General features: G+C 36.7%; 2 pseudogenes; both read right to left on the minus strand.

The window, feature by feature from the left end:
- Positions 1-18,102: 18,102 nt before the first annotated feature.
- Positions 18,103-64,557, minus strand: LOC118656037 (annotated as a pseudogene).
- A 68,455-nt stretch (positions 64,558-133,012) lies between these two features.
- On the minus strand, positions 133,013-134,523 carry LOC118656038 (annotated as a pseudogene).
- Positions 134,524-144,179: the final 9,656 nt, after the last annotated feature.

Here is a 144,179-nt window from a genome sequence, read left to right on the forward strand (position 1 = left end):
TGTTTCTAACTCTCTATCTCTCTCCCTTCCTCTCTGTAAAAAAATCAATAACATATATTTTTAAAAAAATAAAAAAATAAAAAAAATAGGTTTTGGGTGAATGGTAGGTTGCAATGTTCTTGGGTTAGGGAATTAGTTGCTGAATCTCTGTATTAATAGCTTTTATTCCTAAAATGATGTATGTAAGTAAAATTCACTGGCATTTATTTGCAAAATAAAAACATGGATTTCTTATTAGTGTCTGAACCTACATATTTGATGTCATAATTAAAAATCAATTTTCATTTTGTTTTGTAACCCCTAATCAAAGATAACATCTCAGATGTGTTTTAAGATGAGCTTACCTACAATAACTTACATCTCAAATGTGTTTTAAGATGAGCTTACCCACAATAACTTACATCTCAGATGTTTTAAGATGAGCTTACCCACAATAGCCTACATCATCTTTCAGTTATTTAGTTAAAACATATATTAATCATATTATACATTTTATTTTAACATTTCCTTACTTTAACTGCAACCAGAAAGAAAACGAATGTCATTTAATAAAATGAGAATGGTTGATCAAACAAAATTATAAACCTTATTTTTCGAATTCAGGAGGTTTAGAAAACTTAGATGGGTTTAAGAATTCAAACCTTGCTGACCATTGTTAAAATACACAGAGCTTTTCTCCCTTGCATGACCTTAAAAGGACCTCTATACAATGCTTAGTAATCTTTATTCTTTTTATTTGCTTTTATGTTGGTAGGTAGATCTTAAAAAGAACACATGCTACCATTAGGCTGAAAAATCTATTAGAGCTTATTAAATTGTGGCACAGATGTGTATCTGACAAGTCTAGAGATATAAATCCAGGAACATTCAATGTATCAGCACTGTGAACTCAGTAATAAACTTCTGCTGCTGGACATGATAAAGTAACAGCAACTAGATTTACCCTCCCACTTTACACAACTTAAAACAGGCAAGATATATGAAACAGCATTGTTCAGATATTAGATAGCCCTACAATTAGCCGTAAGAGAAAACTTTTGGAAAGCAATCAACCAGTTACTACTAAATTTAATATACAAATATGCACTCTGAATTTTTATTTTTTGACTTTATAACCTTGAGTAAGCTCCGGCTGGGTAGTTACATCTCTTCTAGATTAAATATGCAAAAACAGGAAACCATGTACCAGTACTTTCATGGAAACTTCATTTTTTTATTTCATAAACTCAAACAAGGATGTTTTCAGAAAAGCTTATGTAGGCTACACTTACTTCCATATTGAAACATCATTCTAAATGCCTGAAGTTGTCTCAATCATTTCTTCCCATAAAAGCATGAGGGATTATCAGGAGAGATGAACAGACTCAGTTTGTAAATAGCTCTGCTGTTTTAATATAGAGGTTTTATTCCATCATCTCCCACCAGTGATTTCATTTCTTTCTGTTGGGCTCCTGTCCCTAAGCTAGGCAGCCTTATGCAATCAACCAAAGCTCACCCCTGTATCAAAAAAACTCCCACATTTTTTTTCAGAGTCATGAGAGTTTTCCTTAATGTTAACACTAATAAACATGATGAAAAAAATGTTATGTAGAATCTACAAATGAAATACGGAGAACAATAACTCCAGTTTTAAGTATACTCCAATCACAAAGAAGGTGGACATATTTTAGCATAAAGAGAAACAGACTTATGCCAAGAGGTGCTAACTGTGATCACCATCCTATATAATAAAAGCCTAGGTGGCATCACGTGCGAAGTCATCACAAGATGGCCGCCCTCACGTCGTCACAAGATGCCACCACATGATGACCAGCAGGGGAGGGCAGCTGTGGGAGAGATCAGGCCAGCAGGGGACAGTGGTTGGGGGCAGCCAGGCCTGCAGGGGAGCGCAGTTGTGGGCATCCAGGCTGGCAGGAAGATGTGCTTAGGGGCAATCAGGCAGGCAGGCAGGCAGGCAAGCAGTTAGGAGCCAGCTGTCCCAGATTGTGAGAAGGATGTCCGACAGTCGGCCATCTCTCAAGGGGTCCCAGACAGGAGAGGGTGCAGGACAGGCTGAAGGGCTCCACCCGCCCCCCCCCCCCCCGTGTATCTGTGCATATATTTCATGCACCGGGCCTCTAGTTTATATATATATATATATATTAGAGGCCTGGTGCACAAAAATTTGTGCACGGGGGGTAGGGTGGGGGGTGTGTCCCTCAGTCCGGCCTGTGCCCTCTCGCAGTCTGGAACCCCTCAGGGGATGACCACCTGCTGGTTTAGGCCCGCTCCCCGGGGGATTGGACCTAAGCTGGCAATCAGACATCCCTCTGGCAGCCCGGCAGCCCTCGGGGAATGTCCATTTGCCAGTGGAGAGCAGGCCTAAGCTGCAGTCTGACATACTTAGCGCTGCTGAGGAGGCGGGAGAGGCTCCCACCACCACTGCTGTACTGGCAGCCATCAGCCTGGCTTGTGGCTGAGCAGAGCTCCCCCTGTGGGAGCGCACTGACCCCCAGAGGGCAGCTCCTGCATTGAGCGTCTGTCCCCTGGTGGTCAGTGTGTGTCATAGTGATTAGTCATTCCCAGTCTTTCTGCTGTTAGGGTCAGTTTGCATATTACCCTTTTATTATATAGGATAGAGGCCTGGCGCATGGGTGGGGGCCGGCTAGTTTGCCCTTCAGGGTGGGGGTCCCCACTGGGGTGCCACTGGGGTGCCTGGCCAACCTGAGTGAGGGGCTGATGGCTGTTTTCAGGCAGCCACACCACCTTTAGGGTGGGGGGTCCCCACTGGGGTGCCAGGCCAGTCTGGGTGAAGGGCTGAGGGCCGTTTTCATGCTGGCCAAGCCTCCCCAGTGACAGAAGCTCCCAGCCTCTCCTTTTTTCTTTTTCTGGGATTTATTTACCTTCTATAATTGAAACTTTGTAGCCTGGAGTGGAGCTCAGAGCCGGCCAGGGCTTGGCTTCCTCCATTGCCAGGGGCAACCCAAGGCTCCACTTCCATGGCCATGGCTGGCTGAAAGCAGGTATCTGGGGTTTGTTTAGCTTCTATAATTGAAACTTTGTTGCTTTGAGTGTAGCTTAGAGCCGGCTGTGGCAGGTGGGGAACCTTGGCTTCCTCCATCACTGGAGCAAGCAAGCCTCCTGCTCATTCCAGCTGCGTGGCTGCCGACCGCCATCTTGGTTGGCAGTTAATTTGCATATCTCGCTGATTAGCCAATGGGAGACGTAGTGAAGGTATGGTCAATTACCATGGTTGTCTATTATTAGGTAAGATATGTCTAAGCAACTGTCCAACTGTCTGACTGGTAGCTATGATGCGCATTGGGGGCAGATGCTCAATGCAGGAGCTGCTGAGCTGCAGTGACTTGGCAGCTGCGGTTCTCAGGTGACACACCCGGAACCAGAGAGGCGGGAGCCCGATTCTGGATGTGTCACCCAAGAACCACCCTCTTGCAATTTAGGACCCCTCGAGGGATGTCAGAAAACCAGTTTCGGCCCAATCCCTGAATCTGTGCACCAGGCCTCTAGTAATAGATAACAAGCAAGCATAGTACACAAATCCGAGTAGATATATATGTTTGAAATTTCCACTTTTTCCGAATGACTTATAGTATAGCTCCCTCTTATGTTATGTTACACAAACAAAAATGCATTACAATTTTTAAAAATGTTATCTTGTTAGGCAATCTTAGCTAAAATACATTGAGACAATGCTAACACTAAATATAAACACACATTGTGAGAATTTTTATATTATGAATTTTATCTCAACTAAAACCCTGACACAGCCATTTAAAAAATCACTCTTGCCGAAACCAGTTTGGCTCAGTGGGTAGAGCGTTCGCCTGCGGACTGAAGGGTCCCGGGTTCGATTCCGGTCAGGGGCATGTGCCTGGGTTGTGGGCACTTCCCCAGTGGGGGATGTGCAGGAGGCAGCTGATCAATGTTTCTCTCTCATCCATGTTTCTAGCTCTCTGTCTCTCTCTCTCTTCCTCTCTGTAAAAAATCAATAAAATATATTAAAAAAAAATCACTATATAATTTGTGAATTTTAAAATCAATTTCAGATTAGTAGTGCTATATATAGGTAGCAAATATAGGTAGCAAATTCTAGTAAGATAAAGAAGGCGGCTATTTTTCTGAAGAAGATAAGTTATTTTGATGGTTTTACGATTGTTCATGGAGGAGTTTTAGACTGAAGGACTGTGGTGGTTGATCCCTCCTGTTCGGTTCAACCTATATTCATCTGGATAATTTTCCATTCTCACATTCAAGCCCTTTGCCAAACCAGATCATAGGCTAGGAGACACCTATTTTCTCCTTCCAGGAGGCCATGACTTTTTCATCAGATATTTCCAAAATTTTCATATCATTCTGGACATTTCCTAGTTTAATCAGGATAAACATACCAGATACCTATAAACCAACAAAGAATTCACATAATATTCCCCGCGCACTTCATTCCAAATATGTGCTTTTTAGGTCCTCCTCTAGAATGTACTTTGACCTAAAGCTCATTTTTGCTGCCTCTTTTACTGTATTTGTATCACATTTTATTCTGCCCTTTCAATGTCTTTTCTTTGTTTGTATGAATGATCTCTTCCTTGGATTTACTGGGTTACTAGAAGCCAGGAACCTTGTCTATAACTCAAAAAAGGTCCATTTCTCTCTAATCCTCAGGAAGATGCTCTTGTAATGTATTTGAATGTAGCAGAAAATGTATCAATCTACAACATCAGTGAAGATTGTCTCTGAACCTCCAGGGAAGTAACAGATATACTCAGAGAAAATTGCTTTCATGAGATTTTTCAATACATTTTAAAGAAATTAAGAAAAATACATAAGCTGGTTGTCAAAAGTAAGCAAATTTCTTTTGCCCCCAAGTGCCTAATTTCAGAAGCTTAGAAATTATATATCTATTTCTTATGGATTGATTCAAAAATTACTATCAATTGCTATCACTTGTTATTGGTTAAAATGTTGACTTTAAGGATTTTATCCATAATTCCATGTGGGTTACTTATCTTTCTACATTTAAACTTGAAGCAATTTACTTCTTTTCTGTTTGTTTTTCCTCTTTTGGTAGAGAATAAGGATTGGTTGCTACAGCAACAGATTTATTCTACAAGTGCATTTGTGCTTTCATCAGATGTTCACTCTGACAGTGAATTCTGCCTTCTGAATGTCTGACTTTTAGAACCATAGCTAATTAAAAAACCTGCAACAATTCCATTCTGCTGCCCTAAATGCTAATACAAACCATGCAGTACTGAAGCAAATGTGGACAGCGAAAACAATTCTTTGAACAGAGAAAAGCAAGTAATTACATATAAAATCTGTAGTCAAAAATATTAAATTTTAAATTATCTGTAGTTGCTTGATTTATTTCTTTAAAAAAAAACTTTGTGGGATGAAAAAATAATGTCAGTTTTTCTTTCTTCATTTTTTCCCTATCACTCTTTAACCAAGCTCCCCAAATACTCAGAAGTAAAATATTATATTGGATTTCAATGATTGGCTTTTCAACTAAAGAATTTAACTTGATGCTCTGGACAGTTTTGTTCAGTAGTTAAGGGGACAGCTGTGCATGCGATTCCTAGTCAAGGGCAGGTACTTCAGTTGCAGGCTCCATCCTCTCTGTATGGTCAAGGCATGTGTGGGAGGCAACCAACTGATGTGTCTCTTTCACATCAATATTTCTCTCTCTCTCTCCCTTCCTTCCACTCTTTAAAAAAAATCAATTTATCAATTTAAAAAAAGTATCCTCAGGTGATAATTAAAAAAAAAGAATTTAACTCAAATCAGAGGAGGAGGTTAAATTGAAATGTTTGTATTTCTACTCTATGAACTACATTTTTATCTCTTATTGGTTGTTAACTTCTTAAAAACATGTTTCTGCCACATTGTCTGACTCAAAGTCTACAACAGAGCAATGATGATCTGAAGAGCATGGCACTGGCAGAAAAACAGGCACACAGATCAATGGAACATAACTGAGAACCCAGAAATAAAACCACATGTATGTGGGCAAATAATTTTTGACTAAGGCGTCAAAAGCATACAATGGAGGAAAGAAAACCTTTTCAACAAACAATGCTGGAAAAATTGGAAAGCCACATTCAAAAGAATGAAACTAGACTACAGTATGTTCTGATGTATAAAAATTATTTCAAAATGTATCAAAGACCTACATATACAGTCTGAAACAATAAATTACATAGAAGAAAACATAGGTATTAAACTTATGGAGCTTAGGCTTAGAGAATATTTTATAAATTTGACCCCACAGGCAAGGGAAGCAATGGCAAAAATAAATGAACGGGACTATATCAAATTTAAAAGCTTCTATACAGCAAAAGAAACCACCAACAAAACAGAAAGGCTGCCAACTGAATGGGAGAAGATATGTGCAAACAGCAGCTCTGAAAAGGGGTTGATATCCAAAATATATAAAGAATTCACAGAGGGCCCAAACTGGGTGGCTCTGTTGGTTAGAGCAGTGGTTCTCAGCCTTGGCTGCACATTAGAATCACCTGGGAATCTTTTTAAAATACTGATTTCTGGGCCTCATCCTCCGGAAATTCTGTTTTTTTGTTATGGGGTGGGGCCACAACATTAGTAACAAAGAAACAGATTTTCTGGAGGATGAGGTCCAGAAATCAGGATTTTAAAAAGATTCCCAGGTGATTCTAATGTGCACCAAGGTTGAGAACCACTGGGTTAGAGCATTGTCCTGATATGCCAAGGTTGTGAGCTCAAATCCTGGTCAGGACACATACAGGAATCTACCAATGAATGCGTAAGTAAGTGGAGCAATAAGTTGATATGTCTCTCTTTCTCTCTCTCTCTCTCTCCCTCCCTCCCTCCCTCCCTTCCTCTCTCTAAAATCAATAAGTAAAATTTTAAAAAACAGAACTCATACATCACCAAACATGCAAACAATCCAATTAAAAAATGTGCAGAAGACGTGAACAGACACTTCTCCCAAGAAGACATACAAATGGCCAACAGATATATGAAAACATGCTCAACTTCACTAGCTATGAGAGAAATGAAAATCAAAACTACAATGAGATGCCATCTCATACCTGTTAGAATGGGTATTATTAACAAGACAAGTAATAATATGTGTTTGAGAGGTGGAGAAAAAGGAACACTTATTCACTGCTGGTAGAAATGTAAAAGTGTAGAGCCACTATGGAAAACAGTATTTGAGGTTCCTCCAAAAATTAAGAATAAAGATACCATATGACCCAACACCCTTCTTCTGGATATCTACCTAAAAAAACTTGAAAACATTTATTTGCAAAGATATATGAACCCCTATGTTCATTCCAGCATTATTCATGGTGGCCAACACAGAAACAACCAAAGTTTCCTTTGATAGATGATTGGATAAAGAAGATGTAGTACATATAGACAATGGAATACCACTCAGCCATAAGAAAAGATGAAATACTGCTATTAGCAACAGTATGGATGGACCTTGACAATATTATGCTAAGTGAAATAATTCAGTCAAAAACTAAGAACCATGTGATTTCACTCATATGTGGGACATAAAACTGAAACTCATAGATACAGACATGGTATGGTGGTTGCCATAAGGAAGTGATTGGTGGAGCAGTAAAGGGAGCCAAATACATGGTGATGGAGGATGATTTTGGGTGGTGGGTACACAATGCAACATACAGATCATGTATCATAGAAACGTACAATTGATACTTACATAATCTTATTAACCAATGTCACCCCAATACATTTAATTAAAATAAAAAAAGCTGAAGAATATACATATTACATTGGAAAACAAAACCGATTATTCAAAGCTTTTCTTTTGTCAATTTTTAAAAGAGCAAAGAGGTTAAATATGTCTAACCTAAAAGAAGCTTTTGAAAAGTAAACCAATAGAGCAAAAATGAACAAAAAAAATCAGCAAAAAGGAAGCTAAAGTTGAGGAAATTTCTTAAAAAGTAAAACACAAAGACCCAGAGAAGTGAAAAGAGGAGTAAATACAGAACAAGTCCAGGAGGTACAATACCCAGTGACTGCCCCCAGCACTGTAATGATTCCATAGGCTGACTCCCAATTGACTACTTCACCAGAGCATCACTTTTTCTCTCTCTTCTGCCATCTGCACCAAACTCTGCATACTTATTCCCACACTGTTAGCATTGTTAGCACGTGTATGCTCCAACTTCACTAGGCAGTAATAAAGCAATAACAAAAAACAGTTACTAGATCCCAAAGAGCTAGACTGATTTCTTTTCAATAAGAAATTATAATAGATTGCTTCCCCAAATTCCATTTTGAAAGAAATTCCAGTCTTTTTCTACAATTTTATTCCTCAAGTACTCACAGAGCCTGTAGAATAATTTATATTGGTTTACTTTTTTATTATCATTATTATCTGCCAGAAAAACACAGAAATACTCCTTAAGACCAGGTGCTATAATTTACTGAGATCTACGTGCCTTTGAGTTTTCTGCTCCACATATTTTATTTGGCTACACATAACAATTTGGAACCTAAATATTTTATGTGTAAAGATGTATCCTGCAGCATTGTTTTGGAACAGACTCTGGGAAAGCCTCTAAAAATCAATCAATAAAATATCTGTAAAATAAATTATGTATATCCTTACCAAAGAAAATTGCTTAAAGAATGACATGCATCTCTATTAACTGACATGAAATAGACAAAGCCTATATGCAAAGAATGTCCATTATACATGGTTGACAAACAGCATTTTTGTATCTAATTTATACATATTATATTATTTATAGAAAATTATATGGAAAGGTGTTCATTAAAATATTGGTTATAATTTGAGCAGCAGTCCCTTTTTTATTTTCTAGATAAAATTTTCTATTTTTAAATATTCATAATCTTTTTAAACCCTCAAAAGACTTGAAAAAGGCAGTAATTGACTACTGAATTAAAATACCAATTTTTTAGGTCTCTATAACTTAAACCTTCTAAATAGTATAATTACATACATATTTATAAATGTTGACATTGTTTTCTAATTCTCTGAGATAATGTTGTAATGAAACCTGTTAAACATAAAATGGCATAAATGCCCTCAATAGTGTAATATGGAACACCTGCTTTGTATGTTTTCTCATCTGGAGAAGGGCCGTATTAATTTCCTGCGGTTTCAGTAACAAATTGCTCCACACTTGGTGGCTTAAAACAACAGAAATTTAGTCTTAAGTCAATAGCTTAAAGTAGCTTTCTCCCTAATATATCAATCACACTAATTGCTTTTTCTTATTAGTGTATAACTTGCCTCTTGCTTAAAGTGCACAAACTGGTTTGCATAGAATGTAATTACTTTTATTTAATTTTAATTGTTAAACACAAAACAGTCATATATATCTGGATATTAGAATATAAAATTAAAAAAGAATCATAAATAAACATATTTATAAAATCTCTATTAGAATTTTCTTCTTATTTTTAGACTCACTGAATCTAAGGTTATATCTGGTGAAAACAAGAGAGTTACTCAAATTTGGACAATTAGACTTTAACAGAATTTATAATAACTTGCTTTCATGGAAAGCATGATAAAGTTTAATACTAAAATTAAAATCCCATTATTTAAGAAAATTAAATATATTTTTATTGATTTCAGAGAGGAAGGGATGCTGGAGGCTAATTCCAGTAGGTCATAAATGCAAGAAGTTCATCAAAAAGTTGATGGAACTTGGGGCTTCAGCATGGCTGAAGATCTACATATTATTGCCTGCTGCCAGACAGCTGAGGGCAGTTCCCCCAAACTGATAATCTTTTACTGTTTACCAAACCTTACCTTTGATATGTACATCTGCTTTGCTTTAGGGCAAAATGTGTTAATAAAAAGCTAGGGGTCTGGACTTTCTGAGAGCTTAGTCACTAGAACTAAGTTTCCATCTAGCTCCCCCTGCCTTCCAAATTCATATTTCTTCTCTAGTCTATATTCATTTATGCACAGCCCCTTTTCCAGATTCCTGAACCCTTGTAGATGCGGAAAAGACCCCGGCAAAGGGAGAAGAGATAGATAGAAATATCAATGATTAGAGATGATCATTGATCGTCTGTCTCCTGCATGCCCCTTACTAGGGATTGAGCCCGCAACCCAGGTATGTGCCCTTGGCCAGAATAGAACCAGGGATCCTTCGGTCCGCAGGCTGACACTCTGGGTCTATGCACTGAACCAAACCAGGTAAGGCTAAAATTCCATTATTGACTCAAAAAAGATTCTAAAGCATTTAATCTAAAACTCTTATAATTTTCCATCACAGTCTAGATCTCTCACCTTCCTAACAAGAGCTGTTACAAGTAACCATATTATACATACTTTTATTTCCTCTTTATATCTGTCATTTGTTGCTTACAGTTACCATGTGTTGCTTATGGGTGGATGGAAATTTCAACTAGGTCTCTCATGTCAGAATATACCCATTTTCCATAGGTATTTAAATTATATAATGAATAGGTTGAGAATGCTTTGCAAATATAGTCTTATTTGAAAGAAAACTGACTTTTGAAATAAAGAGGAAGTTAGAATCACAACATATTATTAAGATAAAGCTATAGATTAAAAGATAGACAATATCATATAGAAATAATTAAAGAACAAAATAATTAAATATCGTATAGAAATAATTAAAGAACAAAATCCATTAGGAGCAATTATATTTCTGCTCCTTATGTTGAAGTATCACTTTAAATTTGCTTTATAAAAGAAATGCCCCTTCATTGTTTTCTATGAATTTCCTGATAAGTACAACTATATGCTAAATCTGTGTTTTCCTCTTTTCCAACCAGAGGTTTTATATGTAGTTAACCCACTATCTCAAAAAACTACCATCTATGTGTTCATGAATTAATATACATCAAATGTTTTCAAACAATGTCTTAGTCCACTAGGGCTGCTATAACAAACATCCCAGAGACTGGGTGGCTTACAAACAACTGACATTTACTTCTCACATTTCTAGAGGCTGGGAAGAAGGGACTGGTGAGCCCTTGCTTCCTCACTGACTGCTGTGTTTTCATGGTAACCTCACATGATGAAAGGGGTATGGGAATCTACATATATAAAATCCTAAGCGACCAAATGCCCAAACGACCAAATGACCAGTTGACCAGTCGCTATGACATGCATTAATCACTAGGGGACAGATGCTCAATGCAGGAGCTGCCCCCTGGTGGTCAGTGCACTCCCACAGCCGGCCAACCTTCCATGGTCCCTCCTCCTGGCTGGCCCTGATCAGTCCGGATTGGGACTGGGTGAGATGGTCCCAATTGGCCCTGATCGCCAGCCAGGCCGAGGGACCCCACCCTGTGCACCAGGCCTCTAGTCTCTCTATAATATCTCTTATAGGGGCACTGATCCTATTCAGGTGAATTTTGTCTTCATTAACTTTTTCTCCATTATTTTTAAATACTATAAAACAAAAGTTTGCTTTTCTCTACCATGAATGTTCACCGAGTAGTCTTGAAATTATAAAGAAAACTGATAATTATCTGGATCAAGAGAAACAAATTTTACAAAAGCTGTGATCACACTAATGATGAAGAAGAAAAAGTATTACTTATCAGTAGTGCATCTATGAATAATTCATTTTAAATAATCAATGCTTACTATGTATAGTAAATCTGTCTATTACTATATGTGGAGGCTACAATCCAAGGTGAACTCTAATGTGTCACAGGATTCTACAATCCCGACCCTGGGATTGCATATTTGGGTGCTCCTGTGTTGGGTGCATATATGTTTAACAGAGTTATATCCCCTTGTCAAATTGATCCCCTTGGCATTATGAAGTGGCCTTATCTTTTGTTATGGCCTTCACTTTGAGGTCTATTTTGTCACTTATAAGTATTGCTACCCCAGCTGTTTTTTTGTTTTCATTCACCTGAAAAATATTTTCCCATCCCTTCACTATCAGTCTGTGTGAGTCCTTTGTTCTGAGGTGGGTCTCTTGTAAACAGCAGATATATTGGTCATGTTTTCTAATCCATTCAGCTACCCTATGTTTTTGATTGGAGCATTTAATCCATTTACATTTAAGATTATTGTTGGCAGGTACTTGTTGCCATTTTTATTCTTTATGCCTGTGTTCCTTCTTCCCTTCCTATTTCTTCTTTTTACAGCAGTTCCTTTAGCATTTCTTGCATTGGTGGCTTGGTGCTAATAAATTCTCTTAGCCCTTTTTTATCTATGAAGCTCCTTATTTCACCTTCAATTTTGAATGATAGCCTTTCTGGGTATGGTATTCTTGGATTCAGTCCCTTGCTTTGCATCTTTTGTATATTTCATTCCATTCCCTTCTGGCCTGATGTGTTTCTGTTGAGGAATCGGTTGATGGTCTAATGAGAGATCCCTTAAAGGTAACTTTCTGTCTCTCTCTTGCAACATTTAAGATTCTTTGTTGTTGGTATTTGCCAATTTAATTATGTGTCTTGGTGTTGGTCTTTTGGGGTTCATCTTGTTTGGGACTTTGTGTGCTTCTTGAGATTGTGTGAGTTTTTTCTTCCCAGTATCAGGGAAGTTTTCTGTCATTATTTCTTCAAACAGGTTTTCTATTCCTTGCTCCGTTTCCTCTTCTTCTGGTACCCCTATTATGTGGATGTTGTTTCATTTCATATTGTCCCAGAGATCCCTTAGGCTCTTCTGCTTTTTAAGTTTTTTTCCAGTTGCTGCTCTGCTTGGGTATTTTTTCCTACCTTGTCTTCTAGCTCGCTGATGCAGTCCTCAGCTTCTTCTAGTCCAGTAGTCGGCAAACTGCAGCTCAGCAAACCATGGCTCGCGAGCCACATGCGGCTCTTTGGCCCCTTGAGTATGGCTCTTCTACAAAATACCGGCTCTTCCACAAAATACCGACTTCTGCATATGGGCCACGAAGTTTCAGTCGCACTGTACGTATGCGCCCGCATGTGGTATTTTGTGGAAGAGCCACACTCAAGAGGCCAAAGAGCCGCATGTGGCTCACGAGCCGCAGTTTGCCGACCACGTTTCTAATCTATTGTTGATGCTTTCTATTGTGTTCTTTATTGCAGTGATGTCATTCTTCATTTCTTCTTGGTTCTTACACATGTTGAATTTGTCTTCCATCCTTTTCAGCATCCTTATGACCATTGCTCTGAATTCTTTCTCTGACAAATTGCTTGCTTCCATTTTGTTTACTTCCTTTTTTGGTGATACCTCTTTTTCTTTCGTATGTGGGCTGTTTGTCTCCCCATTTTTGCTCCTCTCAGGGTGCCTGGTTATGTGGCTCATTCTTGTTCTCCAGGTGTGCTCTGTCCTTCCTGACCACAGATTGTCTCACCAGCTGTGTTTAATTTGCCAATTCCAGGTGGATGTTATTCAACTTAGCTGTTTCTTCTATCTGCTCCATGAGAAGATGCAGGACACGTCTGCCTATTTGGTCACCATTTTGTCTCCCCCCAGACAAACTGTTCAGGAGCCTGTGGTTGGGGAGGCTGAAGTCTTGGTGTTTGTGGGTTCACAGCCGAGGCAGCAGGTCCCTGACTGGTGTGGCTATAAGGTCCCAGGTGGTTTCCGAGGGCTCCCCGGGTTGAGGTGAGGCTAGTCTCCCAGTCACAGCAACTCTCCCCTTTAAAATGGCATAGTCTCTGTGGCACAGTGGGCCACCCTGGGGCAGATTGCAGCAGTAGTAGTAGCAGAGGCTGCCCGGCTAGGGGAGCCTGGTCTGCCAGCCCCCAAAAGTCCTGCAGAATATAACTCCCTCACTCACACACACACACACACACACACACACACACACACACACACACGTCCCACACATTCCCTTTTTGCTCCCTCACTCACTCTCACTCTCTCAATAGCTATTATTGTTAAAAGTAATCACTATGCAATAAGGTGCTAGTAAATGATTACTACTATTTCTACTTAAAGAATGCTAAAGGATGAATCAGTTAATGAGGTGTATCAAAAAATAAGAAGAGCCCTGACCGGTTTGGCTCAGTGGATAGAGCGTTGGCCTGCGGACTGAAGAGTCCCAGGTTCGATTCCAGTCAAGGGCATGTACCTTGGTTGCGGGCATATCCCCAGTGGAGGGTGTGCAGGAGGCAGCTGATCGATGTTCCTCTCTCGTCGATGTTTCTAACTCTCTATCCCTCTCCCTCCCTCTCTGTAAGAAATCAATAAAATATATTTAAAAAAAATAAGAAGAGAGGAATAATGAAGAGGTACCTTGGACTTTACTTGGTGCTACTATAACTTGCAAAGGTAACAGGTACTTGAGGTGCTTTAACGTTTGACAAAATAATGTTCACAAATAGAAAATTATACTTTTGTTTAGAGATTTGCCTTCACCAAAAACACACATTATTTTACTAATATGAATCATGATTAAATCAATATTATGTAAAAATGAGATATTATTGGACACATTTTGACAAAAATATTTAAAATGTGTATCAAAAAGATTTGATTTTTACTTGATTGTGAAGTTTTAAACATTGTTCTTTTATGATATTTAACTAGAAAGAATATAGACTAGGTACAGTAAAAATTTAAAACCAATATTATAATTTTGATTACTTAAAGGCAACTTGATATAGTAAATTATTTTATGTTTTCACTAGAGGCCTGGTGCACGAATTCATGCACCAGTGGGGCCCCTCGGCCTGCTCTGTGGGACTGGGCTGAAACCAGCTCTCTGACATTACCCAAGGAGGCCCTGACCAGGCTGAGGGACCCTACTGGTGCACAATCAGGGCTGGAGAAGGATGTGGGAGGTTGGACAGCTGTGGAGGGACCGCGGGAGGGCTCCAGGGCATGTCTGGCCCATCTCACTCAGTCCTGAATGACTGGACCCCAGCAGCAAGCTAACCTACTGGTGGTGTGTCTGCCCCCCTGGTGGTCAGTGCACATCATAGCGAGTGATTGAGCATCCTTAGCATATCATTAGCATATTATGCTTTGATTGGTTGAACGAATGACTGGACAGCTGGACACTTAGCATATTAGGCTCTTATTATATAGGATTATTGATTCTATATTTAAAAAAGTAAATTTAAGATATTTGTTAGAAATTGTGTTGGTCTAAATTACATAAATGATGAATGTTGTTTTGTCTAGTAAAATATCAGTTTGATCATTGCATATAACACAAGTGGTTATACAATAGTGTAATGTAAAGTTTTATCATCCTGACAAGGCTATTTTGTTTGCACAGTTTGAAAAAAGCAAGATTACATCAAGTTTTAACTATTTCTATTTTAATACAAGTTCCACTGGCTTACTTGATTTCCCAGGCAGAAGGTACATTTTTTGACATTTGGAGAATTCCCTTAGCAACATGTTTTCAATGCATTGTACTCTGCCAATTATGATCATCCAGCTCATTAGATGCTGTCTGAAAACAAAAGGAATGAAGCAGAAATACTCCCTCCTGATACATTATTTTGGGGGATCGACATTACACAATTAGCAAATGTTATTAAGCATCTTTATCCTTAGTGAAGAAGAATGGAAAACTACTTAATGGTTACCCCTCTCTGTATTTTAAATGGATTGATAGTGCATGAAGCCATTTAAAAATATAAAATGCAAAAAGACAGGCAGGACCATCTGTTTTATATATTCATTATCCTATACATTTTATTTTAGCATTTCATTTAAAAAGATAGAATTGTGCACCTGAAACCCATATAATGTTGTTAACCAGTGTTACCCCAGCCAATTCAATAAATAATTCATTGAATTGATATAGTGTACTTAAAAGGAGAAACACCTACATATATCTCTATTTAAAAACTTATCTTTAATAACATTTCAGCAACATTTATATTAGCTCTAAAATATAGCTCTTATTTCATATTGCTGTTATCCTCAAAAATGTTATCATTAGAAAACCTGACTTATAATGTAACAGAAATGCTTACAATGCAAGTAATTGTGTGCTATTGTTAAATGAATTTTTGTCTTTCAGCTGTTTTTACAAATATATTATTTTATCTGAAAAACTACTGTTAATAAAATATTTGAATTATATCCCAATTTCCACTATTAATAAAAACATCTCAAGATTTAAACAAACTGAATATGATTACTTTTATTTACAGAGTAATAGAGTATTTACTTAACTATGCAGAAGAACTATTTTTCATATGTTTATAGCAAGAAGCAACAGTATGAGAGTAGAATTTGAACAATAAATATAAAACAGTAAATCTGCATTTACTACAAAGGAATAGAGGAGGTTATGGAGCTGGCCAGCCTAGGACCTGCAATAAAGTAGAAAGATGTGCTGCATAATTCAGCTGCCCGCAGAGGAGCCTTTATACAATTTATAAAATATAAATTATCTTTACTCTAAAAAAAATAGAATCTTTTTAGAAGTATTGAAAATATTTTTTTAAAGAACATGGAAAACAAAAGAATGAACTAAACACTCTTTCTGGCCTCTCAATCTCTGTTGAGTATGGTTGCAATTTGTAAAAAGTAAAAAAAGTCTTACTCCCTGGCAACAAAGTGGAGAGCATCTTTTTATAAATATTTCTTTTAATAAAAACAAACACGTGAAAATAGGAATTTCTATAACACTGTTGGCAGTATCTATATAATTCTATTTGTATTGTTGTATTATATAGTACAAGGTTCCAAATGAAACAGAGCAAACCACTATAAACATCAAGAAAACAGCCTCCAGGATATGATGTCTAAAGCACAAGCACAAACTTAAAAATAAATAAGTGGGAGTACATCAAACTAAAACACTTCTGTACAGAAAAAAAAAGAGAGGGGGGGCTGGGGGGGGCGATAGCAGGATCAAAGGGGATATCTATAATACTTTCAACTATAAAGGTAAATTTTAAAAAATTATAAGACTACATATAGAAGAAGAACAAAGTTTGAGGAATCACACTACCTAATATGAAACTATACAAGGCCATAGTATTCAAAACAGCATGGTAGTGATACTGATAATGATGACAGACTCTTCATGTGGTTCTTATCTCACATTTAGAGCTCCCAACCCCAAATCTATTTTAGCAAGAATTTAAATCACAATTGTTTTAAAAAACTAATGACCCTTAATAAGAGCTTAAATGAATTAGTTGACTAAGTAGTTGTTGTGGAACTTTATTTTTTAAATCAGTGGTTATCAAACTTTTTAAATTTTAAGACCCTACTAGAGTAGTAAAACATATTGAGGAACAAAACTTTTTATTTATTTGATTTATACCTATACATATTTACCATGTTAGAAATAAAGACAGAACTTTAACAAAGTACTAATGTAAAAGTGATAATAGTTTGTCTATTATATAAAAATCTTATGAAATATATAATTTAGAACTAGATCTTTAAAACTGACTATAGCCGAAACCGGTTTGGCTCAGTGGATAGAGCGTCGGCTTGTGGACTCAAGGGTCCCAGGTTCAATTCCGGTCAAGGGCATGTACCTGGGTTGCGGGCACATCCCCAGTGGGGATGTGCAGGAGGCAGCTGATCGATGTTTCTCTCTCATCGATGTTTCTAACTCTCTATCTCTCTCCCTTCCTCTCTGTAAAAAACCAATAAAATATATTTTTAAAAAACTGACTAAAATACTGGAGCTAGCAAAATTGCAATTTTTTAAAATTTTATTAGAGGAAGCACCTGGTTTTAACCCCAAAATTCAATATATTTCCTGATTCGCTTTTTGATTATATTTCTCACTATCAAAAAGAGTATCAGATACTCATACTATACAATTTAAAATTCTCCCCTCCTCTCACCAGCTATATTAACTGTCAGGACTGTACTATTGTAATAGCAAACTTAAGAACTGCTCTCTGGACTTCATTGCTTAATTTATTATTTTTGTTCTTTGAATTCACACACGTACAAAATATATTACCTAGGGTTAATGTATTACAATTTATTTTATTGTACAAAACTCTTTGATTTTGGCAAAAACCCAATGTGGCTTTAACAATATATGTATTCACCCTATGATGTGTTTGTCATAAAATAAATATTGAAGCTGGAAAATATCATCATAAATTAGTTTTAGTTTATAAGTCATAAATAATGACTTTATAACTTGATGTGTATAGGCTATTAAAAAGTCAAATATAGGAAACAGTATTAAACTCTAAACATAAATAATTGCCTCATGATAAATTGGGCTTGTGATGGTACACAAGTTCCAGAAAAGCACCTTGTTTAAATCCCTTCATTACAGGCAAATTAATTACTTCTTCAAAAATTTGGCAAGATATTCTAACAAATTGAAGAAAATGAAAGGAAAAACTTTAATGTATTCATTTTTTTCTCTGCCTTTGAACTATGCTTCTGCTGTTTTAAATGTTTCAAAAAGTTGACATCTATTGCATTCTGTAATTAAATGCCTTCCAATTTTTAAGTAACCTAGTAATCAATGAAACAGCTGAAGGGAGTCCCACTAGAAATGCTACAAATTGAACAGATAAAGCTTCTTTGAACTATACAGACCTATTTATTGGTGTAGTTGGCCTACCTAAGCTGGTAGTGCAGCCCTATAATTAACCTTATGCTCACACCCATTAATAGAACACTCTTCTCAAGTGAATGGAGTTGCAATGGTGGGATAGCTGCCTACCTTTCAATGCTTGACTTCTAATAGAAAGATATCCTTAAATATTCTTTGCTGATGTTACAGTGCAATACGCACATATCTATAATTTAAAATATGTAAATGTTTTATTTACATTTATTAGTATATATACTCACATATATATAAAACCACCTGAGGATATTTTTCCATTGATTTTTAGAGAAAGTGGAAGGGATAAGGAGAGACAGAGAGACACATTGATCGGTTGCCTTCACACACACCTCACCAGGGCCGGGGATTAATCCCGCTACCGGGGTACATGCCCTTGATCAGAATCAAACCAGGACCCTTCAGTCCACAGGCCAACACTCTTTTCACTGAGCCAAACTGGCTACAGCAAACCAATGAGTATTACCGCACTTTGTAAAATATCAATATTGGAAACCAAACTATGTTTAAATGGGGTTAGGGTAAATAAACTATGACATATCCATATGATAGAATACTATGCAGAATTAGAAAATCATATTTGTGTAAATTAAAAATGTACTTAGAGATATATTAGTAGGTGAAAAATAAGATAGAGAATAGTATCCTGTTATTTGTATTAAAATATACAAAATTTATGAAAGTGAGGTTTCTCAAGTGAGATATTCCATTTTCTGTGCTTTTCAGATATTTTTCAATATTTTGTACACACATAAAAATGAGTTTGTCATTCATGCTAAAACTAGGGAAATAATCTCAAGTATTTTAATTTATTTTATAATATTTAACAAATAACATATCACAGTTTTAGTAAAAGAGCTTTATTCATTCAATTATCATAACTTATAGGTAGGTACTGTCATTGCCACTGAAGAGAACAGAGAGGTACAGAGGGTTTAAGCTTGTTAGGGGCAGATTCGGATTTCAAATTCTGGTAGTTTAGACCTGGAGTCTAAAACTTAATCACATGAATGACTGCTTCTTGGGGGGGCAAGCCGGGGAGGAAATCAATATAGCTAACTCAGAATGACAAGATCAGGCTTTATGCTAGAGTAGTTCACAGTTTGGAAGGTCAGACTGGAAGCCTATGCACTATATAGATATAGGTAGGGATGTGGATACAATATAGATAAGATTATACAGATGCAGATATAGATATATAGATCTCCAATAACAAGGAGCTTGAATTTAAGTTATTCCAAATTTGCTGTCTATTTTTTTCTAAAGATAAAGCAGGATTCAGACTAATGATCTGATTTATAAGTACTTTCCTCCACCAAGGGCAAAAACAAATAACAACATTAAAACAACAATTATACCAACAATGACAAATGACAATCCATCAATCGTCTTCCCAAATAGCAAGTACATCAGACGGACGTGTCTGTGTTGTTTCAAATTAGATGACAAATGTAAATTTCTAAAACTGGGTTTACCTGCTTTTAAATATTCTGTGAAATTCAAAAAGAAAGAATTTTCTTTTGTGCCTTACCAACTCTCTCAGGAGCACTGAAGCTTAATTATTCTCACTCTTCTTTTAGTTAATTTTAGTCTAGAATCTATCTCTATATTGTTTTTGAAATTCCTTCTGCTTCTCTGCTGAATTCTCAGAATTTTGGCTTGATTTTTCCATAGTTAACATCCTTATGCTACATGAAAAGATTTGAATCTAATGAATTCAGCATCAGTACAATGAAAACGGAAACAACCAATGAATATATTCTTTCATCACGGTAAACATTTTGACTACCAATTATATGAATTTAAGAAGTTGATGACATATATTAGTGCTGCCAGTTTTTAGTTTGGAGATTACATTCCTTTGTTTTCCCTCTACTAATATAAGAAGGTTTACTTTAAATGTTAATAATTGCCACTGTATGGTTAGGTCCCTATGTAGAACTGTAAGCTATTGCTATGAAAAGGAGCCACTTTTGAAATATGAAGTAAAACCCAGACCCACTGATATTAAACTGCCTGGCCATTTCATTTTTAAAAACTAGATATATATGCTAACATAAACAAGGATTTGTATGAGAATTGGGAAATATAGAAAAAGAAAAAAGGTTTCATGTAATTAATTAGTCCTAAATGAATATATAATTTCTTCTATGGAAAGTATTTTGTATTCATTCAAACTTTTAAATTTAAAAGATAAATGTATGCAAGACTGTAGAACAAAAAAACCTTAAGCAAGCAATAGAAAACTGCTTTTATTTTTGCAATTTCAGAAAAGAGTTTTAAAAACTGTACATTATGTGATCAACAAAAAGTAAATGACTTGAGTCATAGCTCTGTTCCCTTTCTCACTAAAATATTTCTTTTAAAATGATCTGAAAAAAGAAACTTTAAGTAAATAAAGTGGAAATTGAAGTTTATAGTTTCTTCATGGTTAAATTTCAATGAGTGTAATGAGTTGTATATAATTATATTCTTCCTGTGCTTTATGATTTTCAGGACATATTTCACATCCCAAAGGTCTTTTCCACCACTCGTTACTGAAATTACTGGTGAACTTAATTATATTTAGTTTTGTTCATTTTTTACTGAATTCAAGACTAATTAATGAAATTATAAATGATAGGAATTCAGACACATTAAAAATATAAATCATAATTATTTTCAGGAATGTTAATAGGTACTTTTAAATTATATATAATAATTTTACAAATGGAAAGACTATCCGCAGTCTAGTCTCTTCTGTCATCATATATTTGATCCACTTTTCTTTATGCATCATTCCCCCAAACCCCTCCCTGCTGGTAACCACAATTCTGTTGTCTGTGTCAATGAGTTTGTTTGCTTGTTTGTTGCTTTCTGTTTTATACCCCACACGAGTGAAATCATATGGTTCTTGTCCTTTCCATGTGACTTATTTCATTTAGCATGATACTATGAAGACCCAAGACCCATTAATGTTTTGACAGATGGAAATATTTCATGCTTTTTATGGCTGGGTAGTATTCCATTATATATATATACTAGAGGCCCAGTGCACAAAATTTATACACCTGTGGGGCCCCGCCCCCAGCCCCCCAATATTCATGTATTTATGTATATGTGTGTATGTATGCTTATTTTGTGGGTTTTCTTGTTAATCCTCACCTGAGGACATTTTTCATTGATTTTTAGAATAGAAGTGAAGACGAGAGACAGAGAAACATGGATGTGAGGAAGACACATCAATTGGTTGCCTCCTGCACATGCCCTGACAGGATCAGGCCAAAACAGCACCGCCAACAGGGCCAATTGCTTGTAGCCCGCTGAGGCTCAGGCGTTGAGCATATGGCAATTTTCTGTTTCTCCTTCCACTTCTGGTAGAGGTCCCACTTATAGGAGCTGCTGATGTAGCAACCACTTTCTGTCTTGATCTTCTTGTCCTCCTGTCCTGATTGTCCCACAAACAGCTTCTTTTTCCGGTCCCACTTGAGTTGCTGCCAGCCCCTGGTCAGGTTCTGGGCCTTGTCCCCCATCAGGTCCAGGACAGCGCCAGCCACCTGCTGCTCCAAAGCACCCCTGCCCCACCAATGCTCAGGCCCGTTCACTGTCGAAGTCCTTGGGCCAAAAGGGGACAGAAATCCTGGTCCAGCAGCCGGGTCTCTTCCTTCTGCCTCTTCACTCCCTGCTCAGGTCCTGGCTGCTGCCGTTTCTGGCCCACGACCTCTGTGAAGACGTCCTTCACCCTCCCTCCCTCCTCCTCCTCCTCCTCCTCCTCTTTTCCAGTCTGCTCCACCTGCCACGCTGGGCAGCTCGGGGCTGCGACAGCCAGGCCCTCCTGCCACTCCTGCCGGCCCTGCTGGAAGCTGGTGATGGCCTTGCAGTCCTTTAGCCTCTTGGCCCATATCACCTGGGTGCTCATGTCCCAGCTGGAGGTGTTGATTTCAAAGATGGTCGCTCACGAGCAGTACTGCTTGATGCTGTCCACCAGCCTCAGCTGCTACAGCTCCTCCTCCTCAATGCTCGAGCTGAAGAGGGGTGCAGGCACAACCCCAAGAGGTCCAGCTTGTGGCCCGTTTGATGGACTCTGGCGAGGGCACTGGCTGCAAGTGCACTTACTGCTAGAGGGCCTTGTCGGCCATGCGGCCCAGGCCCCACAGCTCTAGCAACACCTCCAGGGTGTTTTGCAGGCCACGGTCCTTGTTATCCACCACACTCTGTGGCTCCCAGTCCAGCACGCCATCCACTCTACTGCACCTTGTAGGGGTGGGCGAGGGTGAGGGCATGGCCCCGAACAGGTGTAGGTCCACCAGGTAGTGGACCTTATCTGGGGCTACCAAGGAGTAGGCTGTGCCACTTTGGCCAGCCCAGGCCACACAACCCACGTGGTGCAGGAAGAGCTTGCTCTTGACCAGAAAGCTGAAATTGATGTTGTTGTCCAGCAGCAGGATGTCCAGGCCCTGGGCTGCCAGGTCAGTCCTGATGAGGGTGGAGCCGTGGGTGAACTTGGCCAGGTTGATCTTGCAGGCATTTGGTCCAGGGCACTGTAGATGTGGGCACAGCTCACCCCCTAAAGTGGCCTCAGCCTCCAGAGACCAAGTGGCTGAGGGGAAGCAGATGCTCAATGCCTGGGCCCGGGGTGGGGGTGGGCAATCGGGGGCAGGGGCCGTGGGTGGTTGGGGGGGTCCATCAGGCAGTGGGCCACGGCAGTCCGCATAATAGTGACTGGTCGTTCCGCCATTCAATCAATTTTCATATTAGATTTTTATTATATAGGATATATATATATATATATATATATATATATATATATATATATACATACATACTACATCTTCTTTATCCATTCATCCATCAAGACACTTAGGGCAAAATAAATTAAAGCAAAAATAAATGAATGGGACTACATACAGCTCCAACATAGGGTTATTATCCAAAATACGGAAAGAACTCATACAACTCAACAACAACACACATACACACACACACACACACACACACGTGCACACGCGCGCACACACTAACAATCTAAATAAAAAATGGGCAGAAGACCTGGACACTTTTCTCAAAAAGACCTATAAGTGGCCAACAGAGAACAGATGGACAACAGAAAAGATGATAAACTTTACTAGCTATAAGGGAAATGCAAATCAAAACCACAATGAGATACTTCCTCACACCTTTCAGAATGGCTATTATCAATCAAACAAGACATAAGTGTTGGACAGGATATGGAAAAAAAGGCATATCCATTCAGTGTTAATAAGAATGTAAATTGGCACAGTATCTAAGGATGTTAAGGAAGAAGGAAGATGATCAAGGATATAACAACCAAAGGACTTGTATGCATGCATATAAGCATAACCAATGGACATAAGACACTGGGGAATAGGGGAAGCTGGGGGAATGTAAAGAAAGGGAAAAAAAGGAGACATATATAATGCTCTTTGTAATACTTTAAGCAATAAAACAAAATTTTTTAAAAAAAGGATATAAGATGCAAAAAAGGGCAATAGGTGCTCAAGAGTGTGTGCTGTGCACACACATATGTACACAAAAACCAGGAAAAGGATGTTTTAAAAATAAAAAGGAACCTTTATTCTTAAATGCTTTCAATAATAAACATACCATGAAGTACCATTTATTGCTTTAAATTGCATTGAAAGCTTTTATGTAGTATAAATCAGAAAAACAAGATTTCTAAACGTTTTCTGCCTTCATATTGCATTCAATTAAAAAAAAATCTCAAGGAATTTATTATATTTTATTTTAGAACTGATCCAAAATTCTAATAATTCCTTTTTATAAAAAATAGGCATTTTTTCCAGTTAGTTTCCAAACTATGTAAAGTTTAGATAATTATATGATTAGAAAGGATTTTTGCATTTCAAATACTAGAATTCATAAATTTACAATTCAGTTACCCCCAAAAACTTACTTGGCATAATCTATATACATAAAAGGCTAATATACTAAGTTTCCGACTGGTTGCTATGATGCACACTGACCATCAGGGGGCAGACGCTCAACGCAGGAGCTGCCTAGTTGCAGTGACTTGGCAGCTGTGGTTCTCGGGTGACACACCCCGAAACCAGAGAGGAGGGAGCCCAATTCCTCGCTGGGCTGTGCAAGTCCACCTTCGGCCATGGGTTATGTTGTTGCTGGGGCACTGTTGGCCCCAAATCTGTCAGAGAGTGGGTTTCAGCCAGATCCCCACAGGGCAGGCTGAGAGACCCCACCTGCTGGAGGGACCCCACTCATTCCACAAACGCCCTTTGAGTCATGGTGCCACCCACATGCAGCTGGCAGGGGAGGGACCGTGGGAGATTGGCTCCAGGGCATGTCCGGCCCATCTCCCCCAGTCCCGCCCCACCAGCCACCTTCTAATGAATTTCCTTTCAATGCACATGAATTTGTGCACCAGGTCACTAGTATAGAAATAATCGTCTTAGGGCTGATAATGGAAAAAATAAAATGCAATAACCACCAGTAAGAGAGTCACTTAAAATGGAGTCAGGAGGCCACTGAGACATGTGACCTATGCAAGTTTCATGTCTCAGTTCTTGGAACTGTGGTTACGTTGCTGACCTATTGATGAACTCAGCTCAAGGCTGAACTGCAAACATTCTGGATCAATGATTGATACATGGACATATATGAACTTTATTTGCTCCTCATCTTCTATATCCTTTATCTTGAAAGCAACCCATCCCTTTCACAACTTGCATCCTCCTCTTGCCTAATGGGCCTAACCATCCCAGCTGACATAGCCAATGTGCTTCATTTACATGAAGAACCTAACTGAAAACAGCTCTGGTAAACCCTGCCTTTCTTTGTTCCCTTTGGAGCACAACTCATGTTTGCTGCCTTCATCGATACCTCCTGACTGCAATGCCTCATTTGCTCAAGTAAATGCCTTTAACTTTTTATTGCACCTTTTTATTGTGGGTTAACAGGACCCAAATAAGGTTTACTCAACTAATTATAAGTACAAATAAAGTTATAAAATACAGCTTTAAAATTTTTATCTATGATTGTATGTTAATAACCACATTTTCTAACAAAGGTACCATAAGACAACATACATACATTACTTTTTAAAATAATTTTAAAAAATCAGAGTACAAAATGAAATGTTAACAGAATTTCTGAGGATAACAGTGATCACTCAATTCAAATTGGGTAAAGACACTTAACTTTTGCTTTCTTATCCACTGTTCTCAATACATTATGTGAGTTTCCCTCCATAAAAGAGGAGGATTCAATCGTAAATAGGTTGCATTACAAACCTGGGAGAATTACAGAAAACAAGCCCAGTTATTGGAAGAGATCCTTCAAATATTTTTTATAGTGGCACAGACCATTAACCTAGTTCAGACTTCTGGCTTCATGTATTGTGACTGCAGGACGAAACTTATAATAGTTAAAACAGTGGATAAGAAGACAAAAGTCAGAAGTATTTTTACCCAATTTGGCATTAAATGATTGTTACACTCAGCAAATCTTTTAACATCACACCGTTTATTCTACTTTCTAGCTTAAGCTTCACTTTCCCCATAAACATGTTTTTACATAAATGAGACTTTGGAGGAGCCGAGTCACCAGTGCCTTCTTTGTCTGTGATGGTTGCTGAGATTCTGTAGAACTTCCTCACTTCCTGTTCCCATCAGTCCTTTAAAGGATAGCTTCCCATACAACTTGCCTTTCCATCCCCAGATAGGACACATCCCCAAATCGCTGCATTTGCTTCCACACAATTTCTAAGTCCTTTCATTTTGTTTCTCCAATATCGAGTGCAGTGATCCTCCAGGGTGTACACCTGTTATCAAGAATTTCTAATTCAGGTTGCACTTTCCCTTTTCTGGTGTGAACCCTCTTTAATAAGATCTGTGTGTTTTCTCTATGAGGAACTTGACAGAGTCTCCTCTAGTGTGGTCAGTCCTACACTAACTATTTGAAAGGTTTTAAATCAGTTTAGAAAGTTACTGTGTGACTGATTTCCCCATTCACTAAAAGCACTTTAAAGTTTGTGATATTCTCTGTACTCTAGTTATGCAGTAGTCATGGAAAATAGGTGATGCTCTGTTACCCTTGTTCATATTAACAGTTCATGAAAGATATTGTTGCCAGTGATATTTTTTTTTGTAGTGACCAGGCCAATTATAATGAAGTATTCCATATTTCAGTGTTTTCTTCTTGCACAATTTACTTTGTTCCTCTATCCTTTGTATTTCCTTAATCCAGAATTTCGATCTGGGTTTGTTTGATTTTTTAATCATTTTTTAGTCTGTGTACTTCATTTTCATCATAACTGAAGGTGAATAATATAAGGTTGTCCCACTCTTAAGCAAGCCAATTCCATTCAAGCGGTTAAGCTGATTAGAGTTAGTTATCTTTATTGCAATAATTATAAAATATATATGTATATATATGTATATATATATATGTATATATATGTATATATATACATATATATATATATATATATATATTTGCAATTTACCAATAAGAGGAAAGAAACAGAAACAAAACATGTAATTTTCACCATCTGAAAAGTTTTTGTGAATAAAGAATAAATATCTTAAATCCTGTCATTATTATGCATATATATCATATATTAATATGAATACACAAAGAAAAATAAATTTCCAATTCTAGCAAAATATTTTTATATTAAATATACTCACTAAAAAGACCATCAAAATACTTAAAATAATAGTTGAAAAATCACCCTAATCATCTATATTTTTCATATTTAAATAAACATGCATTGATCGGTATCCAATACAATTTTCCTTAGAACTCATGAAACTATTTTTTTCACTTATGTCCCACAGCCTTTAGAAACCATCAGCTTGTTCTCTATGAATCTATTTCTGTTTTGTTTATTAATTGTTTTATTTGTTTTTAGATTCCATTCATAAGTAATATATATTTATCTTTCTCTGTCTGACATATCACATATCATAATGCCCTCTAGATTTATCCATGTTGTAACAAATGGTAAGTGACTTCATTCTATATTACTTTTTTATTAGTGTACTGCCATATTAAGTATGCAGACTATTTAAGAAGGGAAGGCAGAAAAATAATATCCCATAAAACTGCAATCTCTTTCAGAAAATAAAGTTATGGTCTTTTGAAAAAGAATTACTAATGTTTACTTATGATGAGAAAGACCCACACATAAAAAAATTTACAAGCTAGAAATTATATTTGATAAAAATTTCTCTAAGAACTTAAATAACTTTATAAAGAAAAAGCATAATATATTCAATGACCAGAAAAACAACATATCAATTTTTTAACATTTTGAGTTTTTAAATAGCTAGACTCAGAGAAATGAATAAAGGTGATGAAGCTGATTAGAAAATATACATTCAGGGATGTTTCTGCTTGTTCCCACTTTCTCTCTCATTGTTCCTCAGAGCTATTGGGAGCCATAGATAAGTAAATGAGTTGGAACTGAAGGAAAGGGTTTCTACTGGGAGATGAAGCATAAGGAAGGTCACAGGTATCTTCTGGAAGCTATCAGTTATAAATAGTTAGATTTGCATGAAAGCACAAGCCTAACAAAGATGATCCCCGTAGGATCCTCTCAAGGTTTTAGATTGTATTACACAATGTCATTTCGTGATGAAAGAACGTAAGACTTAAAGAAACCAGAATTTATGTTTCAACTTTACCTCCGACTGCTATATCTAAGTAAGCAAAGCAGTTAGTCTTTGTTGTCATTCCTAAATGATGCATTTGACATACTCATCATAAATTTCCAAGACTGCAATGAAGATATGTATATATTTGAAATTGCAATAATTTTAGATAGTTGTATTATTTAAATGAAGGTACAGATATTAATAATTAAAATTACTATAATCTGAGTTATAATATAGTACATAATGCCTCCATCCAATATAACTTTATATTTGCTACACCTTCTCTTTGGTTAAAATGTTTCCTTAATAATCTCTTACAGATTATAATATGTTGAGATGAATCTGTAGCAGCTCTAAACTTATAGTATAGATTAAAAATCTGTGTTTTACTATTGAATTATGCAAAATTTTCTTCACACTCATTTAAGTGAACAATTGCATGATCTCCTTTGGTAATGGACTTAATTAATCAGAGAAGTCAAGTCTTTTAATGTGCCATCCACAGTAGACTTTGAGAGTTCATTCTGTTACATGGGGATTTTGATGATGAATGTATTATGTATAAATTACATTACTTTTCTCTTCCTAATTAAGTTTCTACTTTATTATTTTCAATCATAATGCACAGGAAATGTAACATTAAGTTTGGCAAAAACAAAGAAAATAAAGGTGCATCAAAGAGATGAAAATTATATATTTTTATAAAAGTACCCTATTGTACTTTAGTTTCAAAGACAGCTCCCATTAATGTACTAGTATCTCAATATTTCTTCATGTTCTATTTCTACATTCATGTTACCCAGACATCTCAATATTTGTAATCAATCTAGAGTTTTATATATACTGTGTTAAGTGATAATGAGAACATGAATATAAATCTAGAATTGCAAAAGAACACTATAGTAAGTGACAATAATAATCACCAATTTCCAAATGCTATAATACAAACTGTTCTTTTAAACTGCAACTTTGACTCTGTAAATTACATTAAATCAAATAGTTAAAAATTAACCACCATCACATTGTCTCCATTTTAGTATGCCATATGTTTCAATAAAAGTGTCTTGGTTTCTCCAAGCAACGGGAAAATAAATTTAGTGTGATCATAAAAAAAGAATATTAATTTCATGGTAATGTAATAGGGAAAAACACTTACACATACAGAGAACACATAAAGTAGATTTCTTAAATTAAGAAAGGAGACATTGTATTTACACTGATAACTATAAAGGAAATACCCAGCATTTACCAAATGTAGTGGGGGCACATTCTTTGATCACATAATTGATAAAGGCTATACCATGTGCACGCAAAAGGGAGGACTGATTCAGAAAATGCGGTCAGGCACACAGTGTGGCCTAGGGAAGGTGGTCCAGGGAGTGTGGAAGATTGTTGACACAAGAAGACAAGGGTCGGGATGTGAATCCACATTCCTCTGGTACTCAAGGATCTCCTCAAAGTCTCTACCACTGGGATGTGTAGTGCTAAGTGGCTGTCACTCTCTCTCAAGACCTTCTTTAGGGGGCTGCGGCATTTTCTCTTTCTGGCCCTTTTAATGGCACCGTGCATAGAAATAACATCTATCCTCTCTGCACCTCTCTCCATCTCTCTACCTGCACTTTACCAATATTTTAAAGGAAAAATTCCCCTATAATAGGAGCCATATTCTTGATATGTTGTGCTAAAACATTCAGTCTTCTGACTTCACCTCCAAATTATTATTTCAGTGAATTTCTTTGAATAGAAAACTTACGCTAATTTATTTTTCTAGACCTTTCCTGAACTTCCAAAGTAGTTATTTCCTCTACTTAGCTCCCTAGTGGAAAACAATATGCATTAGCCTTTCAAGACTTTATATACCTGTATAATAGCTAAGTCATGTTTGGATGTGCTCTGTGGTGTATAAAGATCCCACAGAGATGTTTACAACACGGGATATTTGTTATAATGTTGTACCAGAATCAAACACATTCAATATTTTAAATTCATCCACTCTTATCATTTCAGAGTTACCATTTGTAAAAAACAACTGATTTAATAAAACATACATATCTTAAATCATCTTGTTTTGTGAAAAACGACCAGATGAAATAAGAGGAATGGGCCAATCCACTGTAATTTATTTTTTTCCAAACCACCTTTTGAAATTCTAGATGTAAAGATTTTCCTAATGTACTATTATTAAGAATAGCATATTGCCTATGAAATTTGAACAAATACCAACTTGAATTAACATTCTAGTCATATGACATTAATCAATGTGCTACTCCTCATAACAGCAAAACAAGTTTGTAAATTAAAGATAGAATCCACTGCCCTGGTTGGGTGGCTCAGTGGGTTGGAGCATCATCCTGTGCACCAAAAGGTTGTTTCTCCCTTCCTCGCTCTAAAAATGAATAAAAACATGTATTTGGTTAAGGATAAAAAAATAAATAACTAAAACTATAAACAACTTCCCTATTTGTGTAAATTAACTGAAATAGTATATTAAAAAGCAGAGTCCCTGCAGCACAGTCGTGTTATATGACGCTGTTTTTTTGTGTCTGATTATGGTTAGTCTGGTCTGGAAGATATAGGACTCTCAAAATCACAAGCTAGCCCATTAGCTTGGAAAACTTTCCTAAATACTTCTTTTTACTGTTATTTTTGTTCACTGACTTTCAAAATTACTCTTGTATTTACTGTTTGAAGAACAATTTGCCATCTGCTATGTCTAGATATGGAAACTAATTGTTAATGAGTGTGGCTGAAGTCCACAGGACTGTTGAGGATGCCTTGAAGTCAGTCTGCAAAGGGCTCTTTACCAAATCTGTGACTGATTACTCCTGTCTATGGTCACATGTTGCTTCACCTGATAGCTGTGAAATGCACAGTGTTTTGCTTTTTAATTCATGAAATAATTATGAAGCTAAATATCCTGCAAAAACAATGCTTCTGAAGGAAGTTCAAAGCCTCCCCTAAATTAGGGACAGTGTTAAACCTGCACCAGAATAGCCCACCTGCATGCCAAATGAGACAGTTAAAATCTCAAAAAGTTTTGATACCTAGAGGTGGAACCAATCCATTATCCACAAATTCATTACTCCTTGCCTTCTCCAATAATGGGCATACTGACAGTACACTATGATAAATTATGTTCTTTGTTAATACTTTTGAAGTAAAAGTAATTAGTGCTGAGGAACACAAATGTGAAAGATTTTCAATGTGTGAGAGAGGCAGTGAGTCTCTGGTTCTACTCTAATTTAAGTTAGATTACAGAAGATAACTCTATTTTAGATATTGGCACGTGTATACAATAAACTCACTTAGATACCAATCTGACCCTAAAATGAAGAGTTAATTAAATACTAGAGGGTGATCTTTCTTTGGTATTTTCCTAAAATGTGATTGCATTATTTTATCACAGTTTTGGTGTACCCTTTATTTCTATTTACTGTGCAAGAATTAAGACCATCACCCACACATGACACATGTTACAGATCATTAATCTGTAATAATAAAAGTGTAATATGCTAATTAGATCAGATGTCCTTCCTGACAAAGCTGGGGCTGCGAGGGAAGCCTGGGTCCCGGGTGCCAGAGGGAAGCCAGTGCCGGCAGCCAGAGGAAAGAAGGCCTACTCTTGCACAAATTTCATGCATCGGGCCTCTAGTGATGTAATAATCACTGACATAAAGAAAACTACAGGGAACTAAACAAGATTGTGGTTATCATCATAATTGATCTTTGGAAGCCCACTGACTGATCTTTCATATATTATTACAATTGACCTAATCCTACCTACTATTTACTCCCACAGATGACTTACTCTCCTTGAAGCCTTCCTTAATGCCCAGTTCTTTTCTGTGACCACTGTCACTTGGGCTTCTCTGAGATAAACTACTGAATCCTGATTTGTTTTATGTTTACATATTATATTTCCATTATATGTTATAAGATTTTCTTAATGTATCCATATATCAAAAGGTAGATCTATTATCTACACATACCTATTATTTATCTACAAATCTATCTTTTCTATTAAAATGAAACGAGCTGGAATCTTTAAGTATCCTTGGTTTATATACTTTTTCAAGTAACTCCAATGATTTCTCTATACATTCCTCATTTATTTATCTTGTTATTTTTTATTAAAAAATTAGATGCAATTCACAATATAATTTTTTTTAATTGAAAACTTTTGCTCTTTTTTGTTAAAATATATTTTATTTATTTTTTACAGAGAGGAAGGGAGAGGGATGGAGAGTTAGAAACATCAATGAGAGAGAAACATCAATCAGCTGCCTCCTGCACACTCTCCACTGAGGATGTGCCCGCAACCAAGGTACATTCCCTTGACTGGAATCAAACCTGGGACCCTTCAGTCTGCAGGCCGATACTCTATCCACTGAGCCAAACCGGTCAGGGATCTCAATATAATTTATTGACAAAACAGCCAGGACAAACTGCTTGGCCAGACAGTGTTGCCAAATAGCCACTTATTTTGATTTAGGGTATCTCCATGCTCCAATTTCTGAATCCTAGCCCTGCAGTTCTGGGAACATACAGCATTTGCCACTAAGCACAGTTTATTTTACTCAGAGGAATAGGAGCAGGAATACAATCGTACATTCTTTTTGCAAAAAACACTGACCAAAATATTCAGAGCATAAAAGACTAAGGTCCCTTTGTGTCCTTATTTCCAAAGAAAGCCCTGGGTAGGAAAAGACTAAAGTCTGTGTTAATGAAAACTTTTCCTGAAATAAAATATTATTCTTGGAATACATATATATATAAAAATGTAAGAACACTAAGAGACCAAGAAAAGTCATTTTCAAAAGGTTAATCTTTAAACCAAGGTTACAGGTGGAAATCTATTTAATATATTCTCTCCACTAGCAATATAAGTCCTTTGGCACAAAATATTTTTTCAGCAATTGCTAAATATCATCTTAGATAGCCTAGCTGCTCTAGTATCTATGAAAAAACAAAGAGAAGAAGCTGAATGCTATATAAATATAGTAGGAGAAAATCATATCATGGAAAATGAAGACTTGGAATGTAAAGCATGCATTATATGCTTTTTAATAAATATTTTATTTACGTCTTCAAGCTCGTGATGTATTTTTTTCTTAAAATAATACCAAAATATCAGTCTAAGAAAACTAACTATACCTCAGGATCTTACATGTATACTTTTGATGATAGTATCATATTATTAATTTATGAATAACAATTGCTTTCCTTTCACCTCCAATTAATACTTTTTCTAGTGTGAGGCTGTTACTCAAACTAGGAAAAACAGGCATATATTAGTTTCTTTAATCCAAAGCTTGAGTATGCATCAGAATCACTTGGGGACTATTTTTTAAAAATGCAGAATCTTAGCCTTATCTCATACCTATTGAATTAGAATCTTCATGTATTGATCTCAATTGAAACTTTGTATGTCTCAGAAGCCAGTGTAACAATTGACAAATCAATGTATTATCAATAGCCAAGAAGTGATGAGTGGTATTGTTTGAGAAGGGGCTGTCATTTGTAGGGAGAATTTTACAGTTAAAATATGGTGAGAACCTCTGAATGATGGCTGGGATATTCTGGGAACATACTACAGATCTTTCAGGAGATAGCATACACAATGATGCTTTCATAATCAAACTTTAACAATGAAACAGGAGAATGGAAAAGGGAATTAGTTTATTAAATCTTCTTCTATGCCATAAGTTCTATAGGCTACTCTATGAACACTATCATTAATCTTAACAAAAATTCCAAAAAAAAATTTATATTTTAATTATTCTAATATAGTGATGGATTTGAGTTATTAATTACATTCCCCAAAGTAATGTACTTAACAATTAGACCTACCTTACTTAAGAGTGTATAAATTTCATTTTATTGCATATCCTATGATAAGCCCTCAAAAGGGTAGAACCTGAAACAGAACTTATGAAATCCTATATAATAAAAGGGTAATATGCAAATTGATCCTAACAGCAGAACGACTGGGAATGGCTCAATGCAGGAGATGCCCCATGGTGGTCAGTGTGCTCCCACAGGGGGAGCTCTGCTCAGCCACAAGCCAGGCTGACGGCTGCCAGCACAGCAGTGGTGGCAGGAGCCTCTCCCGCCTCCTCAGCAGTGCTAAGGATGTCCGACTGCAGCTTAGGCCTGCTACCCGCTGGCAAGTGGACATCCCCCAAGGGCTCCCGGGCTGTGAGAGGGCACAAGCCAGGCTGAAGAACCCCCCCTGAGTGCCTCTAGTACTTATAAAATGCTACCTCCCCGGTATGATTCAAGAATACCTTCATATTGGAAAATACTGTTTATAGCTTAATTTGACTACTTAGGAATAACCAGGTGAAAAGTGGATATAAGATTTTAGTGAAGAAAATTAAATCTAAAGTCTTGGGGCTTCTAATTGCCAAATAATAGAGGTCATATTTACTATGTATGCTTTCTAGATTTCAAGGAATAATATAAACAAAAATAACTTAAAGATAATGCTTTAGAAAATTACAGTTATGGTCCTCTAAATGGTATTTCCAATTGGAAAAAAAAAATTCTCAAAGTAAGAAATGGCCTCAAGGTAAAGGTAAAATCCAGGACATTTCCAATATAATGTGGCCTCAGGTCAAAGTTTAAATCAAGTGTGGGTAGTTAAGATTTTTTATTAACAAAATGTTGGAAAGAACAAATAATTAAGGTGACAGCTATAATACCATATCATGAGGCACTAATTTATAAGGTCTGAAAAGAGTCTCATATGTTAAGATCTGAGTTACATACTAATCTAATCTAATAAAAGAGAAACATGCAAATTGACCACACCTCTGCTATGCCCCAAGCCATGCCCACCAGCCAATCAGAGCGACTATATGCAAATTAACCCAACCAAGATGGCAGTCGGCAGCCACAGAGCTGGAGAAAGCAGGAGGCTTGGTTGCCCTGGCGATGGATAAAGCCAAGCTTCCCGCCTGCCCTGGTTGGCTGTGGCCTCTGCTCAAGGCAACAAAGTTTCAATTATAGAAGATAAATAAATCCCAGATACCTGCTTCCAGACAGCCTCCACTGGGAGCTTGGGTGGGTGTGGGCTGTGGCCAGCCTGCAAACAGCCGTCAGCCCCTCACTCAGGATGGCCAGGCACCCCAGCAGGGACCCCCACCCTGAAGGGGCTGTGGCCAGCCTGCAAATAGCCATAAGCCCCTTACCCAGGCTGGCCACACCTCATGGGGTGACAGATCCTGCTGGGGGGCTTGGCCAGCCTGAAAACAGTCATTAGCCCCTCACCCAGGCTGGCCAGGCACCCCAGCAGGACCCCCACCCTGATCCAGGACATCCTTCAGGGCAAACCAGCCAGCCCCCACCCATGCACCAGGCCTCTATCCTATATAATAAAAGGGTAATATGCAAATTGACCCTGACAGCAGAACCACTGGGAATGACTGGTCATTATGACACACACTGACCACCAGGGGTCAGACGCTCAATGCCGGAGCTGCCCCCTGGTGGTCAGTGTGCTCCCACAGGGGGAGCTCTGCTCAGCCACCAGCCAGGCTGACGGCTGCCAGTACAGCAGTGCTGGTGGGAGCCTCTCCCGCCTCCTCAGCAGTGCTAAGGATGTCCGACTGCAGCTTAGGCCTGCTCCCCGCTGGCAAGTGGACATCCCCCGAGGGCTCCTGGGCTGCCAGAGGGATGTCTGACTGCCAGCTTAGGCCCTATCCCCAGGGAAGCGGGCCTCAGCCAGCAGGTTGTCATCCCTCGAGGGGTCCCAGACTGTGAGAGGGCACAGGCCGGGCTGAGGGACCTCTCCAAGTGCACAAATTTTTGTGCACCGGGCCTCTAGTGAATAAATAATTTTAAAAAAGAGAGAAAGTTACCTAAAAAATCAAATTCAAAATCAAAGAATTCCTTGAAAACTATTTTAAATAACAGAATACTCTTATTAGTAAGAAGGGGACATAGAAAGCTTCTTTTAACTTTCATAAATCCTATTAGTTTGAAAAAAGACAGAGTAAAAGAGAAGGATTATGCATAATATTTTCAACTAAATTAGATGGAAAGAATACCAATGATCTGAGAATTTGCGTCGATGGGGATGATTCTTTATATTTGAAGATTTACCAAGTAAAGAGCCAAGTTATCTATACTTAACATATATAGAGTAGGGCAAAATTAAGTTTACAGCAGTGAGTATAAGAAACACAGTTTATTCTTGTATTATTATTTATTGATTACTAGAGGCCCAGTGCACAAAATTCATGGACAGGTAGAGTCCCTAGGCCTGGCCGGAGATCAGGGCTGATCTGTGGGGTGACCAATGGTATGATCCGGGTGGGGGTGGGGGGAGCTCCACTGGCACCCGTCCTTGGCTGGCCTGGGGCCTGTGGGCTGGGGACAGCTCCTGCGTTGAGCGTCTGGCCCCTAGTGGTCAGTGTACATCATAGCAACCAGCCATTCCGTTGGTTGTTCTGCCTTTCAGTCAATTTGCATATTAGGCTTTTATTATAAAGAACTGTATTATTTTCCATAGAAAAAACTGGAAAAATATTTTTGCCCCACTGTGTATTGGTGAGGCAGGTGTAGGGAACATGGAATCAAATAGTAGACACTGCCTCATAGAAATGTTTTAATCTCCCTAGGCACATCTTACAAGTTCCTTAATTAGGATCATTTCTGCTCCTAGGATTTGATTTTGCTTGGATTTTAATTCTGCACTCTGGGTTAGCCTTCCTTTCAATAAATGGTTCCTATTTTGGAGCTGAGTAGCTTTCCAAATCTGCTTCTTGACATTTGAAGGTTAAAAGCCCTAAAGACTTTTTTTTTTTTCTAACTGTTTCTGCATGTTTTAGTCCAAGCCAATGGTGCTTTTATTAATCAAATTCTCTTAAAATTGTTGTGCTGGTCCTATCAATCTTATTGGTATTCTTACCATTAAACCACAGTCACACCCTCAAATTTTCTCAAGACAAACTCCTCTCAAACAGACATGTGGGTCTGTCTCAGTGGGATTTGTGGGCTGAGTGTGAAATTGATGTTGTACAACAGCCAAATGATTCCTAGAAGCCCTTTTCCTAGCAGAGAGCCTAGAAAACATACTCTTAAGTTCATCGATAGTCATTTTTGTCTGACATAACAAGAAATGTCACCTTAAACCTTTACAATGTATTAAAGAATTTTAAAGCAACATCCTTAATCTAAACTCTTTTCAGCCCACAATTTACTAGAAGTTCCCTAAATTTGATCTTTACCCTGAGGGCATTACTTTGAGAATATTGGGGATGGAAAGACATCTAGGATACTTTATATTTCCTATAAATTCTGTTAAAAAAAAAAAAAAAAAGCAGTTCCTTCTTTAAATCATCTCCCTCTCTGTATGTTTTTAATCAAACACAAATAAAATGTCAATTGTCAATTTTAACAATCGTGCTGGCAAGATCCTTAGCCAGATTGACCAGTTCATTAAGTACATTTTCTATTTTCCAAGTCATAACAGGTGACTGTTTCACTATACTTTCCACTACTCCTTAACACAGGCTGTTTCCATCCAGACTCTAATAACTATTTCCTCGGTATTTTCTAGCTTCTGTCATTAGTTCCTCTAGGCATGCCTGCCCACTTACTGTTATCCAGTTCCAAAACCAATGTCACATATTTTAGGTTTTGTTTGCCAACACCCCATTCCTTATAGCAATTTCCATTTTCCTGTTACTGTGAGACAAACCCCCAAAAAACAGCTTAGAAAAAAGTTAGTTATGTAGTTCTGTAGCTTCACAGGGCTAAGCTGCATTGTTCTCACATGCAGTGCTAGTCATATAGCAATTGATGCTACAGTCAACTGAGGCTTGACTGGGCTGGATATCCAAGTTGGTTCCTACAACTTAAATATCTGGTATCTGCTCTTCCATGTGGTGTTTCCTTCCTTCCTTCTGTCCGTCCTTCCTTCCTTCCTCCCTTCCTCCCTTCCTCCCTCCCTCCCTCCCTCCCTCCCTCCCTCCTTCCCTTCTTCCCTCCTTCCCTTCTTCTAGTCCTTTTTATTCCTTTCTCTCTCTCCTCCCTTTCCTTCCCTTACTTCCTTCATCCTTTCAACATGTTACAAGATCACTAGAGTAGCCTGGAATTCTTACTTTTACTTCAACAGAAAACTTTGCAATATCAAGCAGACAAAATTCCATGTTATATAATTTTACTTTTCATTGTTTTTGAGCTCTTTTACAATTCTGTAAGTTGTAGTAACTGACAGCAATGTAAAATAATTCATTTATGGACACTTAGAACTGGCCTAAGTCATTGCTGTTATGCTACTGAACAAAGAAGTAGCAGGGTCTACCTACATTCAAAGGTTTCAAGATAAATTCCTCTTTAAATGTTTTATTGATTTTAGAGAGACAGGAAGAGGGATGGAGAGAAAGAAACATCAATGAGAGAGAAACATCAACATCAATTGGCTGCCTCCAGCACGTCCACTGCCGGGGATCAAGCCTGCAATCCAGGCATATGCCCTGACTGGGAATCGAACCGGCAACCTCCTGGTGCATGGATCGATGCTCAACCACTGACTGACACTGGCCAGGCATAAATTCCTCTTTCTGATAGAATGTTCAATGTCATATTTGAAAAGAGCACAGGGAAGGGAAGATATTTTATCGCCACCTTTGGAAAATACAAGCTGCTAGAATGTGTTTCAGCAAGTCCATGACTTAGAAACTGTTTTACTATTTCATTGGTTCTGCAGTACAAAACTTATAAGGTTTTTTTTAAGATAGAACTAAATTCATTAGTTCTCTGACTGGCTTTTGTTTAGAATTTAAAGCCCATAATGTTTTTTATTTTCTTTATTTAAATTCTATATTGTTGTCAGAAATATCTATCCTATATTTTACTATGTTCAACTGCTCCAATAAATAGAAGAAAATGGTTGGCTTATAAACAACAAATATTCCTCATGGTTCTGACGTCTTGGAAATCCAAAATCATGGCTCCAAGATTGTGTCTGGTAAGGACCCACTCACTACCTGATGGTTCTTTCCTTTATAACCACACATGGCATAAGGGGAAAGGGAATCTCTCACATAGTGGAGGGGGACAGGGACCTTTTAAAAGGGCACTAATCCTATTGACAAGGGCTTCATCTTCATTACCTAATTCCCTCCCTAAAGACTAACCTCCAAAAACAATCATCATATATTTTGAGGGGAGAATTCATTCTATAGTATCCACATCAGAGACTCTACATTTCTTGTTCCAATAATGATCTACAACAGAAAACAAATGCCCCACAAGTTAAACTTTAGAACAATTTTGTCCCAGTAGGTTAAGAATTAGAGGATGCCGAAACCGGTTTGGCTCAGTGGATAGAGCATCGGCCTGCGGACTGAAGGGTCCCAGGTTCGATTCCGGTCAAGGGCATGTACCTGGGTTGCGGGCACATCCCCAGTGGGGGATGTGCAGGAGGCAGCTGATCGATGTTTCTCTCTCATCGATGTTTCTAAATCTCTATCTCTCTCCCTTCCTCTCTGTAAAAAATCAATAAAATATATTTAAAAAAAAAAAGAATTAGAGGATAATTTACAGTATGATAATTTGGGGGTCATTAACTTCAACCATAATCATGACAAATAATTCTAGCTTAATTTATTAATTAATTTATTTTATATAAAATACTTTATTAGTAAAAAATGAGAAGCAACTAACTACTCCAGGAATTTTAAGTAATGACAACAATAATAAAAATAATGATGACATAAATAGGTGCCAGCAAGAGAACTAAAAGTGTTAAAAAAGTTTATGCACTGGAATTATTGCCCTAGATCCAAACTAATGAAGAACTAACTCACATGGCAGCCACTGTTAGTGAGAACAGGATTAAAATGATGCCAAACTCTGTAACCCACTGAGTAAGCCACTTCTGTCATCTCTACAAGTAAACCTGCAGTTAGAAGATAGACACAAAGCTTTGTCTAAGGGATAAGAAAATCAAGTTACGATTTTGCCACTCTTGGTGCCGTCACCACTATATGTGGCAGGTTCCATACGAGTGCCTCCAAAGCCCCAGCAGCACTAGATCTATAGAATAACACTTTTGGTTTTCCAACCTCTCAAAGAAGAGGTGTGTGCAAAAGATGGAATTATTCAATATTCAGTACTCAGCATTGTATCTTTTACATACAACTTTATGCATATATAAGTAACATTGTGAGACATATTGTAAGAAATAAAAGTTTAAAGAGGGTAGGCAAAAAAATAAAACTGCTACTAATCATAAATGATATTACTTGTAGAAGTGAAATTTTTTGTGTATGTAGGAAAATCCAAAAATATACAGACATTATTAGAGTAAGTATTTTAACCAGGGATGCTGAAAGAAGGTTCAATATAAAATAGAATTTTTATATCTATATACTACCAAAATTTTAAAATATAGAATTATGATAGGATAAAATAAACAATAACAAGAAACAAATCTAATGGAAGATATATAAGACTTCATTAATTAAAAATTTTAAATAACTGCTTATAGAAATTTGAAAAATGCCTTAAAAATTAAAGTAATTCTCTAGCCTTCATTTTTTTGGAATACTTAACTATGGAAAAATATCACTTCTCAATCAATCAAAAAATTCAATACAATCTGTCAAAATCCCAAGCAGAATTGTGTGAAAATTGACAAGCTTATTTAAAAAAATTAACATGGAAATTAGAAGTGATTAAAATAATCAAATTAATGTTAAAATAGAAAAGTAATATTAGAGGAGTTATATATCAGATATCAAGATTTTTAATAAAGCTATAGGAATAAAGACATTATGTTGGTGGTAAATGCTATTAGACCAATACTACCAAACATAGAATTGAAGAGCTGACCCTTTCCTAGAGAGTCAACTGATAAATAATAAACATGCCATTGAAATCTAGTGGGGGTAAATTGTTTGAATAAATTAGATATCCATATGTGTAATAGCAACTAAAAACAATAATTACTTATCCCACATCCTATGTGTATCAATAACCTGGTAATGTTTTAACTGGATGGTTTTTGGTGGATTTCTCAGGAGGGTGCAATCAATAAGAGTCAGCTAGGATTGGAGTAATTTCAAAAAAAACAAAGTCATGTTCAAAAAATAAATAAAACTAATTTCAGATTGACATAGATATAGACTTAAAAGTAAAATAATATAGCTTCTAGAATAAAACACAGAAAATTAGAATCCTAATTTTAAAAAAGGAAGTTTTTATTTTAAGCAAAATACAGTAAATAGTAATCATTAAAAATATGCTTAATAAGGTGGCATTAAAACAAATAATATAAAATAATTCTTTTTTTAATTAAAAATGCTTCCTTTATTACATAAAGCCAATGCAGCTACTTCAAAGTTCAAATCATTCTAAGAAAAATCAGCCACAGGCTGGGACAGGACATTTAATATACATATATCCAATAAATGACTGTGACTGAAATAGTATATTTGTAATAAACTAATAAGCAAAATACAATAAAAAAAAACAAAAAAAATTAATTTGGATGAGTTCTTAGTAAAGAGGATATTCAGTTAGCCAATAAGAGCATGAAAAATTGCTTCAAGCATCAGGGAAATAAAAATTAAATTCCTGAGAAACCACTGCACCCCAATGAATAAGATACAATTAATAGAAATGAGAGCAACTAGTATTAGAGAGGATATGAATCAACTGTCACATTGAGACATTGGTAATGAAAGTACAACTTGGTACAATAACTCTGAAACATGATTGGCAGCACCAACTAAAGGTAAGCACTATGGCAAGTCAATTCCATCCAAAGCCACATGTAAGAATGTTCATAGTAGTTTTATGTGTGATAACACCAAACTGGAAATAACCATCAGTGAGAAAAAGTATAAATAAAGTGTTGTCTATTCATGTAAGGGAAAACTACACAATACTGAAAAAGAACAAACTTTTAGTGTAAAGTGTGTATATATCACAGAAGATTAAGTGAAAAGTAAAAAAAAAAATCAGAATATATATATATATATAAATCAGAATAACTATATATATATATATATATATATATATATATAATCACTTCACTTGAATGAAATTCAATAAATGCTGGAACTAATATATGGTGGTCATAATGGTTAAATGGTTACATTTAGAAATTTTCTCTATATTGATCTTAGTGGTAACTATAATAATAAACAGTAAAATTTCTTTGAATTATATATTTAAATTGTATATATAATATGCTGAATTAAGCAAACCAACAGAATAAGATACTATTAGCATACATGTTAGCTCCTATTTTGATACTCTTCGCTTTTTACTTTTCTATTGGAAATATAAAATCATTTGTAATTCTGAATATTTATATTTAAAAAGTGATGGAAGTTTAAGATTAAAATAAAGAGCAATTTAAACAAACAAATCTGAATTAAAGGAATTGTCAACTTGAAGTCTGACTTTTCTAAACTCATTCCCATATTATTACTAATGGGAGGGGACATTTATGGACTTAGTTCAGGAATGAAAATGGGCAGAAGTCTTTCACATATTGCATTTGGAGAGGGCTTTTACCTCTTCACATTTATCTTTTATTCAAATTTTCATTCGGGTAGTTAATTTAGAGTGAATCATAGCCTTTGCTCCATGGTATCATATCAGGAATCATTGTATTATAACCTTTCCTATGAGACTCTTAAGAATCATATAAATCTTATGAATTTCAGAAGAATTTTCTAAAACTTTTGTAGACAGATGGTGTCTGCCTTTTTAAAAAACACTAAACATGACAAAAAACACATAGCTAGTTAAAACTGTGTCTATGTATCATTTTCTTAAAGCATAATGGAACTCTCTAAAGATCTATGCATTGGTGTGAAGCCAGGTATGTGGGTTGTATGCTTCATCCTCTATTTCTCATGAAGTAAGGAGGAACAAAAAATAATAAAGGCAAAAAAAGGCACTTTTTTTTTTAAATTAGTCTACCTGTTTGATTAGTCTGCCTGTTTGTAATGAAAGAAGAAATTACCAGTTTGTTTAAAGTTACACAAATAAATGGCTTTATACTTTTCTAAGTTTTCAAAAGTTTCTTTATTTTTTAAATTTTATTTTATAATCAAATTTATTGGGATGACATTGTTTAATAAGATTGTATAGGTTTCAAGTTCACAATTTTATGATACATCATCTGTTTATTGTATTGTATACCCATCAACCAAAGGAAAAGTTAGGAATCATTTGATTTCACTCATATGTGGGATGTAAAATGGGAAGCAACAAATAAATAAGAAAAGCAAACAAAAACTCACATACTCAAAAAGCTTCTTTAAAAGTGTAAAAATTAAATAAACACACAGGAATATTTCAAGTAAAAATGTTATAGCTTCTCCATCAAAATAAGATAAATTTATTTTCTACTAGAGGCCCGGCGCACAAAACTCATGTGCGGATACGGTCCCTAGACCTGGCTTGCTATCAGGGCCATCTTCCCCAGCTGCCCAGAGCTGGCCCCGCCACCCACCCCCAGTTCCCCATTTGTCATAGGTCAATTGGAGCCTGCCAGTCATGGGAGGGACTGAGAGATCAGCCGTTCCCGCCTGCTTGCCAGCCCTGCCCCCACCATGGGTCGCCCTTTGTGTGTGGGGTGACCGGTGGGATGGGGGCCTTGGCCTTGGTGCCACCCACGCCCCCCAGCACCCAGCCCTAGTTCCCCATTTGCCATTGGGCAATCGGAGCCTGCTGGCCAGGGAAAGGGACCGAGCAGTGGTCAGTGCACCTCATAGTGACTGGTTGAGCAGTCGTTCAGGTCATTCTGCTGTTAGGGTCAATTTGCATATTTTGGTATTTATTATATAGTACTAGAGGCCTGGTGCACGAAATTGTGCACTCAGGGAGGCGGGGTCCCTCAGCCTGATTGCAAGAAGGCACAGGCCAGGCTAAGGGGCCCCACCGGTGCATGATTGGGGCGGGTAGGGACATGGGAGATTAGCCAGCTGCAGGGGAGGGGGGGAGGGGCTATGGGAGGGCTCCAGGGCATGTCTGGCCCATCTCGCTCAGTCCCAATCAGGCAGACCCCAGCAGCCAGCTAACCTACCAGTCGGAGTGTCTTCCCCCTGGTGGTCTGTGCATGTCATAGCGACTGATTGAGCAGTTGTTCAGTTGTTGTGTCGCTTAGGCTTTTATACTAGTACTAGAAGCCCGGTGCACAAAAATTTGTGCACTCGGGAGGGGGGGTCCCTCAGCCCAGTCTGTGCCCTCTTTCAGTCTGGGACCCCTCAGGGAATGACCACCTGCTGGCTTAGGCCTGCTCCCTGGGGGATTGGGCCTAAGATGGCAATCAGACATCCCTCTGGCAGCCCGGCAGCCCTCAGGGGATGTCCACTTGCCAGTGGGGAGCAGACCTAGGCTTCAGTCGGACATCCTTAGCGCTGCTGTACTGGCAGCCATCAGCCTGGCTTCTGGCTGAGCAGAGCTCCCCCATGTGGGAGCGCACTGACCCCCAGAGGGCAGCTCCTGCATTGAGTGTCTGCCCCCTGGTGGTCAGTGTGTGTCATAGTGACCAGTCATTCCCAGTCTTTCTGCTGTTAGGGTCAGTTTGCATATTACCCTTTTACGATATAGGATAGAGGCCTGGTGCACGGGTGGGGGCCAGCTGGTTTGCCCTGAAGGGTGTCATGGATCAGGGTAGGGGGTCCCCGCTGGGGTGCCTGGCCAGCCTGGGTGAGGGGCTAATGGCTGTTTGCAGCTGGTCACACCCCCTTTAGGGTGGGGGTCCCCACTGGGGTGCCTGGCCTGTCTGGGTGAGGGGCTGAGGGCCGTTTTCAGGCTGGCCTGCAACTGAAACTCCCAGCCTCTCCTTTTTTTCTTTTTTCTTTTTATATTCTGGGATTTATTTACCTTCTATAATTGAAACTCTGTTGCTGTCACTGGCGCTCCCAGCTCTGAAGCCGAGGCTGGCTGAAAGCAAGTATCTGGGGTTTGTTTGCCTTCTATAATTGAAACTTTGTTGCCGTCCTGCTTGCTCTAGCTCTGAGGCCGCAGCTGGCTGAAAGCAGGTATCTGGGGTTTGTTTAGCTTCTATAATTGAAACTCTTGCTTTTGGAGTTTTTGCTTTCAGAGCTTAGAGCAGGATGTGGCAAGTGGGGAACCTTGGCTTCCTCCATCACTGGAGCAAGCAAGCCTCCTGCTCGCTTCAGCTGCGTGGCTGGTGGCCACCATCTTTGTTGGCATTTAATTTGCATATCTGGCTGATTAGCCAATGGGAAGTGTAGCGGAGGTACGATTAATTACCCTTTTTGTCTTTTATTAGATAGGATATATAGATCATTTATAAATTCATACCTACACTCTGAAAAGCCAAAGCACTTTAAATATATTATCTGGTAATTTTCATTCTATGAATAGTCTCACCAATAATTAAATGGAATATCAGAAATAACATTTTTACATGAGACTAAATTTGAGTCAAGGGTATTTTTCTCCTATGATAAATTTAGTGCACACCTCACTTTGTTCAAATAGGTATTCAATTTCATTCTTTTATTCCACACAATCATTCTCTCAAATCTGAAGGAAAATTTAGCAATTACTATGTGAGTAATTTCCAGAATCAATTATTATCTCAGAGCAATAGTTGTTTTTTTACTATTCATATTTTATGTAAAAATGGACATATTTTTGAAAATCCCATTGGCATATGTGAAATATGACAGGAGCAATACTAAAATAACCATGAATATTTTTTATGTATGCAGAGTAAAAAATTTCCACGAAGCATTCCCTTTATATGCCTATGTGGGAGCCTGGGACTGTTTCCAAATATTTTAATTTGTTTGAATCTTAACCTTTCTATACAAATTTAGTTCAGAAAGGTATAGTAAGAGTTTTCTTATTGAAAAATAGATGTGGGAAAAAAGTAGATTTTAACTTAATTTGGATGAACACCAGAGAAGGAAAAGTTAAAAAATGCTTTTATACTTCTGTTTGTATCACTTTGTCTAAGCAGACGTGTATATAAAATGAAAGTACAGAGAATAAAAGCTGCAGGAAAAGTTGGGACCAACTAGCTTACCACGGAAGTGAAAGCCCCATTATCAATTTCAAAACATTTGTGAATCAGCATTGTACATGGGGAAATCTAATAAAATTTTAAGGCCAGAACACCTAGAAACAATCATGAATTGCTAAGTATTTAATTGTTAATGTGTATCTTATACACGTCTACATTTTTTTAAAGCTCTTCTGCATACTGTATGCGTAGAAATGGGGCAAAAAGAAAATGCAGAGTATGTGTAAGGAGAGGAACCATACTGCTGCTCTTGGGTAAGATGGAGCTATCTATGATGACTGACCCCTCCACTGAAAACAAGTGAGGAAAGCTGGATAATATACCAACAGCCTATGAATGAAAGCATCAGTTTGCCTGTACAGAAACTAGGGCTTCGAGGGATAAGATCCCAGGGAAAAGGAAACCCAGGAGAACCGAGTCACTGTTTTCAAGGCATTTTTCTATTACAGGTGCACTGTCAGAGGCCAAGTTGTGACTAAGTAGCAGAGAGGCTATGGAAATTTGGCCAAAAGATTGCTGAAGTCACAAAATGGAGTTCAGGGCTCTGAAGGCTCTGAATAGAGGGCCCAATATTCCAGGATAGGGGGAGCAGGCACAGATAAATGGGATAGACTCATTGATTTTCCCATTGAAGCATGAACCAGATTCTTAAAATTATGTATGTCAGAAGCAGAATCAAAGAAGTAGAAAGCAACTGAAAATCAAAGCAGAGGTTTTGACAATCTTACAGTCTTGCTAGTAGGCAAAAATGAGAGTCGACTACCCACCTTTGAGGAGAATGGGTGCAAATATATAGAGCCTAAAGAATTTAATATAAATCTATGGACGCAACTAGAAAATTAGGGCCTATCTGAAATTCTGTAAGTCTTACAATTGGACTGTATACTCAACTGATGCTCTCATGCAAGGATCATTTGTTTGGTTTAAAGAAATTTGCATGGAATACTAACCTTCTTATATTTTTCCAAGAAGAAAATGAATGTGAGAGTGTTAAAATTTTTTATTACTGGTGAATTTAGTACATTGATGTTTCATTTGGATCACAAAATACAGATTTCAAGTGATCATTTTTTAATAGTGAAAAATTTGTGTCCCTCATTTCCTAGTCAGAGTTAGAATAGAAAAACATCTACTGAGAGTATTTTCTTTTGGTCAAATGAGGCATTTCTTTTGAAATATGAGTTAGTAATAAATAAGTGTAAAGATCATAGTTGGAAATCTCTAGGTTGAGTTGAAATTAAATTTGATTTTTACCTAGAATACAGTACACTTTTAGTACAGCTGGTTAAGAAACCACTATCATAATGTTGAGAGTCCTCAGAAATCTCTGCTATCCAAGTATCAAAATGAAACTGGGGTACAGTTTGTTTGTTGTTGTTTTTTGTCTTCAAAGTCTGAGTTCTATTTTCTTTATCATTTTGTAAGCCCAAAGATAGAACATAAACAAATGTGAGCACCAACTGACCGAGTAACAAAGAAGTCTTCCCCACCCTGGGACTTTCCCAATACAGGCAGTCCTTGGGTTACATTGGACTATGTACGTTGTTTCGTGGTTATGTCACCATCTCCCATTTATTTATAAAAAACAGTTCCGTCATTTCAACGTATGTACATATGTTCTTTATGTTTTTTATTATTTATCTACCACAAGTAAAGGTCAGGAATTGTTTTCTTGCTTTAAATTTTTTTTTTACTGTTTCACTTCATTACTGCTGTGTACGTGCTCCATGTGAGTGACACAGGTGCTTATGTAGGTGGGTTCCGACTTATGGCAAAAATCTCCTTATGTCGCGCCATAGGAATGGATCTCCGACATAACCCGAGGACCTACTGTATACTCTACATCTATACTGGAACAACAAGCTTATTGTGAAGATCTTGTAAAAGGGTTCAGATTCCCATTTGAAGGTGATTTAAGGAAGTTTTTGTCTTGTGTCAATATCATTTTCTTAACTACTAAACGTAATTAATTAAGTCTCTAAAGTTGAGTATCTGTCTAACACCACACATATTTCACTTTATTTCATTCATTTTATTCTGGTTTGTAAAAGGGAATAGGGATACATCTGCCATTAATTCTTCTATCCCAGTGCCTGTTTTTTGCTAGCAAATGTTGAAAAGTGTCAATTTGTTAAAAGCAAACTGTCAATATTCCTCCTCTTACTTGCATGCTCCTACCCACTGCCCTATGCCCGTGGTCGGCAAACTGTGGCTCACGAGCCACATGAGGCTCTTTGACCCCTTGAGTGTGGCTCTTCCACAAAATACTATGTGCGGGCATGCACGTACAGTGCGATTGAAACTTCGTGGCCCATGCACAGAAGTCGGTATTTTATGGAAGAGCCACACTCAAGGGGCCAAAGAGCGGTATGTGGCTCGCGAGCCACAGTTTGCCAACCACTGCCCTATGCCATTCTGCTATTTACAGGGAAATGTGCCACTTTTCATGTTTAATGATTATTGCTGCCTGTTTTCCTGTCTATGTATACAGACAAATTTAAAGATGATGAAATATTTTATAATTTCTGAGTAAAAAATGCAATGTTAATTGAGGCTAACCCACTTTGACAGCATTAGAGGTTAGAAAAAGACTAATATGATCAGGGTTATTTTTAAGAAAACTATCTTAACTTAATGTTTTTTACTTATAAAGGGTCATTGAAAATATTTATTAAAATGCATTTGGATTTTTTTTAACTTCTTAAGTCATTTTGAGAAGTGCACTAGAAAAGAGAAAAACAGGAAATAATTATTAAAACTGTATTTTGTTAAATATATAGTATTTATCTTGATATTTTATAAGTAATATAAGAGTAAAACAAAGGGGAATTACTTTTACTATACATATAGTGACTGAGATTATAATTTACAAATAACAAAATCTACTGAAATGACTGGAATTTATATTTAAACTAGAGGCCTGGTGCATGAAATTCGTGCACTGGGTGGGGAGGGCACAGGCCAAGCTATGCCCTCTTGCAGTCCAGGACCTCCTGGGGATTGAGCCTAAGCTGGAACTCAGACATTCCTCTCAGTCCGGGACACCTTGCTCCTTACCGCCCACCTGCCGTGAGGCAGGAGAAGCCCACACCACCTCCGCTGCGCTCGCCAACGCCAACAGTGAGCCTGGTTTCTGGCTGTGGGAGGGAGTGCTGCTCAACCAGAAGCCGGGATTGCTGCTTTTTAGCTCTGGCCCCACTGCCTGCCCACTGGTGTGGGGGGACAATCCTAGGGCCAGGCAGCTGTGGGAGGGGCTGTGGGAGGTCGCACCCATCCAGCTTCTGTGGAGGCTCTGGGACTGCACCACCGGGAGCAGCGCTGGGGCCGGGACCAGGCCTGCACCGTGGCTTCTCCCACAACCTCTGCGGAAAGGGCAGTGCCAGAACTGGGCCGGTGGAGGCCCAGGCCTGGTCCCAATGTCGCCTCTCCCGCCACCTCCACTGAAGGGGTGGCACTGGACCATCTTGTGCCCTGGCCTCTCCCGCTGCCTCTGTGGAAACGGGGCCACTGGGACCACCATGGATGGCCTGGCGGCACAGGCTCACTGGCCCCACCCACAACCCCTGGTCGTTCCAGAAGGTCATCAGGAATGATGTCAGGAAGGTCGTTCGGCTGTCTGGTCTAATTAGGATATTACTCTTTTATTATTATAGATGTATATATACTCAACAATTTTTGATCATTTATTAAATATACAGTATGTACCAAAGAGGATGCAGTATGTATGTTATAGACTGCAAAATATTTAAGAATTACCCACACATATAATATGCTAAATTAAAGAGGTAGTTCAGGAAAAAATGAAAAGTAATTAAGTTTGTACTATGAGATAGGAAAGAAGGAATCCTTTGTGGAATCTAGTCCCAAGGGAAAAGACTGTTATTCTTTAAAATAATATTTATTTTTTTTAACATGAAAACTTGCTGACAATTTATTTTTCAAAAGGAATCAGCAAAGTCAGCATTCCATTGTTTACTTTGTTTCACAGTACCCACCTAAGACAATAGCTTATTTATTAGAATACTGTGGTAAAATTTCAAAGAAACTTTTTGTCATTTAGTATATTAATTATATGAAATTCTAGGCCTTAATGATCAGTCTCAAAAAAAGAAATATAAATATGTCTTTCTCTAAGTAGGGTTACAGGAAGTAGTAATGAAGCCAGATATTAAGTTTGTTTTTTTGAATTGCTGAAGAGGGATGTTTATGCTAATATTAAGTTGAAACATTTTATGAGAGGAAGTGTGGGAAGGAAGAAGACTGCATAATTGAGAATAATGGAAAGTACAGGGATTGACTTTTGTGAATGAAGGTATATATATATATATAGTCAAGAAGGAAACAGAAAAAGATTATTCTTATTGCTTTTCTTCCAAACTGTCTTCTCATCAAACCCCACCCCAATCCCCATTCCCTACCACATCTCTTTGACAGGACAGAAAGATATTAGGTAGTTCTCATCTCTGGTAAAGTGCTTTATCATGGCATGTGCTTTACATTTGAAATAGTTCACATTTTGTAATGGTTTGTTTCAATGCACATATAAATACTTACATGTGCCTATCTTGTCATGTTACATGTGACTACCACATTTAAGTTTTCATCGTCTAAAAGGGTGTTATTTTTCCTTTTGCAAAGCTTTCAATGACTAAATTTTGAAGTTTTTGTCATGATCTTAAAGAAGGCATATGTGTTTCTCCACCAATTATCTCTATTGATTTCCACTGAAGTATCATAGCTCCTATACTGGCTTTCTCTGAGCATGGTGAGATATTTATTAAGATGGTTTCATTTACAATGTATTTTTACTCTAAATGATTCTAATAAGGCAGCCAAGGATTTAAATCCCATAACTAAAGAATTGATTTTGAACTCTACAAAAGTACAAAATTTTTCCCTATTTCTTTAAGAATTTTTACGCTTTCCAAAACCATGCACTACCAGCATCATTTACCTATACATAAAACATAAAATCATTTGCTTAACATGTGAGTTCAGATTACATTTCTGACATAGTTCTAAGATCCATTCTTAGAAATTTATCAATATAATCTCACTGTAGTTTTTAGATTATATTAATAAAAATAGTTATATATCTTTAATAGTTGTAACTTCTTGGTGTTCAACAATGAGTTATGTGTATTTGGCTATATTCTTTTTGTAAACTGAATATATCCAAATTATCTCTTTTCTTTTTTAAATTTGCAGCACTTTTTTGACAGATCAAATATACTCAGTATTGTAATACACCTATAGAGTGAAAAATGTATTTACACTTAGATAAGGAATGCATTTAATTTACAACTATGGAGAATATTTTCAGTATTTGCATGTAATGGACATTTTCTATGACATCTGTTTGCTTAGATGACCTTACCAGAAGGAGCTGATAATTTTACAATCAATATCATCACCATAAGTAGTGTACATATACAACATATCACAACATATGTGACTATTTTAATTTATCTAAATTTACTAACCTCCCATCTTACTTATATTCTGATAAGATACACCCAATATTAATAAATCAAGCATTTTCCTCTTTTACACAATATTCAGCTCTATTTCTCATTGGAAACAAATGGAAAATTATGGTTATTATCTGGATGACTTAAGACAAAAGCAATTAATTTGGCACACTTGTACTGAGCATATATAAATTAGATAAAATATTATTTTTTAATTGAGTGAACTTTGGATTTCCCAAGAGTAAATTTAATTAGGTTCCTCTAATGTTAACATCTTATATATGCATGATATATTTTTCAAAACTAAGAATTAAACATTAGTATCATACTGTTAACTAAACATAGACTTTATTCTGACTGCTCAGTTTTTCCATCACTTTTTCTTTCTTTCTGTTCCAGAATTCAATATAGGATAACTTGTGTTCATCCAGAGTATAAATTTGATATGAATTTTAAGGAAAGAAATTTAATTCTCTACATCAATTGATTTTATAGATGCTTGTGTTTTTATCTCATTTAATTTTATTCACATTTAATTTTTCACTTTTACAAATTGATTTTTCTATATGAAAAATGCAAGCTAAATTATATGTGCAATTTTAAACCATCTTGATTAGAATCGCAATTTTAAGTCATATCACAGGAGAAATATTTCAATGTTGGAGCTTTATGTAAACAGATATGACTATTTATTTCCATTTTATTGTATCTCATTAAAATAATCTTTTTATTTAACACACCACACCTTTTGCTCAAGCCGGCTAATTGGTAAGAATAAACCCCCTCAGGATATTTAACAAAAAATATCTACACTAATAAAAGAGAAACATGGTAATTGGCGTACAACCGCTACCCTTTTCATTGGCTAATCAGCGAGATATGCAAATTAACTGTCAGCCAAGATGGCGGCCGGCAGCCAGGCAGCTTGAAACTAACACAAGGCTTGCTTGCCTCAGTGACGGAGGATCATTGGAGGAAACCAACGTTCCCCGCCTGTGGCTGCAGGCCTCTGAGCAGGCAGTTTAAGAAACGTTGTAACAAATACCTCCGGACTTCAGCCAGCAGATTCGCAACATTGTAAGCAAAGGCCAGAAACCTACTTTCAGCCGCATGGAGGCCTAAGAGCTGGAGCCAAGCCTCAAGGTAAAGCTGGCCCAGAATAAAAAAAAAAGAAAAAAGAAAAAAAGGAGCAGTTGGGAGCTTCAGTCAGTCCCAGCCTGAAAACAGCCCTCAGCCCCTCAGCCAGACTGGCCAGGGACCCCAGTGGGGACCCCCACCCTGATCCAGGACACCCTTCAGGGCAAACCAGCCGGCCCCACCCATGCACCAGGCCTCTACCCTATATAGTAAAAGGGTAATATGCCTCCCAGCACCGGGATCAGCGTGACAGGGGGCGGGACCCCAACCCCCTGAGCAGCCCTGCTCTGTGCCTGATAGGCGGGAGCTCCCCAACCCCCTCTTCCCCCCACGGGCCCTGCTCTGTGTGTGATGGGGTAGAGCCATAACCTCCCCATCGACCCTGCCTTGAGTGTGACAGGGGATGGTGCTCCAACCCCCCAATCAGCCCTACCCTGAGCGTGACTGAGGGTGGCATCACAACCTCCCAATCTGCCCTGCTCTGTGCATGACGGGGCGGCGCCCCAACTCCCCAATCGGCCCTGCTCTGAGCCCGACCAGGGGCTGCACCTAGGGATTGGGCCTGCCCTCTGCCACCCGGGAACAGGCCTAAGCCAGCAGGTGGTTATCTCCCGAGGGGTCCCAGACTGCGAGAGGGCACAGGCCAGACAGAGGGACCCCCCTCCTCCCCGAGTGCACAAATTTTTGTGCACCGGGCCTCTAGTGATAATATAAGCTCTTGAAACTGAAAACAAATTCTAAACACTTTTTCAAATGGAATAAAATATTTTTGTGATATTATACCTTAGAATTTCATTTTATATTAAGAAATATTGAAAGTTTGGGAATAACTATCCAAGCGTACAATTAAAATAAAAAATACTACATTAGCCCATAGTGTGTTAATAAATTGCAGTTTATTATTGTTATAGTTTAATCTAGTCTCCTTCTATCAACTCTGTCACATAAAGAGAACTAGACTTGAACTATAAAATGAGGGTTAAAATGTTTTCTTCCATTTACTAATTCTTTGACTTTAGTTATATGACTTAGTATCTTTGAACTTGAGAATTTGATATATGAAAGAGAGAACATAGTGAAATTATGAAATTAAAACATTCCTCACAAACCTCATCTAAAATAGTAGAAAGGAGAAATAAAACATGAATTGGTTAATAGACATATTTACTTATATACCTGAGCAATCACAGGGCCTCAGTAATATGCACCTTATAGTAATGAACTTATTTCATAGAAAGACTTGTCTTATACAAAATGAGTAAGGCAAAGGACTCACTCACATTGGATTTATTAGTATGAACTTCATGCAAAGCAGCTGGTCTGACAAAATGCTGAAATGACCTATTGAAGCTTCAATAACTGTGACAGCTAGAAGACAACACTTTACATTTTATATACTTTGAAACAGTGCACAATATATAGTGCTCTTTCATCTGCAGGCAGACTACAGGTCCAGATGACACTGCAGCAGTAGAAAGATACATTTCATTTCTCATTATTAAATCGAATATCCTATGTGTAGTACTTTGACTTCATTTTTCTTTTCTTAGAGCTCTGCTGATTCCAAGAAATGCTTCCTCCAGGAAACATAACAATAATCATATTGGAGTAAAAATCAACACTACCTCTTTTCTCCCCACAATGGTAAAAACAGAATAGAAATCTATAGGACCCCATTAAAAGAAAAATCCCAAGAGTTGAGACCCCAAATAACCTTGTTTCACTGATTAAAGATACAGATGGAATTAAAGTTACTAATTGGTTGGCTTTATTTTTATCTTATTTTTTGTTAATCCTTGCCTGAGGATATTTTTCCTTTTTTTTTTTTTTTTTTTTAAGAGAGTATAAAGGAGAGGGAGAGACAGAGAGAGAAATATTGATGTGAGAGAGACACATCCATTGCTTTCCTCATGCACATGCCCTGACCAAGGTATGTGCCCTTGACCAGAATTGAACCTCGGACCCTTCATTCCACAGGCCTGTGCTCCATCCATTGAGCCAAATCGGCTAGGGCCTAATTGGTTGACTTTAAAATGGGAGGATGATCCTAGATTATCCAGGTGGACTGAATATAATCACAAGTATTCTTCAAAGTGGAAGAAAGAGGCTGAGGAGAGAGTTGAGAGACATTTGAAGATGTTATGGGGCTAGCTTTGAAGATGAAGGGACCATGAGTCAAGGAATGCAGACAGTTTCTAAAATCTGGAAAAGGCAAGGAAATTGATTCTTCTGTAGAGCCTGAATGCAGTCCTGCTTAAATCTTGCTTTCAGGCAGTGAAACCCATTTTAGATTCTGACCTCTAAAAATATAACATAATAAATTTGTTTTGTTTTAAGCCACTAAATTGATGATATTTGGTTTCAGCAACAATAAAAATGAATACAAGCATAAAATTTTGCTTTTCAGCCCAAAATAGTGGGTATAAGCAATTTCAACTGATTTCTTTTTACTCATTAATAGACTCCCCAGCAATAACATGTGTACCTGTTCCCATTTTTTTTTTATTTATTTTGCCTCTCGTTTTTATGTTAATTACATTGTAATGGGCAACTGTGGGATTTATCAATTCTGAACTTTGGAGAGGGAGTCTTAGTAGAAAATGTAGAGCTCAATAACCATTTCCAAAGTAAGGTGTATGATATAGTGGCAGGCTGATTTTCTCAAAAATATTTACCCACATTATTTTAAATGATATGAGATTTTATGGTATTGGGTAGAAGATTAAGATTGGCAGTTAAATTATAAATTCAATAGAAGTGAAATCTTGCCTCCCCCACTCCCTGAAATCTCTCTTAATTATGTCCACTAGGGAGCTAGGATTGAGGATATACATAGCCTTAACTCCCACAATGTATCATTAAACATTATGATATCAAAGGAATTTTAAAAATGCCTAGAGACTTCTAAATTTTCTTAATGCTGAGTCTTCTAAAATCCTCCAAGCCACACTGGTTTTTTATTTTTTTCAAGGTACTCTTATAATCACCAAGGGCCATGGATTCTGAAATATATGTTCAGATGCAGAGAACTAAATTTTAATAAGGCTTTGATGTACTTATGTGCAGTCAATAATGTAGATTATTTGAACCAACTTCTACTCACACAAATTCGGAGGGACTTTAGAATAACAGAGTTATATTTCTGTACTGCTGGTTTAATAAACTTACCTACACAATGAAATAAAATTAAATCTAAATTTTCTTTAAAGTTACAGGGGCATAAGACTTACATTTTTCTGAAATTTCAAAGAGAGATTCACCTAATGAAATTCATAAACAAAAGAAAGGTGTAAGAAAATAATGAGCTCTACTTAGGAAAGTTTGTTTGCAGTAGTTTGTGTTTACTTGTTTGTGTCTTTAATGTATTGTGAGTATAATGAAGGCCAGGTTTCTCCCAGTCAGTGAAAAAGTTACATATATGTAAAAGTGGGGAAAAACAACAACAACACAGAAAGAACTCTTGGTGTTGAACTGAATTTAGAGATACCACTGAGAACTCATGATTTGTCATATAGGTAGGTAGGCAGATAGATACGCAGGTATAGATAATCATATGTGTACATATACACACATACATATATAGTTTTCCCCCTAGCTCTGTCCAATGAGAAGATTTAGAAGCGATGGAACCTTAGTAGCCATGAGTATAACAAAGGCTGATATCCTGGTTTTTATTAGCATTCTCCACTAAAAGGATACATCACCTTTAGGAAAGATACTTCCCAGGAATGAGACAGAAAATATGGACAAGGCTGCAATATCTTGTGCCATCACTAAGAAAATATAGGTAATATTCTAAATCATAAGGAAATGCTCAAAGAATGATATGTAATTGAAAAATCCTATATAATAAAAGCCTAATATGCAAATTGACTGAATGGGTGGGGTCAGTGAATGGGAGGCGCCAGGCTGGCCAAGGTGGGTGCCAGTGGGGGCCCCTTGATCACCCCACCAGTTGTCCCACAGATCAGCCCTTATCACCGGCCAGGACTAGAGACCCTACCTGCGCACCAATTTTGTGCACCTGGCCTCTAGTAAATAAATAAAAGGTGCTTTGTATCCAGCAAAAAAGAATGATAAGGCTATGTCAGAAGGATACAGAAGGTAGGTCAAAGGAGCTTACACTGATCGAATCTGTGATGATTTTAGATAGCATTGAAATAAATAATAATAACCTATTGAATTTAATAGGAATTCTTGAATCTATAATATTAATTAATTTACAGGAGGGAACAAAAACTCTTCTTTATAATAGGATGCTAACTAATAAACACAGAATTTGAGTATTTTTTTAAAATTACTGTTTTGTAACCTTACAGCTAATACTTAGTTCAGGTAAATATCATCAATAAATGCTAAAATAAAAGGGTAAATATTTGATGAGAAACAGTACATATATACAGTTTCAAAATGTCTGCCCTTTAATCCAAAGGAAAAAATAATAAACTACAGTTAGAAAAATGTGGCCTCATAACCTTAAGCAAGTGATTAAAATTAACATCACTACAATGGAACAATTCAAAATTGTGTCTTCTGATACTTGCTGAAACATAGCATCACTTTTCTGATATCCCTGTAAAAAACTGTATCACATGAATCGAATAATGAGGAAACACCAGAGTAACCCTAGTTAGGGGACATTTTAATAAATAACTTTCCTGTTCTCTAAACAATTAATTGATTGTTGTGTGCAACTAATAACTATATTGTGTTATGCATGAAGTATCCTTTTTATAAGGAAATATGCACTGAAATATTTAAGGGTAAAAGAGTATTATGTCTGTCACTCACTTCTAAACGGTTCACAATGTTATAAACACACACATACATACACAGGGAGAATACGATGGAGAAAATATAGTAAAATGTTAACATTTAGGTAAGCTAGGTAATGAGTCAATGTGAGCTCTTTTTATTATTTTTATAACTAACCTGTAACTTTGGAATTATTTTAAGAAAATTAAAAATCCAAATATCAATTAGTATAATTAAAAGGAAAAATAAGAAATAAGGCCTTAAAGAAATTTTCAAATATTTATTTCCTTTAATAATGCTATTACTGAAACAAATTTTATCATAATGACATAAATATTGCAAATATGTTTGTAATCTAAAGAAGTTACAGAAATGTATAATCTGTTCTAAATCACATGATAATTTATTAAAGAATGCCCAAAGATCCTGACTTATGTTGGATACTTAATAAGAAAAGGTTACAAGAAAAATAAAAGGACATTGTTGGATTCATACTTTTTAAAATATAGAAACAGAGATGGAAAATATCATCTATACTTCTAAATATTTTTCAATTCAAATCAGGAAATATATGTATAATTTATATAAGGAAACATATCCTGACATTCAAAGTTAGACTTTTCTAGCACTTATATTTATCCCATGTTGTGAGCTTTTAACTAAAATTGAGATAATGCTGCTAGGAAGAAATATTTATTAATATAAATATTATATAATATTAATATAAATTTATTACACACTGTTTACCTTTAATCAAATCTTATACCATTCTCCTTATCATGTGTCCACCTTCAGGACTAACTACCTGCTGAAAGTCCTGTGATTTTACCAAGAGTTACATGTCACAGTCCTTGAACGTTCTCTTGCTTTTTCTAGCATCCTTCCATATACAAGACTTCCTGCGGGCTTCATGGTTCAACAGCTCTCTGCTCAGATGCATGTTCTTAGCGAGGTGTTCCCTGACTACTCTCTGTAAAATATTGTCTTTTTTTAGTCATTCTCTATAAATTAGGCTTCTCTCTCTTTTTGGCACATGAAGCACTTTACTATATGTTTACATGTTATCCTTTCAAGGACAAAGTTAGAAGCAAATAAACTGAATGTGTAAAACTGATTCTAAACTCAATAGTTTTCTACTGACTTTGCCAGGATACTATTTTAAATCATTCTCTTGATTGTGGTGCCAAAAATTATTCAGGCATTGGCATTATTATTTACCAGTATGCCAATAATGCAATACGATGAAGCTAATATACGCTTTCCTGGTTCTATGTTTGATTTTTGTGATGATGTTCTTCTGAACCATGAGACTATGGCAAACACTCAAACTTTTTGCAAGAAAGCAACCACTGAGTGAGAAGGAAATGAACCTTTGGGCCATTGACCAGGACCCATGCTCAGGGCTGTGAGCCACACAGAGTTAGTTGGAAGATTCCCTTGTTCTGCATATCATAGTTGATAAATGAGATCTGGATCTTTCAAATTATATTAAAGAAAAAAAATTAGGGTTGTACTTATATGACATTGATACCAAATTTTAAAAAATATACACATCTGCTAATGTTAACTTTGGAAAGAAAACAATTTAAAATTTCAATTATGCTTAGACAGAGAAACCCTCAAAAGTTACAAACAAAAACCACACACACACACACACACACACACACACACACACACATTGTTTGGTAAGAAACTTCATTTTTTAACAAAATTTTTCAATAACTGTGAAGTAAAATAAAATTTGGAAAATGAAAATATTTGTGACACAGTTTAGACATACAAAATTAGCTATACAATATATTAGGAGCTAGAATTTAGAAAATCTAAATGATTGTATAAACCTAAGTTGTTCCTGGATGGCTTTACAGTTTGAGCCTTTGCCTTGCAGGCTTCTGCCAAATTTCAAATTGATTTTATGATGTCTAATTTATTTCTCTTGGATACTTTGAAATTTATTTTAATCAAATGGGATATTAAAACAAAATAAGATTAAAAAGAATTGGCCTTCTTGCTTTCTATCGCCCTCTCTCAAAGATTCCATTAGCTTGCAGTCATATTTTTGCCTGCATAAATCCATTCAGTTCAGCTCTGCCTAATTTACTGATGGAATTGGAAAGTGTTTTGTTCTGTTTCTACTGAATTAAAATACGAAGAAATAATGGACTCTATTCACACGCTCTGAGCATTGCTTAAAAGAGGACCACCTCAGTGGGAGCTCTGCCATATCTGGCTGCTTTTTCTAAGTTCTGCTTGACTGTGAATTGGCTCTGCAATGTATTCCTGCATATCCAACTTGTTTTGCTTGGTTATTTTATGAATAATGAATAAGCATCCAATTCTCTCTGCATTTGCTTTATTAAAAAATTCTGCACCACTTTTGGTTTGCCAGCCAAAAGAGTAAAGGACCTATTCAAAGCAAAGTCTGGCAGCAAATTTGATAGCTTTTATGAATGAATAGTGAGGTTTTGTTTTAAATGATGCATGCATGCTTTGAAAAACACTCCTAAGTATCTAATTGGAAAAAAATTAATGTGTATTTAGTAAGTCAATATGGTTTATGAGTTTTTCTATATTTAAGTGTCTGGGAAATGAGCAAACTGGTCTAATCAAGTTATTATTCTCAAGACAGGAATATGAATTTCAATAGTATAAACATCTCAATTATTTTACCTAAAGGGCAGTCTACTGCAACTCATACCACTTTATAGTAATAATATGACTATGGGGGTAAAGGTTTCTTCTTAAACCCTCTAGTAGTGTGGCCCATCTCCTTTTTATGACAGTTGAGGCTAAAACATGTAGCTGTCTTGTTTTGACTTCTTCATCTATGAATGGGATTTTTTTCTTAGTTTCCTTTGCTGATAGTTCATTATTGGTGATTAAAAATGCACCTGAATTATGGATATCTATTTTATACCCTGCTACTTCACTGAATTCATTTATCAGACCTAGCATTGTGTGTGTGTGTAATCTTTAGGGTTCTCCATATACGGTATCATGTCATCTGCAAATGATGACATTTTTACTTCCTCCTTCCCAATTTGTATGCCTTTTATTTCTTCTTCTTGTCTGATTGCTGTGGCTAGCACTTCCAGTACTATGTTAAGAGTGGTGAAAGCAGACATCTCTGTCTTGATACTGATCTTAAAGAAAATTCTTGTAGTGTTTGCCCACTGAGTATGATGGTGGCTATGGATTTGTCATATATGGCCTTTATTACATTGATCTGTGTTCCCTCTATTCTCCCTTTGCTAAGAGTTTTTATCATAAATGGGTGCTAAATTTCAAATGCTTTTTATGTATCTATTGTTTTGATATGTGATTTTAGTCTTCATTTGATGTGGTGTATTACATTTATTGAGTTGAATATATTGTACCAACCTTGTTTCCCCAGATAAATCTCACTTGATCATAGTGTACTGGTATGACCTTTTTAATGTATTGCTGGATCAAGTTTGCTAACATTTTGTTGAGGATTTTAGCATTTGTGTTCATCAGGAATATTGGCCTATAATTTTCTTTCTTTGTCCTGTCTTCATCTGGTTTTGGAATTAGAATAATATTGGCCTAGTAAAATGTGATTGGGAATCTTGCCTCCTCTTGAATTTTTTTTGGAATAGTTTGAGAAGAATAAATGTTAGTTCTTCTTTGAATGTTTTATAAAATTCACCTATAAAGCCAAACTAAAATATAAAAGACCTGTACTCGGAAAATTATAAAACACTGAAGAAAGAAATTGAAGAAGATACAAATAAGTGGAGGCATATACTGTGTTCAGGAAAAGGAACATCATTAAAGTGTCCATACTTCCTGAAGCTACCTATTGTTTCAATGCAATTCCTAGCAAGATATCAATGGCCTGTTTCACAGAACTAAAAAAAATATTGCCAAAATTTAAGGCAACCACAAAATACCCCAAATAGCCACAGCAATCTGGAGAAAGAACAAATTTGGAGGAATCACACTATTTAATATCAAGCTATACCAATCAAAACAGCATGCTACTGGAATAAAAATAGACATGTAGATCAATGGAACAGAACAGAGAGCCCAGAAATGAACCCACCTTTATGGTCAATTAATATTTGACAAAGGAGGCAAAAACATACAATGAGGTAAAGATAGTCCATTCAATAAATTGTGTTAGGAAAACAGGACAGATATATGCAAAATAAAATGGGACTAGACCAGCAACTTACACTATATACAAAATACACTCAAATTGGATTAAAGACTTAAATGTTAAACTCAAAACCATAAAACTCCTAGAAGAAAACACAGGCAGTAAAATGTCAGACATTTCCAATAGGAATATGTTTCCTGATATTTCACCTTGGGCAAGGGAAACAAAAGAAAAAATAAGCAAATTGGACTACATCAAACTAAAGTTTTTGCACAGCTAAGGAAACCATCAACAAAATGAAAAGATAACCCACTAAATGGGAAAATATATTCACCAATGATACATCTGATAAGGAATCAATTTCCAAAATTTATAAAGATCTTATACAACTCAACACCAAAAAAAAAATCCAATTTTTAAAAAAAGGGAGGGAAGGACCTGAATACATACTTCTCCAAAGAGTACATACAAATGACCAATAGACATATGAAAAGATGCAAAATGTCACGAATCATCAGAAAGATGCAAATTAAAACCACAGTGAGAAATTACCTCACACCTGTCAGAATGGCTATCATCAGTAAATCAACAAACAATAGTGTTGGTGAGGATGTGGTGAAAAAGGAACCCTTGTGCACTGTTGGTGAGAATCCAGATTGGAGCAGCCACTGTGGAAAGAGTACTGAATTTCCTCAAAAAATTAAAAATGAAACCGGCATTTAAGCCAGCAATTCCACTTATTGGACGACATCCATAGAAACCCAAAAAACTAATTCAAATGAATATGGGGTGCCCCCCCCAAATTATATACACACACTTTGAATAAGTATAAGGACAGTGTTTATTAAAATACATTTGATTTTCAAAATTGAACTATCAGCTGTACATTTTGGGGATACCCTGTATATGCACCCTTATGTTCATTGTAGCATTATTTATAATAGCTAAGATATGGAAGCAGCCCAAATTTTCATCAGTGAATGAGTGCATAAAAAAAAGCTGTGGTATATTTACACAATGGAATACTACTCAGCTGTAAAATAGAAGGAAATCTTACCCTTTGCAACAGCATGGATGGACCTGGAGAGCATTATGCTAGTGAAACAAGCAAGTCGGGAAAAAACAAGTACCATATGATTTTACTCATATGTGGACTCCAATGAACAAAATAAACTAACAAACAAAACAGAAACATGCTTCTAGTTAGAGAACAAAGTGACAGCTGTTATGGGGGAGGGGAGTTGAGGTCTGGGTGAAAAAGTTGAAGGGATTAAGCAAAAACAAACAAATAGCAAAAAAATAATAGACACAGACAGCAGTATGATGATTTCCAGAGGAGAAGGGGGTGAGGGAAGGTAGAAGAGGGTAGAGAGTGATAAATGATCATGGAAGAAGACTTGACTTGGGGTGGTAAACACAATACAATATACAGAATGTATTTATATATATAAAAGCCTAAGTAATGACTGGTTGCTATGATGCGCACTGACCACAGGGGGCAAACACTCAATGCAGGAGCTGCCCCCAGCCCACAGGCCCTGATTGCGGATGGGGCCTGCTGACCAACCTCCCAGTTCCTCCCCCCGGCTGGCAGGCCCCGATCATCTGATCAGGGTTGGGCTCCTGGGCTGGGACAGGGAACTAGGGTTGGGTGGTGGCAGATGTGGCCTTTTCCCAGGGGTGCTGAGGGCCGACTCCCTCCCTGCGGTGGTGGTTGGCCCCTCCCTCTTACCAGAAGAGGTGATTGGGGCCTGCCAGGCCAACCTTCTGGTCCCTCCCCCCAGCTGGCAGGTCCCAATTGCCAATCGGGGCCAGGCCCCAGGCTGGGATGGGGAACTCGAGGTGGGTGGCAGCAGACTCTGGCAGTGAGGGAAGGAGGAGGGGGAGAGGTGGGGAACCACATAGTGGTGGTACGCGGATGGTGAGGGATGGAGGAGGGAACCTGATTGGCCCTGATTGCTGGCCAGGCATAGGGACCCCACCTGTGCATGAATTTTGTGCACTGGACCTCTAGAATTATATACTAGAAACCTATATAATTTTATTAACCAATGTTTCACCCCAAAAACTTCAATGAAAATAAACAAACAAACAAACATAATAAAGGACAGTTTTTGAATTGACTTTTGAATCTCTTTGGATTTATACATTTTGCTCTGACCCATATTCCAGGGAACCCAAAATATGTTGCCAGTGATGAGAGAGGCCCAGAATAGAGAATGAAAGGCTTTGGGGTAATTTCCAAGCTACCATACAAAATTTCAGGACACTCAGGTTGTAGGAACCAGTGCATCTAATGGTGCTTAAAAGGACTTTGATAAATCAACACATTTTCAAATTCCAAAAGAGAATTATTTCAAAGATCCCTAGGGTCTTAAGATAAAGCCACGACTTCAGTTGCTAACCAGTACCTTCAAGCTCATCAGTTCTAGTATAAGAGTCATGCCTGACCGAGGGATATCTAAATGCTATTAACTGAATGCTTATCCGAATTACTTGATGTTATCTGATATACCAGGACATAATATTGTGTGTGTTCAGCAGAAATCTTTTATAAAATGGAAATATTAAGAAAATATTAAACTCAAGCCTGTTGAGACGGCATAAGGAAGTTGCATAAGGAAGTGCCTGAGGCTCCAGCATGTGACTGAGGCATCATTTGCTAGGCTCCCAGGTCAGGTGGCTTCAAGCTTTCCTGGCAATGGGAACACTGGAAGGAAATCAGAAGACAGAAGGAGAAGCTACAGTGTCTCCTCTTTCTACTTGCAGTGCTATCTCCATTATGACTATCTCTAGTCTGACAGACTATTGCCTTTTTAGCTTCCACCAGTTGATTCCAGACCTGAGCTTCAGTAATATTGCTGTCTCGCTTTGTTCCTGCAGCAGCTTTCTGCTGCTTCCTACTAGTGTTTTCTGGGGTTGGATCAGAGTCCATTGTTGGACATCTCAGCAACCCTATTACCTGTGCAATCAATGCCCTACTAACCCTATTACCTGTGCAATCAATGCCCTAAACTAAATTTGTTCAATTTAAATACTTATTTAAATTTCTGTTTTCTTGGTTGGACCATGAACAACACATAACATTTAATTACAAATTATATGAGATTCTACTTAAGTAATAGGGATATGTATAATGAGATAACAATGATGTTGCCAATAAAATGGGTCATGATGATGTCAGATGGCTGAATGCAACAGAGAAACTTTTGAGATTCCATCTGTTTCAGAGAATCAAATATAGATCACAATGTCACTTGGTAAGCCAAAGGGTTATCAGCATAAATGAATACTTATATTTTAATATTTTAGTCTGAAATTTATCTATGTAGCTACCTATAATTTCTTCTGTCATTCCATAAGTCTTTTTAAACTATCATTATAATTTATTATCTCTAGAAGAGCGTCCTATTTAAGTTACTTGGATTTAAATAATAATTATGTTCCAATGCATATACAGGTGTGAGCAAAAGTAGGTTTATAGTTTGAGTACATGGAACAGAGTTTATTCTTGCATTATTTTTCCATATGATAACTGTAAACCAAACCCTATATTTTAAGAGAACAGCTATAGCTTTAAATGATATTGGTATGTCCTCAAAATAAATTACAATAAATATGACTCAGGGCAAATTTTATTTTAATTTTAATAAAACCCATATACTTTATATCTGGCTATGAATAAAAGTAGTATAAGTTACAGGAGTTAAACATGAGATAATCACAACATCCACTTTGGTAATTCTCTATTGTCATCTTTATGCTTTCTTTGTTAGATGATTCAAATTTTAGTAATTTCCTTCATCTTCATTTATATGAATTTTTTAAAAATGAAGAACATATTGCAAATTATCACATATCCAACATCACTGTCTAAACCTGTCTCTCTCAAGGAAGCACATTCACCTAGACCAGAATCTTGCATTACTGCCATTAGAAACTTGCAGGGAGTGATTTTGGGAGAACAGATGGTGGTTGGTGGTAGGGGAGGCTTCCATTTTACTGAGGCTTTATAACAAGCACTGTTGTGCCAAGATATGATTAATTCTACTAAAATCTGCTTAGAAAAGTTGAATGAAGCTAAACCACAACACTTGAAAATATAAGAAAAGTCAGATCCTGAGAGCTTGTTCTGAGCAACAGAAGGATATACATTTTGATATGCTTTTTTTTAAAAAAAAAAAAATCCATTTTTCCCCATTTTTTTAATATTCAAAATGTCACCATTTATAGCTCGGTTGGCATTTGGAATAAAAAGAAATCAGCTTTTTCCAAGTGTGCCCAAGGTTGATTAACTCTCTGAATGGACTATCACTTTATCTAAGCAACAGTAATGTCTAAATACCCTTTTCCCCCATTGACCTACATCTCTGTTCCAGATTATTAAGTGTAAAACTAGCAATTCAATAATTTTTTATCCATGATAACATGCTCTTATCTAATATTTGCCTTGTGGGTATAATTTGAAAGGGAGAATTTCATTAACATTTAAGCTCAGTGAACACATAAAAAATGCAATTTGTTTTTGATAAATATTCTAATTTCAGTAAATGTCCTTATTTTCTCTGTAGATTTCAATCTATGGGTACATATATGACTGCTTATGTTACAAATTAAAAACACAACACTGTGATATAAATAGTTTTAGTTACTTCAAATGCAACATTCATTGTTGATATTTGCTAATGCAGTTAAATGAATTTAATTCACTGATATGGCAAGTTAGATAGATATATAAAATGTTCTAGAACTTTCCAAAACTTTTGAGGATGCAGGAAAAACTTTTAAAATAAGGCAAAATATGTAACCTACATGCACAAAACAGAATAAAAGACAAATTGGAGCAAGCATCTAAATATTTTTATATTAAAAAATATAATTATTTAACTTTTAGAGGATTTAAAAACTGTCTCACCTCTAAATGTATATAATAGATAAGTGTTCCTAGTAGAGAAAACTAGCATGTTCATGTCAGTAATTTTAAAATAAATTACAACAGTGTACATGACGCTTGTAAAGCTTGCCAGAATAAAAAAAAAGAGGTTTGTATTTTAATGTTAATAGAAAATGCCCCTTCATAAAAAAACAGAATTTGTTATTATTAAAAATAAAAATAGTAATATAGAACAATAGAAAAGAGGAAAAAGAGAGAATGAAAGGGACCAAATAATATTTGAAAAGATCTCAAACTCAATAGTAGTCATTAAAATATAAGTTAATAAAATATAATTATTCTCTTTGGGATTCCTATTAATTACAATCCTTGGTTCTTATTTCATGCTTATTATTTTTCCATTAATGAGACACTTTTATTTAGTGAGTTATTTAACACATTTAATTATGAAAATTAATAATACAAAACCAAACCTACAGTCTAAAAATAACCCATATCCAAAATCTGGTGGCTAGTGCCTCCACTCCATCACATACCCCTCCTTTGCTCTACACAAAGAAACCCTTGTCAGAAGTCCTGTATTCAGTTTGCCTGTATATTAAAACCAGACCCGATGCATGAAATTTGTGCAAGAGTAGGCCTTCCTTCCCCCAGCTGCTGGCACCAGCTTCCCTCTGGCACCCGGGACCTGGGCTTCCCTCACAGCCCTGGCTTCATCCGGAAGGACGTCAGAAAGGACATCCAGTCTAATTAGCTTATTACGCTTTTATTAATATAGATGCATCTCTTAAGTATACAAGTACTATTGTTTTTAACTTTTAAAAAATGCAGAATAATTCATGTAATAGGTTTTTGTTCATTTACAATTGCTAAGATTCACCTATATTATACATTTGTTCAAATCTATTTTGTTCATTTGTTTTGATATAAGAATACTTGTACATTATGCCAAAGGTCATTGTTTATTGTTACTCCAAAATGTTATAGTTGGTCTGTTTTAAGAAAAAAAAGAAGTTTCATTTAACCAAATAGCAGAGTCTAAATAACCTAAAATTACCTAGGTTAGAGAAATAAAGCAACTCACACTATTTTGGTACAGGTATAAATATATAATGGGGAAAAAAAGCCTATTGACATGTCTTTTAAAATAAATATGTATTAAACTATTGAAAAATATATATATACTTCTAAAGTACTGAACATTTTTTGGCATCTTTTAGTACATGATTTTTAGAATAGAGCTGCTATTTTTTCCCCCATACATTTATTTCACTGTTTTGTGTTTCTTTTTTCTTTCCTTTTATTATTTTTCTAATTCTTCAAATTACAAGTGTGATTTTGTATGTGATTTTATACATTTAAAATACAGTGGGGCCTTGACTTATGAGTGTCCCGACTAACGAGTTTTTTTAGATACCAGCTGTATCTCCACCGATTTTTTGCATTGAGTTGATAGAGTAATTTGAGTTAACGAGCTCCTTAAGGAGCTCCTTAACGAGCTCGGTCTCGGAACAAATTAAACTCATAAGTCAAGGCCCCACTGTACTTGCGCAAGGAAAGATCTCCTGAAATCCCACCACCAGAGTAGACAAGGTACATTCAGGTGATCTCTTTCCTGCATTTCTTCTTTCAATACAACTGCACACACAAGTTTTATATATACATCATAACACAACCTATGCTATTTTGTACTGTGGCTAGCTTTCTGCTATTCAATTTATTGAATTCATCTACAATATTTATTTAAATTGAAACCCAAATAACATTTATACTGACAATTATGAGTGTCTTCATCATAAATGACAAGATGACTGTGCATGATGCCCATCAAAGGCATTATCATTGCTCCATTTTTTCTAAAAGGGAAAGTTAAACTTAACCTAAGTGAAAAAAAAGTAATTGTTCAAGAAAATTTAAGTATGTTGCATCTAATAAATGGTATAAAATTTCTACATAAGAGTTTTGACCATATGTGAAATGCAATGGGTTGAAGTAATGTAATCACATGCCAAGATGGACTTTTATTCCAATTCTGCATTTTACATTTTATTGTGTTAAAGAAGAGCTCTAGAAAAACATATATATACACACATATACATGCATATTAAAATTAAATATATATTCAACTTTATGGTGTTTAATAGTTAATAGTCATTAGTTCTATATAACTTATTTCTTTTAAAAATAGCTTTAATATTTACAATATTCTTCACATTTATGTATTATCTGAATGTTTACAATAATTTATATATTTATATCACAATACTGATTCAATGTTCTGCTTTATAACAAACACAAGAGTAGTCTTTGCTATTTCAGTTGCTTAAGGCAACTTTTCCTATCTTGAATCTGCTTACCATCTTTGAATTTACTTACTTTAAGTCAACTTCCTTGGCAGGTAGCCCCCCCTCCCTCTTTTTTCTTTTTTTTTTAACAATAGAATTTTCAGATTTACCTTTTCCTTTATCTTTATACTAGATGCCCAGCATGCAAAATCATGCGGTCCACCCACCCTCACCTAGCTCGCAGCCCCACCCATCTTCGTGCACCTCACAGTGCTCACAGCCCCGTCCACCCACAACTGTCTTTGGTTTTTATCGTGTCAGGACCACAGGCCTTTTATAATATAGATAATTTTGTTTTAAATTTTACTTTGTTATTTTTTAACTCCTATTATGGATCTTTTGTAGATATGGGATAGACAAAATTTGTGAAGAAAGCTGTTCAATAGCTTGCATGAAAAAGACAGCAAAAGTTGTAATGTCTTATAATCTAATCAGAGTTTAAAGTCCTTACAGATCCTGAAGAGGGTATTCTGTGTATAGAACTATGCACAAGGTTTAAAGCCATGAATTTTAAATTTCCCTCCACTGAACTGCAGTAGGATTTTATGCAAAAACTACCCTCATGCACTTGGATTTGTTTGAAATCTATGAGCAAGAACTACATCTATGATATACCAGGTACGTGAGAATGGAAGCTGATCTTTAATGCAATTATTATGATTTTTATTTCTGACCTATTAAATTTTATGCTCCAAGAGGTTAAACAATTGGTCCATGGTTACATAATTTGCATGTTTCAGAGCTGGGGTTAAATATGAGAGGAGAGAGAGAAAGAGAGAGAGAGAGAGAGAGAGAGAGAGAGAGAGAGAGAGAGAGAGAGAGAGAGAGAGAGAGAGAGAGAGAACTCGTGCATGCAAGTGACAGCACTTCCTTCAGCTGAAATATCAGACTAAAATTACAAATATTTTTAAAACAATCCAGTTTCATGAATTATTATTGCTTAAATATCTGTCAATCATTGATTCACATTTTGCAATAAGAAGAATGTAGGTGAGCAATGCTTTCCACAGAAGACACTTTAGTATAACCATGTCTCATATTTTATTCCATAAAATAACCATATGGCCCTAAACTTTTAAGTCTTCTTTAGACAAAATTCAATTAAGGAAACTAAAACTATAGGAACACTCCTGTGAAAAATCAACATATATAAAAAAATAAATCCCAAAGCTTTAACCAAATCTAGTTTGGGGTGAGCTTTTCCATTGCTAACATAATCTACCTCATATTGGAAATGTCAAATTGTGCTCAGCTGAAACCTAATATAACATATTTCTTCAATGACTTTTACAAGGAACACATGTATGCTGGGTCTCCGACATTTACTGAAGATTCTGATTTAGCACCTCTTAGGATCTCAGAATCTACATTTTAACAAGTATTCTGATAAGCAGGAAATTTTGGGAAGAACTACATAAATATAAGACAATAAAATGATATCTATTAAGTACTTGGCACTTTTAAATTATAAAAAATTTAATCATTTCAAAATACTGTAATTTATGTAACTCCATTTTGAAAGGGGAAAAACCAAATGTTAGAGTGATTAAATCTCTTGCTCATGGTCACCTACTATATAAATGGGGAATCATTTTGCCCATAAAGTACACGTTTGTTTGACTTAATTGTCATGTGTATCATACAGGTTTTGAAACAATTTCAAGCATCTATTTATCACTACCGTAACTTGGAAACACAAGGCAATGGTGAGAATTTAATTTACCAAAGTTTTAACCTTAAGTCACACAGATCTGGGGAAAGTGTTTCACTTTCTTCAAGGATCAGTTTAAAGCAAACCTGAACATACCCTTTCAAATTCACACTCTATTAATGCTAAATTTCACATTGTACAGTAAATCTATGGGACGTGTCACTTGCTTGTGCATCTAAGGGTTTAGTACTGTTGAATAGCATTAGGTAACTGCAATGTGTTTAAACTATTAAAGAAATAACAAAAAGCTTGGAAGTGCCACTCTGTCCTACCATTAACTGATCAAGCAAAAAAAACAACCACTCTTAGATCTGTAAGAGGAGTGAAGTCACAGGCAAACCGTTGGCCCTCACACGGCAGAGTCTGACAGACAAATAAAATAAATCACAACTTACCAGAACAGAAAGCCTTAAGGAAGAGTCACCCGCGGCCAGTGCCAGGGTAGGGACATCTGAATTGTAATTGATAAGTTGCTGGAGGCTGAGTGTCCACAAGTCTGTGAGTAGAGTCCAGCGGGACACAATCATCAGAGTCCCCACACTTTTGTGAGTTTCATCTCCTAGAGTGCTACCAGATTCTCAGTGTGTGAGAGAAAAACTCCCCTGTGCTTCTGGCACCGAGGGAGGGAGAGAGCCATTTTTATATACGCCGGAACATTCTGTTCTTAATAAGCCTGCCCTCAGGAGAAACTATTTAACCAGCGCCTAAACTGCCCAGGCTTCATCAGAGTCTAAAGCCAATGGGGAAGGGAAATATCCAGTCCAGCTGGTCCCAGCCTTCCCGGTGATGGAGGGAAACATCAAACCCAGCTGGTTCCAGCCTTCCCCGTGGAGGAAGAAAAACATCTAACTCTAGCCCACTCCAGCCATCCTGTCATACCTAAGGGAGCCATCCTGTCACACCTAAGGAAGTTTGGGAGTGATTGAGAAGGAAGCATTTGTGAAGTTCACAATCTAGACGCACAGGAACACTAAAAGACCTAATCCTCTTCCTCTCTCCCCACAACTTACTACCACATTACTCAAAGCTTATTCACAATAGTTCCTTTTACCCAATACATCATGCCTGACTCTACAGAGAAAATAAATGCAAGACTTATTAAAAGGCAAATATATATATTTCTGCTATTCAATTTATTGAATTCATCTACAATATTTATTTAAATTGAAACCCAAATATATATATTTGGCACTTCCAAGCTTTTTGTTATTTCATATATATATATATATATATATATATATATATGATGTTGAAATTATTGAACCAGGAATAAAAAAATTGATTATAATGTACAAGAGACCTACTTTAAATATAAAGACATATGTAGACTAAAAGGAAATGGATAAAGAAAAAATATGCTATGCTAACACTAATCAAAAGAAAGTGGGAATAGATATATGAATTCCAAAAAAAGCAGAATTCATAGTAAGGAAAGTTATTAGGGGGCATTATATATAGACAGGGGCATACATAATGATAAAGGGGAAAATTCTCCAAGAAGACAGAACAATCCTTAACATGTATGCATTTAACAAAGGAGCATCAGCAGAAATGCAAATTTCCAAAAATCTGTCATAACACAGAATGAATTAAAACACTCTGGATACTTTTTGAAAAAGAATTACTGCATTTTAATTATCACATCATATTTTAAACACTTTAATGAAATTTATCTCCCAAATAAATGTATAATGCTTGGTAAAATAAAATTAAGTTATATCATGCATACATTCTAAGTATTTATGGGCTTTCCAAGCATTTATTCTGTGTACTATAGATCTGCAATACCTTAGTACACACCTACATACAAAATCAGACATATATAACACCATAAGTTAGTTTCAGAACATCTAATTTTCAAAGGATCTTCTTCCTTAGAAAGGATATATGCACCCCTATGCTCACTGCAGTGTTATTTATAATAGCCAAGATTTGGATGCAGCCCAAGTGTCCATCAGTGGATGAGTGGATAAAAAAGCTGTGGCACATTTACACAATAGAATACTACTCAGCCATAAAAATGAAGGAACTCTTACCTTTTTGTGACAGCATGGATGGACCTGGAGAGTATTATACTAAGTGAAATATGCCAGTCAGAGAAAGACAAGTACCATATGATTTCACTTATTTGTGGACTCTAGTAAATAAAATAAACCAACAAACAAAATGCAAACAGACTCATAGACATGGAGAACAGACTGGCAGCTGTCAGAGAAGGCTGGGGGGTTGGATGAATAAGGTGAAAGGATTAAGTAAAATGAATTGTTTCTTAAAAAATCATTGATCAGACCGTCATACCTCAGAGGAAAGGTAGGGGAGGGTGGGGGTAAGGGGGAGAGATCAACCAAAAATCTTATATGCAAGAATATAGGCCTAACCAATGGACACAGACAACAGGAGGGTAAGGGCATGAGTGGGGAGCATGGGGGGTAATGTGGGGATAAGGACACATAAGTAATAACTTAATCAATAAAGAAGTTTAAAAAAAATCAGAGTTGTGGGTGAATTTGATGAATGAATTGATTTTTTTTCTAAATTAAAGGTAAACTGATGACTTTAGAAATCTATTGTGTGGACACTCATTAATTGATACAGTTGTGAAAGAATATGTTGATAATAGACACATTTTGCTTTCTTCTGCTGTACTGATTCATGTATCATGTTATCTTATAATTCAAATCTAGTACATGAATACCTTTAAACAAATTAGTGTTCTCTCAAACAAAATTCTTATACCTTTATCCCTTCAGTTACTCAAGCGTTCAGGTCTCATTTTGTGAGAAGTACAACATACCCAGGTATCTCTACTTAATGCAATTAAAAAACCTCATATTTCTGCCTAATTCTTTTCCTTTAGCTACCTAACATTCAATAGAGAACAAATAAATCACATTAATCCTTTTGATTCAAGAGCTTAATGGGAAGGATAGATATTCTGGCCTGAGAATAGCACTATGAAGGAATCTGGCATTACAAAATCAAGAAACCAACAAATCATGTCAGGTTTTCATCTTCCAAAAGGCTAAGAGTGTAAATCATGAGAAGGTAGGAAGCTGATGCACTTGAGAGAAAAATAAGGATGAAAGACCACATGAGGGGAAACGGTATGTCCTCTAGCTGAGACAACCCCTAAGAACAAATAAATCAAACCAGAAATCCCCCCCTAAAAAATGACATGTACTTACATCAAATAATCAAAGAAAATGATAAAAAAAAACAGTATCATTCCCTTGTAAAATGAGAGAGAGAGAGAGAAACATTTTCTCAAGGAAGAACAACAGTTAATTCTATAAAACTGTGTAAATATGTTTTTATGTTGCATTACTAAGTGTGTTCATAAAAAATGTAGTACAAGTCAATCTTGAATAAATACAGAAATAATCAGACAGAAGTAGTGAATCAGTTTTAAAAATCTGGTTAACAATAGAATAATTATGAGTGGGTTTCATGTTTGAAAAGTCAGCATGCAGAACCTATCCAATATGATCACGTCTATAAAATTCCCATTTCTCTGAAATGAATGTTTTTGTGAAACTACCAAAATCATTTTGTGCATGATACTACTTATCCTGTTCAGTTGTATGATTAGTAATTTGGTACTTTTTGTTATTCGTATTCATATAATAATTTTGTGTGTTGTATTCATATATAATCTTATATACAATCCTTGTTCAAAGATTTCCCACAGTTGTTAAAATAACCAAAATGCGTATATAGCTAATACCACCATTAAACTAGACCTGTTGGCATATTATAATTATTCTACTTATAACATAATTTTTAATCTCAGAACAAAAAATGGACATTATACTTTGGGTTCATAAACTGGTCAGAAAGGACAGAACATTGTAACATGGATTGGTCAGGACCCAAAGAAATTCTGTCACTTGAAAAGCCATAATATTATATAGTTTCAGGTAGTTGTGGCTTTTAAGGAGCAATTGAGCAGCTACATATGTCACAGACAATACTAAAAGTTACTGGATATGTGACACTGCTTTATAAGGTCCCTGTAGCTATCACTTCAGATTTGAATGTATATATTAGAGGCCCATTGCACGAAGAGATTCATGCAATAGGCCTTCCTTCCCCTGGCTGCCGGCACCAGTTTTCCTCCGGCACCCGGGATCCAGGCCTTCGCTCCAGCCGCAGTGGAGAAGGCAAGGCTCTTCAGTCTTCAGTCGTCTTCAGTCTTCAGTCTTGGCTCCATGCCTGCATATGCAAATTAACCACCATCTTTGTTGGGTTAATTTGCACACTCATACTGATTGGCTGGTGGGCGTAGCGGAGTGACATCAATTTGCATGTTTCTCTTTTATTAGTATATATATATATAATCACAGCACACTGGATTTCTGTGCTGTTATAGGAATCCAGTGAATTAACCTTTTAGCAATCAAATTTCAAAAAGGTTGAGTTAAACAAAGTCATATAAGTAATCTTATTATAGAACTGTTCAGTCACTTAAATCTCTGTATTATTCAGGAGAAAAAAAAAATATATACACACACACACACACACACACACACACATACATACATACATATATATACATACTAGAGGCCCGGTGCACAAATTCGTGCATGGGTGGGGTCCCTCCACCTGGCCGTCAATCAATCGGGGCTGATCAGAGCCAGACGGCCGTGGGGAGGGACTGCAGGAAGTTGGCCAGACACAGGAGGTTGGCTGTGGGAACCCACTGACCATGGGGGCAGCTCCTAGGTTGAGTGTCTGCCTCCTGGTAGTCAGTGCATCATCATAGTGACCAGTAGACCGGTTCAGTTGACCGGTCACTTAGGCTTTTATATATATAGATACTAGAGGCCCGGTGCATGACATTCATGCACTGAGGGGAGGTCCCTCAGCCCGGCCTGTGCCCTCTCATAGTCCAGAACCCCTCAGGGAGTGGGCCTAAGTCAGCAGGTGGACATCCCCTGAGGGGGCCTTAGTGCTGCTGCAGAGTTGGGAGAGGCTCCCACCACTGTCGCTGTGCTTACCAGCCATGAGCCTGGCTTCTGGCTGAGCATCACTTCCCCTGTGGGAGCGCACTGACCACCAGGGGCAGCTACTGCATTGAGCGTCTGCACCCTGGTGGTCAGTGCATGTCATAGCGACTGGTCATTCCACTGTTTGGTCGATTTGCATATTAGCCTTTTATTATATAGGATATATATCTATATCTATATATATGTATATATATACATATACATATATATAAGTATATCTACTATATCTATCTATCTATGTACATTGTATATGTATATGACAGAAAGAGAGAGATACTTTTTAGCACAAACACTGGCAAATTCAAATCTGAATTGTGATCCCACAGTCCTGAGATGCAGGAGACTTGCAGGTGAAGTCTGAAGGCAGTGAACTGGAGATTCCCTCTCACTAGAGGAAGAGTCATTCTTTTAGTTCTATGCAGGCTTTCCGCAATTTGGATGAGTCACGCTTAATTTATGAAAAGCAATCTTCTATTTTCTACCAATTAAAATGTTAATTTCAGTTTATCTCATCCAGCAACACTCTCCCAGAAGTATCCAAAATAATGTTTAACCAAATATCTGGGTATCTATGACCCAATCAAGTTGACAAATAAAATTAACCACCATAAGTTACAAAAAAGAGATATAATATGCACTATTTCCCAGATTGTTTGATCAAAGCAATCTTTCTATATAGATGCACATCATGATATATCTGTTTCCAAAAATCAGATATTTTTATGATAGGTTTTTATTTTTTATTGTATATACTAAACTTATGTCCCTAGGGATGCTATAACACAGTATCACAAACCCTTGGGTTAAAATACCAGACAAATTTATTCTCTCACAGTTCTAGGAGCTAGAAGTCCAAATTCAAGGTGCCAATAGATCCATGTTGCCTCTGAGATACTCCATGCCTCTTCCTAACTTTCTGTGGTAGCCATTGATTCTTGGCATTTCTTAGTATATAGCTGTATCATTATAATCCGCCTTCATCATCACACATTGTGTGCTTACATTCATTTGAAAGCAAAATAAGTAAGTAAATAAATACATCCTCAGGTATTTGTAAAATATCTATGTACACTGAAAGCATTTGAATGAATGAGGGAAACGGTCATCATAAATGTCTACCATGTACAAGCAACTATGCTAGGTACTTTTTAAAATAAAATTTAATTAGATCTATTTGTTTCTTTCTAGGCACTCTTACTCTAGTGAAGGAGAAAGATACAGTAAAAAGTATAATGTGAATACCATCATCATACAATGAGATACAAACCACAATGAGGTACTGCACTGAGCGATATTTGTTCTGAACCACAAAGGAGGAGCCACCAGTGTTGTCCTTGTGATGGTGGGCAGGCGTGGGAGGCATTGTCAGTGGCCACAAAGACAGTGATTCATGGATGTGGTGTCTGTGTGTGTGTTTCCAATAGCATTCTGAGAACTGGTTTACAGGATTTTAATGGATTGCTTTTAATACCTAACAGCTTTTTACTCAAAGCTGTCCCCATTAGGAAGCAAAGGCCAATTTTGTTCATAAAAATGAAAACTAAGTCTACTGCTTTTGTGCTGTTGGATAAAATAAATAAACGGGCCATTAATAAACAGTGAAAAGGGTAATGTGCATATCACAATTCACATAAAATTTTTAAAAAGTGAAAATTTGAAAAAGATTGAGTTAGTAATTTATGCACAAAATATGCTCTGGCTGGTGTGGCTCAGTTGGTTAGAGTGTCGTCCCATCCACTGCAAGGTCACAGGCTTGATTCCCAGTCAGGGCATATACTCAGGTTGTGGGTTTGATCCACAGCCAGGGTGCATGCAGGAGGCAACCGTTCAGTGTTTCACTCTCACATTGATGTTTCTCTCTCTCCCCCTTCCTCTCTCTCTAAAATCAAGCATTTCCTTGAGTAAGGATTAGGAAATTATAGGAGATATTTATATATAACAGTGATATTGTCATGTTCCAGTCAATTAAAGGAAAACAAAACAAATTTTCTAGATAGCCAATGGGCCTGATTACAGAAAACCAAAAGTCACAGATAGGTTATATACTCTGACAAATCCCCACACCAAAACTGTAGTAATTTTCAAAGCTTACAAAAAACACTTAAGAGCCCAGCCAGAGTGGCTCAGTTGGTTGAGCATGGTCCCATGAACTGAAAAGTTACCAGTTCCATTTCCAGTCAGGGCACATGCCCAGGTTGTGGCCTTGATCCCCAGTAGAAGGTATGTAGGAGGCAGCTGATCAATGTTTTTATCTAATATCAATGTTTTTCTACATCTCCCTTCCTCTCTCTCTCTCTCTCTCTCTCTCTCACTCTCTCTCTCTCTCTCTAAAATCAATAAAAACATATCTTTTTCAAAAGTTAAGAATAGCAAATGTTTTTTATATATGTCATCTACTTACTAAGCATCTCTGGTTTACAATGAATAAGCCCCTTTATGTCTTTTCTATGCCTTTCCCCCTAGGCATTCTGCAATATATGTGTAAGGACATGCTTGAGTTTTCTCATTTCAACACTAGGTCTATAAAAAATTATCTAATTTTTCTAAATTGTGATTTAAAAAATCTGTGCTTAAAATTATTTGGACAGTTGAAAAAAGAATATTAGGTGTTTATAAAAGTAAATGAATTAAACAAAACAAATGCCAATACAATATGAAGTATAAAACAGTTAGTGGAAAATAGTGTAGTAATTTTGGGATCAAGTGATGCATTACAAACGTCTGTACCAGGGAAAGTAAACTTTGGAAACCAAGGCCCAATCAAGGAATGGGAGAAGAGGGCTCTCTCAGGTGGGAGAAAAGGCAAAAGTCTAACATGATGCTAGGACCCCTGAGTTTATACCATCAATGAAAAGGTGATCTGCATAAATTTCTCTTGCCAACAAAGGAAGCTTGAAGATAAGCATTTTTGTCTGCCTTAGATACAGAGGTAAAACTTACTCATTTAACAAATACTGGTTGTTCCCTGCTGACTGCTACGAGTTGGAGTTCACTCTATGAACTGTCCTCAGTCAAAAGGAATTGCTTTGACCAAGGCACACCCTATCCCCTTCGGCAGCTTGCATCAAATGACAGGCAATAGAGGAGCAGGGAGGTTCAGCATCTTTGCCTCAGCTCATGAAATCACCCGAAGACTTTGAAACTGCATGTCAGTGGAATTTGTCTTTCCCAAATCTTGCTTTTCTCTCTTCTTTACATGTGTTGTTGCTTCCCAATAAACTTACAGCCTACAAATCTCCATCTCAGAAAGCAGACCTAAGACTGTTGGTGTCAGGACTAAAAAAGGAAGCTCCAAACTAAATTTTTGTTGTTTGATCAACCTGCCAACCAGATGGCAACGGGAAGCCCTTTACTGATGGTTTGTTTTTAAGCTTACAAGACACATACGTATATTCACAAATAATGATTATTTAATATATGTAAAATAAATAAATTATTTAAAAATTATACAGAGAGAAAAGATTGGGAGACAATGTTATAAAACAATATTAGTTCTATTTTGGTTGAAGGAAACATAATCTGTATTTTTTCCACTTATTTATCATTCTTTATTATTAATGAAAATGGATAAAATAAATGAAAAATTAAAGTAAGTATTAAAATTCAAGCTTATTTATATTATTAAATTTATTGTTGGTATTTTCAGCAAGCAATAGTTTCGAATAGGCAATCTCCACAGAAAGTCACACACCTTTAAATTTATCTCTAGAAAAATATCTCTAATTTCATTAAGCATTAAAATGCACATTTAGGTCACAACTCTAAATTTTATATAATTTTAAGACACTTTAATATTTTACAAATCATGTAATATGTCCAACCACAAACAGCTGTACAAATATCATGAAAGCAGCTATTTCGTCTATTCTCTGGTTTACGATGAGTAACCCCCTCCATGTCTTCTATGCCTTTCCCCCTTAGGCATTCTGCAATATTTGTGTAACATAATTATTGGCAAAGAAGAACAATTACCAATCAATGATCTCCTTTCATACTCTCCTCTCCCTATCTTCCTAGTCCTTTTTGTGGCATACAATTAAATTTTCTGCATTAAAGATTATCAATAACCTCTTAACTGACAAAAGAAGTATCATCTTTTATGCCCTTAGCTTAATTGACAGAATATTTCAACCTTGAACATCCTTCATTCTTTTTTTGTTGTGTTTTGTTTTGTTTTGTTTTGTGTGTGATCCAGCAGCCTTGTCTGTGTTGTCTTCTGAAAGCAAACTCAACTTTCATACACAGAAATAATTACTTATTCCATTAAGTGTTTATCTAATATGTTTTCTCCCTTTTATTTCTTTACCAGTGGTCTAGGAAAGGATACTCAACTTCCAAGGAGTAATTCAATATCCTTCTCTCCCATCCTGCCTTCCACACACCACGCACCCTATCACTTACCACTGCTGTGCCAGACTCACATTTAGTGTTTTTCTTGAATTTTCAACTTTATTATATAGCTTTGATTACAAAATATCCCTATGCTATGAGTGCAGGTTTATTCACATCAGCCTCTTTTCAAACTATTCACTGGCTCACTCATAGATTTTGTAGTTCTTCACTATATAGATCCAGTTAACATTCTTTTCCCTGACATAATGGTATTTAGCTATTGTCTGCTTCTTGCCCCAGAATATTTCAGGTACACCAGTTCTAAAAGTGAGCTGGCATCTCCTTTCTTCTCAAGGTGAACTCAAATATGTTGTTTATATATTACCTCCCCTATGATGCCATTCTTGAGTATTCCTGGTTACCCACTATACACATGAATCACTATTTCTGCTCAATTCCATTAGAATCTTTACAATTCCTAATTTTCCTGCTTGTAGTAATATTCTCTAAATAGTTTCATGGCTAGCTTTTCCTAGGTTTTCATATCTTAACTCAGATGTTATCCCCTAATGGAGTTTTTCTTTGACTTAAACTAGTATGATCTTCGAAACACTTTTCAGTGTTTAAAATGATCTCCTTTTGTATTTTTTATATATTAAAAAAAAACCCAACTATCTAATGAAAGCTCCACAGAATCAGAAATCTTGATGTGTCTGAGCACAATATTTTGCATCTTATACTCTGCCATTCTATTTGGATTCAGAAAGGACAAAACTAAAAACAAACAAACAAACAAACACAACTCTAGCTTTCACTTGTTTCAATTTCCTCATTACACAATAGTGGATATAATAATACCTACTTTATATATTTTTCATGCAAATAAAATGAAATAATACATTTCTTAGCTCACTCAACATAAGACAGTGTGAAGTTACATTTGGAAATTTATACCTTTGAGTTAATGGTGGTAAATAAGGAAATATAGTGTGCAAATCATGGTTGGCTATACATGCTTGAAGAAATCCTCATTGTGTGCAGTCTTTAAGTTTAGGTTAAGGGATTTCCACATAATCAAGTAGACATATCATAGGCCCTAAGAAATGAAAATATGAAATTAATTTCATTTCATTTCATAATATTATCTGAGTTGTTTCTCCAATATATCAATTCACTCAAATGCTATAAAAATCACAGATAGATGCAGAGGATGGTGTATATGGCAAAAGTAATACTTCCCATCTTTTTTAGTTATCTTAAATAAGATCAATTCTTATTTGTAAACTATTTTGGGGACATTTTAAACATAACTAGTTATTGAGTTATATAGCACCAAATTAAAGAAAAACAACATACAAATTAATTGTGCTTTATGTAATTCCCAAATGCACATTTACCACAAAACACACACACACGACTAATAAGCTAATGAGGAGCAAACTTTAAACTTGTAAAGGGTAGTCTTTCCATTCTAATTTTATATTTATATATGTTTTACATTTATTAGGAAACACATTATTTTATACCATATAAATGTAATTATGAGAGAAAATTCCTTGATATATACCTACAAATGGCTCCCAATAATTCAAAGTGCTTTTTAGTAATAAGATCTTGGGGCCATTGCCAGCTTTTAATAAAGGTTTATTTGAAATTTTTAAGTATTAGGACTTATTACTAGGATAATTTCAATAGCATTTAATGTAAAATCTTAAATAGTTATGAGTCATCATAACTATTAAATAACACCTCCAAAGCTTAGTGGATATTTAGAAATATAGAAGAAATATGTATATTCAAATGAAAATTAGCAACTCCCCAAAGTAAAAGTCTAGTTCAATATATAGCAGATTTAAGATACTCTTAAAAATGTTGGAATTCAAGCCTATGATAAAAATTATTGAACGTTTTACTTTTATCATGCATGTCTTCCTAGTTTAACGTTCATACTATCCAACCAGCTCAAAAATAAAGAATAAAAATTTCACCAAGGCCACTTCCAGATATTGTTTCCTTCAAACCCAAAGTGAAATATATAGCAATAGTTAAAGAAAAACTCCCTGCATGGAATAACTTTAGATAGTACCATGCCCTTCCTTCTTGGAGATATAGACCCTTAAAATAATTGAGTTTTACCAAAGATGTCCAGAAGGTTCTCTAAATATACTAGAGTGGGACCATTCTGACACAATAACATATGCCACAAACTACCAAAGGCTGTAAAATGTGCCACAAGTATAAATTGTTTTAAAAACAGAGTTGGGCAAGTATTTGGAGAAAAGAAATATTGAAGGGCAGACCTGCTAAATCAAAAGGAAGCAATGGGCCATAAATGCCAAGCTACTGAGTTCTTGTAAGATTTACTGTAAATTCTTACTGTGCAGTAGCCTCATTTTTTTTTCCTTGTGAGGAAAATGAAGTTATTACAAGGTATCATGCCACATCTCATGAAATGCCATGACAAAGCACTAAAAAATGGTTACTTTCTGCAGGAAGCTCCTGAAGGTGGTTCTGTAAATAGCAATAGTATTAAAACCCCAGTGACCTACAGCTATTTTTAGATAAAACTGTTGAGTAACTTAACTTGATTTAATTTCTTAAAACAAAACATTTTAGTATTTATTATCTTTTAGATTATCATTTTTTCAAAGACTTCCTATACTTTCTCACTGTTTATGTAAAATAACCTATTGTATTTTAACTAAAGGCCTGGTGCATAAAATTCTTGCACTGGGGCGGGGGGGGGGGGGTGGGGGAGAGGGGGACTGTCCCTCAGCCCAGCCTGCACCCTCTCCAATCTGGGACATCCCTCTCACAATCTAGGACTGCTGGCTCCTAACCACTTGCCTGCCTGCCTGATTGCCCCTAACCCAGCTGTGGGCAAACTACAGTCCGCGGGCCGGATCCGGCCCGTTTGAAATGAATAAAACTAAAAAAAAAAAAGACCGTACCCTTTTATGTAATGATGTTTACTTTGAATTTATATTAGTTCACACAAACACTCCATCCATGCTTTTGTTCCGGCCCTCCGGTCCAGTTTAAGAACCCATTGTGGCCCTTGAGTCAAAAAGTTTGCCCACCCCTGACTGCTTCTGCTTGCCAGCCTGATCGCCCCCTAACCACTCCCCTGCTGGCCTGATTGATTCTTAACTGTTCCCCTGCCAGCTCAATTGCCCCCAACTGCCCTCCCCTGCTGGCCTGATTACCCCCAACTTCCCTCCCCAGGAAGGGTCTGAGATGCGGGTGACTGGGATTCCTGGCTGGCATGCTGCTGACAGTAAGCTGACCAATGGCCAATTCCACAAGGAATGGGGATCCCTCCTCCCTCCTGTCAGGGTCCAGTTTGAAGGCTGACCACACCCTCAATCATGTGAGATCCAGAGTTCCACGGCGCCCCAGGTGGCCAGGGCCCACAGCTCCCTCCCACTGCCGCACCACGGGCGGCCGGGGCCCACAGCTCCCGCTCCTTCAGCTCCTTAGCCTGCTGTTCAGTTGTCTGTCTGGTCATTTAGGTTGTGATGGCACCTAGCTTTTTATATATTAGGATGATGCAGATATTCTGCATGTATTTAGCTTTGTTTTTCCAGTAAATGAGATGTATTTCATTTTTGGTCATTTTCCTTTCCCATGTATTACTAAATGCACTTATTTATGCTGGCTGACAAGTGAAATTTAATACAATTAAACTACCTAGTATATGCAGAGATGTGGCCCATGGCAAAGGTATTATAAATCCTATACTCTAACAGTTTTACCTAAAAATATTCAGTCAAATTCAATAGGTCTGAAACGGAATTCTTTAAGCCAGACACAATTCCCCACCAACTCACTGTCATTCTTTCTGCAAACCGCTCCTACTGAATCACTCCAGAATCGTTCTCTCAAACTGTAAGTGTTAGAATCAACCTTGGATGCTCTTTTCCCTTAAACCTCCTGTGATGGACTCAAAGATGTTCTCCCAAACCTCTGCAGTCTTGCTTCCCAGGGACTAGGAAGGTTATCAACAGACAGGTTTCAACTGTCTGCCCCTTCAGAAATTGTCTTGGATTCAGTGAGCTGCCTCAGCCAAAGTCCTGCTATTGGGAGTGTGGCCCACATCCAATGGTTAATTGTTTAGGGAGTATAAGAACTCATTCAGTTCAGCCCAATGCAGGATATCCCTGACGAGCAATCTCAGCCTCGGTACCCCAGAACTCTTTTGCTCTGCCCATCCCTACTTCTTTCCCCTTTCTAGAGGTATTGATGCCATCCCAATCTGTGATAAAAGATCTCAAAGTCTGCTTCTCCGGGAATCCTATTTGCAATGATCTCATACATTATCATTTAAATATTTTCAGTTATACCTCTCCTTATCCAAAAATGCATCTAGTTTTATCATCTCTCTTGACAATGCCCCATTATGGTCTCTGTCGTTTATACACTATGTCAAAAACGTATCTCCTAATTGAAGTCACCTTTTCTAGCACTGTCCCCTTCAAGTACATACTCCACACAGCTAGACAGAGCAGTCTCTGTAATGCAAAATAGATTGTTTGTACTGCTTTTTTAGATGCCACACCTTTTATTCAAACTATTTCGTCTTCCCTAAATGTCCGCTTTCTTTCACCATGTACATTTGCCATTGTTTTCTCTTCCTAAAACAACATTGTTTTGTCAATTTATCTTCCCAGATTCAGCTAAAACAGCACTATCTCTATGATGCTTTTAAAATAAAACCCCTCTGATTTCCCAAACTGAGTGGGGTGCCTCCCTTTTCTGCTCCCAGAACTCTCTTTATGTTGTATAACTTTATCTTATTAAGCAATCCATTGTGTTTATTAGAACTTGGGTTTTAATAGTAGTGACCTTCTTTGCATCTCTATCAAAGGCTTTGGCACATAGGCATTCTATCATTTATGTAGGCCCTTAATGACTAATGAAGACATTAAATATGTACTTTAAAGAACTACACTTCTTTCCCAAGTTTAAAATAATTATGGTTAGTAGACAAACAATACAATATTGATGTACATGTGCTTTTATTTGTACTCTAAACTTTGCATGTATCTGATAAATTTTCCTTCTGCAGAGCACTACAAGTGGACAATTTTCTGTGATTAGATAAAGATCTTTCACATATTGATTACAAGAGGGTAGATAAAGATAGCATTTGGTGATGTGACATAAAGTTATTTCTTATAGTACATTTATAAAAATTTGGCTCACATTGAGGAAGTTTTTTAAACATAAAAATTGTTTCCTCTCCTATAAAAAATAAACTTAGCAACAATAAATAATTTAAATTAAAAAAATAAACTTAGAAAAGCCTATATTGTGTGCCCAACATGTGTAGGTTAATGGAACTGAATGAGATGCTGTATGTTTACATTTATATTATATGAAAATAATTTAATTCCTACTTTTTTTAGTAAGAAAAATATAAGTACATACATACATAGACATAGACATATCTAGATTTTAACTTTCTACAGTTCTAAATTTAGAATGGACAAATAAAGAACAAACTACAATTTCTCTGGTGTACCGTGTTCTTAAAAGCTCTTTTTTCTATCCATCTTATCTTTAAATTACCTTTCAGGGTTTAAATCAATATTTTCCTAAGGCTTTTGTTACCTTATCTTGATTTGATGTTTTTGAACTAATGAAATTCAGTTTAGGGTTAGCTCTTGAACTTGCAACTACTGAAGAACAAACATATTTCTTCATACTATTACTAATTTTTACATTTTCTGCTTTAATAACACTGCAATGTTATTATCCTTTTTTCTTTCTCCTTTATTATTATTATTTAGAAAATTTTAGCTAATTCTTTACAGAGCTATTGCTCTTCTTTATAGATTCCCCTTACAGGAATTTTAAACATTCAAAATTATTTTCCAAAAATTGTTGAGGGATCTATAAAGGTTAATCATTTTCTATGATTACTAGCATGAGATATACTGAGAATATGTGAAATTCCTCTTATTCATTCAAAGTCACACATTTTTATAAAAGAATATGTAATTTTCTGGAAAACTATATAGTCTTCAGAAAAAATAATTTTTATAACAATAATTATAACAAGTGTTCTTCATTTGAGGAACAGACATTTAAGATTTGAGAAAATTCTGTGTTCCATTTAGCTATTTTTTAAACTATCCATCTCCTTTCAACATTTCTTCATACATTAATTAATCTAGATCCCTACCCTATCTGGGTTACACTGTCTACCCATAGTAATTTTTACCTAGGTAATGTTAAACAGTAGCATGAACAATTAGAACAGTAATGTCCCAGCATTCTGATGTGCAGAGATGTAATGGGACTACTATAATTTAGCTTTAAGCTAATATAGCTAAAATCACTTAAAACTTTTGAAAAAATTCATCTGCCTATCAGTACTTATAGAAATTATCTGATAAATTATTTTTAAACTTCAATTATTTTCTTTCAGCTATATGTATACAAGTTATAGATTTTACATATATGTACTAGAGGCCCAGTGCATGAAATTCGTGCATGAGTAGGGTCCCTAGGCCTGGCTGGTGATCAGGGCCGTTCTGCGGGGTGACCAGCGGGGTGACTGGGGGGCCCCCATTGCCACCCACCTTGGCAGGCCTGGCGCCACCCGCTCCCCAGCCCAGGCCCCCGCCTCTGGTCACCTTCTCCTGCGGAGCAACCGGTGGGGTGATTGGGAGGCCCCCATTGGCACTTACATCGGCTGGCCTGGCGCCGCCAGCGGGGGCCCCCCAATCACCCTACCAGTTGCCCTGCCGAAGAAGGCAACTGGCGGGGCAATCAGCGGGTCCCCGCTGGCACCCACCTTGGCTGGCCTGGCACTGCCCACTTGTTGGCCCTGCCCCCCGGCTGCAGTCACCAGTCGGGGCCTGCAGGCTGTGGGAAGCTCTTGTATTGTCTGTCCCTGGTGGTCAGTGCACGTCATAGCGACCAGTCGTTGTGACTGGTTATTCCACTTTTTGATCGATTTGCATATTAGCCTTTTATTATATAGGATATGTACAGACATATACATGGATTTAATGGTGAGCTACTATCACATTGATCATTGGAAATATGTATTTGAAACATTTATATTGTAGGTAAAGACAATTAATGAATAATGGCTCAACATATTTTTAATATTTTTATTTCAGAGAGAGGAAGGGAGAGGGAGAGAGAGAGATAGAAACATCAATGATGAGAGAGAATCATTTATTGGTTGCGTCCTGCACACCCCACACTGGGGATCGAGCTCGCAACCCCGGCATGTACCCTTGACCAGAATCAAACCTGGGACCCTTCTGTCCACAGGCCAACACTCTAGCCACTGAGCCAAACTGGCTAGGGCTTGGCTCAACATTTTGGATAATAAAATCTCTTTGGATCTGAGGAATAAGCTAATATTGAGACACACCAGTAAGCCAGGATAAGTGAAATAGGGAAACTAAGCTAGATAGCTGAACAAACTAGCAGAGCAATTTACAGCAGATACAGAAGATCGCCCCCCTAGAAATAACATCTAGGCCTCAGTTGTATTTCAGCTTCAGACCCAGAAAAGCAACAAAATCAGGTGGGCAACAACAAGGCCTGCATGAGATAACTGATGACCCCCTGCCCTGACACGGACCAATCAACGAAGACCATGGCCCTGGAGAAGTACACCCCTAGAAAACTGATGAATATTCTACTGAAAACCTCCCCTGAGACCACCCCTAAGTTTCCAGTGTGGGAGAAGGAGATAAAGCCTGGAGACAAAAAACTCACCCCTTGCTCTCCCTCTGGGAAGCACTCCTGCCATTTCCTTTCTCCTCTACCCCCACTTTTCCCCCAGAAGTTTGCATCTCCTAAACTCTAAAGGACCCCACAAGACTTGCAATCTGGGGAGCAATGGGCAGTGGCAGCTCATCAGCAGTGGCTAATCCCCTGAACCTGACCTCAAAGCCCCTTTTCTCTGACTTCCAAGCGAGCTAGGACAGCCCACCTTAGGCTCTCCTGTTGCTTCTTCTATGCTAAGCCCTCTCTTGTTTTAGTGCTCAGCTATAATAAATGTTCCCTTAACTCGTGTTGTGAAATTTCTCCTGTACTAAGTCAAGAACCCACACGCTACTGGCTGGTCCTACGCAGACAGGCCAAGGGCCAGGTCCCCTTTCCGGTAACAATATAAGTAATCAATTATAAAGGTTAAGGGAATACTGTAAGTATACATCTCAGCCAATATTTTACATTAGAGACCAAAATTCAACTAAAATTAAAGAGCTGATATATCCAAGTTATTATTAGTCTAAATGCCCTAACAGGTAAAAAGAAAATTTCAAGGGTTCCAGTTTCAGTAGGAAGAATATTCTGATTTTCTTCCTGGTCCAAATAATTGGTGTAGTAGAAGTGATATTTATCCAAACATTAAACTATCAAAATTGTTTAATTTTTTGCCCAAAATAAATTAAATCTCATGATTAATAAATAAAGTTAACACACTGGTAAAACTGATTTGTATTATTTATAAGACTTGTCTTTATTTGATGTTTTGCTTACTTGAAAGTTTTTCTTCTATCCCTCATAATACCTAGAGCTTAGAATGATGCCTGGTTCATTTTAAGAGCACATAAATATTTGAAGGATAAATCTGCTTAAATCATAATAATATTAAACTTATTGTAACTAAACTTTGCCTTGATAAAGTTATATTTACTTTTCAAAATAAAGTGCCCACATGAGATAATATAACACACCTACAAGCATGATGAAAATAAAAAAGATAAGCAATGTTAAGTAGAGTAATTAAAAAACATTCTTATACTAAGGCAATGGAACTATGTACATTTATGAGAATAAATGAGTGAACTTTGTTACAATCCATGAATGACATAGATAAATCTCAGGAACATCAGTATAACTGAAAATAGCCAGACAAATAAATGATGTGAAACTGGGAAATCTAAGCAATGGTGGCAGAAGTCAGGATATTGGATTCTTTAGGGAAGAGTGATGGCTGAAAAACAAAAGAAGGAGCATCTGGGTACATTAATTATATTTTTCTTATCAGGCTTACGGTTCCAGGTTGCATTCACTTCAAGAAAATTTACTGCACTTAACATTTGAGATTTATGTATTTTTTTGCATGTGTTATGCTACAACAAAATTTTAGTTTATAAACAAGGAATTATTTGATAGAAGAAGAAACTATTTTCATATTTTATAGGACATAAAAGGAGCCACATTGAAATATTTATTTAGGACACAGAGTTAGTTAAGTAGTAGGGTCAGTACCTAAACAATGACTCCCAGAAAAGCATCATGTTTGCTACACAGAGGAGAGGAAAATGAGGGAAAAGTTCACATGATTTAAAAGGTCAGACTAATGGTCTGTATATTTCAAACGCATGCTTAACAACATATGCCTTGCTTCTAAGCATAAGTGGAAGATGAATGCATTTGATTCAGATTAACTGATAAATATATATGGCAGTTGAAATTACATCCTCTTGGATTGGGAACACAGTCACCCAGTCTTTCCTTGGTTCATGAACCAACAGCATCAGGAACAAGAACAAAGCACTGCAATCCCTTTATAATTACAATGCAAATTTATATATATAATAAAATTTGAGTTTTTAATTCATGAGAAAGCCTGGATTTGATAAATAAATGACCCATCACAGAAACTAAAAGCCACTGAGTCAGAGTAAATCCATGTGTGGACTCTTTAAGAGGTACTGTTTGGGACTCCAGCAGCCTTCCATCTCACTCAACCACAATCGCCACTGGTTTTCACAGCCGTATGTTATGGGGACTTCTCCTTCCTGGCACTGGAACCCTGGGCTTGGAGGCCTGGTGTGGGGCTGGGACCCCTTGCTCCTCAGGTGGGGACCTCTGCAGCCGAGATATCCCTCCTGAATTTTATCCACCACACATGGGTGTGGGACGCCCATTGTGTCTCTGGCCCCTTCCACCAGTCTCCATCTGGCTTCTTCTTTATGTCCTTAATTGTAGGACTTCATTTCAGCTAGATTTCAGGTGTACTTTCTGACCTTTCTGAATGATAATTATAAACAAATCAGCTTTCAAATCTTTTATACATTTTGAAATCTTCAGGATACTGTTGCTTGCAAGGAAAGATATTTAGTACATGAATTTGTCATAGCACATTTACTCACCATTAAACCAGAATGAGACATGCCCATACTGGCTTATATTCCTTTTAATACATTGCCCATGCCCCACATTATATTTTAGCTAAACTTTTAAAGAAACTCAGCAAAGACAGACTTTTTTCCTTAATTCCACAATCATTCTCATCCACTATCATTCTACTCTTATTTCTAAAGTCTTTGGCTTTGTTTTGTAGACATCACTGATAATACACAATATTTTACTTTTTACAAAATTCCTAAAGAACCTTTTGTAAAGAAGTTCGGTCCTTTATCCTCTTTCTCGAGGATGATTGGAGGGAGAGAAGAGGTGAAAGGAAGAACACACTGCCAGAAGTTCGGAATACCCAGTGCTGCCCATCACTGCTCCTGTGCAGCTCAGGGATGTCCCTGGAGGTTAACTTAGAACATCAATGGTTAGCTGTGACACAGGAGCAAAAAAACCTGCATTCCATCGTCAGACTTTTCATCTAGCCAAGAGAAAAAGGCAAAGAGCTCCATTCCCTATCTGTTTCCTCGGCTTTTTATGAACCTGGCACAACTCAACTGAGTGAGAAGTCTTGTCTGACTCTAATTTCCCCCTGTCTTAGCAGTCATCAGATGGCAAACTGCAGAAAGATCTTTTGTTCTGAAATCCCCAGCTTCCTTGATTTGTTATCTCCTTCTCTAGTCACAATTCCTGTTTGAAGCATTTATTTACACCAAGATTTCCTCTCTTGCATCCGGGCCCTTCTTAAAAGAATGTGCATTGGAAAGGATTTTTTAATCTCATTAACAGAATTTATACAAGACACCGGTCTTAGCATGTTTCCTTAACAGGGGGCCAACTGAGCTATTCTAGAAGTCCCCTTAGGAACTACTCTCACTTCTCTACTTACTGCACCAAGCTATGACCTCCCCTGCCTTATTAAATCTCAGGTTTCAAAATAACTAAAATAGTAGCATCAAATAGGACCAGTGAAACAAGGCCAATACACAATCAATCAGCTGTTTTATAATGGCTTTGACCAGGTCTGTAATACCAATACTTGCTGAACATGTGAGCAATTAATATTTTATTTTGTGTTTTAATTATTAATTACATTTAAAGGATAGGTTATGTAGCTCATGAACATTATAATCACTAACTTGTTCAAGACCTGTTTTTTTAAATTTTATTTTATTTATGTACTCATGCACTTTTCTCTTCATTTACCACTCCCTAATCCTTAACTTCTCCAACAGGCAACATACTAATGTGTTTGATGTATATCCTCTGTTGATATGTATCATGCTAAAATATATGTCCTTTTATAGTTTAATAAAGGTTTTACTAACAAATTATCCTGTATAATAATTAGCTATATATTTTTTTGTTTAATTCCACATACCATTTATAGATTCATTGGTTTGTTGCTTTGCTTTTTCTTTATTTCACTCCATTATATGTTAATATACTCATCAAGTCTCCTGCTTCCAGCTACCATGTGGTATTCAACTGCATACATCAGTCACATTATCCTACGTACTGATTTCAGTGATGGTCACCAGCATTATATTTGACTTCCTGTCATAACAAACAAAACTGCAATCAGTATCCTGGTTCATACCCTCCTATGTTTTATGTTCATTTTATTTAATGAAGAACTATTAGTTTTACTTCAGGAAAGAGCAGTGCTTGAGATAGTTACTATTTCCTCCTTCAAAACAAAAGTATGCATTACTTCGCTTTTTATCTTTTTGTCAGGCTAGTGGGCATAAATTGATTATCTCAATGTTTGTTAGCAGTTTTATTAGTTTGCAATTAACACATAAGAAATAGAATATATTTAAATTGTATACCTTGAAAGGTTTTGACATATGAAGTGATCACCACAGTCAAGATAGTGACAATATCCATTACACCTAAGCACCTAACAGCTTCTTCCTGTCCCTTTCCAAGTTTTCCCTTTCCTACCTGGTTGCTCTTATTTCTTTTCTTTCACCTATTACAATGGCTTGACCCCCCACCCCCCACATTGGTAAGAACTATTATCCTTTCATTGTTCCTGATCTTAGGAGAAAGTTTTCTGAAGTCCTTTACCAGTTTGAGGAAATTCTTTTCACTTTCCAGTTCACTGAGACTTTAGCAGGAAAGAATATTAGATTTTACCAACAGGTATTTCTGCACTTATAATTTATATGGTCATATGATTATTCTTTCTTAGACAAACTATATTACTTGATTTTTAAATCTTGGGGATAGATGCCAATAATGCCTGATATATTGTCATATATATATATATATATATATATATATATATATATATAGTTTTTTATTACATTTTAAAAATATTTGCATATATGTTTATAAGATACTAGTATACTGACCTTTAGTATTCTATTATCTACTAGTACCATCAATCTTTTTTTAAAGTGTGATCTGAGGTGTTTTTCAATCTCTGTAGTTAAATATTCCCAACATGGTTGATATCAAGTTATCAAAATTTCACCACTGAATCCAGAGTTGAGTGGAGAGGTTCACAACTGGCTAATCAGGAGTAGCCGCAGACTCGTTCCAGCACACTACCAGATTGGCCACTCTTACAGAAAACATATTGAAGAAGTAATAAAACTAGGCAGACATCCTTCCAGTTGAGTTGGAGAATGGAGATAAGCAATAATCAGTCTTAGGATGATGATGACTGATCCCCCACAACCACCACAGACCCAGTAAGGACCACATCCCTTTGCTTTTACCCAAACAATTTCTCTTTTCAAGTATTCATTATTAAATTCTTCTTTTTTATATTTTATTGATTTTTTACAGAGAGGAAGGGAGAGGGATAGAGAGTTAGAAACATCGATGAGAGAGAAACATCGATCAGCTGCCTCCTGCACACCTCCCACTGGGGACGTGCCCGCAACCAAGGCACATGCCCCTGACCGGAATCGAACCTGGGACCCTTGAATCTGCAGGCCGACACTCTATCCACTGAGCCAAACTGGCCAGGGCATAAATTCTTATAAATATGAAGAATTGTAAGGAAATAGTCACCTCAGTTATAAACCAATATCACTGAAGGTGAAGGAGTATAACACATTTGTGAAACAAGAACTCAAGTCAGTTTAAGCAGTCTTCAAATGCTTTCAAATATTGTTCATCCCACCAGGGTTTTGCCCTGCCTGACAGGTCTGATATGGGAGACCTGGAAAGCTGTTCCCAATTTCTGTGATAAGGAAATTATCATTAGAAGGTAATGGTGGCATGGGGAAATGGGCAGAACCAGTCTTCTCGAATTCCCTTCAAACACTACTCTCACTTTTGCCCCTAGATGTGATGTGTTTCACACCAGATTGCAGCAATAAATTCTCTCCCAACACACACACATACACACACACACACACACACACACACACACACACACACACACAGAAGTTCCAATTTCTCAGAGGTTTCTAATTTTTTGTCATTATTGTTAATTATCTCTTGCATGCTTTTGTCTCATTTACTTGGTTGGGTTCATGAACGTTGATCTTGAAGGAGGGAGCTTGCAACCCTTCAAAGCTTCTCCCTAGAACACCCTTTAAATTAGAGAAATGTGAATTGCATCATGATATGAATTTGAAGGCTCTATCTATAAAGATTCTAGATAATCAACGTATCTCTTTGTATATTGACTGTTTTCTACTCTAGGGATATTAAGAGAAGTTTAAAATTCAATTGAAAGATAACTATGGAATTAAATCTAATTCAGCTGTTATTAACATTTTAGAACAAATAAAAAAAGAATAGGTCTTGCCTGTTACAAATAAGGAGAAAATATCAAGAAAATATCCTTGTTTCCTTTTCCTAAGACTAATACCCTGAAGCTGTCTGCGTATTAAAAAGGAAATAATTTATTCTAGACTGAAATGTAAATCAAGGTAAGTTTACAGCATAATTCTGCAAGAGCTCCTGCATGTAAATCCCTTTAGCAATTTAACTGGGCATCTAGAGATGTGTGGCTACTGGGAACAACTGAAAGTATTTTATAAAACTGAAACATATAAGAAAGATAATTATGAAGCCTGTATGCATGAAAAATCAGGCTTCATCTTTTACCCGAGGGAAATTTTAGCAGAACTTGAAAGAATCTTAGACTAAGTGCTAACAATGTGTATTGGATCATTATATGTGAGGTTGGGTTTTAGAGCTCTACTCTTAAAATTTTCACAAAATTGAAAAAGGAATAAGTTATCTTGTTCAGTAATAAAGTGATTCATCTCCTTGACTACAGCTGCATGAAAAATATCTGAAATTGGTGACTTTGAATATCTAACTAGTGCAGGGGTGGGCAAACTTTTTGACTCGAGGGCCACAATGGGTTCTTAAACTGGACCGGAGAACAAAAGCATGGATGGAGTGTTTGTGTGAACTAATATAAATTCAAAGTAAACATCATTACATAAAAGGGTACGGTCTTTTTTTTTTTTTTAGTTTTATTCATTTCAAACGGACCATCCGGCCCGTGGGCCGTAGTTTGCCCACGGCTGAACTAGTGTCTTTAATTTACTTAAAGAAAAAGTGTATTTTTTAATAAATCCCATTGCATGAATCATTGTTCCTTTAAAATAATGAAGAATTTTTTGTTATTATTAGTTTATTATCTTTTATAAATGTCAATTAATATATATGATATAAGAAAAAAAATCATACAATTATATAAAATTAGAAAAGGTAAAACGTGTTCAACAATGAGAGACTACCCAAATGTGTGTTTGCATTACTTGTCTTTGCATCCATAGAACCAAACACATTGAGCAAATAACTCTGATTGACAACTCAGCTATTAAGCAGTTCCCTCTCCTTTATGAAAACTACTCACTTTTATATTTTCAATATTTAGTATAGCTAGTAAAATAGGAGAATCTTATTAACTATTGCCTAAAATGTATTTGGCACCTGATATTAAGAGAATAATCAATAATCAACAAATTGAAGCTATTAACAGGGAGTCCAAGCTCATCACTTACTAGAGGCCCGATGCACAGAATTGGTGCAAGGGTAGGCCCTCGCAGCCCCAGCTGCCTTCGCTCTCACAATCCCGGCTGCCTTGGCCCTCGCAGCTCCAGCTTCGTCTGGAAGGTTGCCCGGATGGTCATTCCGCTGTTCAATCATTCGGTCGAATTGCATATTATGCTTTTATTATTATAGATAAAATTTTTATTTTAGAACAAAGTCAAGATTAGCAAAAAACAGGTTTTATATTTCAAAATAAAAATCATTAATATGATTTACGAATCATATATTATAAATTATGTGGCAATTTAAAATTTTCCAAAGCTAGCCGCTTACAAATAATTGCACTTCTATATTTAAATTTCTTAAAAGTTTAAGCTTGCTATAGCATATATGTTAAATGATCCTTTTAAAATTATAGAATTTACATTTTTTAAAATGATTTATTTGGCCACAGACTGACAGCACTTTAAGATTAGTGACTATGGCCACATGTGTTTCATAATTCAATAATTTTCTCATCTTGCTAAAAGGATCACTTTAGATGCCATATTAGTCAGGTACTCCTTAATTTTTCTCTATATCATCTAAAGTAAATGACATTTACATATTTATTTAAAATATCCCAACTTATTTTTACAAGTGCTAAATAATCATATATATCATATGCCATAGTTTAATACATTTGCAATTGCTTTACAGAACCCCACCCACAAAAACAAATTGACAGCTCAATTGTTTATTTTTAATATACACAAAATGACTAGAATGTCAGAATATCATAATTAAATATTTTAGTCAAACTTTTATAGTAAGCAAAATAGGCTAATAAACCCTTTCTCCTGCAGAAAAATCCTTCCATTTGGAGCATCTACACCTCATAATTTGGGGATGGATCTCAGCTTATTTTCATGCCAAAGCAAAAATACCTGTAATGCTTTTTGTAAACTAGGAAATTCTTTCCCAGCAAAGTATAAACTTAGTTTGCTAGAGTTATCTTCACCAGTAAAATATATTTTAGGGAAACAGAAAATATTTTGCATAAAAGCAGCAAAAAATCAAATCAGTAACAATGACAAACAGGTTGATAACCTTACTTACCCAAGGGCAATGCCCAAACTTGTTCTTATCTCAAGGAAGATGAGTATATTATGAAATCCACAGTCTCATAGAAATGACAATTTTTTTTGAAAATGAGTAATATCCTTATAAAGATGGAAAATATTTAATATTTTCCTTGGACTTCTGTTCCCTTCCCTGTAGATATTCTATTCAGATTTTTATACCATTAGGTAATGTTCACAAAATAATGGAAGCTTCACAGGAACTACCGTTTTTGATTGCAACACATTAAATCATACATTTTCAAAGCGGTACAGCTTCCTAGCAAAGAGACATGGTCTCCTGCTTAGTAGCAGAAACACCAGAATTTAGATGCATAATGTGCTGTATATGTTAATGAATAATAATGAATTTAATGAAGTAAAGTTATAATAATTTCTTGGACTCTCCTCGGTTTATGTTCTTTGCTTTTATGCATAATATCAGTAATTCCTAGTTGTTTAATGACCTAAAATGTCCATCTTTACATTAAGATGTTTAAATGATTGAAATTTATAAAACTAGAGTTGGTTTAAATATAAAACAATTTTACTTTAACATGTAATATTATTGAAGACTAGAGGCCCAATGCACGAAACTTGTGCAGGGGGCTCAGCTCTCGCAGCTGTGGCAGCTTTCCTTGGCCCTCACAGCCCTAGCTTTGTCCGGAAGGTCATCTGGAAGGATGTCTGGAAGGTCATTCAGCATATTATGCTTTTATTATTATAGATAACATAAGAAGGGTGTCGACATGAGTTGTAATCAAGCACACACAGCAATTTTCTATGACTTCAAATGATTGGTTAACCACACCATAAACAAAAGAATTATCACGATAATGTTACAATATGTTAAAGTGAAAGTTTCAACTGGTACCTAAGATGTGTCATATATAAGATATCAAAGTAAGTTGGGAGGTGAACCAATATGCAAATTTAGAAACAAAAAGTTAAAACTATAGAGATGATTTGATTTCTCTCATTAACTGCATGCATTTACAAATCATTTAAAAATAGATTTTGTAGGGAAAGTTAAAGAAAAATATATTTGCAGAAAATTACTTTGTGTTTCAACATTCATGAGGAGAAACAGGAATGTGTGCCCACCTCACAGCTAATGAGAGGGCACAGTGAGACAATTCAGAAAGAGTGGTACTCATCTCCCATATTCAGTGGAATGCTTTAGGTTTTGGCCAAAAGAATCTAAGACTAGCTTCTACCACTATTGGGATGTGGTAATATGGAAAGGGGTGGAGAGAAGGGGAGAGAGAAGGGGAAAGAGGGAGGGAAGGAAGGAAGGAAGGAAGGAAGGAAGGAAGGAAGGAAGGAAGGAAGGAAGGAGAGAAAGGAGAGAGAATATTTTAAAAAGTATCATTATCAGCATCATGGCAAATTATACTTCCCATGGACATATATGAAACATATAAAAAAGATTTTAGACTTACTATTTAATCCCCAATCCCCTTAAATCTTCAGATGAAAAAGGAGAATGAAAAACTTCCTAAAGAGCTGAGGAAAGAGCAGCAGCTAGAGTAACGAAATCTTACTTGTCTGTGAAATGTAAGTTACAGGTGGAAGGGAATAGTAAGGAGTCTCTGCAAACGCAGAAAATGTCTGACATGAGAGTTAAGTTTAAACCCTTGCCTAGGCAGAGTATCTGAGGCTATCTTAGGTTACTACAAAGTCAAAGAAATATTTCATTGACTCCTATTTTCTATCCATAATTTTACTTACTGTGGTGATCACTTCACAATTCATATGAATATCAAATCATGCTGTGAACATGAAACTAATATAATGTTATATGTTAATTATACCTTAATAAAAATGAAAAAAAAACATAATGACTTGTCCCACAGCTTTCTAAGCACTGTCATAACAAAAATGTTCTCTATTAAATAAATGTTAAATGGTCAGTGGGAAAGAATAAAGTTTTTTTATGATATCCCATGATTCATGCTTTCTCAATTGTGCTGGTTACAGTAGAAAATAAAAAAATTTCATCTGGGTACCAAACGCACACAAATATCCTTGACAGTAAAAATATTTTAATAACACAAAGGTTAGGTTTTCTCTCCCAACTTAAATTATTTTTCTTATATGGCTGACAAACATTAATGACAGAAATTCTAAATTCTCCATACAAAGCAATCCAAAATCTGCTAAATATATTCATGATGCCAGGAAAATCTCTAGGCAGTAGAGGTTTCCAATGCAGAAGCAAAGTAACATTAGAGAGGAATAGAATCAAAGCAGCTGCTCTTCAGAAAAAGCTGTAGATGTTAAAAGGATTTCAATATATATCCTATCTAATAAAAGAGAAACATGGTAATTGGCATACGACCGCTACCCTTCCCATTGGCAAATCAGCGAGATATGCAAATTAACTGCCAGCCAAGATGGTGGCCAGCAGCCAGGCAGCTTGAAACTAACATGAGGCTTGCTTGCTTCAGTGACGGAGGACTCCAACGTTCCCCGCCTGCCTTGCCAGCCTCTGAGCCTGCAGTTTAAGAAACATTGTAATGGCCGAAACCGGTTTGGCTCAGTGGATAGAGCGTCGGCCTGCGGACTGAAGGGTCCCAGGTTCGATTCCGGTCAAGGGCATGTACCTGGGTTGCGGGCATATCCCCAGTGGGAGATGTGCAGGAGGCAGCTGATCAATGTTTCTCTCTCATCGATGTTTCTAACTCTCTATCTCTCTCCCTTCCTCTCTGTAAAAAATCAATAAAATATATTTTAAAAAAATAATAAAAAAAAGAAACATTGTAATGAATATACAAGCTAAACAAAACCTCAGAAACCTGCTTTCAGCTAGCCGGGATCTCAGAGCTGGAGCTGATACAGAGTTTTGATTATAGAACCAAAACAAACCAGATACCTAAGAGCTGGAGCCTCAGAGCTAAAGCTGGCCCAGAATAAAAAAGAAAAAAAAGAAAAAAAGGAGCAGTTGGGAGCTTCAGTCCCAGCCTGAAAACAGCCCTCAGCCCCTCACCCAGACTGGCCAGGCACCCCAGTGGGGACCCCCACCCTGAAGGGAGTGTGACCAGCTGCAAACAGCCATCATCCCCTCATCCAGGCTGTCCAGGCACCCCAGTGGGGACCCCCACCCTGATCCAGGACACCCTTCAGGGCAAACCAGCCAGCCCCACCCATGCACCAGGCCTCTATTCTATATAGTAAAAGGGTAACATGCCTCCCAGCACCGGGATCAGCGGAGCTTCGAGGCCTCCCGGCACCGGGAGCAGCATGACAGGGGGCATTGCCCAAACCCCCTGATCGCCCTGCGGCTCTGTGTGTGACAGGGGGTGGGGCCACAACCTCCCTATCCACCCTGGTCTGTTCCTGACAGGGGAAGGTGCCCCAACCCCCTGATCGGCCCTGCTCTGTGCCTGATAGGGGGAGTTCCCCAACCCCCTGATCACCCTGCGGCTCTGTTTGTGACAGGGTGCGGCACCTCAACCCCCCCCACCCCACAGGCCCTGCTCTGTGACGGGGTAGAGCCATAACCTCCCCATCGGCCCTGCCCTTGATGTGACATTGGCGGCGCCCCAACCCCCTGATCCGCCCTGCTCTGTGTATGACAGGGGGCAGTGCCCCAACTCCCCTATCGACCCTACTCTGTGAGTGACAGGGGGGAGCTCCTCAACCCCCTGATGGGCCCTGCTCTGTGCATGACAGGGTACAGAGCCCAAACACCCCCAATTGGCCCTGCTCTGTGCGTGACAGGGGGTGGCGCCGCAACCTCCCCATCGGCCCTGCCTTGAGTGTGACAGGGGGCGGTGCCCCAACCCCCCAATCGGCCCTACCCTGAGTGTGACTGAGGGTGGCATCACAACCTCCCAATCTGCCCTGCTCTGTGCATGACAGGGGTGGCGCCGCAACTCCCCAGTCGGCCCTGCTCTGAGCCCAACCAGGGGCTGCACCTAGGGATTAGGCCTGCCCTCTGCCACCTGGGAGCAGGCCTAAGCCAGCAGGTCATTATCTCCCGAGGGGTCCCAGACTGCGAGAGGGCACAGGCCGGGCTGAGGGACCCCCCCCCCCTTCGCCCCCGAGTGCACAAATTTTTGTGCACCGGGCCTCTAGCATATATATATATGTTCATATATATATATATATAATTTTTTTTTTCTGTATGGTTTCACAGCAATCACAGGAGTCCAATCAGTAGAGTATAATGTGTTTCACAGGAGATCGTGAAACTGAAGACTTCATAAGAGCACTGACTGAAGTCTTGTTAATCACTTCTTTCCTATATAACACCCAACTCACTCTTTTGACATCTCATTCTAAAAATAACAAATTTGTCATTAAACTAGAGTTATAAATTCAAGCTTAATGATAATTCTATTGAGTGGCGTGAGTAGCCATAAATATTACTTACATTCTTCTTACTAACTTGAAAGTTCAACTCAGAGGAAAGGTAAATCATTCTTAGTTCCTAAGTGATAATAAATAAATGGGCAGGAGAATTATATAATTTCCTATACAATGGAAAATTGGAACTGCTTTTTGACCCTGTGCTTCCACTTCTGGGAATATATTCTAAGAATTCTGAAATAGTCACAAGGGATACATACACCCCTATGTTCAATGCAGCCCAAGTGCCCATCAGCAGATGAGTGGAATACCATGCAGCTGTAAAAAAAAAAAAAAGGGTTTCTTATCCTTTGAAACAGCATGGATGGACTTGGAGATTATTATGCTACAATTTTAATGCATCCCAGTCATAAAAACAAAGATACACTCTGAGAAAGGATTGGTAGGATACATTCTCTGGCACTTTCTTAAGAGTTGTGATACTCAGGGAAGATTTGTATAATGGGGACTGAGACATTAAAAAAAAATTAAAGAATCATAAGTAGGATATTTAGAGAGCAATTCTTCATTTACATGTACAAATTATGTGAATGTAGATCTCTCAAAAAATCAAGTATTAAACATTGTCAAAATAAAATAAAAAAATAGAGACCAGCCTTAAAACAAAGAATGTGAAGAATCTATATACTGAAAACTATGTCTAAAGAAATAGGACCTATTTATTTCTATGAATACTTTCACTTTTTGATTTTTTCTTAACTTTGCCATATCTTTAGCCATTTTGTGACTTTCTAAAAATGTATTATCATTAAAATAAAAGATGAATACATTAATATTTTATTTACAATATGAAGAGAAAATTAATTATGTCAAATAATGTGATAAATTTTGTTATCTGTGCTTGACCCTGTGCTTCCACTTAAAAATATAACATTTCGATAAACACTTTGAGCAACAAAATCTCATATGTTCATTTTCTGTCACATTTACTCTTCTCAGAGTAGTGATTTTCATGTTAAAGGTCAATAGCCATTCATTTAAAGATAAAGTTTGCTCTGCAATATTTGGATAAACTGCACAGAATTTTATTAGCTTCTTAGAATATGGTTACTAAAAATACCAATTTAATAGAATTAAAGGCCATCATGAGACAAACTACCTAATATATATATTACCTTATATATAATCACTATTCCTTATCAAGATAATAATTTTATTAAATAAAATTATCTAGTGCCATAAAACATTAGTGGATTATCAAGAAAGCCAAATCAGACAACATTATAAATACAATCAAGGCCTTGTTAAACCATGCCTAAATTTAGAGATAAATCTTATTAGCATGTCTTTTGGACTTCATATTTAACAGGGCTGAATAGAGTACATTACTGCTGATAGGTTAACGCCAAATGATCTAGTTAGTTGCTGTGGGCATTATTAGGCACAGCTAGTGGCTCTAAGTTTAGCACACCATCTGTGACCTCTAGACCAATGAGTGTTGGGTGATAAATGGCAGAATGAAAATCTAAACTGGGATTACTGGAGAAATCAATGAACAGAGAGACATGTAATGTCAAGTCATATATTTTTATATGAAAGATCAAAAACTTTTACAACTTGAATAAACAGTTTTGAGATTTAGTCTGAACTTAGATACTATGACCAGTTAATTGGTTCCTTACAATTTATTCAATGAACTAGTCTTCATGTTCTTTTAGAAAATGATTTTTAAAACTACCATTTATTTATTCTAACAAATCATTTATGCATTTCAGTATTTTCTGAACAATTTTATCAGCTTTTTACTATTTCAAATACTATTTTTATACATGAAATTACTGAAGTAGAAATATTAGAAGTAAAAAACAAATTAAAATAGTTGGTTTGAAATTAAGTCAAACTTACTATACAACTATGAGACATTATAATTATCATTCTCAAATATTTATACCATGTATTTAAGTTCCTATGTGTTAATCTTTATTACCATATTAGTTTACTATCGCAATATCAAAAATGTAGTTATTATAATAAAATTAAAATAACCAAGGTTATCAAAATTACATGGCCTATAATGAGTATAGATAAGCTGGCAGTCAGACATCCCTCTGGCAGCCAGGAGCCCTCGGGGGGATGTCCACTTGCCAGCGAGGAGCAGGCCTAAGCTGCAGTCGGACATCCTCAGTGCTGCTGAGGAGGCAGGAAAGGCTCTTGCCACCATTGCTGTGCTGGCAGCCGGCAGCCTGGCTTGTGGCTGAGCAGAGCTCCCCCTGTGGGAGTGCACTGACTATGAGGGGGCAGCTCTTGTATTGAGCATCTGCCCCCTGATGGTCAGTGTGTGTCATAGTGACCAGTCATTCCCAGTCATTCTGCTGTTAGGGTCAGTTTGCATATTACCCTTTTATTATATAGGATAGAGGACTGGTGCATGGGTTGGGGCTGGCTGGTTTGCCCTGAAGGGTGTACCGGATCAGGGTGGGGGTCCTGCTTGGGTGCCTGGCCAGCCTGGGTGAGGGACTGAGGGCCGTTTTCAGGCTAGCCAAGCTCCCCAGGGGGACCCTCACAACATGGGGGGGGGGGTGGCCAGCCTGGGTGAGGGGCTGAGGGCTGTTTTCAGGCTGGCCATGCCCCCTGGAGACCCAAGCTCCCAGCCTCTCCTTTTTTTTCTTTTCTTTGGGGGGGGGGGGATTTATTTATCGTCTATAATTTAAACTTTGTATCCTTGAGTGTATTCCAGGGCCAGCCAGAGCAGGTGGGAAGCTTGGCTTCCTCCATTGCCAGGGGAAAACCAAGCCTCCTACTTGCTCCAGCTCCTTGGCCTGGCTGCCTCCATCTTAGTTGGGTTAATTTGCATACTTGTTCCTCATTGGCTGGTGGGCATGGCTTGAGTGTAGTGGAGGGACAGTTAATTTGCATGTTTCTTTTTTATTATAAAGGATGAGAAAATATCAAACTTTTTTTTTTTTTAAATATATTTTATTGATTTTTTACAGAGAGGAAGGGAGAGAGATAGAGAGTTAGAAACATCGATGGGAGAGAAACATCGATCAGCTGCCTCCTGCACATCTCCCACTGGGGATGTGCTCGCAACCCAGGTACATGCCCTTGACCGGAATCGAACCTGGGACCTTTCAGTACGCAGGCCGACGCTCTATCCACTGAGCCAAACCGGTTCCGGCTAAACTTTTAAAACATATTCATAAAATGTATATAATGCAAACATGCACGTATAAATACATATTACTGTATATGTACAAGGGCTATTGATTTAACACATTAAAGAGAAATGAGCATAATCAGACTACATAGTTAATATAATTTGTTGTCTGTATTTTTAAAAATCCATTTAAAGTTTAAAAATGTTTAAAATCTCTTTTTAAAAGATTCTGATATAAAAGTTCTTTCCTACTTAAAATACCTTAAAATAGCCTCCCAATCCACTTAGCTTCTTTAAGAGACAGTCCACATATTAAATGTCAGTGTTAGAAGCTGTTAAAATAATATTTTGTTCAACCTGACATGTGCAATTTGAATTAATCGATGGCTACACTTTATAAATTACTGTTGGTGAAGCACAGTGAAAAGAAAATTGGTCTACAAATATCTATTTAACTACTCAGGTAGTAAATACCTGCTGTCATCTATCTATTCTCAAGTGTACCAGCTTCATTTATCCTGCCTGAGATTCAAGACAGCCCTGAATTTCATTTCAGAAAGCAGTGAACCCAAAAATCCACCTCTGAAAATTTTGAATATGACTTCATTCAGTAATACAATTTCAGAATCTATTAAACAGCATTACCTCTCACATTTCTTCTATGAAATATTTTGAAAAAATTGGGCAAAATACACACATACAAACAGAAGTAACAAAAGTGAAAATATAAGTACAACAAAAGTTGTTTTACTCTTTGCACCAATTTGCCATATATCTTAATTTGATCTCCAGTATGTAAGATAATATTCCTTTCTTAATCTTCCTTTACCAATTACAATAACTGAGCTTGCCAATATCACCAGATGAAGTGAACCAATAAATTGAATTGCCTCCACAATAGCTTACTCTTAAAGTAATATATATAACATTACTATTTGAAAACTGTTATCAGAAATAGCAGAAGCTGTAGAAGTTTCATATTTCAGATAAAGGACTGTACTTAAAAATTAGATTTCTTTAGCCTTTTGCACATGAATCATTATTTCTGGCCTGGCCAGGTGTGGTGCAGCGGTTGAGCATGCAGCCAGGAACCAAGAGGCCACTGGTTCCATTCCCTATCAGGGCACATGCCTGGGTTGCAGGTTCTATCCCCTGTCGGGGGCCTGCAGGAGGTAGCTGATCAGTGATGTTTCTCTCTCATCGATGTTTCTAACTCTCTATCCTTCTCCCTTCCTCTCTAAAAAATCAATAAAATATACTTTTATCCTAGGCTCCCAGAACCCATGGGTACAGTCCACTAGAGGATGCATTATTTAATCACAACTGTTATTTAATGTCTACAGAATTATACAGAACAGTGGAAATGCTTGTGGATGAATGGACATGAAATGAATTAAAAGAACTAAACCACTTTATTTTATTTCTTTGTGAATTATAGTCCTTAGTAATAGTAAAGAATAAATCTGCACAAATAAGTAGGAAAATTGCTCAAAAACTTTCAGGGACTTTTCTTTTAGAAAAACATATGTTTGTTTATATGGTGTTCTACCGTTCCCCCAAGAGTGCTTTACAGCCTAGAAGCATGAGAAACGCTCTATATAGCATGGAAAGATTTGTAATAAGGAAGCTGGAGGGGGTTTACAATTTTCTCAGTAAGCAGACTTTAAATCCTAAGGCAACTGTATATAATAGCATGATATTATAGTGGAATTGAGGGAAAGTGAGTGTTTCTCAAGAATGGAATTTTAGGCTATTAATTAAACAATTTCGGCAGGATTCTCACATTTTTTTTTAAATATATTTTATTGGTTTTTTACAGAGAAGAAGGGAGAGAGACAGGGAGTTTGAAACATCGATGAGAGAGAAACATCGATCAGCTGCCTCCTGCACACCTCCTACTGGGGATACGCCCGCAACCCAGGTACATACCCTTGACCGTAATCAAACCTGGGACCTTTCAGTCCGCAGGCCGACACTCTATCCACTGAGCCAAACCGGTTTCGGCAGGACTCTCACATTTTTATGAATGTGAATGACAGCACAATTTAATGGGAAGGTGTATCCTCTAACACCAAATCAATTAAATCCACACTTAGCAATATTATACTGAAGTTCCCAAATTCTTATGCAGTCCTTTTTACTGCCTAACAATCCTCTTTAACTCTGTGTATGATATTTATTTCTAATAATTTCATTTCTTATCTTTGAAATGATTCCAATGGTGAAAAGATTATAATGTAAAATATATTAATCACTCTCCTAAGGTTTAGAAGCTTTTAGTACATGTCAAGCCTTGAAAATGTCCTAGGAGTATAATTATGCCATTATGTTCACATTTGGAGTTATATCTCATTGCTTAATTGTTTGTTTTTAAATGGATGGCCTCATCATATTGATATGGGAATTTTAGACTGGAAACATGCAGTGTTTCCCTGGGCAGGATGGTCTCCCCAGCTCTTGTCTGATGGAGAGAAGGAATGAATCCACAGATGGAAGGTGGTATAGCAAATGTGGAAATTTGTCAAAGAACAAGTACAGACTCCCACATGGGGAGGGGGAAAGAATCTCACAGCACAGACTCCCATGTTGGGAGGGGGACAGAGTCCCACTGCAACCCTTTTCCCTATGGTTTATAAAGACTGCAGATCTTTGTGCCTTGATATCCCCTATGTTTGGTCACTATCCCCTTCTGATTTGGTCACTATAGCAACTCCTGAGCTCAAAGGTCAAACCTCACAGGGGACATATGAGGCCATCTTCCCTCATTGTTCTCCTATTCCCTCTGGGCTTTCTTCCTCCTTTATTTTATAAATATACTAATAGACCTTTTGCTGTGCCCAGAGTTACCTTATCTTATGGAAACATAACTGCTGCCTCTCCCAACTCCCTTGTTTTACGGAAATGTAACTTCTCCCAACTCCCTTGTCTTATGGAAATGTACCCTTTTGCAACTCTGTAGCCTGTGTTTTTTTCCATGGACCCCTTAAATTCTAAAATTTCCTAAACCAGCCTATTTCAAGTGGTTGGGAGAACAGGACCTGTGGGTATAAAACTGTAAAGGAGCAGGATTTTCCACTCCAAAATATTTCTCTTTGACATGAGGATTGTATTAGGCTAATTATTTTCAAGAAATAAAAATCTCAGGAAGAGCTTTTTAACTTCCCCTTAAGTGCCTAAAAGAATTTAGATAAAGGGCCTATTTCAGGAAAGAGAGTTATCAGCAGAGATAACTACACACACACACACACACAAAAAAAAAAAAATGGGTTAGGAGTGGTAGGGGGAGCTCTGCAGGGTTTGGAGACCAACTTTCTGTGTCCCAGCAAACATTTATTTACTAAACATTTGTCTAAAAACTCCTATTTTACCCCTAAAAATTCCTTTCAATATCATAAGCTTCTCTTTGCATTGTAGTCCATATTCCTAAAACACAATGAAAGTGGAACAAAGAATCACTGATTGACTTAGGGTAGGATGTTAATTGATCTTACTCAACCTGTAACCTCTACACGTGCTGTATTTGCCTTGTGAAACTATCCAATGTTGCTTCTATGGCCCCTGGAATGACTGAAACTTGAAACAAAGTAATGCAACAAGATGAGGGTTTCATTTATAACCACTCTCATCTGTTTCTTGTTTCTACACGTTTATACCTTGAACCCCGAAAGAATAAGCTCTAACTTGAATGAACAAAATTTTTCTGTGCTTTCTCAGCATAAAGTGCTTTCAATTTTTTTCTGCCTTTAAGGATTAATAAAATTTTATTTTTTTTCAGATAGAATGATCATTTTTTAAACTAAAGTTTGATTTATACTTTGATTCTTATTGCTATTTCTTAATGAAGTGTCAGGTCTACATCCCTAGATAGGCCGAAAAGGCTTATAGTCATTGCACTTTCTTGAAAGTTTATTTACAACACAAGGGAAGAACCTGACACATGCTCATGTGTTGCTTTGAGTTAACAGATGGATTGTATTTTTGAGAGGTGACAGCTTGGGAAGTAACTGCTCCAACCATTCTGACAGACCACCTGCAGACATGTATATCAATCCAAAGTGGTTGGGAGAACAGGACCTGTGGGTATAAAACTGTAAAGGAGCAGGATTTTCCACTCCAAAATATTTCTCTTTGACATGAGGATTGTATTAGGCTAATTATTTTCAAGAAATAAAAATCTCAGGAAGAGCTTTTTAACTTCCCCTTAAGTGCCTAAAAGAATTTAGATAAAGGGCCTATTTCAGGAAAGAGAGTTATCAGCAGAGATAACTACACACACACACACACACACACACACACACACACACACACACACACACAAATGGGTTAGGAGTGGTAGGGGGAGCTCTGCAGGGTTTGGAGACCAACTTTCTGTGTCCCAGCAAACATTTATTTACTAAACATTTGTCTTTGCATCTCCATGCAGGTTGCCTTTCTCGCATTTGAAGCACCATACTCCTACCCTTTCTCTTTAGTTCAGAATGGCATTAAAGCCTCAACTGCCTGACTGTCCTATTTTTATGGAGCCCCCATATGTACAAAATGTAAGCTCTGTTTGATTGTTAATCTGTTCATGCCAATTTAATTCTTAAACCAGCCCAAAGAACTTAGAATGGTAGAGGAGAAATTGTTCCTCCATGATGAAACCAAAGAAATAAAAAACAAAAATTGATACCAAACAAAATATGCAATGAGAGATTAATATAATGGGCAAGACCTCAAAGAAGTCAAAATGACCTGAGCTATGTCCTCACTCTCTCCCTCCCTCCCTCACTCACTCTCTCCTATTCTCCCTTTTTTTCCCTCTCCCTTCCTTCCTTCGTCTTCCTTTTTTGAAGGCTATCTATCTACCTATCTATCAATCATCTATCATCTATCTATCTATCCATCCATCCACCCATCCATCTCTTAAAGAATACTGTACATATTGTAATCTATCTTAATGTTTATATAATGACATGCAAACCCAAGCACACAGAGTTGAGCCTCATTCAGAGATACTGTCAAACATCTGAATTGTAAGCTCTGTATGATCGAGAAGCAAAGCACGGCAAAAGGTGCCCTTAGAATCCTCCTGTGATGGTCACTGGGAGATGACAGTACACAGTTCCTGGAGATATTTGCTAGAGGATAACTGTACCCTGAGGTGGGCTGGGAAAAATCAACATGTTAAGTAAATAGTGTAGAATTTTGAGAAAGATCCCCTTTTATTCTTATAGTTGTAGAATAAAGATATCATGCTTTGTCATAAGTATGAGCCCAGAATATACATAACTGTTAATTTTTAGAAGGATTTTATATCTATGGATGTTTTTGCAATCAAAAGCAAATGAGCATTTTAGAAGTGCTGATAATCAGAGCCTGATATATAGGCAGGTAAACATGGCTCTTCTTACAGTGGGATCTGGGTCTTTGTAATAGGGGAATTATAGTGGGTGATATTCATGGAACTAGGGAAATGGAAGTGTTAGAGGAGTTACTGACCACCTGCTAATTGCCAACAGCTCATAGCAGGACAGACAGAGAGCTGCTGGCACCTTATGAGAAAAATCCATAAATCTTTCTCCTTCAGTAAGTATTAAGACATGGCAAATAAATAGTTTCTATAAATGTTGTTCTCTTTTTACAGGTGTAATAAATAATATGTTTTCATTTACAAAGTATTTTTCAACCGTAGTATAAATGGCTTTTGCGCTGGGATTTGGTTTTACATTATTTTCATTTATTTTCTCTCTTTTCCTGGGGGTTGTAAGTTCTTTGATTTTCTCTTTCCAAAAACAAAGACCAATCAATGTTACACAAATAAAAGCTGATTTATTAGCATAATGGATTTGAAACCAAATGAAATGAAATGCTGCCAGACACTGGATTTTTCCTTAACAATTCAAAATGAAAACACTGAATTAATATTTAACCTTTCATTTTTATGGCCAGTTTGAATAGTAATGTTTGAAGAGCTACAAATTTACTCATAATAAACATTATCCCATTGCAGAAAATCACATTGCTAACCAGTATGCATTTTTTATCGGTTAAAAAATACATTTTGCCTTCTGCAGGCATACAAAATGCAGCAGGTGATTTTTAATAGGAAATCACTTGCCAAGGTGGTTGTGAATGAGGCTGCAATGGACAGGAGGCAGTGTTTAATAGGAAGCCATCGACAAATCATATCATCATGACCATCTTCTGTGTAGATCAGTGGTTCCCAACCTTTTTTTTGGCTATGCCCTACCTAAGCATCTCTAAAATCTTGATGCCTTCCCTGTGCCATATAATTCTTATTATTCAAATAGTAAACTCCTATTCACACAGATGAAGTCTAAAAGGCCATTAACTTGGCCTAAACAAGCTTCCAACAACATGGCATCCATGAAAGAGAAAAATAAAAGAACGTAAGGACAGTTGAAGTACTGAGGAAGAAATCACTAAGAAATTCTTAAAAAGTAATAACAGCCAAAACCGGTTTGGCTCAGTGGATAGAGCGTCGGCCTGCGGACTGAAAGGTCCCAGGTTCGATTCCGGTCAAGGGCATGTGCCTGGGTTGTGGGCATATCCCCAGTAGGAGGTGTGCAGGAGGCAGCTGATCGATGTTTCTCTCTCATCGATGTTTCTGACTCTCTATCTCTCTCCCTTCCTCTCTGTAAAAAATCAATAAAATATATTTTTTAAAAAAAGTAATAATATGAAATTATAGAAAAAATGGCAAATGAAGTTTCAAAATATATAATAGATAACTGAATGCATAAATATGTCAGAATATATATTTATGTACTCTATATGAGGCCCCTAAAACCATAAGAAATGCAAAAAAATTTACTGTTAATAACTCATTCTCAAATTGCCCCCTGAAAAGTCAAAGTTCCCCCCTGTGGGGCATGTGCCCCTAGTTGGGAACACTGGTTTAAACAGTACTTTCAACATTTCTGAAGTTGTTGATATAGACAATTCAGAAAATTCAATGAACTTACTGGAGTTAGAAAAAAAAAGAGAAATTATACCGGGCGGTTACCTGGGACTGTCTTCTTCCCGCGCCCGCACAGAGAAGGAGACTTGAACGGGTTCATGCAATCTAGGAGGCGCTTTCGGGATGGAGAAATAATGAAAGACAGACATAAAATAGATTAAAAGCTTGGGCTGGTGTGGTGCCTGCCCTCCGGAGGCACAGGCAAAGAGAGTCTGCCCTCCTGGAGGGGCAGAACACAGATAGAAAGAGAGCCAGCTCCGAAAGCTGCTTTATTATATACTTGAGTTACAGGAAGTTACATCACATCTGGGTGGGCCTTTGACCATGAGATCCATCCCTTTAACACTGGGCGGGAGAGTCAAACTGGGTGGTGTCCAATCTTTTGACTGGTCTCGCCCCCAGGGAGTGGCTCTGCCGCCCCCTGAGTCCAGCTGACGTAAATTAAGCCAAAGTGTATTCTACCGGCCCTTAGCAGAAATTATGTCAAAACTACAAAAATCTAATAGTTTAAAGCCTGAATTGGACATTATTGCTCAAAATAAAATTGCTGAGCTTTGCTTTAAATAAGAACAATTAAGGACTGAATTTACTTTCCATAGTTATCTTTGATAATTAACAAACTGTTATTCTTACATATATCTTGCTTCCATCAGCAGAAAATAATAGTAAAATTATGATGAAATAATTTTAATAAAAATGGTACAAGCCTGTAATAATAAAGATAGGTAGAAAAACTTCAGACAAGGTGAAGCAATGATCTTCATTTCTGTTACTTTGGGTTGTGCTGATTGAAGATTAAAATTGTAGAGGAAGGTTTTACCTCTTCTACCATTAGCCAACCCTTTAAGTACCACTTAAAGGGTTGGCTACCCTTAAAGGGTTGGCTAAAATTATCTTTGCGGTATAGCAAAAGCAAATTCTAATGGCCATGTCATGATCTAGGGCTATTTTGATTACCTAGTCCTGAAATGCTAGTTTTGGAAGATGCCAGTCATTCATCTATGACCTAAATATTCACCGAGTTCTGTTTTATTTGACCTGATCGGTGGTAATTTTTTAAACTGATAATTTACAATTAAGAACATCTCATTTAAAACCTCCAAAATATTCAGTTTTTCTTGACAAACTTTCATGTTCCAGGAGGTTAATAAAGATTATAACCATTAGACAGGGTATTTGCTCTCTTTACTGCCACAGTCTACATCTACTAGTATTCCTATTGGTTCCCTCTACTAAGACTAGCTCCTGTTGGCACACATCATCTTTCTTGCATGAATTTTTTTTTTCATAATAGAAGAGTATAGTTTCTGTATTACTTTCCCAGGCCTGCTGTAACAAAGTAGTACAGACTGGGTGGCTTAATAGAAAAATGTATCGCCTCACAATTCTGGGCGCTAGAAGACCAGAATCAAGGAATTAGATGGCGAATCTTTTGAGCTCGGCGTGTCAGCATTTTGAAAAACCCTAACTTAACTCTGGTGCCGTGTCACATATAGAAATTTTTTGATATTTGCAACCATAGTAAAACAAAGACTTATATTTTTGATATTTATTTTATATATTTAAATGCCATTTAACAAAGAAAAATCAACCAGAAAAATGAGTTCGTGTGTCACCTCTGACACGCGTGTCATAGGTTCGCCATCACTGCTCTAAAACCTGTAGAGAAATCCTTCTGTGCCTCTTCTAGCTTCTGGTGGGTAGCTGACAATTTTTGGCATCCCTTAGTTTGCAGCTGCAGATCTCCCAGTCTCTCTGCCTTTGTTCTTCTATGATAATCTCCTTAGGTGACACTGTTCTCACATAGTCATAATCTTATAAGGACACTAGTCATAATAGATGTAGCGGTCCAGCCTACCCCAGCATGACTTTTTCTTAACGAATTACACCTGAAATTAGCCAATTTGTAAATAAGGTCACAATCTGTGGTACTTTAGGTAGATGTCAACATATCTTCTTTTTTTGTGGGGGGGAGAGGGGCACATACTTCAATCCGTAAGAGTCTACCCTTTGGCCTCCCCAAATCCATTTCTTTCCCATTGCAAAATACATGCACCCTGTCCCAATACCCACCAAAGTTTTCACTCTTTCCTGCATGGACTCTAAACCTTAAATAAATATTGTCTAAACCAGGTGGGTGAGTCAAATTTTATGTTCCATCCTGAGGCAAAATTCCACTCTATCTGTAAACCTTTGAAGCCAGAAAACAAATTACCGGCATACAGTAAAGGGGGAAATTGGAAGGAAAAAAAGAGGTCACTGGTTTAAAGCAAGTTGGCAACATAGAATGTCAATTTCAATGAGGTTTTAAGGCTTAGAAATAATTGTCTGTGGCTGGATGGCTCTTCTCTAGGCCTGCAGAGGGGCCCCGCCTCTCTGCACCTGGGCAGCAGCTCATCTTCAGGAAACTAGAGGTCTTAACAGCCCAGGCCTCTGCATTGGTGACGGCCTTGGTCTCATCCTTTCTTCATTTCATCCATCTCTGTTTCTTTCAGTCCAGGCTGGCAGTGTTTCTTCTGATATAACATTTCAAACATTTTTGTCAGCCTCCTGTGTAAAATCCCTGGGAGTCCAAGCCATCAGACAAGAGGGATTTCCACAGAACTTTCCTAGATAACCACATCTCTATCCCTTGCTTCTGCTGAGATGTTTGATTGGACCCATAAAGCGCATACCTAATCTCTCTAGGAAACTGTTGCTAGCCACACTCTGCACTGTTTCCGGAGCACACTGTTTGAATAGGCTGAGCATTTTCCAAATCATTATGTGCTCGTTTATTTTTGTTTAGCAGTTCCTTCTTCAATTTATCTCTTTTTTTCTTGCACTTTATTTTTCAGCAAGGAAAAAAAAAACCAAACCAAACCAAAACAAACAAAAAAAAACAAGATGTGCCTTCAAAACTTTGCTTGGAAATTTTCTCAGCTAAATACCCAAGTTTATTGCTTACAAGTTCTCTGCCACTTTAGAACAAGGATCAGTTTTCAACCGTTTTCCTATAACACGTTCTTCTACTCCAACTGATCCTGTAACAGAATCACCTTTACCATCTATATTTCTGAAACAGTCTCTTCAAGGCACCCCTAGGCTTTTTCTATCATGCACCTAAAAATTCTTCTAGCCCAGTGATGGCGAACCTCTGACACGCGAACTCATTTTTTTTTGGTTGATTTTTCTTTGTTAAATGGCATTTAAATACATAAAATAAATATCAAAAATATAAGTCTTTATTTTACTATGGTTGCAAATATCAAAACATTTCTATATGTGACACGGCACCAGAGTTAAGTTAGGGTTTTTCAAAATGCGGACACGCCGAGCTCAGAAGGTTCGCCATCACCGCCCTAGCCTTTACCCATGTCCCATTTCCAAAGCCACTTCTACATGTTTACGTATTTGTTACAGCAGGACTCCGCTTTCTAGGACCAAAATCTTTATTAGAGTTTTTAGGAGTGCCATAACAAAGTTACACAAACCGGGGTGGCTTAAAGCCACAAAAATGTATTGTCTTGCAGTTCTGGAGGTTAGAAGTTTGAAATCAAGGTATTGGATTAGGGGTCCACCCTACCCCATTACAAATGTATCTTAACTAATTTTATCAGCAATGATCATATTTCAAAATGAGGTCCCACTCTGAGGTACTGGGTGTTAGGGCTTTCCTTTGGGTGGTGGCACAATTAGACTGCTAACACTTTCTATTCCCATATTTTTATCGAAAGTGAGAAAAACAAAAGACTGAGCGAGCTGCTTGATTTTCCTTGAATCCTGACCACTTCTCACATAGGTCCTTTTTGCCTTATAGCTCTAAAAATAGTAGCTTGTCGCCCTGGCTGGTTTGGCTCAGTGGATAAAGCGTCAGCCTGCGGACTGAAGGGTCCCGGGTTTGATTCTGGACAAGGGCTCATGCCCGGGTGGGGGGCTCATCCCCAGTAGGGGGTGTGCTGGAGGCAGACGATCAATGACTCTGTCATCATTGATGTTTCTATCTCTCTCTCCCTCCCTTCCTCTCTGAAATAAATTTACAAAATATTTAAAAATAAATAAATAAATAAATAAATAAATAAATGATGAAAAAAAAATAATAGCTTATGACCAGGAAAGGCTTATATGATGGGATATAGATGTAGCTGGATATAAACTCACCAACAATTCTCTAGGCTTCTAAATAAATATATTCATTTATATTTCAAAAGTTGTTAGTTCACATAACTAAATGATACTGCAAATGTTAGAGTCAATATGCAATACAAGGTGTGCTAAGATGCTCAAAAGAATGCAATCTTTAGCTCCAAACAAGATATAAGTTTGAGGATAATATAGGATCTTCAGATCGAACAAGACTTGCCTCAACTAAGAAAAATCGAGTGTAAGAATACATGCTAATAAGGGAAATAAAATATATGCCCATGCAATAAGGTATCTTTTTGAGATCATTACTGCTATTTCTTAAATGCTAAAGTTTCTTTTTCCAATGAATAGAAAAAGTCCAAATTATCAGAGCACAATTATCCAAATGCCAATTTAATAGACATAAAGTTTGCACATGAAACTATGCATGGAATGAACTGTTCTTGCTATTATATGCTATATATACATTAAAAATTGAGAATAACTTATTTGTCACCATGATACCAGATATAGTGAAAACAATAAATTTGGCTCTATAAATAATTTAACTGGTGGAAATTTAATCTTCTTTAAATATAATTATAATGAGTTTTCTCAGAATAATTTAATATTCTCCCCAGTCTTCTCTCTCTTGCTGTGATCATTATTACTATATTATAATATTGTGTTAGTTTTCCTCATGAACAAACAGACTGATGGTCAATTAATGCCTAGGATGATATTAACTTTGAGCCTGTTGTTATTATACCTTTCCTTGTCCCTGGATGGAAATGGACAATATGGAAATATCTAAGCTGAGAAATGACTGAATTTTAAAGGCAAATATGGTTTGTGAAAGTGATACTTTCATTTAAGTTTTTCCTAATAACACTGCTTTCAATGTTTTGACCATCTCAAACTATTTTCTTTGCCAGGCTGAACTTCTGGGAAGTGTATTAGCTTCATTTTATAACAAGTCACTAAAGGATCATTATATGCAGTATTATAGTATCCATTTTTAGCAATAAGCCACCGAAAAGACTCAAATGATAAATAATTGTGTTGCCCCCCGCCCCCCATCTTTTCATGTTGTCCCTATTAGAGATGCTTATTCTTTATCCTAGATATGAAGTCCAGCCTTCAAGGCCTCATCCACACTAGCCTCAGGTGATGTCCTGCTGCAAGTCCTCAGGTACTTAATTAACATCCTCCTGCAATCCTGCCACTATCTGTTCCTCACGCCACTTTCATTGGTCCTAAAACTATGTCTACTCTCTGACCAGCCCTGTAAGTTTGAAATGCTAACATTTCCCCCTGAAATTTCAGAAACCTTCTCCATTTCCTTCTTATAAGCTGTCCACTTCTCTAAAATGCTGTCTGATATACTAAGACGACAATGCTTTAGAAGAAAAATCAGAGGTGTATACAGGTTTGAAGCTTATAAAATGTGATGTATCCTCTAAAAGAAAAAGAAAGAATAATGACAATTGTTAAATTAAGTTCCAAAGTGACTACATAAATCACAATAAATCGCAAAATTCGAAAATTACAAATACTATGAGATTACATAACTTGACTCCACAAGAAGTTTTCAGAGCTGAGGTGGGAAGGTCATCCATGTTTGTTAATTGGCTTTCCCCAAAGGCAAAGCAAACTTTCTCTTATCTGCATGACAGAAAGTAGTTTTACACCTTAGAGCAAATGTCCACCAAAGTAAGGATCCAAATCCTCCTTCCCCCAACAAAGATGAAGAAACAGGTATACCATCTTCCTTGGTGATTGCATTCCAAATAGAGAATGGTCCTAGGTCCTTGAGAAAGACATTCATGGGTTGTAAATAGGCTCTTAGAAAAGTTTACATTTCAAAGGGCCAGAGAATGAACCTACAAGTTCTAAAAGAAATGCTCTAGCAAAGGGAATTGAGTGTGTAGAGTCAGGAAGAAGATTGTCTAATCTTTAGTCAAGCTGAGGGGAAGTGTTAAGGCTATCTGGATCACACCCACTACAAGGAGAATAGGGAAGGAGGAGGCATCTGAACAGAAAGACACTGGACTGTAACATTTTAAAAATATTTTTATAGAAGCATGTGCCATGGGCAGACATTGCTAGGGCAACCTCTGTGCATTTGAAGGTACCTGCCTAAGTGAAGGCTACTGAAGTTTAAGTTTGTTTCCTTCCCATCCCAATATATCTACCACTGTGAATGTACATGGGACACTGAATTAGAGCTGGGTTCAAATCACAGATCTGTCATGTATGAAATATTCTCTTGGAAAAAAAATTTATACTTTCTCTATCCTTTATTCTTTAGATCTACTTTAATGGCAAGCTCAAAAAGTTTGGCTACCCAGATGGTTCTTATTTCTTCCCTTCCATATTTGCAGCAACTATGCCTGTCTCGACATTATGATCTTTTACATACAGCAAAGTTAACACTAACTGCATCACTGCACTTCAGGTAACCCCCATGATCCCCACACCACAGCCTGAGCATTTTCACAGCCTGGCCTCCTATAAAATCTGAGCATTATTTATATTTTTAATTATCATCAATATAATGAAGAGAAACATTTAAACTTACTTTATTAGGTTAAATAACTCTTTATGTGCATATTTATCATCTTGAATTATTTTTCATATAAATGTTCACGTATTTTAGCTTATTATTTCTATTGTGCACGATTTTCAAAGGCTTTTGTGTAAACTTATATATCTTTTAACATTGTTTTTCTTTATTCTTTAAAATTATTTTTCCATATTTAAAAATGTCTATAATTTTAATATCGTCAAACTTTCATGTATAATTTCTAGTGTTTTTATTTGTTTGTTTTTAACCATCATTGCATTTAGGTTTAGAAGTAGTGGGAGCTTATATGTGTTCTCTTGTATGTGTCCTATTTTTCTCAGAGAAATGATAAGAATGTCATTAGCTAAAAGTTAGGATGAAAAGAAACTGTTAGTGTTTTGAGAGAAAAAAATAAGACATACTTGGCTAGGAAAAGAGGCAAAGGAAACAGTGGGTTTGCTGGGCTACACTAATGGAAAATTCGACATTGATGTATTTAACAAATATTTATTGTGCTCTTTCTATATTCTAAGTGTTCCTCTGGGCACTTGTTCTTCAGCAAAACATATTTCTGATCTTATAAATTTTAAATGAGACCAACAGTAATTTTCACCAGCAAAGTCTGTTGAGAAGATTCATTCACAAATAGAGATAACATGGAATTAACTAGAGTTGAGATTTTGCCAGATATTGACATGAGATGAAAAGGGTAGGGGAATTGTGAGTAAATGGGGAGAAGTGATTTTAATAATTAACTGTGGAGTTTTAGCTGGTAAGGAGGAAAGAGAAGACTCCAGCTTTGTGTGAGAGAGTAAGAACTGGCAGTATTTATGAAAGGTGGATCCTGATGGAAATACAGTGATTGCTCAGTTGAGGGCATTAAAAGGACAAGGCGAGATAGAATAAAAATGGAAAGTATGAGTACATATAGATAAAAAGTTATCACTTTAAATCCTTTAAGACATTTTCTCCAAGTTGCTTTACTGTTTTAAAAATATATCCCATTACAGAAAATTGAACAGATACATGCAAAAAAAAAAAAAAGAAAGAAAGAAAGAAACTAGACCCACCAACTTACACCACACACAAGAATAAACACAAAATGGTTTAAAGCTTAAAGGTAAATCACAAAAACCATAAAATACCAGAATAAAGCATGGGCAGTAAAATCTCAGGTATTCCTTGTAGCAATATTTTCGCAGATATATCTCCTAGGGCAAGGGAAACAAAGGATAAAATGGGACTACATCAAACTAAAAAGCTTCTGCACAGCAAAACTAACCATCAACAAAATGAAAAGGGAATCCACTGAATGGGAGAACATATTTGCCAATGATACATCTGGTGAGGGGTTAATTTCCAAAATATACACAGAACTTATACAACTCAACATCAGAGAGACAAATGGCCCAATTAAAAAATGGCAAAAGATCCAAATAGACACTTTTCCAAGAGGACATACACAGAGCCAATAGACAAATGATAAAATGTTCAATGTCACTAATCATCAGAGAGATGCAAATTAAATCCACAATGAGATATCACCTCATGCCTGTCAGAATGGCTATCACCAATAAACCAACAAACAAGGGCTGGGGAGGATGTGGAGAACAGGGCACCCTACTATACTGTTGGTGGGAATGCAGACTGCTGCAGACACTGTGGAAAACAGTATGGAATTTCCTTAAAAAATTAAAAATGGAACTGCTTTTGGCCCTTTGCTTCCACTTCTGGGAATATATTATAAGAATCCCCAAATGCTAATTCGAAAGACTATATGTACCCCTATGTTCATAGAGCGTTATTTGCAATAGCCAAAAATCTGGAAACAACTCAAGTGCCTATCAGTAGATGAGTGCATAAAAAAGCAGTGTTACATTTACACAATGGAACATTATTGGACCACGGATGCACCTGGAAATTATTATGCTAAGTGTAATAAGCCAGTCAGAGAAAGACACTAAATGACCTCACTTATATGTGGAAGCTAATGAACAAAATAAACTGACAAACAAAACAGAAACAGAGACATGAACAAATTGAACAGACTGACAGCTGTCAGAGGGGAGGAAGGTTGGAGGGCTGGATGAAAAGTGAAGGGATTAAGCAAAAAAAAAAGAGTTATACATACATATACATATACATATACATAATTTATATATCCATTATATATATACATGTCCATTATATATATACATATCTATTTTGTATCTATATATAGATATCCTATCTAATAATAGACAAATAGGGTAATTAACCGTACCTCCAACACACTTCCCATGGGCTAATCAGGGCAATATGCAAATTAACTGCCAACCAAGATGGCGGTTAACCGTCAACAAAGATGGCAGTTAATTTGCACATATAGGCACCTAGCAATGGAGCGGAGCCAGCTGGCCCGAGACAGGAGCAGCGAGTGAAGGCAGGAAGGCGAGCGAAGAGCAAAGAGGGGGGCCCATGCGCCATGGGCCGGGGGGCTTCTTAGCTAAGCACCCTGGCCTGCAAGGCCCGCCCCCAGAAGCCCCAGCAGTGGGTCTTGCCTTGAGGCCTGGGGACCGCCCATCAGTGGGTCGGGCTGCAAGGCAAAGCCTGCCCCCAACAGTGGGTCTTGCCTTGAGGCCCGGGGAACCGCCCATCAGCGGGTCCAGGCTGCAAGGCAAGGCCCTCCCCTAGCAGCAGGTCTTGCCTTGAGCCTTGGAACCACCCATCAGCGGGGTCCGGGCTGCAAGGAAAGGCCCTCCCCCGGAAGCCCCAGGAGCAGGTTTTGCCTTGAGGCCCAGAACTGCCCATCAGCAGGTCCAGGCTGCAAGGTAAGGCCCTCCCCCAGAAGCCCCAGCTACTTTAAAAATAGAAAGATCTCCTTTTGAACCAATCTGTTTAGATTCATGATTAGTAAAATAGTATGGAACTAATGAAATACAGTGATAGAAATTAGGAAGTGTGACACTGATGGTTCTGGGCATGTGAAGGGTGAGGGACAGAAGGGTACACACGGTCTTCCCTTCAGTTCTGCTGGAGAGATGAGCTCCAAGGGCCAGAGCTGCTCCATGCCCAGAGGAGGTGGGTGTGGTCAGTGGCTCTGTTTCAGAACTTCCTGCCAAACAGAGACCTTATCCGGCCCACAGGAGCCTTTTTACTCCAGAAAACAGAAACAGCCAGTTTCCAATGGGCATGGGAAAACCAGTGTCCCCTCCTGTGCACAGTGTCCTGATGGAGTGACGGGGGAGGTGGGCGAGGGGAGCAGTGCAGAGTTGTGAGGCGGCTGGAGTGGGAGTGGAAAGGCCATGAAATGTCCACAGTCCTGGCTGTGCCCATGGCCTGGGCTGCTCCTCCAGGCCCTGGCTGAGGGATTAGGGCTGATTCTCTCGGGAAGGGAATAGTCCATGGGTGGAAGATTTACAGGCTCAGGGTGGGTCGTGTGTTAGTTTGGGGCAAATCCCTCAGCATTCCTACTGCCAAGCCCTCAAAGGAATGAGGCAGAGGCACCCCTCACCCCCAAGACCCCTTCATGGACATTTTAGCATCTACGTGATTTTTAATCCCTTCAGGGAGACTTTCTATCCTGCAGTCCTATCCCAGCCCACTGTTGCTGTTTGTCTGCCAGCTGGGTCGAGCATCAAAGGGAAGGGGGGTTAATACTCACTGAAAGACTCCTGATTCTACCAGAAAACAACTTATTTACTGTACTGTTGTAAATATCATACCCTTTATATCCTGTATATTGGCTTCTTTTAAATGAATTGAAATGTCTTAGAAAAAATGAGAGAAAAAAAAGGCAAAGCAGGGCGGGACCCAGAAGACCCAGAAGCCGCCTGATATGGTAGTAACTCTATCAGTAAGCACTCTGAAAGTCAGTGGCATAAATGCACCAATTAAAGGACAGATTATGAGGGTGAATCAAAAACAAAACCCACTTTAAATATAAAGACACATATAGATTAAAAGTAAATTAATTAAGCTGCAGCCTGTTTTGCTCAGTGGATAGAGCATTAGCCCATGGACTGAAGGGTCCCAGGTTCGATTCCAGTCAAGGACATGTACCTCAGTTGCTGGCTTGATCCCCAGTCCCTATCAGAGCATGTGCAGGAGGCAACCAATCAATGTGCCTCTCCCTTTCCCTTCACTCTCACTAAAATTCGATGGAAAAATATCCTTGGTGAAGATTAACAAAAACAAAGTAAATGGATTAAGTAACATTAAAGAGATAAGAAAAATATATTCCAAATTCTGTTAGTTGTATAATGGTTATGTTTAAATTATTAACACCTAATAAATTGGGTGAAGGGTACATATAATATGCTGTAGTATTTTATAGTTTTTTTAGATGTATGAGATTATTTCAAATTAAAATATTAAAAAAATAAAAATTAATAAAATATTAATTGAAATGTATCTGCATTACATGAAAAATCTCCTAATTGCTTCTAGCATAATTTATTAAATTGCGCTAAAATTTACAAGGGTTCAATTAAAAAATATCTTAATTCTAAATGATATAATAGAAAATATATAATAGTGCAGTTATAAGCACTTATCTGAAAATACAAATTTAAAGAAGTGAATTTAAAGAAGGGATTAACCAAATAAAATATATGCACAACCCATGGACACAGACAACAGTATGATGATGGCCAGAGAGGAGTGGGGGGCAAGAGCTTCATAGAGGGGGCAAAAGGGGGGAAATGGGGACATCCTATATAATAATAATAAAAGGCTAATATGCACATTGACTGAACGGCAGAATGACCGGTTGCTATGATGCGCACTGGCCACCAGGGGGCAGATGCTCAATGCAGGAGCTGCCCCCTGGTGGTCAGTGCACTTCCATATGGGGAGTGCCACTCAGAAGCTGGCTCATGGCTGGCCAGTGCAGTGGTGGTGGCAGGAGCCTCTCCCACCTCCGTGGCAGCACTAAGAATGTCCAACTAATGGTTTAGACCTGATCCCTTGGGGGCCTAAGCCTTTAGACGGACATCCCCGAGCGCTCCCTGGCTGCTAGAAGGATGTCTGACTGCAAGGTTAGGCCTGATCCCCTGGGGAGTGGGCCTAAGTCGACAAGTGGACATTCCCCAAGGGGTCTTGGACTGTGAATGTGCACAGGCTGGCCTGAGGGAACCCCCCCCCTCCTGAGTGCACAAATTTTTGTGCACCGGGCCTCTAGTGTATATATAAATGACAATAGACACAGAAAACAGTGCGGTGCTATCCAGAAGGAAAGGGAGTGGGGTAAGTAGAGGTGAGCAAAGGGGGGATAAATGGTGACAGAAAGAGGCTTCATTTTAGGCAATGGGTGCACAATGCAGTGTGCAGATAATATTTTGTTAAGTTGTACACTTGAAACATGTATGGTTTTGTGAACCAATTGTTATCATTGTAATTAGATAGCTATTAATAATAGGAAAAAAGTAAAAGGAGGCTAAACATTACAAGTAAAGTTATCTGGGCAGTTTCATCAGGAAGCTGCAACTTTACACTCCCCAGGGAACCACTGGTCCATTCCCTGCAGATCACTGGGGGAGGAAGATGGGCTCATGTGCAGTGAAGGTGGGGTGACTTCTGGAAGGTACTTGCCTGTCATTCTAACCTGGGAACACAGGTCATTGGCTAGAGAGGTTGAGCCATGGCAAGTGCTCCAAATCTTTGAATGTTAAAATCTGCAGACAAAGGAATTCTCTCTCTCTTGGTCCTCCTTCTTCACTCCTGCTTCTTTGAACTCGCCCCTGTTCCCTCCACATCCATGTGGCCTTAGAAGTCGCATGGCTCATGGCAAGCAACTGTTCCTGGGAACACAGTGAAGCCAGATGGACTGTGCTTCACTATGAATGCAGGCTCTGGGCAGTGGCTTTAATCCCAGCTCTGCTGAAGACAAAATGGGACTTTTTCCTGGATGGGACGGAGGGAGATGGGGCCTTGGAAAGCCAAGGGTTTAATTTCACAGAAATAAAACTTTCCATGATACTTCATCCTCCTGTGGGGGCCTCAGGAAATTCTTATTCCAGAGGTGCCTCAAGAAGCCCACTTCAACCAGAAGGGACATGGAGTATACCCCACCAATAACACAATGTCACCCCAATAGATTCAAAAATAATAAATAAATAAAACATATCCCATTACCGATGGAAACGTGGCATTTAATATTAAAAATATATATAAACCTCATAATAGAAGTTCCTACTAAAATTTATGATTCCAATGAGTAAAAATCTGCTGTGCTTATGTTTATCAAGCAAAATGTCATCAGGTAAAAATACGTCTTCATGTAATTCTGCCATAAATAAAGGTGCTCTATAGTATTATTAATTTTTTGTGTTAGTAGTAGTAGCAATATTGGTGTTATTTCTACGCAGTGGGGCAGGAAGGCTAATGATATCCAATTTTATTCATGCTTATTTTTAATTAAAAGACAGTGTAGGCAATCTTCCTAAATGTACTGTCTCAGATTTGTAAAAACCTCAAGACAGGAACATGCTCTGTGGCACTTTATCCCATTAATTGATCATTTTTCTGACAGCAGAAAATGTTTAATTATCCTCAAACTTGATCTCCCATTTCTGCTACATAGAACATTGTACTCAGAGCTGGATAAAGAATTAGCCATCTAAACAATCTATTTGCATCAGCTCTGCTTCTTAATCTAATGTGTAATTTAACTCTCCTGCAATCTCTCTCTTAAAATACTATTGACTTTTTCAAGGGGCTGGTGATAGCAGGAGAAAGTCCCAGTACCCAACACATGAATCAAGTGCTCAAGAGTTATTGGTATTCCAGTAGTTCCTCCAACCTCTGAGCTGATGAAAATCATTCTGTCAGGGCCTGTTACCTTTCTTTACTGATTTTTAACTTGCATATTGATTTTCAAATTAAGATAGGCAGAAACTAGGTTAATTCAGTGATAGCTTCAACATATAAGGATACTTCATTTTGCAAATGACATTATTTAGATATATAACTATAAATATTTGAAGAGGATAGATACAAAAATTAGCTGTTCTTATCTTAATATCTTTCTTTTTAAAATCTGGAGCACAACTGAATTTTAGGATGAATCAGCATCATTTGACTCTGCTTATAACTTTATAACTCTCAGTGATGAAATTAAATCTTGGAAATTAAAATATATTTCCTATATTTATTTTCATAAAAAGCTAAAACTAATTTGTTCATCCTAGCAACATTTCATTTTTATCTCTAAAAATATCAAACCATTTAGACCCTTATGTTTCCTGGGTGCTTCTCTACTTAGGTATCTCATTGAAAGAAAATGACAAAAGCACATACCACAATGGACATTTAGAATAATGCATAGCAACAAGTTAAGTTTGAATCAGCATCTTAATGATCCTATTAGTGGTATATAAAGTATGCAAGAAACATTTATACCAGCGGTTCTCAACCTGTGGGTCGCGACCCCTTTGGGAGGTCGAACGACCCTTTCACAGGGGTCGCCTAAATACATCCTGCATATTAGATATTTACATTACGATTCATAACAGTAGCAAAATTAGTTATGAAGTAGCAACGAAAATAATTTTATGGTTGGGGGTCACCACAACACAAGGAACTGTATTAAAGGGTTGCGGCATTAGGAAGGTTGAGAACCACTGATTTATACAATTCAGGACAGAGTATGATGGGCCTGGTGTTTATCTGAAGGGCTTCTTATGAAGATTGCTAAGAAGGTTTTCTTTATTTTTTTTATAATATATTTTATCGACTTTTTACAGAGAGGAAGGGAGAGGGATAGTTAGAAACATTCACTAGAGAGAAGCATCAACCAGCCGCCTCCTGCACACCCCCCACAGGGGATGTGCCCGCAACCAAGGCACATGCCCTTGACCGGAATCGAACCCGGGACTCTTCAGTCCACAGGCCGATGCTCTAGCCACCGAGCCAAACCGGTCAGGGCAGAAGGTTTTCTTAAATGAAAATTAATATGATAATATCAATATGAGAACATTTGCCTTTGACTGACAATCATGATACCTACCTAACCAACAGAGAAAATTTTATTTGGGTGTGGCATATGTAATTGTAAAAATAGGCATCTAGTTTTTAAATCATAATTTGGTAGAATAATACAATAATATACAAAATCTCTAAAGATTAATTCAGCTAGAATATGTTATAACTCTAAGAAGAAGAATAGAAATCATCCTCAAATCTATATTCCACAAAATACATTTCTTAAATTTGATAAAGATATTTCTTAAATTTATCATGGACAAATAAAAGTATGATCATGAGGAAAATGAAGAACCTATTCTAATAAAAAACAAAAATGTTATGCAAATGAAAATAATCCATCCATCTTGCCAATAAGTGTGGACTTAAAATCTTTATTACAGAAAATAGCCATTAATTCATTTGAGCACTGTAAAGTAATGTATTAGTATCTTCACTGCCATCTAAGCACTGGGGATACAGAGCTGTATTATGCATTCCAGGAACCCACAGCCCTCAGGGGGATGGACAAGCAAGGAGGACATTATAATTCCTAAGTAGCTTAGCTATATTGTGCATGGGGTGTTGTCATACCATAAAGGTTGATTACCACACTCAGTCTGAGAGAGAAATGGATCCTAAGAGTTCATATTATAATTGAGTCAAGTCAGAAAAATAAAAATAATATCTAGAATGGAAAGGAAACATTCTTTTAACATATCATATTTGTTCAGATTTTATATATTCTTGTAATAGATAATTAAGGTCAGGAATTTTGTCACTTTTATTTTTATGTCTCTGACTTTGTAAAATTCTTACACACAGTTGGTGTTTAATCAATATTATTAAATAAATTAAATGTCAAATAAATAAATCCATGCAACTAGTCACTGAGTGTGCAAATATGAAAAAACAGTATTTACTTAATAAGATATACATTGAATGAAAATGTAAATTAGCAAAGAAGAGATTAACAATAGGAAAAATTAAGCAATAAAGAAGTATACCATGTTAAATAAAATTATTGGAAGTGATGTTGATGCATGAGAAAAATAGGAGTTTGGAGAAACACCAAAGACTATTTGAGTTGAAATAAAGGAGAAGTAAAATCACAATATAGAAGTAAGCTGGAGGTACTGTATGCTTTACTTCGGCTATTGATGAGAAACCTTTCATACCAGTGTTGAGCAACTTGAGTGAATATGTAAAGTGATGGTGAGTCTCAGATGCAAGATAGATGAGTGTCATTAACATATAAGAAAATTTATTAGAAAGCTGATGTGTATAATGAGTTACCCTCCCGGAAAGCAGAAACATAAGGTATTCATCTATCTACAGCTTAGGATAAATGCTGCAATTAATGAAACAAGAGAGAAAAAAATAATTAACTTCTCAGCTTCCATTTTATTTCTGACTATTCTGTCCAGAAGAATACTCATAAGGCTGTAAAGAACATAACGAATGGTTTTTGGGGAATCTTGAGTCCAAATCAGAATAGAGAGCCTTAAGAAAGAGACATATGGATTAAACACATTGACAAGCAACTTACATTCCCACAAGATTATTATCATCTAGACCAGTGGTCGGCAAACTCATTAGTCAACAGAGCCAAATATCAACAGTACAATGATTGAAATTTCTTTAGAGAGCTAAATTTTTTAAACTTAAACTATATAGGTAGGTACATTGTTATTAACTTAATTAGGGTACTCCTAGGCTTAGGAAGAGCCACACTCAAGGGGCCAAAGAGCCACGTGTGACTCGCGAGCCGCAGTTTGCCAACCACGGATCTAGACAAAAGATGTCTAAACTGGGGTCAGGGAACTAAGATACTAATAGGGAGTGAGGGAGCTAAAGGAAGACTGGAGATAAAGAAAAATAACCCTGATTAAAACAGAGTACCACCTCCAAAACATAAAGTTTAAAATTTCTAGTATTCTCAAGGAGAATTCTGTAATAAATAATTTAAAGTAGTCTCTTTGGAAAGGGTTGCAAATATGAAGGGAAGCCAACTTGGTTTTATCTGGAGGTGGTCATAGAAAACTAATGTATTGTTCTTATTCCTTCACCCATTCACTTCTCTGCTCAGCAATGTTTACTGATGGCTTTCCATGTTCTGGCAAGAGTAAGAATTTCGAGTTCTCAAAAAACAAAATTGTGGTTCATGTGAAGTACCACCTTTGGGATCAAGCAATCAACTGTAAGCATGCAGTCTTTCTAGTCTTGGAGATGGGAGGGGACATAGTTAAAAAATAAGTCTTAAGAATGCATAGTTGTTTCAAAAGGGCCATTGCTACATTGAAAAAATTTTAAACCCTCTTCATATTAGAGACATTTGAGGTGACTGTTTGAGATTTAGCCTAAAGAATAGAAAGAAGTTTTCAAAAGGAGCATGACAACTCTTCAAATAGATAGAGGGCTAGCATGTGAAAAAGAGAGTAAAACAGGATGTAGGAACCAATGGGCAAAAGTTTATTTGGTTAATTTAGAATTGAGAACCGTAAATAATCATTAATTAATCAATGAAGAAGCTGGAGACTACATATTGATAATTTTTGGTGATAGTATGATGGGCTAATTCAAATGATCCTTCATGTTACATTTAAGCCTAAAATTAAATTTTGTTAAAATTTACACAGTCCTAATAAATTTCATGTTTAAAAATTATTTAAAGAGAACATTAACAGACAGTAGAATAATTTAAAAATGTTTAATAGAAAATTAATTTAGATTTGTTGAAACAACATATTTAAGAGACCAAATAATAATTTATAATTTTCAAAATGGCTTATTTTGAGAACAAAGACTCATTCATGGTTCCTATATGACAATGGGGTCAAATATTATAAAGAATATTCTGCAAGGACAGACTAATAGACTCCTGATAATTTTTCAGTACTAGACAGGCTTCAGAGGGAAGTTGTAAAACTTTCATCTCAGGGAATATTTTATAATAATACAGTATCTTTTGGGATGTTTTAGAGAGTCACCCCACTGTCCATGTTTCAGATAACATATAATATGATATCTACATGGGTTCCCCTTCTATTCCTATGGAATTTGAAAATTTCCAATTATTATAATAATTTTAGCCCCTCACAACTACTGGAATAGCTTCTACATTGTAAGTAATATTTTGCAGAATTTAATTTTATGATGGTAATTGATGCCTTTTTGGTTATTTTCTGCTAAGTAAAAATCACTACTAACTTTCATCCTTTCCACATTACTTGTGCTAGATTACTTCGAGAAATTAAATATCTATATGTATTCATTTTAAATACTTTCTAATATAAAGTTTATGCTACTGAGTCCTATTATTAAATACTAGGAATAATATCCTTAAGAATATGAGGCAATATTTTATTACAAAATATAAAATCATAACCAAAATATATCTCTTACTAAATCAGGTTGAAATCATTTAGAAATATTATTTTTAACTATAAAATAGATTTGGAAATTTTTCATTCTATTACATGCCCTATTTACTATACCATTTTTTTCTGGTTTATTTTCATCTACACTAATAAAAGAGAAACATGCAAATTGACCATACCTCTGCTACACCCACAAGCCATGCCCACAAGCCATGCCCACAAGCCAATCAGGAGTGGATATGTAAATTAACCCAACAAAGATGGCGGCGGCCACAGAGCTGGAGCAGACAGGAGGCTTGGGTTGCCCCGGTGATGGAGAAAGCCAAGCTTCCCTCCTTCCCTGGCCGGTCCTGCACTCTGCTCAGGGCTACAAAGTCTCAATTATAGAAGATAAATAAATCCCAGATACCTGCTTCCAGCCTGAGGCCATGGCCAGCCTGAAAACGGCCATCAGCCCCTCACCCAGGCTGGCCAGGCACCCCAGCAGGACACCCCACCCTGAAGGGGCTTTGGGCAACCTTAAAACAGCCCTCAGCCCCTCACCCAGGATGGCCATACCCCCATGGGGTGAGTGTCCCCACTAGGGGGCTTGGACAGCCTGAAAACAGCCATCAGCCCCTCACCCAAGCTGGCCAGGCACCCCAGTGGGGACCCCCAACCTGAAGGGGGTGTGGCCAGCCTGAAAACGGCCCTCAGCTTCTCACCCAGGCTGGCCAGGCACCCCAGCAGGACCCCCACCCTGATCCGGGGCACCCTTCAGGACAAACCAGCTGGCCCCCACCCATGCACCAGGCCTCTTTCCTATATAATAAAAGGTTAATATGCACATTGACCCTAACAGCAGAACGACTGGGAATGACTGGTCACTATGACACACACTGACCATAAGGGGGCAGATGCTCAATGCAGGAGCTGCCCCCTGGTGGTCAGTGTGCTCCCACAGTGGGAGCTCTACTCAGCCACAAGCCAGGCTGACAGCTGCCTGCACAATATGAAAGAAAGGGATACAGTCAATTCAACAAATATTAACTGAGCTCCTAACATGGATCAAAAATTGTTTAGGAAAAGTGAAAAATTCTTCCAGTACATTTCAGCTTTTAAGTAAATACATTAAAAATGGCATAAAGCTCTTGCCCTCAATAAATACACCCTGAAAAATGTGACAAAAGAACATACATAAATAATAATAGCACAATGATATAAATACAAATAGAAGTATCTATAACATTCCACTGAAATAAAAATAAGAATTTATTCTCATGAGCCTGGGAGGAAGGTCAAATAAATTGAAGGTAATGTGGGATCAAAGAGTACAAGAATTTTTCAAATGGGTCAAGGTTTTAGTTAATGTGATTGGCAGAAACCATTCATTTTTAAAACAGATACATGTGGACATGGTTTCATAAACTTTAAAAGAAACTTCAAAAGGGTAATTTTAAAAACTAGGTTTTATGTGCAGTGTTCACTGAACCATTAAATTACATAGTCTCCTATGTTCCATGACTTAGTTTGTCATAATTATAATTTGAAGAAATTTCTCAAAACCCATAGATTATTATTATAGTGCTAGCAATGATAGCCCCAAAGAGAAAATTGTAGCTGAAAGCTAGCAGATGATTCAGGGGTTATATTGGTTAATAAAATATGTCAACTTTTGATATTGAAAAATATATGACAATAAATGATATCAAATGGGCCTATGAACTCTTAGCTTAGCTTTCACCTTTTAATATTTTACCATTGTACACATTATACCCCAAAATTGGCATGCCTATAATCAAGGTCCATTATTAATTCATTTAACTATGAATACACAGGAAGCACCAATCAAAATTCTTCATAGCAGTCTGTGATTAAATTCAACCTCAATAATTAGAGGACTCCCATTTTTACCACTGAAGGTTTTTACAGGTATTACCATCTCCATAGTAAGTTAAAAAAGAAGTTAGTGAACTACAATTACCAATCTAAAAATATCCTTAGAGTTGCATATCTATTTCAGAAAAAAAAGTGAAAGACATAAGAAAGGGAGGTCACAGAGTAAAGAATGAAATGTAAGGGAAAAAAAGGAAAAATTAGAATCCTATAAGTGAAAAAGGATTTAATTTTGAAAAGAATGCAAAATAATAAACTAATTAACCATTTAATATTTTGCTCAATGTACAAATTAGGTGACATAAAAGCAAATACGTCCATCTATGAAATTATTTTTAGTCAAATGTAATGGATATTTTTTCAAATAATACTCTTGGAGGCCAACTACATAAGGAAGTAACGGCTATAGTGAACCAACCATAAACTTACATTGGTTAAAATTCATTTGCCCACATCCTTTTAGAGACTTGAAAAAAAGGAAGCTAACCACAGACAGGAACAAACTATATGCTGCAAAAGCATTCAATAAAAATAAAAAATTATGATTTCTGAGAAAAGTGTTTTTACATTAATAATAACTTTTAACAAATATTGATTTACTCAGAACATTAACATGCAATTTTTAAAAATTATAATGCACTTGAAAATAAAAATGATACAAATGTTTTCCATTGCGGAAGAGAAATCCAACTGCCATCTGTATTAAATACTTAGATATTTCTGAAAGTAGTACAAAATTTAATAGGAACTATTCATTTCTTAATCTCCTGTTTATGTCACAAAATGAAGCAGAATATCATAAAAATGCAGATAAGTTCTTCAATTTTTATTTATTTAAAAATATTATAATATATCACATTATATTATATAATACCTTAACTTTTAAGTTAATTTTGAAATTCAGTTTTTAGTTAGATTGAACTATTAGTTGAAGGTGAGCAATTAACATTTATCTTTGTGAAGGTTTTTATAATACTGACCTTCACCCATTTTATCTTTATTTGAAGACTTTGGTCACCTTGGGAACATTTAACAATTCTTTCAAAGGCTCTGAAAAATCTAATAAAGCTCCTTGTCTCTGCTGCAGGCCTTGTTCACCTTACTTGAACTCCATCTACTTGAGCATGGGAAATAGGATTTTACATTTCATATACAAGAGAAAATGAGGGAGAAATACTTTAAAGTAAAAATTACTCCTTCTTTGATTAGTTTTGTACTGTACCGAAATGAAATGGAACAGATTATCTTGTCATTCATGAAGCTACGGATAGCTTCCTAAATTACCCAGAAATATGACTTACAACACTCAGTTTGCATAAATCTCTTGGTTGTCAATGCCCTTTGAATTTTAGCTGACTATTATAACCATATTTTGAAAATATGACTTTAACAACTCAAATAAAAAATCAAAAAGTCTGTCCTAAGAAGGCTGCATGACATCAGAACATTCATTTTTGAATCATGCCAAGTAGGAAACAATCCTAGTACTTCCAGTAACAGACACATCTTTTTGAACAAGTGACTTCAGTTTTCTAAGTCTTAGTTTTTCATCTGTAAAGTGGGGATGACATTTACCTAGCAATAGTTTTTGAAAGCTAAATAAGATAATAAATGAAAAGCATCATAATGTCCAACCCATTAAATATAAAATTAAAAAAACCCTCGAAACATGGTATTCACCTTCAATCCTAGCAGCTAAAATGTAAGTTATGTTCGTTACACATCATTTTGAATTAGAAATTTAAGGAGAAATATGTATGTTTTGACTTTAGCAAGCCAATCACATATAATATTTTGAAGAGAGAGAAAAAAAAGCTAGCATCTTGATGTAAAAACTCCTACGAATCAGCAAATCTAGGAATCAGATGATGTCTAATTGACTGACTTTATACTTAGTCTCCTCCTGAAGTTCATTGTTAGCTTTCCTAATTTTAAAAGTTAAAATTTATAAGGGCCTCTAAAATATACTTTGCTTAAAAAAATGAGTCTGATGGAAAATGAAGTAGTAGAAAAAATTATAAATAGAGATGAAAGAAGATAAAATTCAGACTCAGATTAATATTAATCATAATTCATTTCTGGAAAGTTTTTTCCTAAAAAAAATTCACTTAGATAAATAGCAACTTGTTTTGGTGTAAGAAATAATGTCTGTTGCTTATTTCAAATATTTGAAATTCTATTCCCTTTTGAAATAAAACTATGGAACACTCATATAACTTATACCATGTTATTAAGCATAACAGAAATTGGGTTAAACAGCATTTAAAAAGCAATACTAGTAAACGTTATTGGAAGTGTTAAATATTTTTTTAAAAGTTGATATTAATTCATAAACTGCAATTGTTAAATGCGTATGACTTAAATATTAAAATCTCTTATTTTAATATAGTATTCTACCATTACAAGCCCAGATTTTCTGCTGGCTTCACAAACCAGAGAAGTAGCTAGGATGTGCCAGAGTCAAAAGATAAATATCATCATACACATTTATATATTTAATATTAAAATTTAATATTACACATATTATACACATACATATGTGTATAATAAGCTATATCATATGCATATATGTATATATGTATGTATATTACTAATAGTACAGGTGTGTTTTCTAATGTTGATAAATTTTTATAAATATTTCCCTTTTATAGAGTCCCGATTGAGCTGCCAGATGCTGAAAATCTTTTTTCTGGGTTAAAAGCTTGTTTCACCAAACCTTTCCTATTAAATGCTAAATTTTTGCTGAAAGTTGGAAGAATTTGGTTTGGAGGAGCTGTAGCATCTAATCTTGTGTCACAGGTGGTCACTCACTTCATTAAATGCAGGCAATATATCACCCAGCATCTTCCTTGTTTACACCTTTTATCAGCAAAGTAAAAAGTCTAGACTTATCATGGTCAGAGTAAAATTGTACCATTTCATTATTTCTTTTGCAGAACAGCTTTGCTGGAGGTACAACTGAGATCTGGCATTCTACTCTGGCTTCACTGAGTCTCCCTCAAACACATTTTTGCTTTCTGGTTTGCAGATAAACACTGGTGTTCTATGTTCTTTGGCAAGGATGTCCAGCTGCACAGTAAAGGTGGCTTCTCCTGCTGTGTTGATGGCAGTATATACGTAAATCCCAGCTTCTGAAGATCTGACCACTTCAAAAATGAGTGATGAAAACCCTTCTAAGGCAATATCACTTTGTGAAAATCATCTGATTAAACTGGTCTTCCATTTAGATAGCAGGGCACATCAGAGCTGGCAGTCCACCACTTTGATGTTCATTCTGCAAAATCTTTTTCCTTCAATGGACGTGTTCACTGCTATTTGAAATAAATGTGGGTAAAATTTTTCCTGGATCAACTCTGCTCATTCACATCTCCTCTGAGAATGATCTACTTCTGGGGACAGTAACCTGCAGTCGTGCATGTTCTGAGTTGTGCTGTGGCAAATCTTGTGTCCCACTGTCTCAGGAACTTGACACCACGATCCACGAGATGTCAGCTGTTAATTACCATGATAAAGAAGGTTGTCCTCACATTTCAGCTTTCTCTCCAAATCTTAATCTTGAATCAAAACTTATTTGTTTGGGATTCTATATTTTATGATCAGGAGTCCTTGGTATGAGTCTAGATTTTGCAGTTTGGTATGGTTTATCATTTACTGGTGACTGGAAGTTGAAACCTTGTAAAGACTTTTGCTGCTACTGACATCATGCTGTGATGACAATATATACTTTTTAAGTGAATTCAAATGCAGGTAACAATTAAGTGTAGCTAATCATGGAAGGCATTTTCAAGGCAATGAATCTTAGGCAGGGAAGACTTTGATGTAGAGAATATATATCAAAGTATGAAGTAATTTTGAAAAGAATACTACAGACGTGATAAACAAAATACTACATGAAAACACCACATGAAAAATACATAATAATCTGTTTTCATAAGAGATTCTCAGGGAATCAACTTTGGGGGTGGGCAGAAAGCATACACTTAAATTTTTTTTTTAGGTTACCTCTGGTGGGATGGCTCATTTGGTTGGAGCGTTTTCCCCTATACCAAAATGGTCCTGGGTTTGATCCCTGGTCGGAGAAAATATGGGAGGCAACTAATAAATATTTTCTCTCACATTCATGTTTCCCTAGGACAATTTATTACCAAGAGAATTACCTCACCAACAAAATTTGTTTCCCAGTGTTCTATAGTAGATTGAAAAACTAGCCATAATGCTTAAATCTTCCTATGTTCATGCCCTTTCAATGTGCCTTTGAATTTCTTTCCATCAAGGAGTGACATTTTCCATTTTTTTTTTTTTAATATGAGCTGGCTATGTGATTTGGTGGCCAATAGAATGTAGTATAAGGGACACCACGCCAATGCTGGGCCTAGGGCTCAGGACTTCAGAGTCATTTCAACTCTGCCCAACTGTCAGATAAACTGTTCCAGCTGGCCTGCTGAAGAGAGAGAGATGATGGAGAGCAGAGACATTCTTCTAGCTGCAATCATTACACATAACCACTTCCTGGCTGGCTATACTGTCAAGCTCAGACACATGAGTGAGCCCCATACAGAGAAGAAAACCTGACCAGTAAAGATAGATCAATTTCCAAAACACAGAATGAGTTAAGTAAATGGTTGTTATTTTAAACTACTAAGATATGAAGTGGTTTGTTATGCAGCAAAAGCTAACTGGTACATATGGTCAATAGTCACCTGACAGGGGAATAAGGTTATCTTATTTTATCACACAAGTAATGTAAATGCATTCCTACCCTATATAAAATAGGTTTAATTGACAGTTTACTCAATTATAAAATAAACTTTTTCTCCCAAAATGTATTAATCAAGTTCAATATTTCAGTCTTGCTTCTTTAAGGGCTAACTTAAAATAAATATGCATTGTGATTGTGATCTCCATTGAGTTTTGAATTCTGCTCTTGATATATGAACACCAGATGGCTTTGACTGCCTAATTCACCTTTGGAATAATCATTATAAAACTGGCTTCTGGTTTTAAATCATTTTACATTAGAATACCACACAATTGTCTAAAATGTCAGAGAGAAGAAAGGAATTTTTGTGCATAAAACATTCTATATATTTTAGATAGGCTTAGTGTAATTCCAAATTGAGAAGCTTTCTAACATTTCACATGGTTGCCTTTCTATGCACAGACTATGCATCTCTGTGTGTATGTATACATCAAATAATTAATGGTCATATAAAGCAAACTGCCTTTCCTATTGTCCAATGTTAATTAAAGCCAAATGTCCCTTGCATAATGCAGCTAATGTATTTTAATTAGTCTGTCTTGTGCAGATGTGAAAAAAGGGAACATGCAATTATTAAGGGGGAAAAAGTACACATTGTACCAATAATTGTCCACAATGTGAAATACTATTGCTTTTCCCCTGTGAGTAATTGAAATATTTGCCAAATAATCCTCTCTACACCATTTAAATATTTAATGTAATATTTATAGAAATACAATAATGTAAATAATTCATTCACAATGATATACTTAGAATTACCTTTATATTAAATTTAACTGAAGCATGTTTATTTCCATTTACTTTCCTCTCATAGTTTTAAACAATGCAAAAACTACAAGTTTTTAATGCTTTCTACTGGCATAAATTTTAAACATAAAAATGGGTGTCATTTTACAGACAAAAGAGCTGTGGTAGCAGTCATAATGAGCTTTAAATGCTACTCTTTTTATTCAAATGGAAAAATCTCTTTACCTCATCTATTAAATTGGGATAAGAATACCTGCAATAGTGGTGGATGGAAAGTGGTTAAAATACTGAGATAAACTGTAGTGTCCCAGTCACCGATGGTCTTTCTTATAGTGCTCAATTATTAGGAAACTAGAGGCCCGATGAACAAAATTCTTGCAAGAGAAGGCCTTCCTTCCCCTGGCTGTCGGAACCGGCTTCCCTCTGGCACCCGGGACCTGGGCTCCCCTCGCAGCCCCAGCTTCATCTGGAAGGTTGTCCAGAAGGATGTTCAGAAGGACATCCGCTCTAATTAGCATATTACCCTTTTATTATTATTCATAGAAACAGAATCCATTAAAATACATTCAAATTTTCAGGTATGAATTGTTTCTTGATCTCTCACTCTTGTTATATTTATTTATCTTTTAACTAGATTACCAGAGAACACCTTCTCCCTCTTAGAATACTGATATTGTATGATGAACATTTGAGGACCTCACTCAATCAAATGCTGATATACCTGAAAAAGAAACTCCTTAAGTTAAAATAGAAGGGTTTAGAAAAGAACAACCATTGTCTGCCAGAGATTGTTCTGTGCCCAAAGGAGGAAGCTGATTTTCCCCAAGTGATGATGGAAAGGATAACTGAAAGGACACCAGGAAGTAGAGACCACATTTCATCCCAGTTTCAGTGGCAGTATTTTTGCAGCTCTGTTCCATAGCCCATTTCTCAGTATTCTGAGAGTCATTGTCATCTGTGGTAGAGGCTTTTGGATTCTAACATTAGCTCCTGTGGTGTGGCATCATCCATTTTGCAGTCACTTAATTCCCCATATTAAATGTCTTTCTTTTTAAAAAAAAAATATATATATATTTTATTAATTTTTTACAGAGAGGAAGGGAGAGGGATAGAGAGTTAGAAACGTTGATGAGAGAGAAACATCGATCAGCTGCCTCCTGCACACCCCCTACTGGGGATGTGCCCGCAACCAAGGTACATACCCTTGACCGGAATTGAACCTGGGACCCTTCAGTCCGCAGGCCGGCACTTTATCCACTGAGCCAAACCGATTAGGGCTAAATGTCTTTCTTACTAAAATACCTAGAGAGTTTTCTATCACTTGAGTTCAACCTTGACTGATGAAGCTTCCAAATATTTTGGGCAAAGCATTGAATTTGTCCAACAGAGTGGGATTGTAGGAGAGAAATAATGATAGATTAGTTTCAGATTATGTGGATTCTTAAATGCCTTGGTAAGGAACTAGAATTCATTCTAAAATTCATGAGCGGCCACAAGAGGCCTTAGAGCAGAGAAGTAGCATGGTCAATGTGTATTTTAAAAAGATGGTTTTGGAACCTGTGCCTGGAGTAAATGGAAGGATGCTAAGACAGGAAGCAAGTGGTTTGATCCGATGGGAGCTCGTGGAGCCTGCATCAATTACAGCACAGAATAGAGATGATCCTTGGAGATACTGCCCCTTCCATAAACAATAGGCATAAAATTGTTTTCAGTAAAATAACCAAGGACAACTCATGTTTTTCATATTACAGCCAACAGTTGTACCTTTAACACTTAAGAGTACAGCTGGCCACATAGGTATGACAATATGTAAATGAGTAGATATGAGGTGCATATATCAAGTATAATTTATCTGATAGAGAGTTCCTGGAAAATATATCCATTCTTAAAGCTTAAGTACACTAGTTGTTTTATCAAAAACAACTTGACTATTTCCCAGTAATAAAACTAAGTGTCCAGCCTTGTATAAATACTCTCTACACAATTAGTTCTCTTACTTTCCATCATACCTACTGCCCTGAGAACAGCCAGATACTCTAAGCCAAAGGTAGGTATGCTCTGATATCACAGTTATAAAGTGCAGATTTATAGCTTTTTTATTTTTAAAAATCAGAATATATATAAACAGGAAACATGAATTCCTACTCAGAAACTGTAGTAGGCTTAGAGATGAATACTTGCTGGCATTTGAAGCACTGGAACTACCAGCTGAGGCTCGCTTTGGCCTGTATTTATTCCTTCCACTCGCACACTTCACTCACCCCTGGCCTCAGTATATCTGAGATATAAAACCTGATTGCTGTATCCACATCCCTTAAACACATCCCACTCCAAATAAGTCTAAAAATACTTTAAATAGTGCAATACATTTGACCACCACAGGATTTTCAGAACTATTATCCATATAGGCTGATAAATTATTTATTTCAGCTCTACTTACTGAGGCAATTGCTCTGGTTAAAAATAAGTGAGAATGAATGTGGATAAAAGAACTTCACATTTGGAATCCAAACTTTATATTTGATTATGCCTTCATACTTATTATTTTAAATTAAGTTTAAATTCATTACCTGTATAACCAAAGTGGATGAAAAAAACAACAACCCTCATTTAAAAATTGTATACTATAAGAATGCTAATTTATTACATTCATCAGTTATAATAAATTGTGTTTACATGTATATTTAATTTCACTTCATATGTAAATATTATATGAATATTTATCACTACAGTGAAAAATTTTGCATTAAAATAATTACTTTTTTTACTATAATGCATGAGAATTTAACTAAATGAGTGTCTCTGTACAAAGGCACTTGATTAGGCATACATGAGTCCTTGATCATAAGAATAGTCAGGAGGTCCAGGGAAGCATGGAGATGCACAGCCCTAAAGGCAGTACATAGTATAATGAAAACCCTTACTTCCCTGTTCCTTAAACTTTGGCTTTATTTTCTTCATCTGCCTCCCTAAATGAAAATCAAAGAAAAAGGGCAAGTGAGATCATCAGATGTGTATAGTCTTCGGCAAACCTTAATGATATAAAGTGGATGATACACAAAGGAAGTAGAAAATAGAAGAGAATGGAAGAAGCCCATTGGCTTTAGGACAGTGATCTTACCTAAAGAGTATAACCCTATCAGTGCCTTGGACTCAGACAATTCAATTAGCAGCTTCTCCTCTACAAAGAAAGTGCTGGGGAGAGGTGGGAATAGAAAGCAGAAACACTATTCTATGCCCTTTTTTGCCCCTCTCCCCTCATATGGTATATTTCTATCCATAAGTTCATGTATGTATTAATTGATAAAATCAACTTCCCTAGAATAATGGCACACAGACTATTTGTATCCAAGTTTATAGATTTTCACACAGACTATTTATATCCAGGTTTATAAAATTAAAATACACCTTCTGACACTGTATTGTTTCTAAAGAAAAAAGAAAAAGCACACTGCAGAAAATGGCCTTTAGCGAAGAGATACAAAATTTTTAGCATTTTGCTGTCTCATTTTGAACTTCATTTCTGGACTTTAGGAATTCCAAATTATTCCTCTGATTTGCAGACAAAGCAAAGTTCAGTGAGGCAGTGTTCTTCATTAAGGAACACAAGTCAGTAATGGTCTGGGCCAACTGGAGAATGAAGAAAAGCAATTTAAAGGAGCACAGGACCTGTTTTAAGAATAATCCATTTTTCACGATATAAAAATGAATAATTTAAATGGCCGTTAGCCACAATTATTTTAAGTGGGCAAAAGCAAATATAAAATTGTGCAATTTTATGAATACTAAATGCAATTTGTTTGAGAAAAAGAAGTTCATGTACTTGCTGAATTGAACTATAATATTAAGACAAAAAACTGTTTGGCTGGATGTGAACTAATTTTTAAATTGCAAAATGATCTATTTTTTTAACATTTTATTATGAAGAGATTAACCAAAGAACCTATATGCATAGATGCATAACCCAGGAACACAGACAATAGTATGTAGGGGAGGGGTGGATGGAGTTAATAGGGGAGAAAAAGAGACATCTGTAATACTGTTAACAATAAAGAAAAAATAAAGTTATATAAATATACCAAGCATCTAGCTTCAACAATTAATAAGTCATGGCAAATACTGCATCAACTAAATCCCCACCTAATTCCTCCAATCACCCTACCAGACTATTTTCATATATTTATATATCCTAACATTTAACCTGTAAATTTTTGTAATTATTTATCATAATGTTCAGTTTTCATGTCAATTCTGAGTTTTTCTTATTGGACTTAAGTAAATGAAGTGAGCCACATTTACCAACATAAATCACCATTCTGCTTGTCTTTATGAGCACAATATTGTGGCTTTTATGGTGCCTAATTGGTGAAATAAAAGGTATTAAACATATTTTAGGGTGCCTCAAGAACCTACAACCATTATTTCATATATTACTTATAAGAGGGTTCATTGAATACTTGTTGAATGAGTTCAAAGAATCTATAATTTATGACCAATTATTATCATAAAATTCATGTCCATATCACATATGTGCAAACACTCATAAAAGCTATAATAGTACCTACTATTTGAACTTTACATTGAGTATTTGAACTTAATATTAGTGCTATTGCTTATTATTGAAAATGATTTTGTAATAGTAATCACAAGAGTTTACTATCTGCAAACTGGAACAGACTTGCCTGCCTGACTGATCATAGATGGAAAGAGAACACTTTAAAAATTAAAAAAAAAAAAACTTTAGAGTTTCTGTATTCACTAGCATAAAAGTAACCTTTAACCAATTATACTTAAACCATAGTAACAGAACCATAGCTTTGTTTTCTTAGTGCATGACCTCTAAACACTGTGGACATCAACTACGTATTCTTAGGGTGATTATCAATAGTCATTGGTCTATTCCCCCTGAAAATTTGCCTAGAATTAATTACCAAGGCAGCATATCCTTACTGTCCTTACAGAGTGCTAATCTCTGCATATGAGTGTCAAGTTGGATAAAGAAGTTGGAGGGTAATATAATTCCTTATTAAAAGAGTGCATCAATCAGTCAAGAAAAATTATAAAGGTAAAATAGAATGGTAATTTTTGTCAGGTATTTCAGTGGTATAAGCCATTTTCTCTCCTGCAAGACACTAGCAATCTAGTTTGGTAATGAACTCTGACACAAACGAACCAATTCAACAGCAATGTAACACCACCCACTTTAGTCCTAAAATATAATTGTATTAAATTCCATAATTAAAACAACTAAATCTATAGAAAAATATATAATAAATATATAAGAATATTCATATAAGAAAGGAAAATTATAAATGGAGCCACAAATATAGTAGTACCTAAATTTATTATCTCCCACTTACAATCAGAACATACTAAACTTATCATATAACATTTTCACCTAATACCCAATACTTTTTAAATATTTGAAATTATAGCTAAATTGGATAACTTACACTCTTATTAAATTTACTGGAATGATATTGGTTAATGAGACCATATTAGTTTCAAGTATATATTTCTATGATACATGATCTGTATATTGTACTGTGTGCCCATCATCCCAAATCAAATCTTCTTCCAATACCATAGTGTTTGGCCCCTTTTGCCCTTTACTACCTACCCCTCCACCCTCTTTCCTCTGGTAACCCCAGTATGACAGTTTACATTTTGCATCTATGTTGTAGTCTGTATTTTTTGTGGTAGCAAATTTTGGTGTGTCCTAAGAGTTCAATTTTAAATTGAAATAAAAACAGCATAGAAAATTAGTCCTATAATTCTGGGAAATGTCTCAAATACCATATATTTAGTTTCTACCTAATACTCTAATCTAATAGATGATATTTATGTCCTGGTTTGGGATCGCTTTTAAATATTGAGATAGATGCAAGAACCAACAAATATCAGGCAAATATTTGATCATATATGAGCAATGTTAATAAATTAAATTTACTTTATTTCACTCTCTTGTTGAGTTGCATGTATATACTTGTGAATTTGGGCATAGTGGAGGTTAGGGCTGATTTTTAAGAGACATGTACAAATGTATATAATGATCTTTATTTTATGTGTAAGTAAACAGATAATAGCTAGTGGCAAACTTGGATACACTTAATAATTATAGGGAGGCTTGTTTTGTGATATCTTCTAATGAATTAGTGAAAAAAACTCAATAACAGAGTTCATCCATGTTCTTTCAGATTTTTTTTTCCCTAATGCCACAGGCAATAACAAAATCACATTTAAATACTTCTTTAAAAAAGCAATTTCAGATATTGCTATGCCTTGACATGCTTTATCTGTTTCTTGCATGCTCTGGGGTGTCCATATATTGAGAACTTTGATAGTAAGTTTCATTGATGGGGAAAACAGCATAGAGTAAAGTGGCTTTTTTTTTTTCCACACAGGATTCAGTGAAGAGTGAAAATCCACCTAAGTGAAATTGAATGCATCATTTGCAAAGATTTTTTCTTTTGTTAATCCTCACCAGAGGATATTTTTCCATTGATTTTTAGAGAAAGTGGAAGGGGAGAGGGAGCAGGGAGGCAGAGAGAGAAACATAGATGTGAGAGAGACACATCTAATGGTTGCCTCCCACAGGAACACCAACTAGGGCTGGGGATCAAGTCTGCAACCGAAGTACATGCTCTTGACTGAAACCGAACCCAGAACCCTTCAGTCCATGGGCCGATGCTCTATACTCTGAGCCAAACCAGCTAGGGCTGCAAAGATTGTTTAAGGTACATTTTTATTTTAAAAAATATCAAAGAAAACATTTACATATGATTAGTGGATCATTTCACATTTTTAAGTTAAACAATTATTAAACACTTGCTAGTGATGACATGCTCTACTCAGTACTTTATATCTGCCCCCCAAAGATTGTATTCTAGTGAGAAAACAGAATAATATGTGGGCATAGAAACCCTGGAAGGTTTCAGAATGCTTTTTATATGACCTTTTCTCATACATAAAAGCTATCTCAGGTAAAAATGTATCGTTACCTGTATAAATGTATTATTTTCAGATTGTAAGGTCCATGAGAACAAAAAGAAGAACTCTATTGTGACAGCCTTACCTCCAGGCCATAGAATGGTATTTAACAACAGTAGGCACTCTGTTCATTAAATTAATCACAAGTAATATGAGTTCTGTTGAAGTTGTCATTAGAAGGTAAGCTGAATTAGCCGGGCAAAATGTTTCTTGGGAAGGGGAAGGTGGAAGTGAAAGAAGGGCAGGCGTAGGATGTGTGTGACAAAGCTATGTTAGGCTGAGCAAAGATCACAAGCCAAGCCATGAAGCAGGATAGGGGGGGGGGGGGGGGGCGTGCTGAGAGTGATGGAGTTCCTAACACAGCGTTTCTGCAGATGAAGCTGGGAGATTGGACAGGGCGAACACCAACATGTGACAGACTATATATCTCTTGGTAAGGAACTAACATCCATTCCTGAAGGATAAAGATGGCATATACTTGTATTCTTACTACCACTACCCACTCAAATAAACCACATAGATTTATTTTTCTCACTGATCAAAGGACACTTCCACACTGAGCCAAGATGGTCTCTTGAACAAATAATGGATTTAACCCAAGAATGAAAACCTTTTGCTATGCTTGTTCAGGACAGGTTGAGCTTTACGAGTTTTTCACTAGGGACAGAGTAGCATTAAATCTGTGATTTAGCCATTTTTATGGTAGGAGGTTGACAAGAAATAATGAATGCAGTGTGATAGTTTATGAAGCAAATCTAATAAATTAAATGAAATATAAATAAAATATTTTCTATTAAACAAATATGCCATATTCAGTCTTGTTCTGTATCTATTATTTTATTCATTGCCATTTTAATTTAGTTTTATCTTCTGATATTATATTTCTCAGTTTATATTTATTCTCATTTTTACTTCCTACAACCTCATTCTTGACATACATTTTAATTTTTATCAATATGACAGGTGAGAGAGTTTGAGATTTTTTCATTTAAGGACCATTTCTACACCTTTTTTCTGTGTATATATGAAATTCCTGTTCATACATTTTCCCCTCATTTTTATTTTTGTATTTTGTTCCTATGTCCATCAGTTTTTAGGACTCTTTTTTTTCTTTTTCTTTTTTATTGATTAAGATATTAAATATGTGTCTTTATTGCTCCATTGCCCCCCACCTTGTGGCTAATATTCTATTTATTTTCTCCTGTGATTTTCCATACTGTGATTTTGCTGTTGGTGTTATTAGCAATGCAAGCTTTGAGTGCAGTAAAATACATCAATATTT

This window comes from Myotis myotis, unplaced genomic scaffold (genome assembly GCF_014108235.1).
Source record: "Myotis myotis isolate mMyoMyo1 unplaced genomic scaffold, mMyoMyo1.p scaffold_m19_p_5, whole genome shotgun sequence".
NCBI classification, from domain to species: Eukaryota; Metazoa; Chordata; class Mammalia; order Chiroptera; family Vespertilionidae; genus Myotis; species Myotis myotis.